The sequence below is a fragment of the Cynocephalus volans genome, chromosome 1 (assembly GCF_027409185.1).
Source record: "Cynocephalus volans isolate mCynVol1 chromosome 1, mCynVol1.pri, whole genome shotgun sequence".
Lineage (NCBI taxonomy): Eukaryota > Metazoa > Chordata > Mammalia > Dermoptera > Cynocephalidae > Cynocephalus > Cynocephalus volans.
Window position 1 is genome coordinate 301,878,230 of NC_084460.1, and position 111,190 is coordinate 301,989,419.

At 54.1% G+C, this 111,190-nt stretch overlaps 4 protein-coding genes across 6 annotated transcripts; 3 read left to right on the forward strand and 1 right to left on the reverse strand.

The window, feature by feature from the left end:
- Positions 1-6,951: 6,951 nt before the first annotated feature.
- On the reverse strand, positions 6,952-65,620 carry ANKMY1 (ankyrin repeat and MYND domain containing 1). Its single transcript, XM_063086981.1, has 17 exons — positions 65,487-65,620; positions 62,883-63,072; positions 59,865-60,008; positions 49,435-49,907; positions 47,141-47,357; positions 46,664-46,828; positions 45,383-45,855; positions 42,693-42,848; positions 37,327-37,483; positions 35,594-35,734; positions 30,549-30,656; positions 29,095-29,226; positions 18,324-18,437; positions 17,847-18,012; positions 8,946-9,024; positions 7,762-7,922; positions 6,952-7,037 (listed from the first exon to the last, which is right to left on the reverse strand). The coding sequence occupies exons 1-17, from the start codon at positions 65,618-65,620 to the stop codon at positions 6,952-6,954; spliced, it is 3,096 nt and encodes a 1,031-aa protein (XP_062943051.1).
- Positions 65,621-70,941: 5,321 nt separating this feature from the next.
- On the forward strand, positions 70,942-72,729 carry DUSP28 (dual specificity phosphatase 28). Its single transcript, XM_063092494.1, has 2 exons — positions 70,942-71,499; positions 71,927-72,729. Exons 1-2 carry the CDS (start codon positions 71,098-71,100, stop codon positions 72,068-72,070), a joined length of 546 nt encoding a protein of 181 aa, XP_062948564.1. The 5' UTR covers positions 70,942-71,097; the 3' UTR covers positions 72,071-72,729.
- Positions 72,730-76,135: 3,406 nt separating this feature from the next.
- On the forward strand, positions 76,136-86,192 carry RNPEPL1 (arginyl aminopeptidase like 1). Its single transcript, XM_063098052.1, has 11 exons — positions 76,136-76,759; positions 80,005-80,145; positions 80,769-80,920; positions 81,263-81,379; positions 81,672-81,907; positions 82,076-82,189; positions 82,575-82,687; positions 83,029-83,137; positions 83,947-84,177; positions 84,258-84,400; positions 85,047-86,192. The coding sequence occupies exons 1-11, from the start codon at positions 76,217-76,219 to the stop codon at positions 85,356-85,358; spliced, it is 2,211 nt and encodes a 736-aa protein (XP_062954122.1). The 5' UTR covers positions 76,136-76,216; the 3' UTR covers positions 85,359-86,192.
- A 9,761-nt stretch (positions 86,193-95,953) lies between these two features.
- On the forward strand, positions 95,954-109,027 carry CAPN10 (calpain 10). Of its 3 annotated transcripts, none has more exons than XM_063105765.1 (12): positions 95,954-96,184; positions 98,476-98,607; positions 99,883-100,079; positions 100,881-101,095; positions 102,715-102,856; positions 103,582-103,748; positions 104,049-104,329; positions 105,315-105,517; positions 106,048-106,309; positions 107,881-108,080; positions 108,364-108,409; positions 108,684-109,027. In XM_063105765.1, exons 1-12 carry the CDS (start codon positions 96,017-96,019, stop codon positions 108,711-108,713), a joined length of 2,043 nt encoding a protein of 680 aa, XP_062961835.1. In that variant the 5' UTR covers positions 95,954-96,016; the 3' UTR covers positions 108,714-109,027. The 3 variants fall into 3 exon arrangements, with proteins under 3 accessions (XP_062961835.1, XP_062961839.1, XP_062961842.1); XM_063105769.1 differs by having other exon boundaries at positions 107,881-107,970; XM_063105772.1 differs by having other exon boundaries at positions 100,007-100,079.
- The last annotated feature ends 2,163 nt before the right edge of the window (positions 109,028-111,190 follow it).

The window sequence follows — 111,190 nt, forward strand, 5'->3', positions numbered from 1 at the left end:
CCCTCCCGCTGGGCCCCTGCCCCTCCATCCACGCCCTGAGGACTTGGGCTCCTCTGCTGGCTCCACCCAGGGGTCCACAGCCTGCCTCGGCCTTTCCTCCTCCAGAGCATGTCCACCTCGGACACCTCTGGCCCTGCTGTCCTGCTTGCTGGCCCTCCGCCAGCTCTCACACCTGTTCCCAGGCCCCAAGCCACCCAGGCCCCTTCCTTGGGCCTCTCCCCAGCGCCCTGGGCCTTGCTGCTCTTTCTAACCTGATCTGGACTCCCCCAGTCCACAGCTTCCATGCTCTCTGAAGGTGCCATCTGGTCACCCCACAACACCTCACACCTAACCGTCCTGCCATCTTCCCTCCCTGCCTCAACTGTCCCCGCTGGCCTCACCCCTGTGGGGACCTCATGGGGCTGGGGCTGGGGCTGGTGGCAGCACATCTTACCCAGACCAAGGGGACAGGGCGGCATGAGATGGTGCTGAGTCCAGCCCGAGAGAGGACCCATGAGTCCAGGCGGGCAGCCATGAGGGGTAGCCTCGGAGGAGCAGGAAAGACAGGAGCAAGGGTCGTAGGGGACCACGGAGCCAGAGGAAGGGCCAGCCCTCAGATCCACCCTCAGCAAACTGACCCCTCAACAGGCACCCAGCAAAGCCACCCCAGATACACCCAACCCCCCACCTGCTCTGTGATTGCACACATGGGGCCTGGAGGCTCCCCTGTGTGGGACAGTGTTAGGGGAGCCACCTTGGGCCTGCTGGGACCCCCATTCCACTCAGCAGATGGTGGGTTTCCTTACAGACACTGGAGCAAGGGACACAGGGCTCCTCAGGGGCTGGGGCCAGTGTGGGGTCCTAGAATTCCCCTGAGATGGCGAATCCAGGGGTAGGGCCATCCTGACCTGGGTCACAGGAAGCATGTGTGAGATGATGTCCCCAGAAGGCCCTGGACAGAGCCCGAGGGCTTGACCAGTCGCAGCAGACTTGGGGACACCCTTCCTGGGCCTTTGGGCCAACACAAGGGTGTGTTCCCTGCTCCCCCAGAGGTTGGGAAGATGAACCCCGGGGGAGGGAGCCCCCTCCTCTGCTCCCAGTCCTACGGTAGAAGGTCCTGGGGGCCACAGAGTCACCAAAAGGAAAAACCTCTGTGTCTCCCGCCCTCCTTCCCTCCCCACTTCCATCTCACGAGTGACCTCCTCTCCACCCAGCCCTCCTGACCCCCATGTTCAAGATTCTGCTTAATCTTGCCCTGCCCCCACCGTCACTGGCCCAGGGGTAGCTAATGGGGCACGCTCAGATGAGCTGACGTCCCAGCCTATTTTAAAAACATTCTGGCTGTGGCTTGGCCCTGCCATTCTGAATGCCCAGCAGGTACAGCTACACTGCCCAGTCTCGGGGAGCCTGGTTCTCAGCCTCCGATCAAGATCAGCCCTGGCTGCTCCTGCCCCAGGGTCTCCACACCAGGACTCCCTGGCCAGGAGTGTAGGCTCCACTCACTGCCCAGTGCCCAGGGCAGGACAAGCCCTCCAAGGGCTGCCCTCCTGGTGGGCCTCATGGGGGAAGCCCTGGCCCTAGAACGAGAAGGCAGGACACCATCACACAGAGAGACCGGGACTCGAGGTCTGGGCTCTGCAGGTGAAGTTGGCCATGGGCAGGGGCAGTCTGGGCAAGGACGAATATCCCTGTCTGCCCTCCCTGACCTGGAGATACCCAGTGACGGTACAAAGGGTGGCCACGGGGACCCAAGGTGGCTCCTACACCTGCGCTGCCACCCCCACACTAGGGAGGCAGAGAAGGCACCAGCCAGAGGCTCTCCCCACGCCTGCTCGGTCTCAGAGGGGCCACTCAGGGCAGAAAAGAGCTGGGCCGCGAGAGCCGTGGGGTGGGCTCCAGACAGTCCCTGGACATGTGTGGATGCTCTGCAGAAGCGAGCCCCGGGTGAGGTCTCTGGGTCCAGATCCCCTCCCCGTCCGTGTGGCCCCACGCCCACTCCTAAGGGACCACTGTGGCTCTCTGCAGCCGCACAGCCCCAAGAGCCGGGCCCAGGTGCACGGCAGCAGCCAGGGCCACGCAGGTGGGGAGGAGCGGGGAGGGTCTGCTCAGAGCAGCACGTCCTCCGACCTCTGGTGCTCAAAACAGGCAGGTCTCAGCAACATCACACAACAGGGCCACTTTGGAACTTTCCAGAGAGGGAGCGACCTTCTGTGGCAGCCCAAGGTCGGGTGCGCCAGAGAGGCCTCCCTTCCTCTCCGCACACTCTGGTGCTGCTGGACTCCAAAGTGCTTTGAGTACAAATAACGTGGTCCCTAAAGGAAAAGCTGACCACAGGGACGGCCAAGGCCCGGAGCTGTTTCTGAGTCCGAAAGCCAGACTCAGCTGCTCATGACACTTGGGACCCTATGGGATAGAGTCCCCATGGGAGGAAAGGCCACGAGGCAAAGGAAGGAGAGCACTGAGGACCCACCACGTGTCCCGGGAGCAGGGCCCGGCACAGAACGTGGCACAGAGCAGGGGCTCAATGAGGAATGTGCCTTCCGTGTCCCCTCCCTAGATGCTATGGTGACCACCATGGGCTTGAGAGGTGGCTGATTCTGGTACATTCTGAACATAAAGGAAGCTGAATTCCCTGATGGACCAGAGGCTCCGGCTGAAGAGAAAGAGGCAGCGAGGACGGCAACACAGTGTGGCCTGAGCCACGGGGCCGCGTGGCCAGTGGTGTGGGAGACACGGGGGGACAGGCTGGGGCGCCCCACATATGCAAAAACATGGAAAAGTACACAGAATGGGCAGGTCAGAGGGACAAAGTGAAGTCGGGAGAAAGAGTCACAGATTTAAAAGGCGAATAATTGGCCAGCAGGATGACTCCCGGAAAGCTAATGTGTGACACCGTGGAAAGGAATGCCTCCTTTCCCGCCACAGGGGCCAGGAAGGGGGACGGAGCCACAAGTAGCCACGAGGAAGGGCTCGGGCAGTGCCATCGGCAGAGACCACAGAGACCACCCAGGACACCCAGGACAACGGGCTCAGGGACACAGCCTGGCTGTCTAACCAGCGGCCACTAGTACGGGTCTCCTTCGCAATAAGGTAGAAAACATGAAATTCGGGGCATGCTTGGCAGAGCCACCCCATCAGAGGGTACTGAGCGCCTCCTTGGTACCTGGCACCGTCTCAGCAACTGGAGGGTCTGCCGTGAGCAAAACCAAATTCTGGCCATCGCCCCCAGCCCGGGGGGCCACAGGCGGAGAGCGCAAGATGATGAGGGGGACAGGGAGCGGGATGGAGGCTCTGGAAGAGGCTCAGCTGGGCTGGACGTGAAGGCAGAGCGGAGCTGACTCACGGTGGGTTGGAGGTGACAAAAGCCAGAGAGGAGACAGCGACGGTTCCTACGCACAGAAAACCATCCAACCCGGCCACAGCGTCCTGTGGTTAATGGGAGAAACATCTGAAGAAGCCAACTGTCTCCCCATCAAACAAGACAGACAGTTACTAAGTCCCAACAGGACACTTCTGGCCTTGACAAACTAAGTCTACGATTCATATGACAAGGTGAGGGCGTTTCACAGGGAAGACGAGGGTCACGGTGGGTCTGTCCCGGTGGATGTGAACACACATCACAGAGCTGGAGGTGACGCCAGTGGAGCGCAGGGACAGCACCTGCAGCCTCCAGGACAGGAGCACCCGCCCGCGCAGGACAGAGGAAAGTCACTGCAGAAAAATCCAGCCAGGTGGCTCTCATGCCCTACACCGAAGTTAACACCAGGCTGATTATAAAGTTACAGGTAAAACAATAATGCGTTAAAACAGTTGTAAAAGGCTAGGCAAAGATTGAACCTGTTTAGATAATCCCATTGGGGAACTTCTCCCTAAGCAAGTCAGCAAACCTGAAGGACAGGACAGCGGGGGTATGACAATACTACAAAAACTGCCCTGCAGCCAAGTTCACACTGCAAGAAGGTTCTTTCCACACAAGGCAGCAAAGAGTTAGCATGCTCCAGAGTCCTCACACGTCAGGGAGAGCAAACACGCCTGACACAAAGGGCATAAGCCAGGCACAGAAAGAAAGAACACACGTTCTCACTCACGAGGGGGAGCAAAGGTAGGAAGGAGGGAAGGAGGAAGGGAAAGAGAGAGAGAGGAAGGAAGGAAGGAAGGAAGGAAGGAAGGAAGGAAGGAAGGAAGGAAGGAAGGAAGGAAGGAAGGAAGGAAGGAAGGAAGGAGAGAAAAGGAAAGTTGAACTTCGGAGAGAGCAGAACTGTGGTTACTAGGGCGGGGGAACGGTGAGGCTGGTAAATGGGCATGAAACAGCCAGAGAGCAGGTAGCTCTGTAGTCCTGTGGGTGCACAGTCGAGCTTGGTATAGTTAACAGTAATTTACTGCATGTTATCAAATGGCTAGAAGAGAGGAGATAGAATCTCCTCATCACTAGGAAATGATTGTTTCAGAACGTACATGCTAAGCACCCCGACTGGCCATCACACACTGTCCACATGTATTGATATTCAACTCTGTACCCCACAAATACGTATAATCAATACATTTCAAGAAAATATTAAATAAAATTAAAAAGGAGGTGATAAGAGGAAAAACACAAGCGTCACGTCACATGGGAAGGTGCTCGAGCTCGTGCAGAAACTCCCTGGTGGACGGGCTCGGGCAAACCCACCACCGTGCCCACTGCTGAGTGGGCGCAGGACGAGGGCGCGGCCAGGCCTCCCCCTCGATTTAGATGGATATGACCTCCCCAGGGCACTCCAGGGATGCAAAACTGAGAAGGGGAACACTCTTGAAACCTGAAAATTTAAATTCCCAGAATTTAAGCTAAGAGGAGAATGGGCAAAGGTGTGTGCGCAGCATTCCTCGGAGAGCAACAGCGCGTCCCCCCAAGCGAGCCACGGGCCTGGGCAGACCCCCAGTCAGTCCACAGAGGGCAGCGGTGCCGGTCTCAGGACACGAAGCACACACGTGCTGGCGAGGCTGGCGAGGAGGGTAAAATGAACGCACCACCTAAACTGAAATCAGTGGAGGGCGCGAGTGCTGGAGGACGCACGTGCGCCGTGCACAGGTGACAAGCTGAAAGAACGCGTCCCCAGCCACTCAGAACGCTGATCCTTCCATAGTGAGCGCAAGATGATTTTCACAGTCCTCGTCATTCTTGTCTTTATTGCCTTCCTTTTTTAACAATAAACACGTATCACATAAATCAGAATTTAAAAATAATAAAGCAATCAGAATTTAAAAATAATAAAGCTATTTTTGTTTGGGGGAAATTGTATTGCAGAAAAATATTTAATAGCATAGAAAGACGTGGGTGGCCCAGTTTAGAATGGCAGAGGCCGCTCCCACTTTGGGACACACACGTGCACGTGTCTGTGTGCACGCCAGTGTTCCTGCACGCCGTAGATACACGGGGAGCCCTGGGAGGACACACACGGGTGTTGGCAATGGTAATTTCTGGGTGTCCAGATGACTGTCATTTACATTTTCTTTGTTTTATATATTCTCTAACTTCTATAGAACTAAGTCTAACTTCAAATGAGAGGTACCCATTGGGAGCAGATGTAGTGGAATCTGGGGGTGCCCACACCCACCCAGCTGTTGACACCAGCAGCCGGCCCCCCTCTCGAGCTTCTGCAGGAATGGTCTCCACGGCAGGGGGCCAGCTCGTCTACGGTCACGCCCTTCCTGGGGGCAACCTGTGGCCAGCGACTGGCCACTGCTGGGGCACAAAGGCCCAGCCCCTGCCACCTCTGAGTGCCCCCCTGAAAAGCCACCCCCCAGCAGCAGGGCTCCACATAGAAGTGGCTTCTCCCTCTGCCCAAGCGTTCCTCACCCCCTCACAGGCCCATCGCCCAGGGCACCCCCAGCAAACCTCCGTCTGGGGAGCCCGTCTTTGACAGGAGACCAAGGAAATCAGAACAGTCACTGCGACGCAGTTGCTTTGACCAGCAAAGAGCCAGCCTGGATGGGGGCCCCACCTGCTTGGCTCCAACCTCCCACAGGCCCTGACACCCCTTTTCCAACCTCTTCTACCACCTGCCCCACCTCAGCCACTCTGCTCTCAGCAGCAACCCTATCTCCTCCCAGCCCCAGCCCCACCCACCCCGAAGGCCAGGCCACAGCACAGGCGCCAACCCTCCTCTCTGCCCACCTCCCACCCTCTTCATGCGAACAGGTCCCAATCTCCAGGCAGACCCTCCGCACACGGCCACCGTTGTGATGCCCCGTGGCTCCCTGTCCTTTGCTTCAGTGCCATCTCCCTGTCAATTCCAGTGATTTCTGCAAACACTATTGTCCCCAGAACACAATTGGCATGTGACAGACCCTCCAAATAAACACCAGGACACCAGAACAGAACTTTGAGCCCGTGGGCAGATGCATGGGACAGCCTGGCCATCTCTGCTGAGTGGGGATGGGATGGCTGCTGTGGGCTCCTGGACAGATCATCTCTCCTCGTCCCCCAGCTTCCCTCCTTCTTGAGGACAGCCCAGCCCAAGACAGGCCCTGTGGGAGGCCAGGTGACGTCAGAAGTGAGGATGCCGGAGACACAGCCAGGGCAGATACAGGACCCCAAAGTTCAGAGGCAGAGCAGGGCACAGACTGTTAACAGCACACTGATGGGGACACTTTATTGCGAGGTCGGGAAGGAGATCGTGCCAGGACACTCAGCCTCACGGGACTCCTTCACTGAGATGCTTCCTCCACCCTCCAGGGCACATCCTCGGTCCCTGGAGGAGGAACAGGAGTGGGAGGAGGAGCGGAGGGGCCTGAGCAGGAGAAGCCTCAGGGGAGGCTCAGCCTGGGCCATTCCCCAGGAGCAGTGTGGCCGAGCCAGCGCCCCTCGGCCTGGCTCTGCGGCTGCTCAGCCATGTGACCTGGAGCCCTGCCACGGAGGGGACGAGCCCCCACCTCGGGCAGTGTGAGCTGTTTGGCGCTTACACAGCGCAGGGCATGCGACAGGTCTAAGAGTCAGCTGTGATTACTCTTCAAAGAAGGGCCTCCCAGGCCCCCAGGCCCCATCTTGGGGTCCACAAGCCAGGAGCTGCGACCAGATTCTGGGGTGCATCCCACCACGGGTGCCTGTTATTAAACGCCCCATTTTATGGAGGAGGAAACAGAGGTGAGCAGGAACGGCTCCAGGAGCGCAAGCCCATGGGTGGGGGTCCACCCAACCTCTCCCCACTCCCCACTGGGGCCCAGGCACCCAGCCAAGTCCTCGGAGAGCGGCCGTGCTGCACAGCCTTGCACCCTGCCCTGGTGTGGAGTCAGTGCCCCCGTGCCCCCCGGCTCTCCCTCTGTCATGCCATGGAGGAGAGGAGCAGAGGGCAGGGAGAAGAGGATGTTTCTAGAAGCAGATACCTGTTCATGTCTACCCTGTAGGAGACGCCTGAGAGAGCAGGCTGGAGGAGCCTTCCAGAAGCAGCCCTGAGGCCAGGTGCCCTGCCATCCAGGAGCACCAAGTCCAGCAGAGACCCCCGGTATCCAGTGGAACCCCCAGGCATCCAGGTCCCAGCTCTGGGGGCACTGGGGCCTGCCCACCTTACGGGGAGCGACCAAGCATGGTGTTGGCCCCCATGTGAAGAAGGGCTGGGCTGGCTCAGTGTCCTCCCTGCTGCCACCCCCGCCCCCAAACAGGCCCATCTGGAAATTCTAGAAAAGTGTCCTGAATCTGAAGGGATTTCAAGGGATGGTGGCAACTCCCGGGCCACCCCACAGTCCTGTGCCTTTGTCCTTAGGAATATCAGACCCCTCACTGGCCAGCCTGACACCCAGACCTACCAGTGGCCACCAGGTCACTGCACTCCTGCTTGTGGAACTCACTCCAGGCTTTGGTCTTGCAGTACTTGCTGCAGGTCAGGATCCCGTAGCAGCGGGGGCAGGGCATGAGGCGGACACCGACAGAGCGGCCGCACTGGCAGCAGAACTTGAAGAAGGGGATGCTGCAAAAGAGCCACAGTCGGCCCCGCTGAGGAGCCACTGCCTGCGCCCTGGGCCCCGCCACCCCCACCACCATCCCCAGCACAGGGTGGCCGCCACATATGGACAAAAGACCTGCAGTCCTCGTCCCGAGGATGTTCAGCACAGCATTGTTTAGAACAGGAAACCAACATGCAGGGCCCTGGAGACCACCTGAAGCCCCCAGGGGTGCTGGCCAAGTGAGCAGTGCCCCTCCACGTGGGGACATCATGTTGCTACAAACGGGGGGCCAGGGAGGCTTTCTACCCACATGGGACACGTCTGTGGGGCGCTGTTGGAGGGAGAAGCCCACTCTGCGTGCGCAGGCAGAGCCTGTGTCTGGGCGAGCCCCGCAGCCCGTGTCCTCTGCCTCAGGAGGAAGACAAGCCTCCCTTGGCCGCCCTCTCCCAAGTCACCCTTCCATTCTCTCACTCAGTCCCCCAGGGCTTACAGGAGGGTATGTCCACAGCAATAAGGCTTGGTCCCTGCTCTCCCATCCCAGAGGGGCACACCGGCATATACAGAGACTGTTGTAGAACAGCCGAGTGGGTGCAGAGCTGAGACCCCCAAAGAGAGGCCAGCGGTGCAGGGGCCAGGAGGGTGCCAGGGCGCAGGCTCAGCCATGCCAGCCAGCAGGCGAGGCCAGCGTCCACGCACCACATGGGACACCTTGGACAACAGAGCCTAGGCTTAGCCCACTCGGCCACAGTTGCCGGGATTGGAGGTGGCCACCCTCCTACAGGATCGGGAGCCCCCTTCTGAGACCCACTGAGAAGCAGCCCAGGACAGCTCCATGAGCACGCCCTGTGAACCCCTCTGCAGCCCTCATGTTGGCCCACAAGTAGGGCTGCCCAGACGAGGCCAGACAGGGACTTTGGGGTCAGACAGAGCACAGGCTGTCTGGGGAGCGGGCTGTCGGGCCAGACTCAGAAGCACTGTCCAAACCACAAGCTCCCCCCGCTCCCCGCTGCCCCCCAAGAAGAGCCCGGCACACAGACAGCACTTACTGCATCTGCTCCTCTGCGTGCGAGGCCTTGCACAGGCTGGAGCTCTTCTTTTTCAGCCTGTTGCTGGGGGTCAGCGCGACTGCATCAGAGTTAGCACGGGGGGGGGCAGGGGTCACCACCATGGACATCACCTCCTTAGGTCCTGCCAGTCAAGCCTGCCTGCACTGCAGGAGGACCCAAGCCTTTGACAGCTCCACAGCAGGTGTGAGGCAGCAGAGTGGGGCATCCACAGCCCCAGGGTAGAGGCCTCACCCTCAGCGCCCCCACGCTGCTCCATCCATGCCCACCCGTCTGCAGCCACCTGGCCATCCTGCACCTGCACCACCCACCCTGGCTCAGTGTCCCCCACCCCACACTGTACAAAGGCCACCGGGCAACTTCAGGTTTTCTCCAGCCTTGTCCACTCCCAGCCGTCTCTGGAGGAGAGTGCCTGGCTCTGCTCTCCCACAGCTGCTGGTAGGACACACAGGGGCCCCCACAACAACTGCCCAAGGCTCCTCCACGTCCCCCCACCCTCCTCTCCTTAAACAGCACATCAGTCCCCACCAGAAAGGTTGCCTAACCTCGGTTTCCCTACCACCCCTTAAGATGCAGGAACCCCACAAAGAAACACCGACCAGCGAGGAGAGAGGAGAGGGGAGCCCCTCCTTCCCCACTCATCCTTCTCTGCCCACCCAGCACCAGGGCTACTGTGCACACTGCTGGGGGTCTGTGCAGCCTCAGAACAATTGTCACGAAGGCCACACAGCAAAAATGCTGCTGGGACAGGTGACCATAAAGCAGAATTTAACAGTGGGTCTGTGCTAGTGCTTGGCTGCCAAAAATCACTTCGTAACAAAGGAGATGTGTGAAAATGAAAAGAGGGGACTTCTATATGTTTGAGCGGTGAGACTCTCTCTCTCTATTTTTTTTTTGGACCGGGAAGGGGATCCCAACCCTCGGCAGGGTGTCGACTGCACCACGCTCAGCCAGTGAGCGCACCGGCCATCCCTATATAGGATCCGAACCTGCAGCCTCGGCACTACCAGCGCTGCACTCTCCCAAGTGAGCCACGGGGCTGGCCCCTCTTTTTTTTTCTAATAACTGTTTTAAGATGTTAATCACATGCCATCCAAATCATCCATTTAAAACGTACAATCCAATGGCTTTTAGCACAACCACAGAGGTGCGCAATCATTACCACCATCAATTTTAGAAATTTTCATCACCCCAAAATGAAACCTGTAGCAAACAGCCATCACACCTAAGGCCCCATGCCCCGCAGCCCTAAGCAACCACTAATCTACTTTCTGTCTCTATGAATTTGCCTGTTCTGGAAATTTCCTGTAAATGGGATCATACACTACGTGGCCCTTCGTGCCTGGCTTCTTTCACTCAGCGCAATAGTTTCAAGGTCTGTCCATCGTAGGGACAGACCACCATCTATTTATCCATTTATCCCTCGGTGGGTACTTGTGTGGTTTTCGACTCTGGGCTGCTAGGAATCACGCTGCTCTAAGCACAGGCATGCAAGCTTTCGTGTGGACGTGCATCTTCACTTCCCTTGGGTACACAGCTAGGAGTGGAGTGGCTGTGTCAAATGATAACTCCATGTTTAACATTTTGAGGAGCTGCCAGACTGCTTCCCGAAACGCTGCACGTTACAAGGGTTCTGACTTCCCCACACCCTCCCCAACACCTGTCATTATTTACTTTTTGGTTACAACCATCCTTGTGGGTATGAAGTGGTCTCAGTGTGGCTTGATTCACGTCTCCCTCATGGCTGGTGATGTTGAGCCATCTGGGCCTGGGTTTCTCTTCGTTGGGACATTTTTGATGGCTTATTCAATCTCTTGTTATAGATGTTCACATTTTTTATTTTCTCTTCTGTAAGCTTTGGTTGTTTGTGTGTTTTCAGCAGCTTATTCATTTCATCTAGGTGACCCATTTGTTTACACATGACTGTTCACACTATTCTCTCATAATCCTTTACTTCTGTAAGGTAGTAACGTCCCCTCTTTCACTTCTTTTTTTTTTTTTTCCCCCTGACCAGTAAGGGGATCGCAATCCTCGGCACAGTGTGGTCTGCACCAAGCTCAGCCAGTGAGCGCACCGGCCATCCCTACATAGGATCCGAACCTGCGGCCTCGGCGCTACCAGCGCTGCACTCTCCCGAGTGAGCCACGGGGCCGGCCCCCCTTTCACTTCTGATTTAAGTAAATTGAGTCTCTGCTTTTTCTTGATCAGTCTGGCCAAAGTTAGTTTTGCTGACTTTTCCAACGAGCCAACTTTGGATGGCATCAATTTTTTCCATTGTTTTTCTCTGTTTAATTAATATTTGCTCTAATCTTAATTAATTAATTGAGCTTACCTTAGGTTTAACTTGCTCTTCTGTTCCCCACTTTTTAAGGTAGAAGGTTATTGACTGAGATATTTCTTCTTTTTAATATGGGCACTTATAGCTATAAACTTCCCTGTAAGTACGGCATTAGCTGCATCCCATAAGTGTTGTGCCTTCTTTTTAATTCTTATCAAAGTATGTCTAATTTCCCTTTTAATTTCTTCTTTGACTTATTGGTTATTTAGGACTGTGTTGATTTATATGAGTTTCCACAAATTATTTGTTATTCATTTCTAATTTCCTTCTACTGTGGTCAGAGTATATAAAGTTTATTATTTCTACCCTTCCAAATTTATTAATTTCTTTGATGACCTACAGATGGTATGTCCTTGAGAATGTCCCAAGTGCACTTGAGAAGAACGGGTATCCTGTCGTTGCTGGGTGGAGTGTCCTGTAGAGCCGTGAGGTCTACCGGGCATACGGCATTGTTCAACCTTCTATTTCCCTGGGGATCTTCTCCTAGTTTTTCTATCAGTTACTGAAAGCAGAGAATTAACTCCTCCAACCATTATTGTTGAACTGTTTCTCCCATTATTTCCATCAGTTTTTGCTCCATGTGTTCGGGTGCCTGTCATTAGGTGCATATTAATTTATAATCGTTATATCTTCCTGACTGATCCTTTTATCATTATAAAATGACCCTCTTTATCACGTTTTGTTTTAAAGTCTATTTTGTCTGATGTGTTGTGATTGCTATTTCCATGATACGTGTTTTTTGCATCCTTTTGCTTTCAGTCTATTTGTGTCATTGACTGTAAGATGTGTCTCCTGTGGACAGTGTATAGACGGGTCTGTGCTTTCCCGGGTGTTTACTCCGCCTCGTGATTGGGTTGCTCAATCCACCCACATTTAATGTTATTGATAGAGCTGCATTTATGTTTGCTATTTTACACTTTGTTTTCTGTGTTTTTTTGTTCCTCTCTTCCTCCTTTACTCTTTTATTTTGCATGAAGTGAATTCTTTTTAATGTAACACTTCAATTTCTCTAATAATTTTAAACTTTTTAGTTATTTTTCTTAGTAGTTGCTTTAGGGTTTACCATATGAATCTTTTTTTTTTTTTGTCGTTTTGTGACCGGTAAGGGGATTGCAACCCTTGGCTTGGTGTCGCCTGAACCGCGCTCAGCCAGTGAGCGCACCGGCCATTCCTATATAGGAACCGAACCCACGGCAGGAGCGCCACTGCGCTCCCAAGCGCTGCACTCTCCCGAGTGCGCCACGGGGCCGGCCCTACCATATGAATCTTGACGTATCATAACAAGCTTCAGACCTATACTAAGTTAATTCCAGTGATATACAAAAAAAGTTACATAGCTCTATTGTCTTTTCACCTTTTTTGTGATATTACTGTCATACATATTACATCTATAAAGGTTACAAGCCCAACATTACAAGGTTGTGATTATTATTTTATATAATCCTAAGTATTTTAAAGAAGCTGAGAGAAGGAAAAAGGAAAGGATATATTTATAGTTTTTGTTATGTTGACTTACTTATCATCTCTGAATCTCTTTATTTCTTCTTCTCAATTACCATTTGGAGTAATTTCTTACCACAATAGACCTTTCCTCCTACCTATTTCCTTTGTACTGTTATTGGCAAATATACTACATTTCTATATGTTAGGAGCTCACATATACATACACAATGCATACATATACACCCACATATATATACACTGCTACAAATTCCTATACGAATTACTTACACATAAACCAACAAATTGCTTTTTAAATCAGTTAAAAGAAGAAGAAAGAAGAAACAAGCATGCGCACTGCTGTCGGTAAGCGCCTCTGCCAGTGCTCCTCCTTTATGTGTATTGGATCTCCATCTGAAGTCACTTGCTTTCAGAAAACCTTTAGTACTTCTTGTAAGGCAGGGCTACAGCAACAGATTCTCACAGGTTTCTGTTTATCTGAAAATGTCTTCACTTCACCTTCATTTTTGAGATTAGCTTTGCTGGCTATAGACCTCTCCGTGGACAGCTTATCTCTTTGAGCACCTTGAACGTGACCTCACCCTGCCTCTGGCCTCCACTTCTCTTGCCAAGAGGCCGGCCGTTTATCTCACTGGGATTCCCACGTACATTATGAGTTGTTTTTCTTTTGCTGCTTTCTGGTTTTCTCCTTGTCTTTGACTTTCAGCATTTTAACTATGACGTGTCTGTTTTATAGCTATCTTTGTGTTTATCCTACTTGGGAGGTCATCGACCTTCCTGAATAGATAGATCGATGTTTTTAAACACATTTGGGAAGTTTTCATCCACCATTTCTTTGAGTATTTTTCCTGCTCATTTCTCTCTCACCTCTGCCCTGGTTCCAGTTATGCATCTACCAGTGTGCTCGATGGTGTCCACTCTTCTCTTATGATCTGTTTCAGTCTTTTCTCTCTCTCAGTAGTTCCCACAGTCACTCTGGGATGACAGTGTTTTGTGCAGGGTCCTTTCTGACTCTCTCCTTTCCTGACCACACCGGCTGTTTTAGTTCCGATAACTGCTGGCTGCTTGCTCATAGTTTTCAACAGTGCCCTGGGGCATAAGGTGCTCCATGAACTGATCCAATCAAATCAGGGCCTGCTGAAGAGATAGTTCCTGAGGTCAGTGTTTGAGATTTGTTCTGACCACAAGAGGGCTCCTCCCAGCTATCTCCCCAGTTTGCTCTAGCAACTAGGCAGATGACAGTTTCACCTACATCTCCCATGAGTCTGTCAATCTTTCTGCAATTGCCTTCACAACCTCCAGTGATCCTGAGTGCACCATTAGACTTGAACTTCTCCAAACTCTGTTGCCAACGAAGTCACTTCCTTTGGGATGAGACACAGAGCTCTCTGTTTTATGGTGTGCTTCTCCTCTGGGTAGTTCTCTGAGCCATGGTTCCAGAGCTGGTGATGGAGACAATGACACATTTTTCTCTTAGTGACACTGCCACTTTAGGAGCTGAGCACACAGTAGAAGAAGAGAAGTAGCCTCAGGTCTTCTCAGTTTGCCTCTCTCTGAGTGAAACCTTGTCTTCTTAGCTGGGGCAAGGGTGATCAAGACCCAATATTCTCAGCTGCACTGCATGGAAGGTTGAACCTCTGTCCTGCAAACGGGGGCTGAGCATGAGAATGGATTCCCCACCTCCTGGCACATTGGCGGCACATCAAGTCTGGAACTTAGCCTCAGCAACAGGAAGCCAGGGGAACAAAGACAATTATTGACATCTACCCTCCTGGAAAGATAGCCCTCTTCTCGGGGATGTTTTTGACCCAGTCTGGAGTTTCTACCTCCCTGAGCTGGGAGGGTGAAAGGGGTGAGTCTTGGTTTAATACCACAGACCCCCTCTGTTCTTATTGAGATTTTAAAGATTTTCTTGAACAAATTTTTTTATATGCCGCACACTCTTTGGACCATTTACTAAGTAAGACTTTAAATGGTTGGGTTTTTTTTAAATTTTATTTTATAATTTTCAACTGTATTGCTGGGGAGTGGGCCTACAGACCACCTCCTGCTGCCACGCCAAAAGTAGAAGCTATACATATTGTTTTACACAATTGCTGCCTCAATCAGATGAGAGAAGAAAAAAGAAAAAATGCGCACGTATACTGTCTTGTGTAATGATATTTGCTGCTGCTCTTTGTGTGGATTTGAATTTCCATCTGGAGTTACCTGCTTTCAGTCTGAAGAACTCCCTTTAGAATTTTTTGTAAGGCCGGTCTGCTAGCAATGAATTCTCTCAGCTTTTATCTGGGAATATTTTCATTGCCTTTGTTTTTTAAAGGAAGTTTTGCTGGATGTAAGAATCTTGGTCGGTAGTTGTTTCTGAAGAGAAGTCAACTGTGAATCCTACAGGGGCTCCCCTGTGTGTAATGAGCTATTCTTCTCTTGCTGCTCTGCAGGTTTTCTCCTGGTCCTTGGCTTTCTGAAATTTTACTAATAACATATCTGTTTGCAGGTCTTTCACATTTATCCTACTTGGAATTTGTTTATCTTCTAAGATGTACAGCTCAACCTCCCCCGCACATCTGTCAAGTTTCCAGCCAGTGTTTCTTCAGGTGGTCTCCTGATGCTTCCTGCCCTCACGTCCTCTGCCCGTGTCACCACACACGTGATGACGTGCTCAGTGGTGGCCCACCGTCTTCAAGGCTCTGTTCGTTTTTCTTCCTTCTTCCTTCTCTCTTTTCTCCAAATAGCGTCATCTCTATCAATTGATCCCCAACTTTGCTGATTCCTCTAGCCTGCCAATGCTGGGCCCCTCTAGTGAACTTTTCCATTTTGGTGATTGTACTGATTTTGAACTCCATAATTTCTCCTTAGTTTATTTTAAAATAATTTCTGTCTCTTTATTGACAGTCTCTACTTGATGAGACTCTGCCTTCACAGCTTCTCTCCCTTGGTCCATCACAGTTTCCTCTGGTGCTTTGAGCACATTTACAGTGCTTCCCTTGCAGTCTTTCTCTGCTGAATCTGACCTCTGGTCTCTCACCGGTGGTTTCTGTGCATGTGTCACACTTTCCCCTTTCTTTGGTGTCTCACAATTATGTGTTGAAAACTACATTTCAGAGAATATACAGTCGCAGCTCCAGGGGCTGATGCCTGCCCACCCCCAGGCTTGTGACTGCTGTTTGCTTGTTTCGTGATCGGGTTCATCTTGTGCAGTCTGTCCTCCCCCGCCCCACCCCTCTTCCAAGTGAAGCTCCTGACGGTGCTCCTCATGGGGTGCAGCCTTGGGTACGCCCCAGTCACTCTGGGGTGAACAGTGTTTGGGCAGAGATCTCTTTGACTGCCTTTTTTCATAACCATACCCAGATATTAGCTCCACTAATTGCAGGCTGATTGCTTTATTGCTTTCAAAAATGTCCTGGCACATAAAGTGCTCCTCAGACTGATCCAAACTAGGGCTGTTTGAAGGGAAAGTCCCTGAGGTCAGTGTCTGAGATTAGTTCTGACCCCTGCACTCTCTTTCCCAGCAACTATCCATCTCATAGTCCAGCCTGTATCTCCAAGGAATGTACCAGTCTCCTCCCAGCTGCCTTTCGCCATTAGGCTTGAACCCAGTCTACTGAAGCTGAAGGTAGTTTCTTTGTGATGAGATTTGAAACTGGCTGTTTTATGATATGGCTTTCCCCTGGGCAGAGTCTCTGGCCTAGGTTCTGAAGCTGGGGGGTGGGGGAACGATGGCATGGTTCTCTGTGAGTGACAGCCCATTTTAGGCCCCAACCTCTGATGGGAGGGAGGAGGCAGTAGGCTCAGATCGTCTCACCTTGCCTTCCCCAGCTTGGATACGCTGCCTGTGAGCTGGTGAAGGAGCAGTAGAGCCCCGGTATTCCCAGAGGCACCATGCCATACCCAAGGTAGCACGTGCATCCCACAGCGGGGGCTGTGCACAGACAGAGGCCTCACCTCTCAGCACACTGGCAGGAACTTGGTCTTAGCAGCAGGTGCAGCTGTGTGTGTGGTGGGTGGGAATATGGGGTAGGGTGGGGAGGGGGTAATCTTATGTTTGTGTCAGGGGAGGTCAGTATGTGGGAGGATGAATGTATGGGAGTGGTTATGGGTTGTGTGCATATGTGAGTTAGGCGGATGGGTGTGGCAGTGGGTGGGTTGGTACATGCATGAGGGGTTGTCAGATGGTGGGTGTAGAGGGGGTGGAGGGTTTTCATGGGTGGGTGGGCACCTAGTGTGTATGATAGCATCTATGTGGGTTCTGGGGGGATGGATGTGGGGTGTCAGAATGTGCATGGAGTGGAGGTGGGGGGCTGGGTGGGGGCATATGGGCATGTGTGGGTGGGTTAATATGTGTGCAGGGGATTGGGACGTGAGGTATTTACGTGTGTGGGGGTGTGAGTACGCAGACGTGTGCCAGTGGGTGGTGTGTGTGATGGGTTGTTGCATAGGAGTGACTGCATGAGGGGGTGGGTGGGCTTCTCTGTGTGTGTGAGGTGGGGGTAGGGGCAGGTGGCTATTGTGTGCATATGGCTGGGTACCTGGATGTGTGAAGGGGTGTGGGATTGGGGATGGGTGTGGGATGGGTGTAAGTGGGGGCTGAGTGGGAGGTACATGTTTTCCATACATGAGTGTGGGTGAAGGGGTGAGGGTGCAGTGGGTATGGGGGCAGGGGGTGGGCTGTGTAGGCGGCATGTGAACATGCAGTCAGCACTGCCCCGTGGGGCTCAGGCCCACCTGTCCCTGGCACTGCACAGCACAGTGCTCCTGGACAGTCTCCTGCAGTGGAGCTGAGGCCTTTCCTGGGCATGGGGCCCTCTGGTGTGGGTCCTGGTCCTAGGCCACCAACTTCTCCTCCCAGGCACTTCACCCCAACTGGGACCCCTCTCCTCAATCTCTCCTGCATGACCTCCTTGGAGAGTAGGACACACATGGGCCAGCAGACCCCAGCCCAGAAGGTAGACCCCAGCCCAGTGGCAGGAAAGGTCACCCTCGTGCCCCCTCCCTGGACCGCCCCTCCACAGAGCTTCAGGGAGCCCAGCGCCAGGCCCCAGGCTGAAATCTCAGTCCACCTGACGGACCAGAGCAGGCCCACCCACCTCTCTTGCTCAGGTACAGCTGCACCTTGTCCCACTGGCCCTCCCTGGCGAAGACGGCCTGCCGCAGCTTCAGGCCCATGTACTCCAGGAGCTTCTTCCGGGCCAGGAACGTCTCCCGCTCGGCCGGCATCAGCGTGTGGAAGGGGCTGTGGGCGATCTTCCGGTCCTGCAGCAAAGCGCAGGGGTCGCTGGCTGGGACCTCGGGGGCCGCCCTGCCCACCCCGCCCATCACTGCGGAGTGACCCTGGGTGAGCTGCCCCTCTCCGTTCTCGGTGACCAACGCACAAGGCGGCGCACACAGCACATGCTGGGCACCACGGGCAGGTTTTCCTCTCCCGATGACAAGGGGCTGGCTTCACTGAGAGGCATGAAGGACCTTTAGCCGAGTTTTGCCCTAGAGAAGCCAAGGCCCCAGCGGGGTCCTTCTTGTGACACAGGCTCCACCTTCCGTCACCACTGAGAGGCTCAAAGCCATACCTGGTAGAATCTGAAATAGCCGTAGTCAACAGCTGTGCCCACAGCCACGTTGTCCCCTTGTGTGAGCGTTACAGGCCTCAGGATGTCAGCCCCATGGCTAATGAGCTGGTCAATCTGTGGAGAACAGAACCACATCAAACAAAAGGCAAGGACGCCCCGGCCACCAGGAGGTGGTGGAAGCACCGCCCAGAGGAGGGATTGGAACCCATGCTGTGACCCAGGTCATGAGGTAGATGGCAGGAGGGCAGCTGATGGCAGGAGCCCAAGGGAGCTGTCACTACCTGCACTCCCCCGAGGCCATCCTTGCAGGTGTGCAGGAGTCAGCAAGAGGGACAGCGCAGACAGGGCCAACCTCATGGACAAGGAGTCAGGATTGAGCCTCATTATAACAACGTCACAGAGAAGGCAAGGGGGGTCACTCTGAGGGGAGCCCTCCCTGACACCCCACACACACAACTCCACGGAACTTCACCCACGTCTGTTGACGTCTGGTACAATCCCAGTCCCCCCAGATGGCAGGAGATATGAAGGCAGGCGCAGAGGCTCTTGTTCTTTATGAGATCCTATCCCAATACACTCACGGGGGGCACTCCATGAGACAGTGTGTACAGGAGTGCATGTGAAAGTGTGGGTGGGCACGAGCATGTGCACAGACGTGTGTATGTGTGCATGCGTGAATGTGCATGCATGTGTGAGTGTGTGCGTGACTTCTGGCAAACACACCATAACGAGGTGCTCTGGCTAAGACTCACCTCTATTCCACTCAGAGCCAGTGGCACCTAACAGAGGCCCTGCCTGACAAGCGAGACCACAAGACCAGATGGGTTTGGTGCAGCCCAGTGAGAATGGATGAAAACCGGGCGTGGTCTGCAGGGTGTTCACTGGTTGGTGTCCGGTTTATTTGCTAACCAAGTGCAAGTGTTACTGACAGACCAGGCTTGGCTCACAGTCTTGCACTAAATAAATGACTCAAAAGTCCAAAAGATGATGCAAATATTGGAAGGTTTATTAAGAAAACAAAGAGAAAAGAGGAACAGTAGGGTCCAGTTTATCCTAGTCCCAATTAGTGAGGCCAACCTATTCCGCTTAATAGATCTGCAACATAACCAGTGCCACTTTAGACAAGCCCAAGTACAAAATGGCGCTTCCCACCTCCTCCCCTCCCCTCCCCCGTTCCCCTTATGAGAAGCCTCCCGACTTAAACAGAAACCCCTTTTGCTTCCGCAAGGACGCAGTTCTCCACCCCAATCCACATTAGCATAATGCCCCTCCTTGATGGTATCAACCAGCCCTTGGTGGCTCTACCACCCCCACATCTGGTGCTGTCCACCATTTTCAGGGCAGCCCTGGGCTGCCTGCCACTCTGAGCACAGTCCAGCAGATTTCTTTCTTTAATAAAGCTTGAACGGTACCCGGCATTTCAGCTCACTTTCTTTCACCGCTGACACAGCAACTGATAAAAGCAGTTCTCCCACTGTTGTCGGCACAAACAAGAAAAATGCTGACTAGATTTAAATCAGAGAAACAAAGCATAACCAGGAGCTCTCCAGGGTGCACCTATACAAACAGCAGAAGAGGGGTCAGAAAATCAGAAACAAAGCACAGCCAGGAGCCCTCCAGGGTGCACCTACATAGTAGCAGATACAATCCAACCAAACAGAAGGAGAGGACTCAGAAAATCAGAGAAAGGTAAAGAGAATTTTAGCAGCTTCCAGACTTGCAGTCGCTGCGTGGCATGGGAATGAATCCCCACCACTCTCATGCATCCCCCGTCAGGGGGAACCTGCTCAAGCAAAGTCTTCACGGTGCAGGACTGGCCTTCCCACCTCCGCTAGTTGCCCATCAGGGCAAGCTGCTGCTGGCCAGAAGGAGCAGCTTCTCACAGGATGAGAGGAGTTTAAGCTGTAGTTGTCTGGCAGTCACTTTAAAGAGGAAGAAAAGGGGGAAAAAAGAGACTAAAAGAGAACAAAGCATTGCCTTGACAGAATTTAGGCCGGAGACTCCAGGAGAGACTTACCAGCAGCACGGACATGGGAGCTAAATAGTCCCAGTGGCCACTTGCCTCTTGCAGCTAGAGTATTCTCTGGTGCCCAAAGCTTTCCAATTTTCACTGTGACTAAACTAGGCTCTTGGGTCCCAAAGTCATAGAAATGAACAATGCACCCAGCAGTAAAGCAAGCAACACTTTATTAAAGGAGGAGATAGACTTATGCATGGGGGTTGGCTAAAGTAAAGCTAGCCCGCCCCGATGGGAGCTGTTCAGGGTCTTTTACAGGGAAAGGAGTTAAGGGGTTCAGGCCAGCGTCACTGGACGTGGCCCATTCTGTTCTTCCTGGCTGCGTCATGGGCGCACGCTCAGTTAGGGCTTTGGTTCTTGCACCTGCTCGGAAGGTCCAAGATGGTGGTGTTCATTATCATCACCCCAGAATGGTCATTGCAGCAGTCACCTTGAAGCTTTGAGTGCGGTAATTCCTAAAGGGGTCTTAAGGTTAATCTGTAACTTAATTTTTACAATTACAGTAAACAAGCCTTGGGGAGGGGTTTTGCAACTCAGTGAATATGTTTCCCCTCTTATCTCAGTCTATTTTATCAGGGCAGGCCATGGGGTAATCATATGCCCCGGGAGTCTCATGACTGAGGAGTGGAAAAGTAACAAAGTGTCTTCCCTTGGGAAAATGGAGTCGGTTTGGTTCATGGGCCTAGCCTTACTCAGTTTCACAAGCAGAGCCATAATTCTGAGATTCACAATGATCCCCTATTCCCAAGGGAGGAATAGCAGTCATGAGGTCCCTGCGAGAATGCTCGAGTTTTATGTTTTCATTTCTGGGACAATCCTTAGAAAGATTAGCCTGAGAACACCCTGGAAGCCAGGTGACCACAGCCCGAGAGAGCTCCTATCCCAGGCCTGGTGTCCCACGTGCTCACGGTAGGGCTGCAGCCAAGAACAGCAGCCAGAGAGGACAAGGAAGGGAAAAATGGCATGTAGAAGCTGTGTGCCATAGTTGGGTTGTGTCCCCCAAAAAGACATGTTGAAGTCCTAACCCCAGGCACTGGTGAAGATGACTTATTTGGAAATAGGGTCTTTGCACATAACCAAATTAAGATGAGATCGTTAGGGTGGTCCCTTCTCCGACATGACTGTTGTCTTTATAAAAAGAGACATTTGGACACAAAGACAGACACCACTCGGGGAGAACGCCACATGAACGTGAAGGCAGAGATTGACCAAGGAACACCAGGAATTGCAGCAACCTCGGAGCTGGGAGAGAGATCTGAAGCAGATTCGTCCTCAGGGCCTCAGAAGGAACCAATTCTGCAACACTTTGATCTCAGACTTCTGCCCTCCAAGACCAAGGGACAATAAACCTGTAGTTTAAGCCACCCAGGCTGTGGTTTGTTAGGGCAGCTGCAGGAAGCTGATGTGGGTGTAAGCTCAGAGAGGAAGACCCACAGAATCAGTGAGGTTCCCCCACACATGAGCAGCTCACCGTGGCGGGGGACGGAGGCAGCCCAGGCCTTGAGCAAAAGGGTTTCTTCTGAGAGCCACCAAACCAAAACCAAACAAGGACGAGGGAAAAGAATGAAACGACAGCCAGCCACACTTAGGACCATGGTTGTAAAAACAGGATGAGGGAACAATTCACAATATCTCCCCAGCAGGGCACTGAAATCCCTACATGTCATAACCAAGCCAGGGAAGTCTCAAAAGGTTCCATGGAATCACATCCCATGAAAAAATAACAGAGAAAATTCTCCAGTAGGCTACTGAAAAGCATTTGTTAAAATTCCTAGCTAAAGCTATAAACTCTTAGAAGAAAACATAGCAGGAAAGCTTCATGACATTGGATTTGGCAATCATTTCTTGGATATAACACCAAAGCCCAGGCAACAAAAGAAAAAATAGACAAATTGGATTTCATGAAGATGAAAAACTTTTGTGCATCAAAAGACAGAGCTCTGGCTCTGTTGGAATCCTGCTGACTACACCAACTGTGGTGCTCTGGCTAATGCTGGAATCCTGCCTACATCGCCAACTGTAAAGCTACACGACCATACCAGTTGTCAGGCTCTTTTACCTGCCAGTAATCCTGCCGACTGAGCCGATTGTAAAGCTAGGGCTGGGTCTGGAGCTTACAGACCCCTCAAGCCCATTCACAGACTGGGTCACAAACCCTTCACATGCCAGGCTGGGTCACCAGACCCCACACACGCAGGTCTATGAACTAGGTAACCAGCAAACAGGTCCTTGGAAGCCATAGGTTGGAAAGTATGGCCACTTGCAGCAGTGGCTGCCCAAGGCAGTAGTCAGCCAGCCTGCTTCTTAAACTCTGAAGAACACAAGAATAGCAACAAAACTAAAAAGATACATTGGCGTACATGCGCAGTAACTCCACACACACACACACACACACGCACACGAACACACACACACACAATTTGCTTACAAAGGATGTGCTGACACACCTAACTGGACCCAAGGCGAGGGTCCTGACCAAACCATTCTATTTTCCCAACAACATTATTAGAGCAAAAGCCATAGATTGGGAGAAAATATCTGCTAGACACATATCTGATAAAGGATTAACATTCAGAATATATAGAAAACTCCTAAAACCCAATAATAACAAAAAAGAAACTGATTCAAAAATGGATAAAGGAATTGAAAAGGCATTTCTCCAAAGAGCATTGAAAAAATTCAGCATCCCTTCATGATAAAGACTCTTGACAAATTATGTATAGAAGGTGTATTAGTTCATTTTGTGTTGCTATAACAGAAATACCTGAAACTGGGTGATTTATAAAGAATAGAGGTTTATTTGGCTTACAATTCTGGGATAGCTGCATCTGGCACAGGCCTCAGGCTGCTTCTACTCATGGCAGAAAGTGGCAGGCAGCCACTGGGTACAAACAGATCACATGGAGAGAGGAAGCAAGAGAGAGAGAGAGAGAGAGAGAGAGAGAGGGAGGGAGGAAGGGAGGGAAGGAGGGAAGGAGAGAGGAAGGAGGTGCCAGGGTCCTATAAACGACCAGCCCTTGTGGGAACTAATAGAGCGAGAACTCACTCATTAATCCCCCCGCCCCCAGGGAGAGCATTAATCCGTTCATGAGGGATCCACGCCCATGACTCAGTCAGTTTCCAACACTGCCACGTTGGGGATCAGATTTCCACATGAGTTTTGGAGGGGACAACACATCCAAACTCCATCAGAAGGAAAGTATCTCAATGCAATAAAAGTCATTTACAACAAACCCACTGCTAATATCATCCTGAATGGGGAAAAGCTTTTCCCTTAAGAACAGAAACAAAACAAGGATGCCCACTCTCACCGCTGCTATTTAACAAAGTGTTAGAAGTGCTAGCCAGAGCAATCAGGTAAGAGAAAGAAATAAAGAGCATCCAGATTGGAAAAGAAAAAGTCAGTCAAACTGTCCCTGTTTGTAGATGACATGATCTTATACACAGAAAAACCTAGACTCTACCAAAAAACTCTTAGAGCTGACTAACAATTTCAGTAATGTTGCAGGATACAAAATTAACACCCAAAAATCAGTAGAATTTTTATTCTTTAGTAACAAACTAGCAGAAAAGAAAATCAAGAAAGTAAGCCAATTTACAATAGTTACCAAACAAATAAAATACCTAGAAATCAATTTAATCACAGAAATGGAAGATCTCTACAATGAGAATGATAAATCACTACTAAAAGAAATTAAAGAAGACACAAAAGGTGGAAAGACATTGCATGCTCTTGGATTGGAAGAATCAACATTGTGAAAATGTCCATACTATCCAAAGTGATCTACAGATTCAATGCAATCCCCATCAAAATACCATTGACATTCTTCACAGAAATAGAAATAATAATCCTAATATTTATATGGAACAACAAAAAACCACGAATAGCCAAAGCAATTCTGAGCAAAAAAATAAATAAATAAAGCTGGAGGCATAATACTACCTGACTTCAAATTATAGTACAAAGCTATAGTAACCAAAACAGCATGGTACTGGCATAAAAATATACACTTGGACCAGTGGAGCAGAATAGAGAATGCAGAAATTAGCCCACAGACTTACAGCCATCCGATATTTGACAAAGGCAACAAGAACATACACTAGGGAAAGGACTGCCTCTTCAATAAGTGGTGCTGGAAAGATTGGACATCCATATGCAGAAGAATGAAACTAGACCTGCACCTCTCACCAGCCACCAAAATCAACTCAAGACCTGAAACTATAAAACTACTAAAGGAAAACATAGGGAAAACACTTCAGGAAATAGGACTGGGCAAAGACTCTATGCATAAGACTCCAAAGCACAAGCAACAAAAGAAAAATAAATAAATAAATGGGATTATATCAAACTAAAAGGCTTCTGCACAGTAAAGGAAACAATCAACAGAAAATACTTGCAAACTACATATCTGACAAAGGATTAATATCAAGAATAAACAAGGAACTCAAATAACTACACAGTAAAACAACAAATAATTCAATTTAAAAATGGGCTAAGGAGCTGAGCAGACATTTTTCGAAAGAAGACATATAAATGGTCAACAGGTACTTGATAAAATGCTCAACATCACTAACCAGCAGGGAAATGCAAATCAAAACCACAATGAGATATCATCTCACCCCAGTTAGACTGGTTATAGCTGAAAAGGAAGAGAATAACAGATGCTGGCGAGGATGCGGGGAAGGGGAGCCCTTGCGCACTGTGGGTAAATTAGCACAGCCACTGTGGAAATAGTGTGGAGGTTCCTCAAACAACTGCAAATAGAGCTGCCATAAGACACAGCAATCCCACTGCTGGGTGTACACCCAAAGGAATGGAAATCATCATGTTGAAGGGACACCTGCACCCCATGTTCATCACAGCTCTATTTACAACAGCCAAGGTATGGGATCAACCTAAACATCCATCGACAGTCGACTGGACAAGGAAATGTAATATATATACACATGGAATACTACTCAGCCATAAAAAAGAATGAAATTCTGCCATTTGCAGCAACGTGGTTGAGCTTGGAGAAACTTAGGTTGAGTGAAATAAGCTCGGCACAGAGGGGAAAATACCGCATGTGCTCACTCATAACTGGGAGCTAAGAGAGAAAGAAGGAAGGAAAGAGAGACCACAGTGGTGTGCTGAACTTGCAGAGGGGAGAGCCGACCCGGGGTTGCCGGGGCGAGTAGGGAAGGAGGGAGAGGGGCACTGGGGAGAGGCTGGGTGGGGGACATGGGGAACAATGACAATTTGAGGTGGGCATGCTGATAGCATTGATGTGCTCACCACATCTTGGGCACAGGTACCGATGGTCAGCTCTGTGCCCCATGAATATGTATAATCTATAATAATAAGAAGAAAGACATTTCTCCAGAGAAGATATACAAATGGCCAATGAGCACATGAAAAGATATCTCAACATTAATCAATACAGAGATGAAATCAAAACCACCATGATACCACCTCGTAGCCATTAAGACAGCTGCTATCAAGAAACAGAAAGTAACAAGTGTTGGTGAGGATGTGGGGTAACTGGAACCCTCGTGTGCTGCTGGCGGGACTGTAAAATGGTGCAGCTACTGTGGAAAACAGTGTGGCAGCTCCTCAAAAAAGAACACAATTACCTAATGCTCCAGCAAGTCCTCTTCTGGATATACCCAAAATAATTGAAAGCAGAGCCTGGAAGAGACGTTTGCACGCCCATGTTCATAGCAGCAGTGTTCACAATAGTTAAAACATGGAAGGCACTCATATGTCCATCGACAGATGATGGGATAAGCTACATGTGTATGGGCTGGCCAGTCAGCTCGGCTGGTTAGAGCGCAGCCTTATAACGCCAAGGTCACGGGTTCAGAAAAGCAAGATGTGGTCTATACAAACAATGGGATGTTATTCAGCCTTAAAAAGAAAGGAAATTCTGACACACGCTGCAACATGGATGAAGTTCAAAAACATTATGCTGAGTTAAATAAGCCAGTCAGAGAAAGGCAAATACTGCGTGATTCTCCTTACGTGAGGTACTTGCAGGAGTCAAATTCAGAGAGACAGAAAGTAGGAGGGTGGGCGCCGGGGCTGGTGGAGGCCTGGGGAGTCAGTGTCTAATGGGGACCAAATTCCAGTTTTCCAAGATGAAAAGGTTCTGGGGATCTGCTGCAAGACAACGTGAACAGGTTTAATGCTACTCAGCTGTGTTCCTAAGATGGTTAAGATGGTAAACTTACCGTAGTTTTCTTTAAAAGGTATGAACAGCATGACCTCACTTTGGCAAAATAATTTAAAATGAAAAAAAAAAAAATTCCATAAACATCCTGATAAATACTCATGCAAGCTGCAGATGAAGGCATTCTCTTCACTTTGGTCGAGGACAGCTACCAGCAATGTGTGCAGGATGCCACAGAAACTGTCCCTCGATGCCAGGAGCAAGGCCAGGCTGCCGCTGCTCAACCTGAAACTGGCTGAGGCACCGAGGAAAAGGAGGCAGACAAAACACTGGACAGGAAGGGACGAATGTCACTATTTTTTGACAATGTACATCTCTACTTAGAAAATCCAAAAGAAGCAGTTGGAAAACTCTTAAATAACAGGAATTCAGTTTGGTGTCCAGATGCTAGTCTATTAAACAGACCACTGAACCCTGATAGAAGTAACCCTGGGAAGGGTTAGGAAAAAGAATAAATTATAGAGATACTACAGAGATAACAAGAGCACTTTTATAAGTGGCTCGTGGTACACGTATGATAGAAGTGTTTTCATCATTGTGATAATTTGATGTGATCTGTCTGCTTAAAAGGTTGAAAGCATTTATGAAAGTTGGATATTTTATCTTGTGAAATTTATTAGGTTTGTAATAGAGTTTGAACACATAAATGCAAAATCGGCATTTCACTATCAGAGGGACCAAAATACGTTTGGTCTCCATGGGTGAGTGAGCCTCAGGAGGTTTGTGGTGGGTCATGCTTCTCCGGCTGGGACGGAGACGGCCCCTGCAAGGGCAGCCTGTGCCCAGCACCAGGAGCAAAGGCCCAGAGCAGCAGCTGCATAGGAAGAGCCGGGCAGACAGTACTAAGCCTGTGCCCCAAACCCGCTGACCATGCTCACCGCCAGTGCCAGAGGCACTGGAAGGAGAGGAAGGTTTGCTTAGACACACGGTGAGACTTACAGCTGGGCAGGAGGGGGCAGCTCGGAGGATGGGTGTGTGCTGGGTGCGGTGGCCAGACAGTAAACACATCTTGACTTTCTCTGCTGTGGTGTGAGAGCCCCCTGTCCTGGGGGGATGCATGACGAAGTCATGGGGAGGGTCATGGTGTGCACAACCAGATTTGGGACGGTTTGGCCAAGGGGGAGGGCGGGGGTTGGGTGGGTAGGTAGTATGGTTAGATGCCAATAATTGGAGAATCTAGGTGAGGGAATACGGTGTCATTGTACTGTTCTTGCAACTTTTCTGTGAGTTTTTAAAACATCAGAATTAGTAAATAGATAAAAAGTAAGTAATTAGACAAATGAAGAAAAGACCCGTCAGTTGATTTCAGGTCTGGGGCAGGATTATACATGGTGTGTGTGAGTGGCCTCCATGGGTCAGAAAGCAAGGAAGGAGCCCCCAACTCAGGACCCTAACCTAATCAGAGCCCCTAAACTAGGACAAAGCATCAGGGAGCCCCCCCCCAAGCCAGGACAAGGCACCAGGGAGCCCCCCACCCTGGGCGAGGCGTTAGTGGGCCCCCCACTCCAAACGTGAGGCAGCTGCGCACTGCAGCCTCCACACAGCACGGAGCCGAGGCTCTCGCTGCCTCTGCTGTCTCTCGTGTCTCTCAGGTCCTTTCTCTCCATTCGCCCAGACTTAGAGGGACAAGAACTTGGTCATAATTCCTGGGTCGCCTGGAGCGCAGAAGGCACATCTGGAGGCACCTCCCAGGCGCCAGTGGACGCTGTGCCGGGCCCTCCACCCCGTCTCACCCTTAGCCACGTGGGAGAAGCAGGTGGCCGCACCCTCCTGTAGTGCACTTAGATAGCACAGGATCTCAGGGGGAAGGGCAGGATTTTAATGTAGGTTCTGGAAGCAGGACCTCAGGATAAAGAGTCTCGGTTCTTTCTAAGTCAGGTCAGACTTTTGAGAAGTCGAGAGTCTCCCCCTGCCCCCAACCTCATCCGCATAGCTAGTTGGGAACCAAAGCATGTCCAGGACAGAGCAGGACAAGCCTGGCCCTTGGTGTGGGTGTGGGGAGGGGCCGGCGCAGGTGGAGGGCAGAGGGCGGTGGGCGCTGCGGCAGCCCGGGCAGGAGCCAGCGCGGCTCGGCACAGAGGCGCTTCCCGGCCGCGGTCCCTCCGAAGCAAGTGCAGGGCCGGGCTGTGTGTTGAGCGTGGGAGCGGGCCTGGGGGAGCGATGTTCAGCTCAACACGGAGAAAGCAAGAGCCACGCAGCTGGACCCAGGTGACGCCTGCACCTGCCTCCACGCCGCTCTCGCTGAGACAAACCGCGGGGCCTTGGGTGTGGCCCCTTCAGTGGTCTTGCCGCTTTACACTGTTTAAGTTCTGTAAATACTAAAGGCAAGACACTATCTTGTCCTTTCTCAGCTCATCAGACCACCACAGCTTGAAGAGCGCAGCACAAGTTGACACAAAGGATCCCCCATGCACTGGGAACCAGGGCCAGACAAAGAGATCCAAGGAGGTGCCCACCACCCAGACACCCCCCGACCCCTCCACAAACCCAGCCCACCATCCGTGCCACCCACACCGGGCCTGGCCCACCCTCCACGCCCCCTCACCAGGGCTAGCTTGCTGCTGATGCTCCTCTGGTGCTCATAGGTCAGGTCACAGGCGACGCACAGGGCACTGCCCAAGCCTTTGGTCAGGGGCACGTTGGGGTCAGCTCCCTGGAACAGGAGCTCATTCACAATCTGGACACACAGACATGCTCGTTAGAGGCCACCATGTCACCTCCCCTTACAGAGAGGACATCCCCAGACCTGGGCACTCCAGGGCTAACCGCCATCTCCCTGAGGCCACCTCCTGGGCACTTTCCATGGACCCATCCACAGGTAGCACCTGCCTCCCTGAGGGCATGGCCACCCATGGTGGAGCCACGTGAACGGCTTGCAGGGCCAAGGAGGAGCTGGAGCGCCACCCAGGTGGCCTGGCTCCGGCACTCTGAGCACTGCCCAGATGTGGAAGCTGTGAAGTGGTCCTGGCTCCTGTCCTGTCTTCCAGCCCGGGGCAGAGTGATCCTGGGGGCAGGTCCCCCCAGCACGGGATCAGGAGCACGTCCTGTCTGGTCCCTTCCATTGCTCCTTCCTGAGATGTCTGCCTCTGTCCCCGGGCACCTGGGATCACTGTGATCACTTGACCCAACACAGACCGAGGCACATCTGACTTCTTTCTGGCTGTGTCCCGAGCCGCGAGCACAGGTGCTGCCCCGGAAGCCAGGAGCAAGAGCAGTGCGGCCGGATGCAAGTCCCCGGTGTTTGGCTCTAAGAGCTCCTGCCCCTCAGAACAAAGCTCTCTTCTGAGCAGGGGCCTCACTCGACTTGTAGGATAAATGATTCCATGCATGAGCGAAGGAAGGAGGGAGAAGAGAGGCTGACCCATCGGGAGGACGACCCGCGCGTCACCCCACATCCGTCGTGCCCTCAGCTTCTGCAGGCCTCTGCTGAAACGTCACTCACCAGAGAAGCCCTCCCTGCCATCCTGCCAAAGTGGCCTACCCACCCATCACTCTGCACCCCTCACCAAGCTCTAGTTCCATCATAACACTTATTATTATCACCTGCAACTGTGTTACACACTAGCTTATGGTCTGGCTCCCCCAACTAAAATGTGCATCCTTGACAGCAGGGACTTTGTTTTATTCAACACCTAGTGCCCAGCACAGTGCGTGCCTAGCACGGTGCCTGCCTGGCATACGGTGCATGCTCAATGAATAACAGTAAATGGAAGGATGGAGAAAGGTGTGGATGGGGAGGTGGGGGTGGGGGGGGGGTGGGAGGGTGGGGAGGGTGGAGGGAGGGGTGGGGGGTGGGAGGGTGGGGAGGGTGGAGGGAGGGGTGGGGGGTGGGAGGGTGGGGAGGGTGGGGGAGGGGTGGGGGTGGAGGGGGTGGGGGTGGGGGAGGGGTGGGGGGTGGGAGTGGGTGGGTGGATGGGTGGAGCGGACAGCATCCAATCCCAGTGGGTGACCGTGGTAGGGCAGTGGAGGCAGAGTGTCCCCGGCACCCAGTGTGCTCACCAGGTCGTTCCCGCTGGCGATGGACAGGGAGAGTGGGGTGTGGCCACTCCACAGCGTGTTGGGGTCCGCTCTGTGGGAGAGCAGGAGCCGCACTATGTCCCGGGCACACTGGGGGGAGAACGGCAGAAGCAGGACAGGTGAGAACGGCTGCTCCACTCCTGAGCAGCTCCTGACAGTCATCGTTAATGTAAATGCCACAAAGTCCATTAGCCACTCAGCTGCCACTTCCTCGTACCAGCCCCTTGCCTGGCACAGGGAAAGGCTCTAAGTTTTGTGGGATGGAGGGAAAGGCGGGTGGCAGATGGCTGTGTCCTCAAACTGAGATGATGTCTAAACATTCACCACTGCCACGTGGAAAAGAGGAAGGACACTGATGCCTTGATTTACTCGACTTAACCTTGTTTTCAGAGGACAGGGGACAGCCAGGAGCGTGTGAGCACGGCAACAGGGCCTGGAGGGAGGGACACCTCCTTCCCCAGGGCTCGGTGACCAAACAGGACGCCTGAGCGTGAAAGAATCCCGCGCTGGGCAGGCGGGGGCACTTGCCCGCTCCACTCCCCACCCGCCTCCCCAGGGAAGCCTCTCTCTTTCATTTTTGCTCAGAAACAGGCAACATTCTCGCTCGCACGGAGGAACCGCCCACCCTGCAACCCACAGCTTCTCCCTGCTCTTCCTCGTCCTCTCCCCAGAAGTGTCCGGGGACAGTTGCCCCCTACAGCTGCTATCTCCCCAGTGCAAGGACAGCTGCGGTCTCGCCCCCACACTGAGCTTCCTGCCGAGACTGCTCCCCGTCTGGGTGTGGCAGACCCCATGGGCCCTCCATGCCCACTGCCCTTCCCCGCAGCCTCACGGGGAGCCTGAGGTGCCAGTCCAGGTCTGCTGAGGGGCTCCTAGGAAAGCGTCCCCTCCTTCTTGCTGTCCCTGCTGGGATGCAGACGTGATGGCTGGACTGCTGCAGCCCTCGCCCTCAACACTGGGATTTCACCTGGTAATCTGTCCTTGGTCTGACATCAGTGTCACATTAGTGTTTCCTAAGTTTGTTTCTCCATGACTTTTCTAAGTCTGTAATCAGTAAGGAGGACACAGCCTGTGAGTGGAAGGGCTGTGGTCAAAGCCCAGGACTTGTACTCACTGGCCAGGGGCCTCGGCCCACCTACCTCGCTGTCCCCATTCCTAACATGGGTTCATGGCACCCCCAGGTAGTTCTGTTCAGAGTGGTGGACCAGGCCCCAAGGAGACCCCAGGGGACCTGCTCCTCCACCTCTGCCCTCCGAGGAGGCTTTGGCCAGACGGGGACGTTCTGAAGCAGGGAGGCCTGCTGGTGCCCCACACCTCCCCGCTCCCAGCATCGCCCACACGCCCACTGCCATAGACACAGAAACTCCCTCAAAAAGTTCCCCACACTTGTGTGTCAGGACCATACACGTCATCACTCCATGTGGTGGCAAACTGCCCTTGCCACAGGCCTGGGAGCTGGTCATTATTTTCATTTATAGGTGGGTAAACTGAGGTATGGCTTGCTCTATGCTCTGTAGCTAATCACCCTGGGCTGTCCTGGCCACTACATGGCAAAGCTGAGACCTGGCTTCCCAGTTTTCTCCACACTCTCTGAGTGGTTCCACGTTGCTGAGAATGAACCCCCAAGGCAGGGGGAGGCAGCAGCTGTGGACACACCCCAGGCTCTGGAAGACGGGACCAGCCCTGGGGTGCAGAGCTGGAAACAGCATGGTGCTGTGGGGAGGGAGCCAGCAGCACAGGACAGTCACAGCCCAGGCCAGAGGCTCCCAATGTGTCTGACCATGTCCTGTAGTAAAAAATTGATGTCACACTGTGACCCAGGCCCCATACCTGTGAGTATGTAGGCACACATGTGAGTGTCTATAAACAAGGTGATGGACTTTGGGTGTGTTGTCCCCTCCAAGACTCATGTGGAAATCTGATCTCCAACGTGGCAGTGCTGGAAACTGATTGAGTCATGGGGGCGGATCCCTCATGAATGGGTTAATGCTCTCCCTGGGGAGGGGGGAGTAATGAGTGAGTTCTCGCTCTATTAGTTCCCGCGAGAGCTCGTTGTTTATAGGACCCTGGCACCTCCCCTCTCTCTCTCTCTCTTGCTTCCTCTCACCATGTGATCTGCTTGTACCTGCCGGCTCCCTGCCACTTTCCACCATGAGTAGAAGCAGCCTGAGGCCTGTGCCAGACGCAGCTGTCCCAGAATCATAAGCCAAATAAACCTCTGTTCTTTATACATTACCCAGTCTCAGGTATTTCTGTTATAGCAACACAAAATAGACTAATACAGAAAATTGGTACCGAGGAGTGGGGTGTTGCCATACAGATACCTGAAAATGTGGAAGCAGCTTTGGAACTGGGTAATGGGCAAAGGTTGGAGGAGTTTGGAGGACTTAGAAGAAGAGACAAGGACGAGGGAAAGTTTGGAATGTCTTAGAGACTTATGTGGTGGTGAGCAGAATGCTGATAGAAAAGTGGACAGTAAAGGCCATGCGGATGATGAGGTCTCAGATAGACATGAGGAACTTACTGGGAATTGGACAAAAGATCACCCTTGCTACACCATAGCAAGGAACCTGGCTGCATTGTGTCCATGCCCTTGGACTTTGTGGAAGGTGGGACTTAAGAGTTGTGAACCAGAGCATTTGGCCAAAGAAATTTCTAAGCAACAAAGCATTAAGGAAGCTGCATGGTTGCTTTTAAGTGCCTATGCTGAGTTATGGTGGCAAAATCATGATGTAAAGCCAGAATTTAAAAGGGAAGCAGAGCGTAAAGATTTGGAAAATTTGCAGCCTGGCCATGTGGTAAAGAAGCCGAGAGCAGGCGAACAATGCAAGAGTGAAGCAGATAAACTGGTTGCCAAAGACATTATCTTGGCAGTGAGGCAGCCAGATGCTAATAGCGGAGAAAATGAGAGGAAAGCTCTGCAGGCATTTGAGAAGTCTGGAAGGGTGCCCCACCCATCACAGGCCCTGAGGCCTAGAAGGACTGAGTTATCCTGGAGGAAAGACCTGGGGCTCAGCTGCCCTCGGGAACCTTCTCCCTGCATCCCAGCTGCACCAGCCCTGGAGAGCAGAAGCCTGAAACCTCAGTAGTGTCCACGTTGTGTTAAGTCTGCAGGCCAGCAGGACATGTGAGCAGTAGAGGCATAGCAGCCTCCACCCAGATTCCAGAGGATGTATGGAAAAACCTGGGGACCCAGGCAGAGACCTGACACAGGGGCAGAGTCACTGCAGAGGTCATCTACTAGAGCAACGCTGAGCAGGAATGTGGGGTCGGAGCCCCCACAGCCAGCCCCCACCAGGGAAATGTCTAGTAGAGCCAATGCAGCAGGGCTGCCGCCAGGACCCCAGAACTCCAGGGCCACTGGTAACATGCAACACAGGCCTGGAAAAGCTCACTGGGCTGTGCCTGGCAGAGCTGTGGGAACAAGGCTGCCTGATGCTTTGGGGTCCCAGATGCCCAATTGTGCCCAGGATGCAGGACGATTCAAAGAAAATTATTTTGGAGCTTTAAGACAGAATGTCTGCCCTGCTGGGTTTCAGACTTGTTTGGGGCCTGTTTTTCCTTTCCTCTGGCCTATTCCTTCCTTTTAGAATGGGAACGTGTATCCAATGTCTGTTCCACCATTGTATCTTGTCAGTAAATAAATTTGATTTTGACTTTTACAGGTTCACAGTTGGAAGGACTTTTGCTTTTGGTCTCAGATGGGACTTTGGACTTTTAAGTTGGTGCTGGAGCAAGCTAAGACTTTTGGGACTGTTGGGATAGAATGATTGTATTTTGTATGTGAGAGTGACATGAGTTTTGGGGGCCAGGGGTGGAACGATGGAGTTTGGATGTGTTGCCCCCTCCAAAACTCATGTGGAAATTTGATCTCCAATGTGGCGGTGCTGGAAACTGATTGAGTCATGGGGGCGGATCCCTCATGAATGGATTAATGCTCTCCTCGGGGGAGGGGGGACTAATGAGTGAGTTCTTGCTCTATTAGTTCCCGCAAGAGCTGGTTGTTTAAAGGACCCTGGCACCTCCTCTCTCTCTCTCTCTCTCTCTCTTGCTTCCTCTCAGCATGTGATCTGCTGGTACCTGCCAGCTCCCTGCTGCTTTTCTGCCACGAGTAGAAGAAGCCTGAGGCTTGTGCCAGATGCAGCTGTCCCAGAATCATAAGCCAAATAAACCTCTTTCCTTTATAAATTACCCAGTCTCAGGTATTCTGTTATAGCAACACAAAATGGACTAATACATAAGGTCTGGAACAACATGCCAATACATGTTATGAACAATGCCCTCTGACACTTTCTATTCTATTTTAACCTATTGTATTCTAGGCCATCACTGAAAATCCTGGATGTGATACATTCCATTGATTCTAAACTAAGAGAGGGTGACTTGCAGTTTGAGAACCACTGGCCTGGACCACAGCAGCCAGGACCCCTGTGGGGAGGGGCCAATATGCCACAGGCACCCATCCTCCACCAGGCTGCTGACTGCCTGTCTGGAGCCAATACACACACACACACACACACACACACACACACACACACACAGACACACACACACATCCACATGTGCATCACCCGGGCATACACACACTTCAACACCCATGCACATGTACAAACACAGAGTACAAGCTCATACACAGATGTGCTCGCATGCATAAGGCATGTACACACCTACACACACACAGCACACACTTGCACACATGCACATACACACGAAGTGCACACTTATGCAATGCAGATACACTTGTGCACACACTGCACACTTGTGCAATGCAGGTACACGTGCGTGCACACTGCACACTTGTGCACATGCAGGCACACGTGCACACACACAGCACATTCATGCAGTACACATACATGTGCGTGCACCCAGTTCTTCCCTGGCCCGCAGCAGCTCTGACACAGGAATCCCCTGAGACACTGAGGCTTTCAGCATGAGTACATCCGCGCCCTGTGGGTGCGTGGCCCTGAACAGCAGCCCTCGCTGCCAGGAGCCCCTGCCACCCCTGGCCAGGGCCCAGTGATGCTCACCTTGTTGTTGTCCTGGCGCTCGCATGCCACGTGCAGAGCCGTCCTGCCCCCCTCCTCTGGGGGTGACATGTGCGTGCTGTAGTAGGCTCTAGGTGGGCCTGGCTCGTTGCTGAGCTTCAGGCTGGAGGGCGGGAGGTCCAGCTATGGGTAGACAGAGCACTCCAGTACTGGCCCCGAGCCTCCCACAAGTCCTCCAAGTACCCACAATGTGCAGGCCAGGGCAGGCCCCAGGCCCACAAAACAGCAATGGCAGCCAGCTACCTCCCCAGACCATGGGGCTAGAGTGTCACCCACAAAGCCCTCTTGAATGCCAAAGCCTGGCCCCCATGTGCCTGTCCCTGAGCCCCCATGAAAGCCACAGGGATCAGAGCCATTCTGTGCCCTCCCTTCTCAGTGCCCACACATGTACAGGTGCCCCACAGTTTATGCCATGTGCTGGGGCTGTACGAGGTTCTACGGGCACAGGAGGAAGAGGAAAGATCCCGACCTCAAGGGGCTTGGCCTCTTGCAGAAGAAGCAGGATGTGGCCCGATGGCCCATGCTGGAGGTCTTTCAGAGTTTGGAAGGGCCAGGAAGCCTCCATGGTGGAGGGGCTTTAGAGCTGGCCTTGTGGAGGAAGCCACAGCACAGTGTGAATGAGGGACACAGTCCCTGCCGGCCACCCTGCTCCTGGCTTCCTGCTGTGCCACACCCATTCCCCAAGTGTTGCCCACCCTGTCAGGAGGCCTTGGAAGGATGCTACCCAAGACCCACCTCTGGCCTTCCAGAGGGTGCCACAGCGTCACCCCAGGGATGCCCCGCCCTGGGCAGCCAGGCCTATAATGCCCTGCTCTCTCCATCACAGCACCTGGTAGGCAGGTGTCAGTCAGCCCAGCTGGCCTGCAGCCTGGGAGCTCTGGGGTCCTTGCAGTGCCACTGTCCCTGGGTCTTCAGAGCCCTGGGCAGTGCCTGCCACATTATCTGTATGAACACAGTGCTTACTGATAGAAGGGAGCCAAGCCCAGCCAGCAGCCTCTCCCCAAGGACAGAAAACTGCACGTGATACAGGGCAAGGGTGGAGCAAGCGTCCCGACAGCCCTCCCAGCCCAGGCACTTCTGGGTAAGAAAGTGGAGTTCAGAGCCTGTTCAGGGAACTGGGCATCGAGGTGCCAGAAACAAGCACCCCAGCCGTGGCCCTGCTCAGGACCCTGCCTTCTCAGAGAGAAGCCAAGGGGGCCAAGTGGGGACTGCAGGAAACCAGCCCCCATCTGCAGAGGGATGGCTGGGAGGCAGGGCAGGATAGTGGGCACCCAGGCAGGCGCACTGCCCAGTAGGGCAGGAGGGCTTCCGCTGGAGGAGGCCAGCCTGGGGACATGTTGGAAATGGTCTCCATCTGTCCACAAGGATGGGTCTTCTGGAGGTGTGAGATCGAGTTACCTGCAAGACTTCCTCATGGGGGTCCCACTACCCCCAGCAAGGATGCTTCACGGTCTGCTGAACTGCCTAACAAACAGGCTCTTAACTCACTTGTTTTGGCCTCTGACCTCAAGACAAACCTGGGGGCTACATTCTCATCTGGGCTGGCTGTGCTAGCGCCAGATCTGCATGTCCCCAACCCCTACTCCAGAGGGGCCTGACAGGCTCAGCTGAGGAGTGCCGCCCAAGTGAGTCCATCCCGGGACCCTCGCCACAGGTCCAGGAGGACTCCTCCACCCACCATGTCCCATTCCCTCCACCTGTCACAGGTGGCGTACCTTGCTGGGCTTATACACATCGTCCTGGTCAGCTGCCTTGGAGTCGACGTCGCTGATGGCATGGAGCAGCAGCTCCATGATCTGGACACCCTCCTCCCCGGGAAGGGCGGCCGCAATGTGGAGGGGGGTCAGTGCTCCCAGCTGTGGAGGAAACGCGGCCAGGGTGAGGCCCCAGGGGCACCCTGCATGCTAGGGACGAGAGGACAGCCCCTTTACCCCACTGCTGTCATCCTCACCAGCCCCACAAGTGCAGGACAGCAAGGTCCAGGGAGGCAGAGGCATACAAGGGCCCCACATGATAAGCAAATGGACCAAGAGCTCTCTGCACGCTGCACAGTCCATGGGCCTCTGTCCACCGGGACCACAGACATGGGTGCTGGCCCTGAATCAACTCAGTTTAAATTGCCTATGCCTTCCTCTACGAGAAGCTCCTCCTGTCCCTGCCAGACCCTGGCTCAGATGCCCGCACACTGACAGCCATGAAGCTCTTCATCTGCCCACCCTGTACCCATGGCATGCCCATAGTCACTTTCCTGAACTCTGGCAACACAGAGGTGGCCAGAAGGGACCCAGCCCACAGAGGAGCTCTGCCGGCCCAAGAGCAAAGCCTGGACCCAGACCGGAGGAAGCGCCCCCCAGCCTCCCCCCCAGCCCAGGCCCTCAGAGCATGACCTCATTCAAAGAGGAAGGCACCCTCCGAGAAAAGCCCCCAGGAGGGTCCTCTGAGGGTGGGATGGCAGAAAGAGCTAACCCGCAGGAGGGCCCAGAGGAACTCGGTGAAAGCAGCTGATGGCGCCCCTGCCCGGGAGCCAGGGAGACAGCGATGGTGTCCACAGCAGAGCGCAGGGCAGGCTCCATGCAGCTGCTGACCCCCAGGAGGAGCAGGAGTCTCCCAGCTCGACAGTGGCCCCACAGAGCCCAACACCCACAGCCGCGTGAGGCTGTGGCCGACAGCTCCAGCATCAGGAGGAGGTCCACAGGCAGCAGAAACACAGCCGAGCTCAAAGCCGGGAACCACCAGTGCAGGAGGCAGCACCGTGAGACGGCAACTGACACGCGAGGGCCCGAAACCAAGTGAGCGGAGCACACGCGGCACAGGGCTTGACGGCAGCTGCAGCCAGTGTCACCACACAGCTCAGGAGCGCGGCGCCCCTGCCGAGGCCTGTCCTCACCTAAGACCCGACATCACACAATGGCGAGCTAAGCAGGGGACAGACTCTGTGGAAGAGGGAATGGTGCGAAGACTGGGCTGAGGAGATTTCCCAAAACAGAGCAGCAACACAAAGAAATGGAAAACATACTCCAAAAACAAAAAAATCAGGAGGCCTATAAGGGAGATGCAGGATTCTAGCATCTGTCAGGTAGGAGCACTGGAAGGATGGCAGAGAAAAGATGGTGGGGAGAGGGACCAGGGGAACCCTGCACTGCAGCTCCACAGCCTGGACCCGGGCTCACTCTAGCGCTGAGCAAGACTGAGCACGGGAGACGCAACCAGGCGAGCAGCGCACTTCCCGCTGAGTCCTGGGGTGCAGGAAGACAGGGAAGCCATACTTCCAAAGTTCTAAGGGAAAGCACTTCTGAGCTCCGGGTTCTGAGTCCAATACTCATGTCACCTTTGTCTCAGCAAAGATGCAAACAGAGTCAAATATCTACCAACCAGGACCAGGTGAGTGAGTCACTGCCCACACCTAAGGAAACACAGGCAGCTGCAAAAAAAGAAAAAAAAGAACAAGACTGTCCAGGTACTGGGACTAAAGGTGCCCAAGACATACGGCCATGTAGAAAAGAGCCAGGGGCAGAGAGCATGAGAGACACGCACCACGGGAGCCCCGGGGCAGCGGGGAGCAGGGAGCAGCCTTTGCTCGGCAGGATGAGATCCCCTCTGTGAGTTGGCCATCCTGAAGCTCAAGATGTGGGACTTTTCAACTCTGGTGCAAATTCATCTATCAGCACAACCTCCTGTGAGCTGCATGAGGCTGTCTTTAGCTCTTATTTTTCCTAGTTTGCACAAATATTCTTATACTTCCCGGCAGAAGCAGGGGTATCACAGTACAACACCTGGATGACCTCACGATGGTCTGAATGTGTCCCCTCCAAAACTCAGGTGTTGAAACCTAATGGCCAGAGTAACAGGATTACTTGCAGCAACAGGAGTACTCATAGATGGCTGTCAGAGTATGAAACGGTGCACTTACTTCAGACGACAGTCTAGTTTCTTACATAACCATACGATACACCAATTGTGTTTCCAGGTATTTACCCAAAAGAAATGAAAACTTGTGTCTGTACAAATACTTATACACGATCTCTCATAGCAACATTATTAATAACTGCCCCAAACTGAACACTGTCCAATGTCTATCAACAGGTATGTGAATGATGGGTTACCACTCAGGAATAACAAGAAATGAATCATTAATACACGCGGTAATGGGGGAAACTTGCACAGACTGAGCTCAGTGAAGGAAGCTGGTCACAGAGCTGTACATGCCACATGCTCTGTTCACATGTGGTTTTCAGAGCAGGCAAAACTAATGTACAGTGACAGGATGCAGACCAGTGGTTGTCTAAAGCAGGAGAAGTGTGTGTGTGGGGGGGGAGCCGGGTAAGATTGACTGCAAAGGGCAAGAGGAAATTTCTAGAGTGCTGGAAACATCCTATATCTTGATTGTGCTGGTGGTTACATGGGCAGATGCATTTGTCAAAAGTCCTTAACCTGTATACTTGAGAAATGAGAAATTTCCGAATGTAAGTTATACCTCAATATCAAAAAATTTTTTTAAAGAACAAAAAAACCAAAGAGGTGGGACTTTACGAGGTGACTGGGCCATGAGGCTGCTCTCTTGAGAGCAGGATTCGGGCCCCAACAAAAGAGCTTCATGCAGTCTTTGGCCAGTTTGCCCTTCACCTTCCAGCATGTGAGGACGCAGCACTCGTCCCTGAGGATGCAGTTCTCACCAACAGCAAACCCGCCAGTGCCTTGACCTCAGACTTCCCAGCCTCCAGAACTGAGAGCAGTAAGCTTCCTTCTTTGTAAGTCACCCAGTCTCAGGCTATTTTGTTACAGCAGCACAAGGGACTGAGACAGACCTTCAGAAACCTTATCATCTGAATGCTGAAGCAGACTCCAAGGTGGCTGCCCCTACCAAGGCAGGGTGGGCAGTGCCCAGGCCTGCAGCTCCCCCACCTCAAACCCCTGTGTCTCTGCTCCTTAATGGTGCTCTCCCTGGCCCGGAGGCTTCTCAGCCTGGGCTCGGGGCAGCCCGGAAGGACGGGAGTTTGACACAGGGGCAATGCTCCGCTATAAGGGACGGGCAGCAGGGCAGGGGCTATGGCTGCCTCTCTCCCGGCCGTCCTCATTCGCACTTCCCGGTGTCGCCCCCCACGTAAACATCTGTCCTATGTCGTGTCTCAGAATCTGTGTTTAGGGTCCCAGGACAAGGCAACGCCCCGGCATTTCAGGTGAGGGGGATGCACGCTGGGAGGATGCTCCAAAGCCTGCGTGCAACCCCAGCCGGCCATGCACGGGGCCTGAGGGACAGGCAGAGGCACAGGCAGGAGCAGGCGATGTCACCTGGCTCATCTACAGGCATTCCTTTCTGCACCTGCCCAGACATTTTAATTAGAAAGACTGCTGTGTGAGCAATGAACGTGTGAACAATGCGCTCCTGATCAGAGCTGAGCAGACAGATGGGGGTGCACAAGGGAGCGGGGCCTGACCAACTTCGAAGGCTGCGCCCGTGGCCAGTTCCAAACACGGAGACTGATCGTGAACCCAAAAAGCTACAACAGAAGTATCCTGGGTCTTAAACCAAAAATTCTATTTTTCAGCAGAAACTTAGAAGAAGATAAACTGATAGACTGGAAATAAACTGCCTGACAAAGGGGCCTGGAAGCCAAACACTGCAGCACTAGACGCGGCTGAGCCCTGGCCACTCAAGCTGGCACCGGGCAGGAACGGCCAGCTCTCGCTGTCAGCACCTCCGAATGGAGAAAAGACGAGTGTACACACGGTCAGGGAGGAGCAACGGGACGCCGCCAGTAAACGCAACAACCAGCTGGCCTGACAGCCCATCAGCAGTGTGCGTGGGGCCCTGCTCTGGGGCTGCCCAGGAGTCGGATTCTGTCACCCGTCTGCACTTTTTATCACCACTGTCAAACTGTCGGCGTCGTTTCCTGCATGTGGACTGGTGGACATACCGAATAGGTGGTTCTCTGAGAGCCTCTGCCTGGATCTGCAGTTGGAGAACGACTGTGTGGCCCTTCCAGACACGAAGGCAGAGAACTATGGTCAGAGTGTGGCAGAGGATGAAACTCATGTCACGTGTTAACAGGAATGAAAGATGTCATGGTGAGTCCACGCTTGCTGACACGCATCCACTCTTGCCCGTCCCCAGGGCAAGGACCCCAGGGCTGACAGGAGCTCTGCGTGACCCTGGCCACACCCCAGACACTTTTCCTTGGAAAGGAAAAGGAGCCTGAGTACCTGTGCCCAAGGAACGTGCTTCCAGAAGCTGTGGCGTGGGGAGGGCTGGAGGGACCCGGGGCCAGGCTAGCGGGTGCCCCTGCCCAGGCGAACAGCATATAAAAAGGAGAGTAGTTCAGGCCCGAGTCCACGATGACACTCAGCAAAGACATCCAACGTTCCTCTCTCTTTAAAGAACTAGCACTGCACTCGGGGGGCTCAAGTCAACCTATTCAAGAGTAAAATGCTCTTACAAACTCGTTTGCTAAAAGAGGGTGCACCCTCAGAGAGCGAAGAAGCTGTCCCCTGCAAACGCTGCCCCATCCTCTGGGACAGGCCCCAGCCTCCATCCGCCTGCAAGGCCTGGGCTCACACATTCTTTAAAAGGAAGTATAAAATCAGATACACGTGTTTCCCCTTTAAAACAGGAAAGCTGTGTTTTTTTCTCAACTAAATATTTTGCTGGCTGGGCTGTAGATAGAATCTCAATGCCAAATGTGTCTCTCTCTCTGTGAAGTGACACCCGGGTGAAAGGGCACGAGCCAGGCCCTCTTCCTCCTAAATAAAAGTCTCCCCTTGACGAGTTTTCTTCAGGGAGCGCTTATCCCTAAGTGTGTTTCAAACTCTGGGAAACACCTTGAAATCGTGTGAAAAATAACCCCACTCGAAACTGCATCTGGTGACGTCAGTAAAACAGCAGGCAGTTGGACTTCCTCCTTCTGCTGTCACCAACGCTTCCCAAACCAGGCGGCCACCTGCCATGTGGGCCAGCCCCCTGCTGTTTGCCTCAGAGTTTTGCCTGCTTTTCTGGCCTCGAAGGCCCCACGCCTGGGAGCCGCCTTTGTCCCCACACCCACCCCGCTCCCGCCAGCAGCCCACTCCTACCTCGGTGGGGAGCTGGATGTCGGTCCTGGCCCTGTTCTCCAGCAGAAGCTTCACCCCATCCACATCCCCAGCCTTAACAGCCAGGAACAGGACCTGCATGGGCACGCAGCACAGGTTGGGGTCGGCACCTCGGCGCAGCAGCAGCTTGATGGTCAGCCACCTGTTTCTCTGCCTGGAAGCATCAGTGCGACAGTCATGGGTCAGAGGGACATCATGGGCACTGCCAACACCGGCTGCTGGACGTTGTCCCAACAGGCAGGGCAGCAATCCATGGGCAGAGGATGCCCTGAGAGGTGTGCTGACCTCATGAACACCCTGAGCCCCAACATTCACAGCCTTTCCTGTGACACTCTTGGTCACCCTTCCAAGGCCACTGGTGCCTGCCCTGAGAGGCACCACAATGTGCCTGTCACCAAATAATCCCTGTCTAGGGCCAGCTCAGCTATGGCAAACCCAACCATGGCCAAACCATGGCCTGGCTGGGCTTCAGACCTGAGTGGGTCACTTAGCCTTGCTGCGGTCACCTGTGAAATGAGGGTCCATGGTAGGACCACCTATCCCTCCTGGGATGGCCATGAGACAATCACATAGTGTGCCTAGTCCCACATCTGGCAAGAAGTTGTACTGTGTACCCCACATGCCACACCACATGTGCACCACGTACACACCACACACACTGCATACATACAGGCACACAAATGCATGTACACAGGCACACACCACCCACATGTGTGCAGACACCACACACACAGGCACATACACCACACACGCATGCACATAAACAGGCATACACCACATACACGTGCACACACAGCACACACAGGCACACACTACACACATGCGCGCATACAGGCACACACATGTACATGCACACACACGGGCACACACACCACACGTACACGCACACATACACATAGGCAGGCGCACCACATACGTGCACACACAGGCACACACACACACATGCACACACAGGCACACGCACTTCTTACAAGGAGCACAGAGTGGAGGACGGGCTGGCACCTGTGGGGAAGCTGAGTAAGACGAGGGACTCTGGAGCAGCTCAGGCTGGGTGGCTGGGGTCGGCAGGCCTGCTGCGCGGAGTGAGAAGGGAAAGGGAGGAGCAGAGTGGGCTGTGGGTGAGGAGCTGAGCAAGAAGGGCAGGTGCAGGGTGTCACCAGCCCCGCGGGACCCACAGCCAGCACAGAACCGGACAGGGAGTAAAGCAAAGCAGTGGAGACTAGATCAGTCTAGAGCAGCGGTTCTCAAACTCCCTGGTCTCAGGACCCCCTTTATACTCTTAAAATTCTTTAGGGACACAAAGAGATTTGTTTATCTGGGTTCTATCTATCAACACCAACTGTGTTACAAACTACAACAGAGCAATATTGAAAAAGTTTGCCAATTCATTTAAAAACTAACAATACCAAAATAAAAACAATTAGTGAGAAGGTGGCGTTGTTTGACAGGTCTGCAAATCTCTTTCCTGTGTAGCTTAACAGAAGTCAGCTGGACACCCACGTCCACTCCTGTGCTCAGTCTGCTGCAATGCAATGTCTGAAGTGAACAGAGAACACCCAGCTTCCCGCGCATACAGTGGGCGCTCTGCACCCGTGGGTTCTGCACCCGTGGATTCAACCAACCACGGGCAGCAAATATTCAGAAAACTCTGCAGCTGGCTGGTCAGCTCTGCTGGTTAGAGTGCAGCCTTATAACCCCAAGGTCACGGACTTGGATCCCCATACTGGCCAGCCGCCAAGAAAGACAAAACCACAACAGTAAAAATACCAACTTGATGCCATTAAAAAAAAAAAAAAAACTGTACTGAACACACAGACTTTTTTTCTTGTCACTATTCCCTAAGGAATACGGAATAACAGCCATTTACACAGCGTTCCCACTGTTGTTAGGTATGAGAAGTAATCTAGAGGTGATTTAAAGCGTACGGGAGGATGTGCGCAGGTTCTGTGCAAATACTGCACCATCTTCCAGCAGGGACTTGAGCGTCCTTGGGTTTTGGTGTCTGCAGGAGGTCCTGGAACCCACCCCCAGGGACCCCGAGGGATGACTGTATGTGGCTGCAAACAGGAGGAGTAGTTTAACAGCCTTTTCAGATAATTGTGGAGATTCTGTTCGGTACTACGTGCAAACCAACCAGTGTAGTTTAGTGAGCTGCAATGTGAAACTGGAGACCACGTCAGTGAGCTCCTTGCACTCGGCCTCTTCTTGTTGTGGGCGGATCTGCACCCACACCTGCAACTTTGCCATGTCGGAACTTGGTCACATGGGAAAAAACGGGTTCACTTTCTACACTGGTCTTTCCAATGTTGACAAATGTCATCAGAAAGTCAAACTCGTGAATGTCATCTCGCCCAAAAGTCTCTAAGTCCGGGGAAGCCATGAAGGTCTCAGTGGTGGATGTCAATGTCCAAAATTTTAACTTTCACTTGAAACACGAATGTTACCACTGGCAACAAACACTGTCAGATGCCTTCTTAAAGGGGCAGGTTCACTACATTCAGTAGAATGAACAACTACAGTTGGTTGTTCTTTCAGGAGGGGGAAAAACAGGAAAGGAATGGTGGATTCTGCTTGTGACTCAAACCCTGGGGGAAGTGTGTTCCCCGGGAAAACCACCCTACTTGGTCTGCAGCAGAGGTGCATCCCCCTGACGGCGACCCTCTGCCCCACCGTCCGCGCCCGACTTACTTGGCCAGCGACAGCACCATCTTCCTCATGGTGCCCCTGTCGGAGCAGCTGGTGCCGGAGGCAGGGACCATCCCCAGGCTGTGGATCTCAGCGCTCCTCTGAAGCAGGCCCTGCGGGAGCTCAACGGAGAAGCTGCGCACACACACGTTGGACTCGAAGTTGGTCTCGCTGCTGCACAGGGTGCCCCTGTCCAGGCTCCCCAGCACGTCCTCAAGCCCACTCTCCATGTCGCCGACAGTGCTGTCCTTCCCTGACAGCGACTCCTTCTGGAAGCTGCTCCTCAGGTCTAGGGACTCCCGAGACAGCTGGATGTCCTGGGAGAGCGCATCGTCCTCAACGCCCACCACCTGCAGCTGCTGCCTGGGTTCCCGGCTGCCCTGTGCAGGCACATGCACCTCGCCACAGAGGGACTCCTGGGCCATTTCAGCAAAGGAGAATGACAGGTTTGGAATGACTAGGGACTTGAGAGTTGCCTTTGGAAAGTACCAAAAAAAGTATTATCAAAAGAAAGCAGAAATTAGCGACAATCTCACTCTTGGCCCTCTTCAGCAAGACCAGTGCTCATGGCCCAGAGCAGCCCTCAGAGCACGAGACTGCAGCCTTCTGCCAACCTGCAGAGACAGTCGTTGTCACGCAGAAACCTGAGCCTGACCAGCCACCGCTGAAGTGCACGGCGTGTGTGGAGAGACCCGGGACGAGAAGGCAACTGTCACTGACGGTGATTACACACAGAAATATCGTCCTCTCGATACATTAGGCTACATAAAATATTCTACTAGAATTAATTTACATGCTTTACTTTTTTAATGTGGCTACCTGAAAATTTAAATTATGCCTGTGGATCACATTGCGGCTCATGTGATATTTCCGCCAGCTGGCACCGCTCTTGACCTGCACTTGCTGTGTTTCTCAGGGTGTGCTCCCTGCAGCAGCAACTGGTTAGAAGTGCAGGTTCTCGGGCCCCACCTAGGGGGCGCTCACAATGCCGTCCTCCCTCCACCCACCTACCCTCCTCCCTTCCTGCCCACCACGGGAGGGGTAGGCCTCAGGACCCAGCCGCTGTGCACGTGGCTCATAAGGGACATGCGTCTCTCAGCATCCGTGACATCAAACTCAGGACAGCTTGGGGCTGCCCAGGCCCCCTCCCTCTTACCGTCTCCACTGGCCTGATCTTTTCATTCGCCCATGTGAGCCTGGCCCCCACGGCAGGAGGGAGGTGGCTGGGTGGGCATGTAGGTAGGGAGATGGGCGGTGAGCGGTGTGGTGGCCACGAGGGCTGACCTGGGGCTCGGGCACGGTCCTCTCGGCCACGTTGGACTTGAAGGAGCAGCTGGGGTAGTACAGGAGGAAGCTCATGCCAAGTGGCGTGAGGCCCTCATCCGAGCACTTGTTCACGTCGGCCCCGAAGTCCAGGAGGAGGTTGACGATGTCATTGTGACAGTGAACCTGGGTGACATGCGGACAGCAACTGGCCCTCAGCAGGGATGAGAGGGCAGGGCGCCGGTGCTCACATGCGTGTGACAGAGGATAGAAACGTCAACATGCCCCGGGCCCTCCTTTCCATCTGACCCTGCATGTCACACTTAGGGGAGTGGGCTTGATGCTGGACGGCAGGTGTGGGCACGTCAGCACCCCAAGCACCCCTGCTTAGTCCTTGTGGAGAGGGGAGTGGGCCCCACCCATGCAAGTGTGCCACGTGGGGGACCCCCACAGGTCAGCGCTGCTTCAGGCACCTGCCGGTGGGGGATTGGGACTTACAGCGGCTGCAGCAAGCACAGTATAGCCATTTGCATCAGCCACGTCGGCACTGGCCAGGCCGTCCCTCAGGATCCCATTAATCCAATCATAGTCCCCTTCCTCGGCCTTCAGGATCATCTCCATGGAAAGGCGCTCCTTGGGCCCGCAGTTCCCAAAAGCGCCACGCTTCCCCTCCAGGATGGCGCCCATGTTCCAGCTGGTGTGAGCCTTCTTGTTCCTGGCAACACAACATAACAGGCTTCAGTGGTGCTACACTGAGCTCCGGGGCGCCCTGCACCTCCTGTGAGAAAGGGCTGCGGGTGGGCCGCCTCCCTTTTCCCCTCCTCCTCTCACTCCTCAGTCCCCTACACCGCCCAGGCCCTCTTTGTTCCCCCCACAATCCACTCCTCCGGGCACCCTGAGCCCTGGTGGCTGCACTGCCGGCTGGTCATGGTCAGCATGGATGCTTGCAGTAGTGGGGGCACACACCTGGCATCTGGAGTAAAGATGCTCAGGCTAAATGTCTGCAGGAATGTGCTGGCTACAAGAGGACCTGTGCATCTCTGATTCACTGGGTCACTCCATGTGGGCTCCCACAGCAGGTGCCCGGGGTGGAAAGGAGGCTGGCAAACACGAGTCCACTGCTCAGCACCAACCACCCACGTCCCGCCCTCTGCTTGTTCACTTTCCTATTTAAGAACATGCATGTACCATGGCCCATTCACCACATTACACTGAAGCCTCCTGTGTTCATATAACCCCACTTCATGATCAAGAAACCAAGGGTTTATGGGGACTTCTCTCCCCCAAAATCATCAGCAATCAGGGGCTCACTTGATATTTGCATGATAGATGGATGGGTGGGTAGATGAATGGATAGATGAATGGGTAAATGGAGAGATAGAGAGATGGAGGGATGGATGGATGGTTGGATGGATAAACGGGTGCCTGGGTGGGTGGATGGGTTTTTGCATGGATGGATGGGCAAGTGGACAGATGGATGTATGGATAATGGGGAGGTGGATGGGTGGATGGATGGATGGGTGGGTGAGGGGATGGGTGGTTGCATGAATGGATAGATAGATGGAAGAATAGAAGGAAGAATGCGTGGATGGATGTGTGGATGGATGCGTGGATGGATGGATGATGGATGGGTGGATGGATGGATGGGAGGGTGGGTGGATGGGTGGTTTGCATGGATGGATGGGTGGTTGCAAGGACGGATAGATGGATGGAAGGATGGAAGGAAGGAAGAATAGGTAGATGGATGGATGATGGTTGGGTGGATGGATGGATGGGTGGGTGAGTGGATGGGTGGTTGCATGGATGGATGGGTGGTTGCAAGGACAAATAGATGGATGGAAGGAAGGAAGAATGGGTAGACGGATGGATGATGGCTGGGTGGATGGATGGGAGGATGATGGATGGTGGATGGATGGATAGATGGATAGATAGATGGATGGATGGTGGATGGATGGTTGCATGGATGGATGGAGTAGACAAGTGTGCTCAGGAAATATGAATTCTAAGACAGTGTAGTAATATCTGAGGACAAATTTTAGGCAAGGAATTAAAATGTTCTTAAATATTTTAACTTAAAAAAATTAAAGTTTTCCTTAGGTGGCCACTGACTCTCCCGGGGCTGTGGGTGGTGGGTCTTTGGAGACAGAGCAACTCCATCTTTTCACGGCCTTGGAGAAGCCAGACGCCTAGCCAGCCCCGAGGCCCAACTTCTGCCCTGTGTTCCACCCATGGCTCTTGGCCAGATCTTTCATCAACACGAGACGGAAATAACAATCCCTTCTCTCCATGTCAATCCCGTGCAGGGACTTGAACCACAAAACATCGATCCTAGGGGTTGGGACACTAGCTATGACCTGCACAAAAGGACACATACACAGGTCCCAGGGCCAGGATCGGCCCTCTGCTCCACCAACTCAAGATCTATCCTGAGCCCCATCTCCTTCCAGCCTCTGGATGTCCAACAAGCAACCTCTGACCACTCCTCCCCTCAAGAGCAGGTGTGTAGGATCCGGGGACCCCTGCTCCCCTGCGCAGTCAACCTGGCTCCCCCATGGCTTCCCCCACTCAGGAGGCCCGTCCCGGCTCAGGAGCACGGCAGGGGCAGTCCCTCCTCCTCCATGATCAGTCACTTAGACAAGAAAAGCACACTGACGTTAACCTGAGGAACAGCCCTCAGAGCTGCCGAGGCCCTGAGTGGCCGCCAGGCACTGCAGGACTTTGGGGACCCACCCCAAACGCACGCCTGTCCACACAGGGACACTGGGATGGAGGAGAAAGGTCAGCCTGAACACCTGAACTTGTATGTTTGCTTCTGGATTTTGACCAACAAAGGGGTCTCATTTGTTATAAACCAGGGCTCTTCCTCCTCGGTAAATGGAGGGGTGTCACTGACAGCAATCCAGGCATCCAACTCTTTACGGAAAGAGCTGGTCATGGGCAGGTGACAGTTGTCGGTGGAGTAGGTGTGCATTTCTGGAGGCAGCGTTAGGTCATCATTCAGAAGAAACTGCTTATACTCATAGAAAAAGGGGTCCTGCCCCTCGTGCAGGTCCCCCTCCAGTCTCTCCTCATCTGAGAGGCTGATTCTAGCAGGACAGCGCGTGAGGAAGCCCGAGAACTCAGGGCAACTGAGGAGGGAGAAGCTGTTGGGGGTCTCCGTGCACAGCTTGACCAGGTGCTCTCGGAACCACAGCCCCACGTCCTGGCTGCCGTCAGGGTAGGTCTCGATGCCTGGACCAAACCGCTCGTCCGCCCTGTACAGCCCCTGCCAAAGAAAATTCAGTAGGGCCAAAAAGAGAGAGTTCAGCAGAGCTGTATGCTTTGTGACCAGTTTTGTAAAATCAGAAGAAGAAAACATATTCCTAAGAAATGTATTCATTCAACAAACATTTACTGAGGCTCATGTGCACCAGGCACTCTCTCAGGACAGAAAAGCCAGCGCTATATAAATAGCAGCTGTGTCAGTGGAGAAGGACACTGTGGAGAGAGCAGGGAGGGGTGTGGGGGCCGAGGTGGTCAGGGAGGCCCCTCTGAGAAGGTGAGGACATGACCGAGGGTCTCAAGGTGAATGCATGTCGGATGCCCCGTGTGGGTGCATTTCAGGGAGCCCGCCCAGGCACCCCCACCAGGCTGGGGCAGCAGCGTGGGCTGCAGGTCAGGCACAAGGTCAGACAGATCTCAGCAGGAGTGAACTAAGTAGGGGGTGAGGGGAGGAGAAGGAAGGGGAAAAAGAGGGACAGGAAGGAGGAGGAGGAGCTAATCCTCGCTTCCAAAACCCAGCAGAAGGAGCAATTTCCAGTCCTTTCCAGATGCTACCACTGGGTGGGGCAGTGTCTCTCTTGGGGTGGAAGATGTGCAGGGAGGAGAGAGCCCAGGAGGGTCTCAAACAGGAAGCAATGAGAGCAGCTGCAGTGAGGAGGGAGGCCGGTGTCCCAGAGGAGGCACACCTTCCTGACACAGCGCTGAAGGATGCCTGGAGGGCACGGGATGAGGGGAGCAGAGGATACAGCAGGTGCAGAGGTACCAAGGCCTGAAACAGTGACACAGTGGGGCCACTTTGCTCCCTGGGGCTGCACCCTCATCCCCGAGACGGGTCGGGCTCCCATCTCCACTGTCCCAGAATCTCTGGCAGCAGGCGGGGGCTTGGCACTGGGATGTGGGGCCTCGGGACACAGAGCACCCCCCAGAAGCTTGCAGCCAGGATGGCTTCCCCCTGCAAAGGAGTGGGGGTGGGGTGAGGGGGGTACGTATTTCCAGAACAATCTGGAGTGGCTGGGAAGGGCGGGTGCAGCAAAGGGGCTGCACATTCATCCTGGAAGCTTTAGGGTCACTGAGGAGGTGTAGGCCATAGATCAGATGGGCCACGACGAAAATCTGGGGGGCAGGGCAAGAAAAGGAGACCACAGGCAGGGAGGTGGCAAGGGGAAAAGCAGCCACTGCGGATTTATATAGAGCCCAGAGATGCTCATAGCCTCGACCCTGTGATTTCAGTTCTAGGAATCCATAATAAGAAAACAACCGAATGTCATCAGAGATACAGTCACACGTTAGGTCACCACGACAGTACTTATAACAGCAAATAATAATAATAATAACCCAAAGGTGAAATAAAGGCGGGTGTGTCCACAGGATGCAACATGGCTCAGGCTTTAGAAACTCTGTGGCTTGCACACACTTGCTTTTTGACCAAACAATCCCACTTCTAGGAATGCAGCCCAGAGTTGGCCAGCAAAAATGCACAAGGATTCGTGTGCCGTTTGGTACAACAAAGACTGGGCGAAAGTCCACACCATCGGTCCTTCCGGTCAGCTGTCAGAAGAAGCAGGGTCTGTCTCCAGGATGACGTCAAAGTCACAGGCCGAGCAGAGTGTGCATGTGCAGAGGGCGCTTCCCATCACCCAGAGGGGAAAGGAACCAGCACACACACGTGCTCACATGCTGTAAATGCAACACTACGCCCCAAGCTGTAAAGACGGTCCCCTGTGCAAGGGAGGGATCAGGGTGGAGGAGAAGGGGGCGAAGCTTGACTCCACTAGATGCCCCTTGTTCTCTACATCTGACTCTGGAAGAATGTAAATTTTTTACATAATTACAAAAGAAAATTAAAGATAGATTTTAAAAATAGGACAAAGAAATGATAAATGTTTGTGGTGATGGATATACTAATTAGCCTGATTTGATCATCACATGGCATATACACATATTGAAATACTACTCTGTACCCTACAAATATGTACAATTGTTATGTATAAATTGAAAAATTAGCTGGGTGGTTAGCTCAGTTAGAGTGTGGTGTTGATAACACCCAGGTCCAGGGTTCGATCCCTGTATCAGCCAGCTGCCACACACACACACACACACACACACACACACACACACACACACACACACACACAATTTTTTAATTAAATGAAAAAATTTTATTTTAACACCAAGGTCAAGTATTTGGATCCTTGTATCAGCCAGCTGCCAATAATAATAATAATAATAATAATAATAATTTAAAAAGTGATTATTCCTTTAGTCACAGATTCAGTGATAGATTTGAAAGCATACAATATTCACTGTAAAACTTTAAACTTTAAACATACCCTCTGTCATAAGAATGTGATAAACTAAAAAAAAAAAATTTTTTTTTAAATACTACCAGTGGAGGTTGACATAAAATTTTCATCACTTCTCAGGAAGATTATCAGATCTGTCTTGCACATACTTTTTTCTTATTTACCTGTAACCTTCTTTAACTCTTTCCCTTTCTTCTGTCTATCCCCATCCAATCCATCACCGAATCCTATCAATTTTACCTCCAAGCAATATCCCAGATGCCCTTACTCCTCTGTCACCAGAGCACCACTCATGTCCAAGCCAGCACCTTTGCTGGGACTTCTGGAAAAGCTCCCTAACTTCTCTCCCACCACCATTTTGCCTCTCTTCAGTCCATCCTTCACACAGGGGCAATAAGTTTAAAAAAGAAGAGAAAACAAAACAAAATAAAGCAATTGAATGTAGCTCTATGTCCAGGATTAAGCAGAGAAGAATCAACTCACGTGCCTCCAAACATGGTGATTTGAGTCCGTATCCATGTGGATAAGCCCAAGGGACAAAAAAAATGGCAAAGAAACTGTGAACTACCTTCAGTAATCATAATGGTAGTAATAATGCTGTGTTGTTATTCTGAAGCAATTGTACATATTTTATGAGATAAAGCAAATAAGAAATATTGTCAATAGCTAGAAACCAAGATTTTAAGCCCAAGAGAAAAGAAATACAAATATAATACCATAGCTGTTAAATAAAAACCCTGCATTCCTAAATTGGAATTGGAAATATCAGTATGAAATAAAGATGTATTTTCCCATTAAAAAGTATTTTCTAGATCTTTCTACTGAGAAGGCGTAGAAATAATAACCAACCAATGCAGTAGTAATGAGCACCCAAATTGTTGTCTCCAATACCACGTCCCACTAAAGGACCAGGCTCAATGGATAAACGATGGATTCCAAGTTCTGAGCAGGAAATGTAGAAATGAGCCTGGAACTTCTTGTTATACCAGAAAGCAAAAAAAAACCTGCTGGAGTCATGTCAAAATCTCAAGAGCTAGAGAGGCTCTGCCTGGCCAAAGATGGAACAATTTGGGCATCCAAAAGCATAGTAACTGCAATGGACTGAAACACATCAAATGTGTTAAAAATCCATGAGTTTATAAAGATCCACAAAAAAAAAAAAAAAAGGAAGAATCCCCACTGATCACCCCTGCAGGATGTCAGGAAATCAATTTATTATTTTGAAAGCTGGTAAAAAAATGGAAAAAATCGGGTGTGTATCCTGCCTTTCCTGTACAAACTGCCTCAAGGTAGCCACATAGTTGATGAAGGAATTCACTGAAAATAAAAGAATTCTAGCTAATAATGGAGAAGGAGTAATAGAATTATAATGTCACCATTTTGCATCCCCTAATGAAATAACAGCTCTAGAGAATGACCATCAACATTCTCTAAAGCCATCAGAGGAAAGACTGATGGGTCCCTGCAATGAATGGCTGGAATGAGGCTGCGGACACTTGAATCCACTCATAATCTCAAGATCACATAAACAACAACAACTAGACGTGTCTCCAGATGTGATTTTTAGACAAAGACGCCAAGGCTAGGCAGTGGAGAAATGATAGTCTTCCCAACAAATGGAGCTAGAACAAGTGGATACCCACATACGAAGGTGGAGGAGCAGCAAGGGGTGGAGAAGACACATGAAACACAAAAATTAACTCAAAATGGACCACAAATACAAAGCTTAGAAGGAAACAGGGATGAAAACCTTAGTAACCTTAGCTTCAGCAAAGATGTCTTAAATAGGACACAAACAAGCAAGAACTGTGAAAGAAAAACTGATAAGTTGGACCTCATCAAATTTTTTAAAATTCTGCTTTTCAAAATACGCCATTAAGAAAATGAAAAGGCAAGCCACTACTGGGAGAGAATATTTATAAATCATGTAACTGATAAATGCTTGTGTCCAGCATATATATAAAGAGCTCTGCAACTCGATAAGAACACAAATAACCCAATTAAAAATAAGTAAAACATGTGAATAAGCACCTCACCATATAAGTTAAATAGATAGCAAGAACATAAAAAAAAGTTCATCATCATTAGTCATTAGGGTATTAGAAATTCAAACGATAAGATACCATATTACACACATAAGAATGGCTAAAATAAAAAAGACTGGCAACGCCCAGTGTTGACAAAGATGTGTAGCAATTGGAACGTTCATATATTGATGGTTAAAGTGCAAAATGGCGCAGCCACTTTGGAAAACAGTTTGGCAGTTTCTTAAAAATTTTGCCATATACCTACCATTATGACAGGAAATTCCACTCTTAAGTATTTATCCAAGTGAAAATAAAGATGTATGTCCACATGAAAACTTGTAATCAACTGTTCTCATAAGCTTCATTCAAAATAACCAAAAACTTGAAAGAAATCAAATGTGCATCTACTGGTGAACCAATAAAAAATAAATTTGTATTATATCCATACAATGGAATACTACTCCATAATAAAAACATAAACACTGAAAGATGCAAAACATGTATGAATCCCAAAATATCATGCTCTAAGCAAAATAAATCAAACATGACCTACTATATACTGTATGATTCAATTTATGTAAAATTATAGAAAAAGGGAAACTACAATGATGAAAAGGAGTTAGTGATTGCCAAGGGCTAGAGAGTAAAGGTAGAGGGATCAACTATGAAGAGGAAGCAGCAACTTGGGGGACGGTGGAAATGTTCTAAATTATGATCAAGGTGGTGGTGACATGGCCGTAACATTTGTCCAAAACTCACTAAGTTGTTCACTTAAAATCAGTGAATTTAATTGCATGCAAACTATATTTCAATAAAACTGACCAAAAAATACAAAGAAAAACTAAGAGAATCATTCAACCAGAAGAATAAAATACTCAGGATAAAAAATGAAAGACAAAGAAATGGGGACCAGACCCCCACCTCCCACAACCAGGCACACTGCCAGCACCTCAGGGCCCACCCAGAGACCCGGGGTATGGAGCCAGGGACTGGACCCCCCACCCACAACCAGGCACACCACTAGTGCCAAGGAGCATGCCAGAAACATCACCTCTGGTGGCCCACCACAGCCACCACAATAACTACGGCTGCCATTAAAGCAGCTAGACAGCACAACCACCACACAGATGGTCCGCCAGCCACTTGAGTGCATCGACACAAGGAGAGCCACCAGCAGAGATAAAGAAAAGAAGAGGATGTCTCTCTCCACAAAGCCCATTCCAGAGTGACAGAAGAAGCATCTGCTCTATGATAATATTGGGGGACCTGAATACACCTTTCAGCAATGGACAGATCATCTAGGCAACAAATCAACAGAATAACCACTACTCTTTCAGGGGGAGAGAAGAAAACCAGGGTTATCAGTGGTGGGAGGTGGGAGGGAGGGGGATAGGGAGAGATTGGACAAGGGGCATAAAGAATGCGTACAATTTGTAACAATATACATACTAGTAATATTGATTTGATCAACATATGTCAACACTGAATCCCAAAAATATGTATAATCAATTATGATTCAATAAAATATTAAAAGAAAATTAAAAGAAATGAGGATAAGAGACATAGAGGGTACCGTGAGTAGGTCTAACATACCTGTAACTGGAACCCCAGAAAGAGAGATAAGAGAAAATGAGGCAGAGGCAATATTTGAATAACTAGTGGTTGAGAATTTTCCAGATCCATAACGAGATACATCATAGTAAAACTACAGAAAACCAAAGAGAGAGAGAAAACCTTAAAGCAGCCAAAGAAGAGACAGATTATATTTATTCAAAAGAGCAACAGTTAGACTGACAGCTGACTTTTTGGCAGCAAAAGTAGAAGCCAGGAAACAAAGGGGGTGTCTTTCCTGTGCTCAGGGAAAGTATTAACCTAGCGTTCTGGATCCTGTGGAGATATTGCTCAGGAACTAGGTAAAAAGAACCAAACAAACTAATTTTCAAATAAGCAAAAACTACAACGTATGACATCTTCATATGCACATTCAAATTCTACATGTATTCTTCAGGCAGAAAGAAAATGACCCTTGATAAAAGACCAGAAACACAGGGAGAAATAAGAGCAGAAAAGATGACAATACCTAGCTAAACCTAAAAACGCTCACTGTATAAAACAATAATAATTTCTTGGAGAGAAATATATATAAGCTATAGAGAGAGATAGATATAAAGCCACTTTATTGAGGTATGATTGACATTTTAAAAGATGTATATATGTAATGTATATATTCAATGAGTTTGGGGATAATTTTACACCCATGTAACCATCACTACCATAAAGGCCACAGACACATCCATCACTTCCCAAAGTTTTCTCTAACCCCTATATACTTGTGATAGATCCAAATAATAGCATATAATTCAAAAGGGTTAAACGGGGTTAAAGTAGTCTAAGATTCTTGCATTTTCATAGAAAAAGAAAAGGTATCAATTAATACTAGACTGATAAGTCGAGACTCATGCTGTAATTTTTAGGGTAGTGCTGAAAGAAAAGAAAAAGAGTGTATAACTTTCAAACTGATAATCTAAAAACAAGGTGATTTTTAAAAATATATTAATACAAATGAAGGCAAAAGGAGAGAAGAAATGTAGAAAAGGTGGAACAAATAAAAAGTGCACAATAAGACAGTAGATTTAAACCCAAACATATTACTATTAATATCAGATGTACATGGTCTAAATCAGAGCTGTCCAATGGAAAAATCATGAGCCAAATATATGATTTTAAATTTTCTAGTAGTCACATTACAAAAAAGTAAAAGGAGGCAGGTGGAATTAACTTAAATATAATATTTTTATTTAATTCAATCTTTCCAAAGTATCATTTCAACATACATTTAATATTCAAAACTATTTAGATATTTTACATTCTTTGAGTCTTAGTAAGTCTTCAGGGTCTGGCACGTGTTTCGCATTTGCAGCACACCCTACCTGGATCAGACGCATCATGAGGCCTCAGCAGACACACGTGGCCAGTGGCCACCATATCAGACAGTACAGGTCTAAACGTCCAATGACAGTTATTGGACTAGATTTAAATAAACACTTACATATTGCCTTGGGTCAAATGTCCCCCCAAAACTTAGTCCTCACTGTGACAGTGTAAAGAGGGTAGGGAATCCTATTATGATAATTGAAAGGTGGGCCCTTGAAGAGGTGATTAGATTGCAGGACCATGCCATAGGGAATGGATTCATAATGACGGTCATGGGTGTGGCTCTGATGGCTTTAATTTAAAAGAAGAGAATGTGAGAGGTTTGTCACTCTCTGCTCCACCATTTTCTGCCATGTGAGACCCCTGGGTCACTGTCGTCACCACCAAGACCCTCACCAGATGTGTTCCCTAGATTTTGGACTTCCCAACCTCAGAAACAGTAAGCAATAAATTTTGTTTTCTTATAAATTACCCATTCCAAGCATTTTGTTATAAGCAACAGAAATGGACTAAGACACATATACACTTTTTAAACATAAAGAGAAGAAATATCTAAAACATAATGGAACAGAAAGGTTGAAAGTAAAACTATAGAGAAAGACACACCATAAGAAAAATAACTCTCAAAAGCTGATAGAGGGCCGAACCCATGGCGCACTCAGGAGAGTGCGGTGTTGGGAGCGTGCTGACGCTCCTGCCGCGGGTTCAGATCCTATATGGGAATGGCCGGTGAACTCACTGGCTGAGTGCCGGTCACGAAAAAGACAAAAAAAAAAAAAAAAAGCTGATAGAGCCTTATTAATATCTAAAAATTAGACTTAGGATCATAAAGCAGTATAAGAGATTTTTTTAAAAAAAGAGGGGATCACTTCATAATAATAAAAGGTTCAACCCAGGAAGATAAAATAAATCTAAAATTCCATTCATCTAATAATATGGTCTCAATATACATAAAGCAAAATTTGACAAAATTTTAAGGAGGAAAAACAAATTCAAAATTATAGTGGGAGATTCTAACATACTTTTCTCAGTCATTCATAGAATGAGCAGGCCAAAAAATAAATTAAGTTTATACAAGATTTAGAGCAACACGAATAGCAAAATTGACCTAAAGGACACATATAAAATATTGCACTCAGCAAATGCATTTTCTTTTTATGAATACACAAACACTTAAAAAGTTGGCCATGATTTGGTCACGTCTCAACAAGTTCCAAAGAACTGAAATCATACAAAGTATGCAAGTATGCAGGAGATCAGTAACAAAAAACGACTAGACCCCAAACGCTGAACATGAACCAATACCCTGATTAGATAAGCCACGGGTCAAGAAGAAATCACAATAGAAACTAGAATACACTTTGAACAGACTGAAAATGATAATATCATATCATCAAAACTGTAGAACACAGAGCCTTGCTCAGAAGGAAATGTGTGTATCTTTAAATTTTCACTAGATAAGACGAAAAGCAGAAAATCAATAAGTGAGAAAAGAATAGTAAATCCTTTTTTTTTTTTTTTGGAAGAAAATAATAAACAACCAGATAATGAAACATAACCAAGTGGAGAGAAGATCGACTGAGCCAAAAGTTGATTCTATGGGGAAAAAAAGATTAATAAAATTGGTAACCCCCTGGCATGCCCAACCGAGGGGAAATGAGAAGGCACGCAGGCCACAAAGAGGGGCTCAAGCATTGCCCACCGAGCAGGGAAAAGCCAGGCAAAGGCGAACACCTGCTGGAAAGGCCGAAATGAAAACCACACCAACAACGCCGACGGAAGTGAGCATGCCCAGCAGCTGGGGCTCTCCTGCACCGCCGGTGGAAGGGGACACAGGACAGCCCCTGGGGAAAGTGGGGCAGTCATTCACCACACAGCCCCGCAGGCCCAGTCCCAAGCGTTCACCCAAGTGAAATGAAAGCCTGTGTTCGATGCTTACAGCCCTGCACTCACAGTCCCCCAACGCTGGAAGCGCCCTCACGTCTTTCTGTGGGGAATGGACAGACTGTGGTGGCTCGATCCCCTGGAAAAAGGAATGCAAAGGAACAAATCCTTGGAACACACAACCACACACATGGCCCCAAGTGCACTACACCAAGGGAAAGACGCTGGGCTGAAAACGATCCCACTGGTCCGGCATTCGCATGAGGGCCAAACTGCAGGCCAAAGCAGACCAGCCGCAGCCTGGAGGCTGTAGCAGTGATGGGTTACAAAGGGCGTGGGGCTGTATCGGGGGTGACAGAAAGGTTCTGCATTTTGATGGCACTAGTAGTTACACAACCATATGCTTGTCAAAACTCTCAGAAGTGTATATTAAAATGGGTGAATTTTACTGTAAATTATACTGTAATAAAATAAAAGGTATTTGAAAGACTAGGTGTGTTCTCCAGAGAAGTTTCAAATAATATATACAGAGTGATCCAGTTTATAGATCAAAAAATAAACATTTAGAGTGCATTTTCTTAATCTAAAATACACACGATTTGCTAATATCTTTCTGGGGAATGGAATGAGGAAGATGTTTTCACATTCTATTTATACACTTACTTTTCGTAGTTATTATAATTATTAAAAATAAGAAAGCTACTTCTAGTTAAGAAAATAAATTTCCCCAGAACCCAGTATATTTTTGTCCCATGGCCTATACACAGACTCCCCCACCTCCTCACCTGAGCACACCACAGCCCCGCCCCTCACCTGGAAGATTCTTGTCTTCATGTACATGGTGCCGTAGCCTTCACGGTGGCTGAGGTAAAACATGCCAGTGAAACTGGAGCCATCCGGCCATACGTAGGTGCCCAAGCCATGGCAGTGGTCCCGGTAAAACTGCCCACGGTACAACTGTGGGGTGGAGAGGTCAGCTCCTGGTTTCTGAGAAACTGCTGCTCTCAGCCACCCCAGAACCTGATGGCACCCTCTAAGCCTGGCTGGCTGCGGAGGCCTCGGGGGTGCCTGGCCACTGGGCCTCCTTCAAGCTCAGGTGGCCAGCGTGACTATTAGTGTTGACCAACTCTAACAGACATGCTGGCCACCCAAAGCACCCAAGGGTTGCCAGGCAGCCAGCCCCCAGCCACCCCCAGCCACGCTCCCTCCCTGCCCTCTGCTCAGGGAGGGGGTTTGAGAGCTGCCTGGGACTGCCATCTCCCTGGGGACCTTGGCCAGGTCAGTGCCCACACTGGGGTGGACAGGACCTGCCCCCACGCAGGAGCCCCACCCTGCCCAGATCCCCAGGGCTGGCCTTGGGAGGGTGGGCTGTGGACCTGGCTGGGAACACGGTGGGGCTTTGACTCATAACACCCCAAGACTGGGACTCCTGGGATGCGGGCCTTGGTGTTCTTGGCCTGAGCCCACAAATGTTAGGGGAGACTGTTGGAGTCTGTCCCTCAACTGAGGCCACAGGAGAGAAAAAGAGTGTGATCTTCATTGCGAGGGCTCTCCTGCCACTAGACAGGTAACTTTCACGCCTAGTGTTAGATGCCCGCTTCTTCATCAGAGCAGGGGTCAGGAGCGCTGTCGGCCCTCTGCGCACACAGACCACCCAGACACAACACCCAGCGATTTTTGCCAGCTTAGCGTCTCTTCCCTTTCTTCTGACAACAGAATTCCTCTTCCCTGCACAGAAGAGCCCCTAGCACGCAGGCCAGGCCTGGCCAACCAGAGGACTCCCTACCCAGACCCAGCCTTGACTTGGAGAGAGGGCAGATCTGCTTGAGTCAGCAGAGTCCCTGGATCCAGGTGAGCCTGAGGCAACATTACCCAGGACTTGTAGTAACAAGGGCCCTGCGCAGCTTCTTGCTGGATTGAATCTAAGTTCTGTTCATTACAAGGAGTTGGCCAGTGCAAGGACACTCAGCAAGCAGAGAGGAATTCGGCTGGGGGTCACTCTTCCGCCAACGTGCATTTAATTTGTATAATGCTGCAGTAGCATATCAGAGAGTCTACCCAACTAAAAAAAAAAATCTTACACTGCAAATCATTTGTACAGAATTTTAGGGGGAACTTTAGGGCCTCAGCTCCTCACATTTCCATGCATGAGATTTCTGTGCCACGCCCCAGAATGCAGGGTTGGAGGGAATATGTCCATCCTGCTCTCCAGCCCTCCCTCCATCCCCTGCACAGACCAAGAGGCTCGTGTGACCCGTGGGAACCGATGGTGCTGACAGAGTTAACAGCCCAAAGTCATGGTGGCGTGGGGCGCACTCTCTGTCCTTCTGCCCTTCTCTGGCTCATGAGCTGCCGTGGCTGGACAAGCGTCTGCTCCTGGAGTCTCCTCTGAGTCAGCGCTGCATTCCAGGTGCACTGGGAACGTGTCTATAGACGGGGACTGGGCTGGGGTGCCTGGAAGCTCTGCCTCCACCTGCAGCTGCTCCTGCTCCAAGTCCTGGAGGACTCCTGTCCTTCTTCCCACCCCAACACCCTGCCACTCCCCAGGCTACCCTGAGACCCCTGCTCATCTACGCCCCCCCCAGCTCTCCTCTGGGCAAGCACACCCCTCACAAACGACCCTCCCTGCACCAACGATGCCCAGCGTGCCTCCCCGGCCCTGGCCACTCTGAGCCCCCAATCTGCTGAATGAAAACATTCTGATGGGGCATCTGCCTGACTCACGCAACATCCACTCTCTGAAGATGCCCACATGGAAAAGAGTAGAAGGCCACAGCCATGTCTGCCAAGGTCCTGCCCCAGGCCACAGCACCTGGGTGGGGATGGACGTCTGACCAAAGCTGGGCCAGCTGACACTCTCACGGGACTCTGGAATTGGGGCTGAGAGATTCCAGCTTCGTCTACAGTTTCTTGAACTGGGGAGACTAAGTGCAGGGGATGAAGGGCTGGGCCAGGTGTCCCCAGCCTTGAGAACCAAAGCCAGAGAAACCAGGTTTCCAGAGAAGAATGAAGCATGGAAGACGGAGGCAGAGCCAGGAGCCCACGCAGTCCCCAAGAGGCCACACCAGCCAGCGCCTGCCCCCCAGGAGGCTGCAGTGCCAGGAGTCCTGGGCTGCCCTGGACTCTTTTATAACCCCTCCCCCACTCAACACACACACGCCTGCATCACCTCCAGATGAGGTCTCAGCTAACCACACAATGATCAGGGCAACACCAGGGCAGAATCCTCAACTGGGGCACAGGGCGCAGGTGAAGAGGACACATCCCTGGGAAATCTTCCAAACCCAGCATCCCACAGGGAGACGATTCAAGCCCCCCCACGATACAGCACACAGCCAGCTTGGCTGCACTCAGCTGCTCCACCCAGCCTGCGACACCAGGAGCAGCAAATGGCTTTGGCTGTGGCCCAGTCTCAGGCAGCCAACTCCAGAAAGTCTCCACTGAGGTCCACTGATGGCCTGGCACTGGGGGCAAGAACATGCTTTCATTGTCTTCAAGAACATCTTTTGCATTCTGTTTAATCTTAAACACACGGCAGTTTCGCCAATGTAAACATACAAGTTGCTACAGTAATTTGTGATTTTAAAACATCTTCTTGCTGCACAGCTTCCCAAACCTCGTTCTATGGACCTGCGTGCAAACCACAGGCACATCGGAAGTCTGAGAATTTTCTTCCCTGGGCATTTCTCAAGTAGGAGAGACATCAGCCTAGGATCCTCCCTACTGATGGACCCAAAAGTCCACATCATATAACTCTTAGAAGGAGAGAGGCTGCCATCCTCGGTGGAGCCCTGGCGAGCCTTCACGGAAGCAGCAGCAGAAGGGAGTTACCTCGCCCGTGGGCCAAGAAAATTCCCCGTATCCAAGCTTCATGTTCAGCCCAAACTCCCCTCGGTAGGTGCAGCCATCTTGCCACTCCTGCACACCGTGGACGAGCTGGATGTAGGCCTCCTTCAAGTCCCGCTCCCTCAGGAGGCCCTGGGACTCCTCTGCCTCCTCCTTGGGGGCCTCTGGGACGTCCCTAGGAGGGTAGAGAGCAGAGGGAGGGAGCCTCTTAAGAGTGAACATGTGCTGGGCGCCACCCACTGCCTCACTTCACCCTCATGACCCAGAGGCAAGTGGTGTTGTCATCCCCATTCTACAGAAAGGGAAACTGAGGTGCACATGGAGCACGGGATCGCCCAGGACCACACAGGAAGTGGAAAGCACTGTAAGGTTGTCCACTGACAAGGGCAGATGGCTGCGGCACCTGGAGGAAGGACCAGTTGGCCCCCTCCAGCCCACCACCTGTGACCCTGTGGCCCTTTGCCCCACTCCAGCTGCTGTCTGCCAGGCGAGTGTGCCCACGGCAGGGCTCTCTCTTGAGAGCCAGCAGCACCAGCCCCAAGCTGGGCCGGGAGCAGACACTCTTGGCACACTCGTGGACCCTTGGCAGGTCTGAGAGCAGCTTGAGAAGCAGCAAATTGATAGTAAGAGGCACAGACGGACAGACAGATGCAGGGATGGGGTGCACAGCAGCAGGGAGAGCACGCGGGCAAGTGCGGATCTGCTTCTTTCATGCTCTCACTATCTACAGGTCATAGCACCCCCGCCCCATCACACACACATACACACACAACATGCCCACCGCGCTCTCTAGGGGATGCTGCAAGCTGGGGTCTCTAGGCTATAGACTTGTCCCACTATCAGGCTGATGGTCTGGCTGAGCAGCCTCAGACTCTGGGAGCCTCAGACTCTGACCCCCTCCACCAGCCAGCCCCCAAATGCCAGTCATGGGCCACAGAGCCTAAGCAAAGCACCTGCCCAGTGAAGAAGGGATTTGGCCACTGAGAACACAAACTCTATGTATGCCATATTGTTATACACATATAGAAAGCCAGGAAGACAGACACCCAAACACAACAATGATATAGGCTGGGGGTGTGAATTTGGTTTGTTTCTGTTTTTCCTTTTGCTCACCTGTTGTTATGGATTCAGTTATACGTGCCCCCCCCCCATTCTTACAATGAAGTCCTAAACCCCAGTACCTCACACTGTGATCTTCTTTGGATATAGGGCCTTTACAAAGGGGATCAACTTGAGATGAAGTCATTAGGGTGGGCCCTAATCCAATAAGACTGGTGTCCTCATAAAAAGGGGACATTTGGACACAGATAAACGCATAGAAAGAGATGACATGAAGGACAGAGGGAGGAGATGGCCATCTCTACAAGCCAAGGAGAGAGGCCCAGAGCAGATCCTCCCTCACAGCCTCAGAAGGAACATACCTGCCAAAATCATGATCTTGACCTCTAGCCTCCAGACCGTGAGACAATAAATGTGTTGCTTAAGCCAGTCTGTGGCACGTCGTTACAGCAGCCCTAGCAAACTAATACATGTGTATTTTCTCATTTTTCCAGGATAAAAGTATTCTTTGGTTAATATAAAAATATATTAATAAGTGGTAAAAGATAACCTACAGTGGGAATAAGAGAAATTGAAATTTTAAAAAATTTTTCCTGAAAAAAAAAGATAGAAATGATTTTGAAGTCAAGCAGGCTAATACAAGTAATTAGCTGTAAGGCCACTGTAGGGTCATTGGAAATGGCAGCTGGCATACTGGGCGAAAGCCAGACCACCTGGCTCTGCTGCTTCTGGCTGTTTCACCTATATGGGCTCCTCAGCCCCTTCATGACTCAGTTTCCTCATCCGTAAAATGGGTACAGTGTTCGTCTGCTTGGGCCACTATAACAAACGACTGCAGACTGGCTGCCTTAGACAGCTGACGTTTAGTTATCATAGTTCTAAAGGACGGAAGTCCAAGATCAAGGTGCCAGCAGATTCAATTCCTGGTAAGGGCTCTCTTCCTGACTGGCAGATGGCCATCTTCTCATTGTGTCCTCATGTAGAGAGAGACAGAGACAGAAAGGGGAAGGGCACTCTGGTCTCTCTTCACATAAGGACACTAATCCCATCATGGGGGCCCATCCTCATGACCTCATCTAACCCTAACCACCTCCCAAAGGCCCCATCTCCTAATACCACCCCATCAGTGATCAGGGCTTCAACATATGAACTTTGGAGGCACACAAGCACTCAGTCCATAACAGGGGCAAATACAATGGGATGACAGGGTGGATTTTATGAGATGACACAGGCAAGGCTCTGAGGGCCGCACTTGGCCCAAAGTAGCCCTTACAATTAGCAATGCTGTTGTGAAGCTGCACGGGCTTGTAGGGGAAATGTTCCTCCCGTGTGCTGGAAAGTGAAATGGGGCGGGCAGAGAGGGCACTGAGACGCTCCTCAGTGGGCGCTGACATAACGCTGGGGCTCTTCTCCTGCTCCGGAGACTACTTTTGGGGGGTAAAACAACTTTCAGGGGTCTTTCTGAACCCTGCCCCAACGGTGCATTCCAGCTACCTCTGGGCCCCTGGGTCAGGGTGGGACCCCCCGCACCTTGTGGTGAAGTCGGCAGAGCTCTGCGGAGACGGCGGGTCCTGGCCGTCCTGCCCCTCCAGCGGGTCCGCGGAGCCGTGAGCCTCCCCCGAGGCCTCACGGTCTAAGGTGAAGGCGGAACGAGAACCTTCCATGTCTCTCCTCTTCGAACCTGGAGGCAAAGCAGAAGCCGCACATTCGCCCTCGGCGCACGGTGGGCGCCGGCGACCGCCCACAGCCCCTGGCCTCGGGAAGCCCAGCCCCGGAGGGCGGCGGGGTCACCGCGCCCGCGACCCGACCCCGCACTCGCAGCCCCTCCACCCCGGGATCCCCCGGCATCCCCCGGCTGCCCACGGCCCTGTCGCGGGGCCGCACCGAGGTTCTGAGAGCTCGCACCGGATCGCACCGAGGCCGCCCAGGTCGGCGGCCGGCGCAGCGGAGTCCCAGCCCGCAAGTCCCACTCAGAGCCGCCACGGCGTCGGGTTTCCCTGGAGACCGGCCCCGCCCACGCGCCCGCTGCCACTCTCGGCCCCCGCCAATCCCCGCCTCCAGCCCTCCCAGGCCCCGCCCCCAGTTTGTCTTCGCGAGCGCCCCCGAGCTCTCTGTGATCTCTCCGCCTGGCCACGCCCTAACCACGCCCACCCCCTGCCCCGGGCCCTCCCAGGTCCCGCCCCCGGGCGTCCTCGCGAGCGACCCTGGAGCGCTCCGCGACTTCACTGCGTTTCGCTCCGACGCTGCCCGCGCCAGCCGGTGGGCCCCGCGCTCCGAGGAGAAGAAGAGCTTAACGCTCCCGACACCCCCCGTGAAGAGAGCGCAGGAGCGCCTGTGACACCCGGGGAAACTGAGGCAGCCCACCGCCGCCGCTGGCGCGTGGTGGCGCCGGGACATCGTCGGGCCTGCCTGCCTCCTGCGCCGGTTTCGTGAGCTCGGTGAACGTCGTGGGAGGCCGCGGGGAGCGCAGGGCCGGGCGGGGCAGTGCTCCGGGCCGCCGCGGACCGCGGAGAGCTCTCCCGGGCAGGGCCCCGGAGGACGCGCGGGCGCCCCGACGGCCCCAGGGCGGGTATCCGGCGGGCCCGGGCTTGAGGACCGCCCTCACCCCAGCCCCTCGCCGTCCCCCAGGTGGACTCTCGGCCCTCGGTTCCTCCGCCCTCGCTCTGGACCGCTCAGCACTCCCGCCTCCGGGCTGCGCCCTCAGCTGCGTGCCAGGACCGAGCAGAGCCAGCCGGGCTGTTTAACATTCATTTTCACCAAAAGAGAGAGAGAACGGTCAACTCCATCCCCGGAGTATCCTGCAAACCCGTGAAACCAGAGCGCCATACCCCCAAAAAGAGAAGTTGTGAAGTCCTGACTCCCAGAACCTGTGAACGTGCCCTTATCTGGAAACAGCCTTTGCAGATGTGGTCAAGATGAGGTCATGCTGCATTAGGGTGGGCCCTATGTCCGGATGGCCAGCGTCCCTATAAGGAGGGAGATTTGGAGACATAAACCCAAGAGGGAAGAATACATTTCTGTTTTTTTAAGCCACACATTTTGTGGAGCTGTCACATCAGCCCTAGGAAACATACACCGTACACCACCGAATACAAATGACTAAACGATAGGTAAAAGAAAACTATTGGTGGCAAATTTGGCAAGTCTGACAATTTGGTCATTTGGTGAGATTAGCAAAAGAATTGTAAATACTAAAATGTGGCCAGAAGAGAAAAGGTATTCTGGAAACTTACAGAAACTTAAAGAAATCCAATACGAGGGCAGGCCCGTGGCTCGCTCGGGAGAGTGCGGCGCTGGTAGCACGGAGGCCTCGGGTTCGGATCCTATATAGGGATGGCCGGTTGGCTCACTAGCTGAGTGTGGTGCAGATGACACCGTGCCGAGGGTTGTGATCCCCTTACCGGTCAGGAAAAAAAAAAATCCAATATGACATGCTGAAATTCTGCTTATTCATAAAATGAATGCATCAACACTTAAATTAAGCAAAGATTAAAAAGATCTATTTCCACAAAAATTGATACAAGTGTCACTAAAGAATATGCTCTGAGTGTTTTTATAATAATATGTTAATATTCATAGAAAATATTTAAGAATATTAGTTTTAAAAGTTTTTGGTGCCATTGGTAAACTTGGTTAATTCAGCAAATTAATAATTTAGGAAACTAATCCTTAGAACGACTGGCTTTCAGCAAATTAGCTGCTTGTATTGAAAATTCAGTGAAAAATATTACGTGTTGGGGGAAAGGAGAATGACATTCCTTTTAAAATTCAGTTGAAGGCTTTGGAAAGTAAACAAAAGTCACTTAAAGTTGCAATCAAATTAGATGCAAGTAAGACACTTGTAAAAGATTGTGGGAAAAATTACTTTTTAAATGCCAAAAGGAGTCTCCTCAGATTGCTTCTCAAGTGCTTTTAAGTTCCCATAGAGAAAAGGAACTGAAACTGGAAGACACAGAAGGTGCTGTGTGCCACACTGAGCAGTGCCCATCAGTCGACCTCAGCTCAAGTCTATCATCAGAGTACACACATGAATCTACACCATATGTCTAAAGTTAAAATCCAGTGTTTAAAGTGATTGGGTAAATTTTTTTTTTTTTTTTTTTTTGGCTCTCCTGTTTTGAATGACTTTTTGGATTGACTAAATGATGGGTGCAAACTTTAGCATGTCTCAGAACTACATGGGGGACTTGGTAAAGCACAGCTGCTGGGCCCATCCCCAGTTTCTGATTCAGCAGGTCCCAGGTAGGCCTGAGAATTTGCATTCCTAACAAGTTCCCCAATGATGCTGATGCCACTGGAATGTGAACCCCACTTTGACAACCACAGGGCTACAACGTCATGTGCAGGTGGGAAGAGGGACAATGCTAGCACAGGACAGGAGGCGGAAACAGCAGGGCATTTTTAAGCAGGACAATGCAGTCACATGTGTGCTTTGAATCAGAGGCTTTCAGGCTGTTTTGCCTGGGACCTACAGTATGATCCCATTTTATACCATGAACCATTACAAACATAACTCAGAAAGAAAGGTACATGGGGCTGGCTAGTTAGCATCATTGGTTAGAGCGTGGTGGTGTAAGACCAGGTCAAGGATTCTGATTCCCTACTGGCTAACTGCCAAAAAGAAAAGCTAAAAAAAGCTCACCTCACCGTTAGAGGCACCCAAGTTCGGCTTATCTCTGCTCAGAAACAAGACTCATAAGTCCCAAATGTTGGTGCGAGGTGGGAAGCTCTATTCTGGCCTGAGGAGCCAGGCTAAAACTGTCTCCAAGCCTCAGGTTTTCAGAGGGGGTTATATAAGACGAAGAACAAAGGGAGAACTGTATTAAAAATGACATGGGGACGGGGGTCAGCGACTGTGTGCAGCTCAGCAGGTTTTAATCTTTGTGTTCTGTACCGTGAGGCCTGGAGTCAGACTTCTTGGGTCTGACTTTATCTCCTTCCCAAGACATCTGTAACCTCAAAGACAAACTGTTAGTGCTGTAAGTTACTGATATACAACCTTGCTTTATTACTCCTGCAAGCTGCAGTGATTATCCATTGTTCAGGCAGTATTCTTTCCTAGGCATTAAGTTCTAACATGGCTGCTGTTGTGCTAAAAATGTGTCATGCTCCATCAGTACTACATGCATGCACCCTAACATTTTTCATGTAAGCTATTATTTTCTGTACCATTTCATTAATTAATATAATGCTGATCAAGACCCACAAAATTGATATCATAACCCACATTAGTTATGAATTAGCATAACTTGCTAATGAAATCAAGACCAACACTTAGAAAAGTGCTGCTTTAGAAAACATTCAGGATACAATGTGGAAGGCTGGAAAGAAGGCTTCCCTTAGGAGGCTGGTGCCAAGTCCAGAAGAGAGAGAGAGGGCCACACTAGAAGCAACAATTGCGGTGGAGAGATACTTAGGATGACTTGGTCACCAATCCATTAGCTCAATGGGGTGGAGAAGAGTCAGGTATCAGGTAGAAGGCTTTGGGACAGAAAACCACCTCCAACCTACTCCAAAAATAAAAAGTGGCTTGTTGGCTCATGAAACAGGCCAGAAGTAGGAGGGACTTCAGGTTTGGTTTGATTCAGTGGCTCAACAATTTCTCCCATTGTTGGGAAAAATGCCAAAATAATTTTCACATAAGCCTGTTTTGTCCTTGAAGTAATATTTTGTCTTTGAAACAATATTTGCTTGTTGCACTAGTCTGGCCTCTGATCACTACTTGCATTTTTGGCTTCTGTAACAGAGCTTAGCTTGCTTATCTGCCTAGACCACATGAATTCCAGGAAATGAAACTTACTGCTATGCTAGCCTTGTAACTGGGTCACCTATAAAAACTTCACAAGACCTGAGCTCAGGGTCCAGATTTCCAAGCATTAGCTTATCTGGGTCCATCGGCATAATAAATACCTGGGTCTCCAACCTTCCAAATGTCAGTCGCTTCTTGCCAAGTCCGTTTCCACAAAACCATCTCCTGTGCTTTCTCCCAAGGCTGGCTTCCCCTTATGGCAATGCAAGTCAGAGGAGCCTTCCAAACTCCTCTCTCCTCATGGGTTCGTATTAGACACCAAGCCCATTTCCAAAGAAATCACAGGTGTATGGGCTTCACTAATTGAGGCGATTAGGGCCAGCTTCCAGAGATGGAGGCATGGAATCCCTACCTAATTATACGGCTTCCATGAGCTCTGGGTGAAAAGGGAATTCTATTCCCTCCCCATCCCAGCAAAGTAGGGAGTCCTTGAGAAATGGATGCTAATAAGGCCTCCATGGAGATGATGCGTGGACCTGCAGCCAGTAAGACCTGGTTGCACAAAGATAACTGAGTCTTTACGGCAAGAGGGAACTCCAGGTTGCGACAAAGACCTTACAGTCACCCATCATTGCTTGGTGGCTGCTGGAATGGAGAGAATCAAGATCACCCAGAGACTGTACAGGTACATTTAGTCAGATTGATTCAATCTGGAGTGGGGGGTTGGGTGTGGATATGGAGAATAGTTTCTGGTGGAATTGTTGCAAATCTTCAGTAAATAATGAAAATAAATCAGAAATGATTTTATCATCAGAACATAATTGAAACCGCAATGACTAAATGTTTGCAGAGCTGTGGGACAGTTGCTTTTCACTGAAACCGTTCCTTGGAAAATATGGGACATGAGAAAAATCGAGTGAAGAGGACATCTTAATTGGCAACTTCATGGACACTAAATGATATTACCTACATTTTTTAAAAGTTAACAGCGCTAAGCATATTAATAACTAAGAAAAATAAAAACGACAGAATACTGGCCTATGAAGAAATGGTGAAAAGCTAATGGTAAATGGTTTTATTTTATATGAACCGTATCTTACGATAAAAAGGAAAACAAAATGCAGAAATTACCACGGGCAGTTATTGGGCAGCAGATCACGAAAAGGAGTGAACGCAGAGCTGTCACGAAAGGCACCTCGGCCGTAGCGCAGCTGCAGGTCACGAGGAGCACGGGACACCGCGCAGCCCCTGGCCAGCACCCGCCAGCCGTGCCGTGCCCTGCCCGGTGACAGCTCTCCCAGCCCTGCCCTGCCCCGGGAACAGCTCACCCGGCCCCGCCCGCGCGGCGGCGGGCTCCAGGGCCCGAGGGTCGCCCTAGCGCCCGCGCAGGTCATGGGACCGGGCGCGCCCGGACACCGCCAGACCCCCGCGGCCGCCTCGCCCGCGCCGCCGCCGTTCGTGCGCGTGGCCCCCGCGCTCTTCCTTGGGAGCGCGCGCGCCGCGGGCGCGACGGAGCTGCTGGAGCGCGCGGGCGTCACGCTGTGCGTCAACGTCTCCCGCCGGCAGCCCGGTCCGCGCGCGCCCGGCGTGGCAGAGCTGCGCGTGCCCGTGCTGGACGACCCGGCCGAGGACCTGCTGGCACACCTGGAGCCCACCTGCGCCGCCATCGAGGCCGCGGTGCGTGCCGGTGGTACCTGCCTCGTCTACTGCAAGAACGGCCGCAGCCGCTCGGCCGCCGTCTGTACCGCCTACCTCATGCGGCACCGCGGCCTCAGCCTGGCGCGGGCCTTCCAGGTGCGCGGCTCGCCCGGGCGGGGCGAGCGTGGGACAGGCCGAGGCACTTCCGGGAGGGGCGGGTCTTCCGGGCGGGGCGACCTTCGGGACCGGGAGAGGCACTTCCGGGCCACGGAGCCCACCCTCAGAGGGGCAGGTTTGGGAACCCGAAGATGGACTTCCGGGTTAGCCGGGGGCCGTGCCTGGGGCGGGTTCTACGCCTAGGGCGGGGCGCGCTCGGGACCCGTCTGGGGGCGGGGCCATGCTCGGGAGGCATGGTCGGGGCGGGGCCATGCTCTGGAAGGGGGCGGGGCGGGGCCATGCTCTGGAAGGGGAGCGGGGCGGGGCCGCGGTCGGGGGCGGGGCCGCGCCTTCCTGCCGTGGGTGCTGCTTGTGGGCTGCGTGGGAAGCGCTGCGCACGCAGCCTGTAATTGGTCTCGTGTTGCAGATGGTGAAGAGCGCCCGCCCGGTAGCCGAACCCAATCCGGGTTTCTGGTGTCAGCTGCAGCAGTATGAGGAGATCCTCCAGGCCCAGTCCCGTGTGGCCGGGGAGCACTCCGCGGCGGCTCGTCCTAACAGCGGGAGACCGTGACCACGAGTGGGCCCTGGATGTTGGCCATGCAGGGTCCCCGGGAGAGAAGGGGTGTCGGTTCCTTGACAGGAGGCTGGGTTTTCCCCTCCTTCCTCACCGTGACCTCTTAAGCCTCATCGTCTTGAAACGCAGCTGCAGAGGGCCTGTCCCCTTTGATGGCAGTGCAGGGAGGCGTCCACAGCTGCCCGAGAGAGGCCGCCCCTCCCTACCTCTAGGCAGCCTCAGCTTGTTTGGCTTTGATCAGGAAAATCTAAACCACTGGAGGAGTTTTAGGTAGAAATTGAATGCAGGGAGAGGGGGAGGTAGGGGAATCACAGGACCCCGCGCTCGGATCCCAGCTGCCTGCGCTCTGGTGTCCCCTCCCCGGAGGACGCCCGCAGCCGCTGGCAGAGCCTCCTGCCGTCCAGCAGTCCACACCTGGCGGCACCTCCCGCACCTCTCCCGGGTCCCATCTCAGCACCGAACACGGGATCAGACACGGCCTCTCCTGCACATCCTGTGAGCTAAAGAATATCCTAGGAAATTAATCACCATCAGAACTCCTTCAATAATATAGTGGGGAAAGAGAAAAGGAAAATTTGGGTAATGTGTACGAATTACAAGTAGTACAGTCATTGGTTAATATATAGAAATGTATGCACACAAGCTAATGAGTAAAATACCGCAGCTGTTTCCTTTCCACTAGTCATTCCATGTTCCCTCTGCCCGCATCCAGTGCCTCAGCGAGCGGGTCGTGGGCTTCACCTGGTGGGGCGACTCCAGCCTTCGTTCCTGAAGGGCCTGGGCCCTGAATGGCCTGCCCGCATGGCTGCTTTGGCCTCCATTACCTGTACAGCATGACCTGGCCCCACTATGCACCACAGAGCTCCGGCTGCCCCCTTGAAAGTCGGGACCAGTCACCACCCATCAGAGCAGCCAATTTGCCTGATGCTTCCGTGGCCTCTGGATCCCACAATGGCTAGGTGGTGTCTTAGCCTCCGCCCAGTGGAGCATGGTTGTGTCACCTGGGAACAAAGACCTCTGACTGAGCAGAGCCCAAAGTTGCGGGGGATGGGAAGCACACATTTTGTGAGCAAGGCAGTGGGGTGTTAGTGAGAGGGGCCTTCCCCCTCCCTGTCCCTTGTGCTCCTGGACTTTGGTTTCTAGCTGTGACAGCATGACGCCATCCAGTGGTCACTGGTTCAGAGCATACACCACACCTTGTAGGTCTGTGCCCAGCCCTGCACAATGCCACTAGTTCAGATCCCTATATAGGGATGGCCGGTTTGCTCACTTGCAAGAGCGTGGTGCTGACAACACCAAGTCAAGGGTTAAGATCCCCTTACTGGTCATCTTTAGAAGAAAAAAAAAAGAGAGAGAGCTACAGCTGTCATCCCCACTTGGCAGGTAAGGCTACGTGCCTTGGATAGGCAAGCCTGGCAAACTGCCCAGTGGCGTCAGGAGTGGGCACCCAGGCCCTTTTCTACCCTGCATGCTGCGGCTTACCCCTGCTCACAGTGCTTCCGATAGGGATCTCAGCTGCCCTCTCTCACCTCAGGGCATGACCCACCCTCTGGCCTGCTAACCTGGCCCTGGGCGACAAGGGTGCAGGAGTGACAGGGTTAAAGGGCATCTGTGGGTCACATCAGACGCTTTTCATCATACCAGCTCCATTCTGAGAACCATCTAACCGCTGCTCCCACCAGAGGCCCAGTTCTCTCTAGGACCTCTGTACCAGGGACAATACAACCCCTGTCTGAACACGCTCCCCAGCCCTCTGAAGCCCTCCCATATGGTGCTCACCTCCTAGTACGTGAGGCCAGGGACGCACTCTGTCCCCTGGGGCCAGCGCATATGAATAGGAGGGGTGCCCCATTCATGTGTATTAGAAGGCTGGGATGTTGGTGGCTTGTCAAAGACACCTCACCCTGCCGTTGATCACCAAAAGGTTGGAGTGTGAAAATTCCTGTGGGAGAAACCCGGGACTCTGACAGTCCCGACTTCCAGGTTCCTCTCCCTGGGGTTAGGTTGGGGCGGGGACCCAGTCGGGACGGCTGGCCTCCTCCAGGGCCTCAGGTGTAATGCTGCATCCCTCCAGCAGGGGGCGCTCCAGGCAGGCTGCCCTGTCGGGGTTGGGCCCTGGGGTTGGGCGGGGAGCTGGGCGGTACTGAAGGTACCTGTGGGTTACACTTTGCACTAAACTGGTTCACAGCTCACAGGGTGCTTCCTGCACCTGCAGGGATGTCTGGGTGGCCTTTATACTGCAAAACATGTTTTTGCTCCAAGACTCGCTTGTGCTGGCTCCTTACGTGAACGTAGTTAGAAGCGCTCCCCCAGCCCACCCCTGGGAAGAGGTGCAACAGCTGCTCCTGCCAGCAGAGCTGCCCCACTCCACCCCTCCTGCGTGCAGAACTGGCCGCTGGGAGGGGCCCACGGCTCTCCAGGAGAGGGGGGATGAGACTCCTACCCCTGTTCCCCCCCACCCCCAGTCCAATTGTGGAGACTGCTAGAGCAACTGCTAGGCAGGCCAGGGTGGCAGGACGCCAAGCTCATGGCAGGAAGGGCAACAAGGCCCCTGATGTGAATTTACCCTGAAGGTGACCAGGGCAGGCTAGTGTGGCACCTCGTGTACAGATCTACCAATCCAGGGTGGGCTCTAGAGAGTCCAGTTGAACTGGGAGTACCATCTAAAACGGTCTGCCCTTGGCACCGTGGGGCCACCACCATGTTGGGCCATCTGAAAGCAGCCAGGTAGGATCACACACCAGTTCTCTCCCCTCTTAAGTCTTGGATGCAGGACTGACCCCCACCTACGAGTGACTGTATGAGCTATGGGGTTCCTGGGCACCCCAAAAGGGAGACTGTGTCCTCCCAGCTAAGAGGGCATGTGAGGACCCAAGGACCCAAGGGAAAACTGAAGCAGTGCCTCAGTGCCAGTAGTCTGTATCCATGAACATGCACGTCACCTCTCAGCCGTCCTTCCTACCCCACCCAACCACAGGGAAGGTGGGCAGATATGAACATGGGGTACAAGTGGGGAGACTGAGTCCAGACAGATTAAACAGCCCTCAGGGATGACATGCAGTCCAGAGTGGAGTCTGAGTCCAGCCCCACGCTTCGCCCCACCACGACCGAGCAGAGGAGCAAGGCATTCTAGGTTCCTAGATGTTTCCCCAGCCCCAAAAGAGCCTTTTCGCTGAGAGTCAGAATTCTTACCTGCTGTCAACAGCAACATCATGGTGGCCCATCTCATTCCAAAGCTTCTCCAACTAGGCAGCTCCTGCCAGACGTGAAGGACCCCTGCTGGTCTGCAGCCCTCCCCTCCTGGACAAGGACCGTGAACGGGCTCATCGTAGGGCGGCCTGCACCGGAATCTGGCCATCAGGAGTGGACCTGAGGGGCATCTCCAAAACCGTCGGGCCTCCTGGGCCCTGCCGGCCCTTCAGGCAGCACTCACTGTCCCACAGAACTTCCCGTGCTGATGGGCATGTCCCCTCTGTGCGGTGTCCATTCATCCCCGTCCCCCCGCCCATGCACACACAAACACACAGGGAGGCCTTGCAACGTGGCTAGTGCGACTAAGGGACCGAACTCTACGTGAATTTACTGGTTTATTTATTTCCTTTTCTTGGCGGCTGCCGGTGCAGGGATCGAACTCTGGACCCTGTGTTGTCAGCACCACCTGCGAGCCAGCCGGCCCCTAACTGCACTGAATTTAGACCTGAACAGCCCCACATGGCTAGTGGCTGCGGTATGTGACAGCACCGCGCCCACCACGCAGGCCACACGGCTCGACTCGCGGGGAAGTGCGTGGGGGGGATCGTGAGCATCGTCCCCGGGGCCCGCGGCCCCCGAGGGGACGGGTAACACCGAGCTCCTGACCGCACGCTCTCCGGACGCACAGACCGCGCCGCGTCCCGGCGATCCCGCCTCCTGGGGTCACCGCGGCCCCGGCCCCGGCCCCGGGCCCTCCCCGCCTGGCGCACAGCGCCCCCGGCGGCGGCCGAGCGGAGCCCGAGCGGGGCGGCGCGCGGCACGGGGCCGGGCCGGGCGGCTCCCGGCGCGACTTCCTGTTGTGCCCGCGCCCCGCCGCCGCCCGGCGCCCCTCGCCCGCTCCCCGCGGCCCGGCGCGGCCGCCGCCCATGGATTTCACCCAGCGGCGGGGCCATGGCGGCGCAGTGCTGCTGCCGCAAGGCGCCCGGCGCCCAGGCCGCGCCCGCCCGCCCGCCGCCCGCGCCGCCGCCCGCCCTGGACGTGGCCTCGGCCTCCAGCGCGCAGCTCTTCCGCCTCCGCCACCTGCAGCTGGGCCTGGAGCTGCGGCCCGAGGCGCGCGAGCTGGCCGGCTGCCTGGTGCTCGAGCTGTGCGCGCTGCGGCCCGCGCCCCGCGCGCTCGTGCTCGACGCGCACCCGGCCCTGCGCCTGCACTCGGCCGCCTTCCGCCGCGCCCCCGCCGCCGCCGCCGCCCCCGCCGAGCCGCCCTGCGCCTTCGCCTTCCCCGGACCCGGACCCGGGCCCGGGCCCGCGCCGCCGCCCCCGCTGCCCGCCTTCCCCGAGGCGCCCGGCACCGAGCGCGCCTGCTGCCCGCTGGCCTTCAGGGTGGATCCGTTCACCGACTACGGCTCTTCGCTCACCGTCACGCTGCCGCCCGAGCTGCAGGCGCACCAGCCCTTCCAGGTCATCCTGCGCTACACCTCCACCGACGCCCCCGCCGTGAGTCCGGGTGGGCGGGGACAGCCCGGCCCCAGACGGTAGTCCAGGCGCCCTCCCGACTCCTAGCTGTTGCTCGTGAGCCCTTGGGAGCCCTGGGTAGAGCCCCGGGTCCTGGCCCCGTAGGCAGCGAGCACGGGGACAGCGCGTCACCTCCCACTCAGGTGTCCTGTCCCTGCCTGGGGACAAGAGCAGCTTGTGGTGGGCACCTGCCGAGCCATACGTGTGCTAGAGCCTGGCATAGAGGAGTGGGCCGGGTTGACAGATGCCAGAGGGCCTGTTCTCCGGAGGTGGAATGAGGGACAGGCAGATCTGATGGCAGCAGAGAGGGCCGTGCAGGCTCCCTCCTGTGCTGCTTTGGACTCCCTTGGCCAGGACTGGTGGGGAGCTGAGGCGGATGGGCTCCACACCCCAAAACACAGACACACAGGAAGGGCTTTGGATACGGGGTACGCACCATCCTAGGTGCCCTGCTAGAAAGGCCAGTGGCCCGGGTCAGGCACCATGGCTTGAGCCCCCGACACACACACCACCACCTCTGCTGCTGGTGGGGCTTGCAGGATGGAGCAGGCTTTTCATTCCCACAACATGATGCTCAAGCCAATCTCTGGGTAGCATGGACAGCACACACGCGACAGCCAACATACATACACAACACGCACACGGCTCTGGAGGCCCTGGGAGGTTCCATCTGTCACTGCCTGTGGCACACAAATTGACAGGGTAGTGTAGAGGCGCCAGGTGGGGGGCCCCTGCGTGACATCTGGACAGGAAGAGCACAGACCAGATGCACACCTGTGGGCTTCCTGCACATTTCCCAGGAGCCCTGAGCACGGCCTGCCACCTCACCCTCTTCCTGGAACCCTGTGGGTGTGCTGGCCGCTGGCCTGCCGGGCTTAGCTCTTAATGCCTGCTGTGGTACTCTGGGGCTCTGACAGGTGGCAGGTGTGTCCCACCATGATGGGTGAGAACTAGGAACGGGTTCCTTCCTGGCCTTGACCTGTGAACTTGGAGCCTGTGTGTCTGCTGCACACAAGACCATGGCCAGCACAGTGGTGGGACCAGGGCCCTCACAAGCCACTGAGGACAGAACCTGGGGAGCAAGGTGGCCATTGTCCCTGGGCTTCCCAAGCTTGTTCAGTGGCCTTTGGGTGCTCCAGGCAGGGAGAGGCACTGTGGCCCCCACAGACTGGTTCCAGGGTTGGTTGGGACAAAGAGCCTGGCCCAGGCTGCAAGCTGGCCCCTTGCAGAAGGCAGAGCGTTTGGCCTCTAACTGTGGGTGCCCCCCAGGACATGTGAGTACTGTGGGCTCAGGGCCTTCACGTGGCGACCCCTTCTTTTCCTGGCCGCTCCAGGGACTTGGCCCAAATCCGCCTGTCCCTGCTGCAGATGGAGATGCAGCAGGAGATCTCTGGGCTCCCTCGGAGGCCCTGCCAGCAGACCCAAACTTCCAGAGGCAGTTTGTGGGTGCTGAAGAATCAGGGCCCATGCCCCCTGTGCCCCATTCCTGCACCCCACCCCACCCCACCCCGAACAGCTTTATTTCTGCCCTGCAGTGTGGAGTCCCTAGGCCCGTTCCTTCTCCGCCAGCCCGTCAGCCACTGTGTCCCGGGTGCCTAAGATGGGCTGGCAGAAAGGGAATGGGGCAGGGCCCAGCCTGTCGGGGGAGGTCTGCCCCAGCCCCTCGCTCCACTGGTCTCTGGGGAGACAGCCATCCCACCAAAGCTGAGGGGTGGACGTGTGGGCGGGGGAGAGGAGGTGCAGCAGTGGAGCAGGTGCAGGAGGGGACGGTGGGGGCAAAGGGCAGTTGGGGGACCAAGGGGGCCTGTCCCCCTGGTGTGGGCCGAGGACGACCTGCAGCAGGATCCACTGCAGGGAGTCTCTTTGATACAGATTCCTGGGTCCTGACCTGTGGAGTCCAGAGTTCTGGGGCAGCCCCAGGGCTCAGCAGGAAAGGAAAACAGCCCTGTGGGTGTGCTGCAGTGAGGGGACAGGGACAGGGCAGCCAAGGGAAAGTTTTGAAGAGGTCCACAAGTGCTGGCAGGGGCCTGGCTGGGTCTGCAGGGGAGGTAACCCCTCCTGAGTCTAGGGTCTGCAGGGAGGCAGCCCTACCGGGTCTGGGATCCGCAGTCCCCACAGTGGCTGTCAGCTGTGGATTCCAGGCTTACCCACCTTTGGAGGAGTGTCAGGGGCGTGTCTTCCATTTGTGGTCCTGGGAGGACCCATGTGTACTGGTCACTGAAGTGGACAAGGAATAGGGAGGGTGAGGGTTAGCTGCAGGGCAGGTTCAGGACCACAGTGACATGGCTGCAGTTGGGAAAGAGTCCCCCTCCCGTAGTCTGAGCTGACCCTGTTGGAGAGACCAGACGCTTGGTGAGAGATGAGACCAGGGAGGCAGGAGGACACAGAGGGACAGGGGTCTCAGCGTCTGGGAGCAAGAAAAGTCTCAGCTCACCTGCCAGCATTGGTACGTGTGAGAAGTTGGCCAAGTGGGGACCTTGGTCCTGAAGGCGGCAGGAGAGCGGGCACCGGCCCTCAGGGAGCACGCACATTCCACAGTGCTCCACCGCAGCCCCTGGACACCACCCCCAGCGGCCCTCCCCATGGCCACAGCGGTCCTCTTGGAGCTTCATGCCTGGCCTCCATTCACTTCCCACCGTCTCCTGGCCTAGAACCTGTCCCCCATGTGGTCCTCCTGGTGAGGCTGCCCCGTCCAGGGTTGGCCCTGGGCTCAGGCTTGCTTGCTCCCTGCCAGCGTGGGTGAGCGTCATGAAGCTCTGGTTTTCCCATTTCCACGTCCCTGGCTCCTTTTCCTGGCAAAGATCAGATTGGCTGCCAGCCTGTGGGAATTTGGACTTGAGGAGTTCTGACTGTGCCTCAGTTTCCCTTTGGAAGCCTGGATAATACCATGCTGAGCTTTTTCCTTTTTTTGTCCTGGCATGGACTGGGAGATTCCCTGGGCTGGTTCCCCAAAGCCTGGGTCCTGCCTGGAGCAGGGGCTGGCTGTGGTGATGTAGCACAGGCCACGCTCTGGGTCAGCTGCCCTCGATGTCCCTGCCCAGGGGAGGGACTGAGGGCACCAGGTGGGCAAGTGAAGGCCACAGGCACGGCTGCTCACCCTGAACGAGCCCAGTGAGACCATCGGTGTTGGGCCACAGAGCCTCGCTGCCCTGCTGCTGCCCTCGAGGCTCCAGGCCTAGAGCTGTGAGCTGGTGACTGTCTGCTGACCCAGCTCCCCCTGCCCGCAGATCTGGTGGCTCGACCCAGAGCTGACCTACGGCAATGCCAAGCCCTTCGTCTTCACCCAGGGCCACTCCGTGTGCAACCGCTCCTTCTTCCCGTGCTTTGACACACCCGCCGTGAAGTGCACCTACTCAGCCGTTGTCAAGGTCAGGGTCCACCGGCCTCCCTCCCTGTCCCTGCGCCAACCTGGCGCACCTCCACCTGCTCCGGGTGCTACCTGGAGACTGAGCCCACCAGCCTGGCCAGGCAGAGCTGCGCATGCCCACTCCTCTCCTCACTGTTGCCCAATTGTCCTGGAAGGAGCCCACCCTCCTCATGGGGCCAGGGCTGCCACAGATGGCCTGACTGGGTCGGGGTGCTGGACCCAGGATGAGGCCCCAGTGGGGATATAGGAGGCCCTGACAAGGGGGCTCCAGACGGAGTTGCTGGATCTCTGGTGGGGACCGAGGGTCACTGGGCTCAAGTTTTGCAGCCCCTCCCCCTCCGACTGCAGCAGATTTGCAGGCTGGGAGCGTGGGAATGCAGCATAGCATGGGGGCTCTTTGCTGGGATGAGAGGTTCTCTGGCAACGATGAGGTTCCCTGACCCAGGTCGTGAGCTTCCTGATGGCGGGTGTGGGGTTCCCTATCAGATGTGGATGTGGGGCTTCCTACACGGATATAGGGCTTACTGACAAGGGCATGGGGTGCCCCATCAAAGCTGCAGTTCCCGGCCCTGGATGTGGGTGCCTGATGAGGGGCGCCTGGTCCTCAGTCCAGCCTCCTCGCAGGCCCCATCAGGGGTGCAGGTGCTGATGAGCGCCACCCAGAGTGCGTACGTGGAGGAGGAGGGCGTCTACCGCTTCCACATGGAGCACCCTGTGCCCGCCTACCTCGTGGCCCTTGTGGCCGGAGATCTCAAGCCGGCAGACATCGGGCCCAGGTAGACCCAGGGCCACCCTGCCAGGCCGTCCTCACCCCACCTGCCCTCAGATGGTCATGCCCAGCGCCCTGACCCAGTCCCTGTCCTCACTGCCATGACCACACCGCAGACTGGCACACCCTCTCGCCCTCATGGGTTCCTTCGACCCAGAGACAAAATGGGCCAAGCGGCACCTCAGAAGCAACCCGCCCCTGCTGGGGAAGGGCCAGCGAGGCGGGGTGGCGGGCTGCGGGCTGGGCAGCCGGCCAGGCGGGGCGAGGCATGGGTGTTATTGGAGCTCCCGAGGCAGAGGAGGGCCTGGTGGGGCTGGCCAGCCTCTGCTCACTGTCCAACCTGTGCCAGGAGCCGCGTGTGGGCCGAGCCATGCCTCCTGCCCACGGCCACCAGCAAGCTGTCGGGCGCGGTGGAGCAGTGGCTGAGCGCGGCCGAGCGGCTGTACGGGCCATACTTGTGGGGCAGGTATGTCCTGTGGTACTGGGGACAGGGTACTGGTGTCCCTTGGGAGCCCAGCTGGCTGGAAGAGGGAGTCAGAGGGCAAGTCCCCACTGCCCAGAGGAGCAAACGGGGCCTAGAGGGGGAGGCCCCTGTCCAACCTCTGGGGCGCCCTGTCCCCGCATCCCTGGAGGGGGGACGGGATGCTCCCTGCAGGGGCTGGGCTGCTCCCCCAGGTGGAGGGTGAGGTGTGGGCGTGCTGGGACAGGAGCCGAGCCCCTCGGCCGGCCTCTCACCGCCCGTCCGCCGGCACACACAGGTACGACATCGTCTTCCTACCCCCGTCTTTCCCCATCGTGGCCATGGAGAACCCCTGCCTCACTTTCATCATCTGCTCCATCCTGGAGAGCGACGAGTTCCTGGTCATCGACGTCATCCATGAGGTGGCCCACAGCTGGTTCGGCAACGCCGTCACCAATGCCACGTGGGAGGAGATGTGGCTGAGCGAGGGCCTGGCCACCTACGCCCAGCGCCGCATCACCACGGAGACCTACGGTACTGCCATGGCCAGCGGCCTCCGGGCTGTGGTTGCCCACTGTGCCTGCCTGGCCTTCCCCTCGGGCCAGTTCTGCAGTGCAGGGAGCAGCCAGGGCGGCACCATGGCACCTGCCACATGTGCTCAGCCTCCACCCACCTGTCCCCTGCCTCTCTGACCCCGTCCAGGTGCTGCCTTCACCTGTCTGGAGACAGCCTTCCGCCTGGATGCCCTGCACAGGCAGATGAAACTTCTTGGAGAGGACAGTCCAGTCAGCAAGCTGCAGGTCAAGCTGGAGCCAGGTACCCTCGCCCCCTGGGACCCCTGTGGATGTCACCTCAGGGCCTCCTTGCCTGCCCTTCCCTTGCTCTGGATGGAGCTGCTCTGTCTCCCACTGTGGGTGGATCCCCACCATGCCCACTGGTGCTCCTAGCCAAAGGCAGGCCTCCCCATGCTGCTGCCCCCAGGGGCTCTGGCACAGGTCATGTGGCATGTGGGCCCTCAGTCTCCCTCGAGGCCCCCAGGCAGGTCAGGCTTGTCACTGTACTCCAGGGTGTCAGCACGCCTCTGGACATGGGAGGGACAGTGCCCCTTGGCCCCTCCTGCTCCTTGGCACCTGACCACTGCCCCTTCCCCATGGGCCATAGGCGGGTCCATCCCAGCCCACACATGGCGTTCCCCTTGCAGGAGTGAATCCCAGCCACCTAATGAACCTGTTCACCTACGAGAAGGGCTACTGTTTTGTGTACTACCTGTCCCAGCTCTGCGGAGACCCCCAGCGCTTTGATGACTTTCTCCGAGTGAGCAGCCCCCTCCCCAACACGGTTTCTGTCACCTCCTACCTCAAGCCCCTCCCCAGCTCACTGCCCTTCTCTCCAGGTGGTGGGGTCAGTGGGCACCTGGGACCTGGCCTGCTGGTGTGCCACCTCTTCCCTCTCCTGCCTCCAGTTTTGGCCACTCAGCAGGGCCTGTGGGATGGGGTGGCTGCCTCCTCTGTGCCCACCTGCCCCCTGCCTTCGTGCCGGCCCTGTGCCAGGCACGCCCCACGGTGCACACCCCCAAATGCTGTGCAGGCCCCGGCTCCTGTGGCGGCCACGGCACACCGCCCTCTGGCCTGCTGAGGCCTTGCCCTGCCACACAGGCCTACGTGGAGAAATACAAGTTCACCAGCGTGGTAGCCCAGGACCTGCTGGACTCCTTCCTGAGCTTCTTCCCAGAGCTAAAGGAGCAGAGTGTGGACTGCCGGGCAGGTGAGGCTGTCCCCGCCCCGCTACGGGCCCAGGAAATGGAGGGGTGGGGGTGGCAAGCAGCCTCTGCTGCCCGAGGTGCCGGCTCTGCCTAGAGGAAAGCCCCAGCGGCTCAGCGTCCTGGCTGGGACACCAGGAGAGCAGACTGGAAGGTGTGCTTCCCAGCCTGACGGGGCCCAGGGGCCTTCCCGGAGGAGGTGGCACTTAGGCTAAGCAGACTGAGTTAGGCAGTCGCAGGAAGGGGACCTGGGGCAGGGGCGGAGGAAGTGCCCTGCAGCTGGCTGAGTCCACTTAGCTCTGGTTGTGTGACACACATGAGGGCATCCCTGAGGGTCTGAGGGTTTAGGGTTCAAGGAAGGGACTGGGAGAGTCTGACATCTAGAGAATGGCTTGAATTTGCTGGAGGGCAGTGAGGTGTGGCTGGCAGTTCTGGGCATGATGACCCTAAGTTTCCAAAGGCACAGTAAGTGGACCAAGGGTTTTGGGAACAGGATGGGCAGAGCCTTCTCCCACAGCTGCCTGGTGCTACCACTTTAAAGCAAGAACATCATCTCGTGAGCGCTGAGGTTGGGTTTAAAGTGCTTGATTGCCCAGGACAGGCATGGTGGGGGATCCTTCAGTCACCAAGCCGAGCCCTTCTGGCCTCCCCATGCCCTGTCACAGAAGCGCCTCCGGTGGCTTTACATGGCAGGCGCTATCTGGAGCTGACCCTGGCCTCCCTGATCTGCCCATGCTCCTGGGGCGTCCTGGGCAGGCTGCTTGGGTGTCCCCTTCCCAGCCCAGTGGGGACCCAGGATTGCTCCTCCTCACAGGGCTGGAGTTTGAGCGCTGGCTCAATGCCACGGGCCCACCGCTGGCCGAGCCAGACCTGTCTCAGGGATCCAGCCTGACCCGGCCTGTGGAGGCCCTTTTCCAACTGTGGACTGCGGAGCCCCTGGACCAGGCAGCCGCCTCGGCCAGTGTCATCGACATCTCCAAGTGGAGGACCTTCCAGACGGCGCTCTTCCTGGATCGGCTCCTGGATGGGTCCCCGCTGCCCCAGGGTGGGTCCTGCAGCTGATGGGGGTGGTCCAGGGGAGGGGATGGGCTCCAGCATGGCCCTGACCTGCCCACCACCCCGCAGAGGTGGTGATGAGTCTGTCCAAGTGCTACTCCTCCCTGCTGGACTCCATGAACGCCGAGATCCGCATCCGCTGGCTGCAGATCGTGGTCCGCAACGACTACTATCCTGACCTCCACAGGGTCCGGCGCTTTCTGGAGAGCCAGGTGCGGCCACCAGCCTGGGGTCCTGGCCTGGGGGCTGGCCTCGCCTTGGAGGCCAGGGACATCCCCATCTCTACCGACAGCATCCTAGTCTCTCCAGTCTGACCACTCAGGGCAGGCCAGGCACATTCTGGAAAATGGCGTGGAAAAGACTTGAGGTCTGGGTTGGGAAGCAGGGGTACAATCCAGGTCAGAAGGGCACAGGGTCAAGGTCAAGCAGGGGCATGATCCAGGTCAGAAGGGCATGGGGTTTAGCCCTTGGAGAGGACATGGAGGGGACGAGCTGGAGCAGGAGTCTGGGGGTCTCCACCCACGTCAGCCATGAGCCTGTCAGGCCCTGGGCCTGCAGACATTCTGCTTCCAGGTCTGGGCCCAGGGGGCATCTGAGCCCCTCAGACAGAGGCTGGGGTCCCGAGCCTACGGGCTCTGGCTTCCCTGTTGCTGTCCGTGGCTCATCCTGCCTAAGCTCCCTGGAGACGGGGCCTCCATAGATGTCCTGTGCTGGCAGGGCAGGGGTGGGAAGCTCATGGTGGGGCTTGCAGCCAGGTGAGTCCAGGCAGGCCCAGGATAGGAGGGCTGTCCAGCTGTGCTGGCTGGGCGGGTTGGCCCTGGGAGCCTGCCCTGCTGACCAAGTGCCCTTGCCTCCCAGATGTCGCGCATGTATACCATCCCGCTGTATGAGGACCTCTGCACCGGTGCCCTCAAGTCCTTTGCACTGGAGGTCTTCTACCAGACGCAGGGCCGGCTGCACCCCAACCTGCGCAGGACCATCCAGCAGATCCTGTCCCAGGGCCTGGGCCCCAATGCAGAGCCCAGTGCGGAGGCCAGCGCAGAGCCCAGCACAGAGCTAGCTGGTGATGGAGCAGATGCAGATACAGACTCTGACTCACCGGCCCTGCTGCTTGGGGATGAGGCCCCCAGCAGTACCATTTCTCTCAGGGACGTCAACGTGTCCGCCTAGCCTTGTTGGTGGGCTGACCCTCGACCTCCCAGACACCACAATTGTGCCTTCTGTGGTCCGGGCCTGCCATGACTGCACCTTGGCTGTGGCCACGAGCTCCACCCGGGCCCAAGAGCCCTTCCCATGGGCTCTCTCAGGCAGGGGCATGGGGAGAGGGACCTCCTCATGTCCAGCAGAGGCCCATGGGCCTGGGCCCCCTCAGCTCTCTTGCACTGCAGGCCCTGGGGCCAGCCCGTACACACCACGCCTCCTGTCTCAACACTGACGGCTGTGCCTCGCCCTGGATGCCAGCACCTGCTGGATGCTGCCCCTGGGGGCAACAGTCTCAGCAGTCCCATGGCCACCACCACACCGTGCCTTATGTCTTCCAGGAGGCCCAGGCTGCAGTGTCCTTGGTGCATGCCTCCTTGCAGGGTTCTGAGCCGTCCCCTCCCACAGAACCCTGCACCCCACCCCCAGGGTTGGCAGCCTTAGCCCCTGGCAGAGGGAAAAGGACACAAATATTCCTTTGTTGTGGGGCAGGGGACACAAAGAGGATGGACATATCTGGGGAGGGCCTCCCAGGCCCACAGAAAGCCTTAGCCCCTCAGGACACGGGGTCCCAGGATCCAGGAAGAGTGTGGGGACAGGATGGCCTGTCTGTTGTGGCTGCCTGGGGGGTGGGAGGTGCAGGTGCGCAGCAGTGCCCCAGGAAAGGAAAGGAAGGTGGGGCCCGTGCTCCTTTAGGCCCACCGTGCTGGGGTGTGCAGCCAGGTCCTGGGGTCTCCAGCCTGGGGCTGCTATAATGGGGTATCATGGTGATTGTCCCATTAAACCTCCACTCTACAAACCTGACCTCCTTGTCCTCTTGTCCTCTGCATCCGCCTGGCTGCCTGGGATGGGACTGGCCTGCCAGGGGCTTGGGGCCAAGAGATGGTCAGGAGCTGTTCCTAAGCTGGTCCCAACCCCTCACATAGGCAGGCCCCTGATAGCAGGCACCCGCCCCCCCCACCTCAGCAGCGGGCTCCCCTTGCCCTCCTCAGCTCCTGGGCCTGAGCACGGCCTCCTCTGGACCCCTTGCCGAGGCCACTTGTCACACCTTCACGCTGGACCTTCTCCTCTGTGACTTTGGCCAAATCCCATCCTAAACTGGAGTCTGAAGAGGCACGGGTGGCAGGGAGGAGTTTGGTCTTGGGTGCCAGGTGGGGGTGGATGGGATCAATGTTCCCGTGACAAAGGGCAGTGTCCATTCTCACAGGGTGGTGGATGGCACCGCTCTTCCTGGTCGTCAAGGCCTTAGGCTGGGGCAGCACCACAGTCTCAGTGCCACACAGCACTCTGCAGAGGACCCTGCCTGGGCAACATGCTGTGACCCAGAAGAGACACATGTATCCTCTCAATCCATTGGCCACAGCCCCCTGCACACACAGTGACTAGGAAGTGGGGAGAGCTGGAGGTGGTGGCAAATGACCCTGACACCAGCCGCCTCATGTTCCATTCACCCTCCTTCCTGTTCAGTATGTACCACCCCTGCCTCCCCCGGGGAGTCAGCCCGAGTCCCCTCCAATGGTGGCACTGAGCTCCAGTCCAGGGCTTGGGGTTTTCCCTCCAAGTTAGGGCTCGCTTGCAGGCTCCACCCCATGCAGAGACAGTCCACCACCCCCACACCCTGCTCGGGACAGGGTGGATAGACTGCATGAAGTCTGCAGAAGGGGAGCAAGGGGCGCAGGGCAGCCACTGCTCCAGGGTAATCCGCAGCCCTCCCAGGCAGGCATGGCCAGGGACCCTGTTTGGGAGTGGGCACCTGATTCCTCTCAGTCGTGTTCCCTGGACACCCTGAATGTGGCACATGCGAGAAGAAGCCCTCCTTAGATGCCGAATTGCTTCCCAGCCTCTGCCCTGCTGAGGCTGTTTTCGAGTCTCAGGAGTCACAAACTGCAACTCCGGATTTTGTTTCTTTGGCACTTCAGCTCGCTGAGCAACTTCATGGTCTCCCGAGGTCCTGGCACCCACAGCGCCTCCTCTGGCTCTGCTCAGCTGTGTGCCTGTCCCTGCCACCCAGTCCCAGCTCTGCCTGACTGCAGACTTGGGAAAGCTGGAAGCGACACTCAGCAGTGATGATGGGGGGCAGGGGGACATATCCGTGCTGTGGTCCTCGCTGCAGGCCTGCCCAGCCCTGCGTTCAGCACACTGGAGTGGGCAGCAGTGCTCACCTGTCAACCCTGGAAGCCCCTGGCACCTGCCCACCTCCCTCTAGTTGACTCCTTCTCCCCCCAGCTTGCAAACGTGGAGTATTTTTTTTTTTTTTTTTTTTTTTTGTCCTTTTCGTGACCGGCACTCAGCCAGTGAGTGCACCGGCCAGTTCTATATAGGATCCGAACCCGCGGCGGGAGCGTCGCAGCGCTCCCAGCGCCACACTCTACCAAGTGCGCCACGGGCTCGGCCCAAACGTGGAGTATTTTTCCAGCCCATCTCTTCCGCAGCACCCTGTCCAGCGCAGTCCAGGACCAGCGCACTGCTGACGATGTCTCCCAGCCTCCCCTGCTAGATCCACCAGCAGTTTTGCACACCCCCTGCCTCGTGCGTCAGCACAGCTGAACCTTACCACGTGTCTTGCCACAGTATACACAGTGTGCCAACATCCCACATTCCAGCAGGCTTTGACGGCCCCAGCCCGGCCCCCAGTCCAATGTCACATATTCCATTAGTGCTGCCCCGTCCTTGCTCTTGGGCCAACTTCTGCACTTGATAGGCTGTTACGCTCCAGCCACAAACCACTCTGTGACACCGTCATCCAAAGCAACGAAGCTCTGTTCCTCACTCACGCTGCACGTCCACCTCTGGCGGCGGGGGTGAGGGGCTTCCCTTCCATGTGGCTACTCGGGGACCATGCTCATGAAGGAGGAGACATCTCCAATGCTTCCAGGCACCTTGCCAGGGATAAATGACTGCCGTGGAAGGACTCATGCTGGTAGTGGGAGCTCTGGAGGGCCGTCACCACTTCCATTCACTGTCCCCACAACCACAGGGGCTGCAACCCCCCCACATGCATGGAAGTGGGGGTATTTAGCAAAGAGCACTACTAGCCATCAAAGAGCTAAGGCCAGAATGTTGGGAAATACCTGCAATTTCAGGACCGGGTAGGGACTAGCCAGGCAGGTAGGAGGAGAGAGGTATCATTGGAGCCAAAGGGCAGTGTTCAAAAAGGGGAAGGGACCCTGCTGAAAGAGACAGGATTCCACAGAGACAGGCTGGAGAGCTACAGTCTGAGGCAACAGTGTGAGGGGACATCACAGTGGATGTGGATGTAGTCCCCATGTTTCCTGGAGACTCTCCTGTCTTTAGGGTTAAGATAAGGTCTTCTGAGTCCCTCAGGCCATGTGCTGTGCAGTCCAGACTTGTCCCCGAGAGTGCTTCTACCCCATCCCCCAGTCTTAGTGTGACCTACTGCTGGTGCTTTTCTCTTAAGGCCAAATGCTTTGGACAGAACATTAGGGGATTTCAGGTACAAAGATACGGTACAGTTGAGAATCATCCGCCTGGGACGGCACCAACAGTACCAAAGACAACACATTCAACACACCAGACTTACCCCTGAGGAAACAGAGTTAGCAGGACAATCAGAAGAGGACTTCAGAACACACATAATTAAAATCTCAGACGTAAAGGGGGGGTTGGAAATAAACCATAACACAGGAATAGGCACTTGTGAAACAAGAACAGGCAGTTATGAAAAACAACCAGCCAAGAATTTAAAAATTCTTGAAGGATTTTTAAAAGGAAATTATTAAAATAAAAATTTTTTAAAATAAATACTCAGTAGGATGGTCACAATGACGAGCACATGGGCTGAAATATCAAGATAAAGAATGCTCTACGAGACAGCAAAGTGATCTTTAAAGGGGAAAGTATACAGGAAAAGCAGTAGAGTTTACTGAAGACCTGGGGGTCATGGAGTGACAGATAAAGCTACGCAAAGTTCAGATCCTTCAGGACATCCTCACTCTCAACGTGTCCTCCGTTCCATACTGTGAAGACCTTTCCATGGGCCCTTCACCCCACCAAGACCCCAGCCTCACTTCTTTAGCTATTTTCTCCTCCTCTCCTCTCCCCATCAGACCTGCCCACCCAGCCAACCTGAGCCACCGCAGGTAGCCACGTCCTCAGGAGCCGCCCTACCCCAAGCCCCCACCAGAGTTTTCCCTCACAAACGCTATTCTTTCACTAAGAGGAATCTTAGTTGCTAAGACTTCTTCCTCCACTGTTCCCCCCACCCCAATAATCATCTGGTCACACACTGGGAGGGCAGAAGCCCAAGAGAAGGGTAACAACAGCTAAATGTAGGGTCTGGCAATAAAGTGACAACTCAGAGTGGGGCTTGGCAGGGACACGCCAGCTAAGTGGGGAGCCTGGTAAGGGTGTCCACGGAGCCACTGGGTCCAGCCCGGGACCTGAGAGGGGCTTCTACTAGACACAGTGTAGGGTGCTACACACCAATACCGCCCACCCACCCACCCGGGCCCAGATGAACCTCTCCTTGTTCAAAGTGAATGAGCAGAGAGAAAAAACATCCCCCAGTATGAAGTGAGTACAACACTCATGATACAGAAAACAGCCCACATCTGAAGTATGCTCACCTCAGAGAAATGAAGTCAACTGCGGAAATTATGCATAGCATCCATAATAAAACTTAAGAACACATGATCGTTTGGGGCCAACAGTTAGGAAAAAAAATCCTATAAGGAGCATGTTATTATTTTTATAATGGAGGGAAAAACAAAGCTTAATGTAAAATGCCATCACAGCAGACCCTGTAGCTGGTTGGCAAAGGGAGCCGAGGTGTGCCTCGCTGGGCACCTACAGCTGCGTGGCCCTCAGCTGCCAGCCTCCCTTGAAGCTCAGCTTCTTCATTCGTAAAATGGGACAGGAGCACCTCCCCTGGGACATGTGAAGACCACACAAGCTCAGTGTCTCAGCATGTTTTGAATGAGGTTTGACGCTTCAAACCCTTGGGGGCTGCCACAGTGAAATCCTCTTCACTCCCCTTAGAGAACTGACTGTGGGTTGCAGGAAAGACCGAGATAGTCCCTGTTCCAGCCCTGCCTGGGAAGATTCTTTCAGCGGAAACCATTAGGCTGGGAAAGGGAGAAACCCAAGCTTCCAGGATCTCACCCCTACTGTCCCCACCTGAGACAACTGCACAGAAGAGCAACCTATGCTTGTCACCATCACTGACTGTCCCCCAGAAGTCCAGGACTGGCCACATGCTTTGCATATAGTTTCTCACTTAATCCTCAAAACTGTCCTATGGGCACTACCACGGGGTTTGTTCATGAGGAAATAAGAAACTCACAGAGCAGTCTGGACTCTTGCTCTGCAGGGCCAGGTGATCTTTGCTCAAGTAACTTCAGAGTGCTGCAGACTCTGGAGCTCCAGAGATGCCTCCTGGACCCACCAGGGTGGGCACCAGGCTCCCTACCACCTCTCGTGCTCAGAGAGGCAGAGTTGGCTCCAGGGTACACATGGCAGCAGCTGGTCCAGTGGGTCCAGGGCCTTGCTAAGGTGGGGGGGTCTCATGGTGAAGCCAGTACCTGCCTCCCACCTGCCCAGGTCCCTCCTGAGGGGATCCCCAGAGGTGAGGCCTTGCTCAGAGGGATAGGCGCCTTGTTGCCTGCAGGCCCACAACACTAGGCATACTCCACCAGGCAGCCAACATGGGTTGCTGTGGGGTGGGTTGGGGTGAGGCTACACTGTTTTGTGGGCCTAAACTGCCCCGCACTTTAGACCTGCAAATGTAACTATGAACATGCCCAAGTACACATCAACGTATTTTCCGTCCCATGAGCTTCCCAAAGACAGACAGGTCTAAAGGGAGCTTGTATCTTCCAACCCGACAGGGCTCTGTCTCCATCAGCCCCACCATCACCAGCACCCTCAGACCCTCCGTTGGCCAGCGAGACTAGTCACCAAGCACCTTCTAAGAAACCAAATCTCTCTCCTCCATCACAGGCTCCACATCTGGGCCTCTGGGCCCACTCTCACTGACCCCAGCTGCAGGGACTTGCTTAGGAGCCCTCTGCAGTGAGTGCTTTTCAAAATGCAAACGTGCTACCGCCCTTTACTCGCACTTAGTGCCCTGGATGGTTCCTCGCCACTGGACACCAGAGCCCAGGGTCCTCCCTGGAAGACAAGGCTGCACACGCACCACCCTTTGAAAGCTCCCAGATTGCTCCTGCTCCCCGCACATGCCATGCCCTCACATCGCCCCTAGGGCCTGCAGTGTTTTAAGCCATCCATTCAAAAGGTGGAGCTTGAGTCCCCTCCCTGAGTGTGAGCTGGACTCAGTGACTTGCTCCCGATGAATGGAATGTGGCAGGAACCAGGATGGGTCATGAGATGCAATGCGGCTCCCACTTTCCCCTTCTCTTCAATCACCTGCTCTGGGAGAAACCAGCGGCCATGCCATGAGGACACTCACACAAGCCTCATGGAGGTTGACATGGTGAAGAAATGAGGCTGCGTGGAAATTTGGAAGTGGATCTTCCAGCCCCAGCCACACCTTCAGATGACTTCAACCCTGACCTGACATTTTGATTGCAGACTCCTGAGAGATCCTGAGCCAGAACCACCCACAGAAGCTGTAAGATAACGTTGGTTGTTTTAAGCCACTAAGTTTTGGGGTAATTTGTTATGTAGATAATACAGAATATTTGCAAGTCTGTCTTGCTACAACAAAAGATTCCACTCAAAATTACTCCAATATTAAAATTACATCTATAAGAAGTCCCAGGTGTAAGGTCACTGAGGAAGGAGACGCTAGCCAGGTAAAGGAAAAGAGGATTTTATTAGCAAGCAAGAGGACCTGCCGGGCTAAGCCGAAAAATGGCATCAGCACCAAGAAGCAGTTGTGTGTCTTCTTTTACAGGGTTAAGATTAGCATCTGGCCTAGCCTAGGAAGACGGTCACAATGTTCCATTTCGGGTACAGCTTGCTCATGGGAGCGGAGACTTGGGGAGACAGAAACCTTGCACTAATGGAGGGAAACAGTTACGATGTTACACTCTGGGTACGGCCTGCTCAGCCTGCTCCTGGGAACAGAGACTTAGGGAGACAGAAACTTGGAGGAACAAAACCAAAGGGTGGGAGTTTTCTAAAAGTCAGGTTTTCAGTTCCATGGACCTAACACCAGGTTGTGGCGATTCTAGGCCTGATCAATTCAGGGGATCAGCACATCACTAGAGACCCTGGGTCGTTTCTGTATTTCTGCTCTGCAATCTCAGCATATTGACCTTTGTCCTCTGGCTCATCCCCATGTGGTTGCAGTCTCTAGGACCACATCCCTACACACTGGCGTCCACAGACTGGACGGGAACATGGCTCATAAGTTCTGAGGACCAAGGAAAACTCCCCAGCAGCCCCCAACTGCTTCTTGTGTCTCACTGCCCAGAGCTGGAGCAACTGCCCCTTTCTAAAACTTGACTTTGGAGGTCGGAAGAAGTTAGATTCCCCACATGACTTCAGCTGCCAGAAACTGAACAGAATTAAAACCAAAGTTCCTACTGGTAAGGAAGGAGGCAGAGGCTGTGGCAAGTCCCCAGCAGAAAGTGGCAGTCTGCCAAACAAGGATGCACTCTTGGCCCACCACCTGTCCCTCTCCTCCACTGGCTGCTGCTGCCTGTCCCTACATCTGGGACACCTCAGCTCTCCCTAAGGCTGGGTTTGCTGTTTGTTTCCCCCCTCCTCACCCCCACGTTAACTCTGGACAATTTGGGGGCAGGACACTGGTTTCTAATCTCCTTATCTCCATGAGAAAGCAATGACTAGCACAGGTCGCACAGGACCCCTTAACACCCACAGGCTTGGGAAGGAAGTGGTTATACGTGTGTTTAAGGGACAGTCCATTGGCTGGAAGTCGGGTCACTGTGGGGAATGTTTTTGCCTGAGGGACCCTCATCCTTCTGTAACTCCCAAACAACACTGCAATATTGGGGTTGTGTTCCCTTCTTGCAGTAAAGGTCCTGAGGCTCTGAAACTCCCAGAGCCTGCAGTTGTTGACAGTGGGGTTGTGAACTAGCTGCCTTCAGAACACTTTTCTTAGCCCACCACCCCAGGCTGCTTCCCACCACTCCTGATACCCCAGGGCTGGGGGTGGGTCCAGGAGACAATGAGGAATGCCTTCCTAACTGGCTGAGGGGGCATCTCTGTACCCTAGGGTATTGAGTAGGACCACAGGGCAAACGGGGTAAGGGTGGGAGCAGGTGGACACAAGAGTTGCCCTAATGCCATCTCTGGCTGAAGCACTAGCAGTGCTGGTCACTCACTCATGCCAGCAGGCCTGGGATGCTGCCTAGCCAGCACCAACTGTCTCTTGGCCCCTTCCAGGTCCTGGGGATCTGTCACAGGGCATGGGCCTAGCCCTGGACATTGATGTAGCCAAAGAAAGGTGCTTGTTTTTGTTTGTCAACCTGAGTAAGTGGCAGAGCAAAGGCCCCCAATAAGTCTGGATCTTGGACCAACTCTAGCTCTAACCACCCATACGTATCATCTGCGATGCTATGGTCTGACTGTCTCCCCCAAAGTTGTTGCAGCTCAATCCCTATTCTAAGAGTGTTGAGAGGGTGGGAAATCAGACTATGGCAGCATTGAAAAATGGGGCTTTTAAAATGTGATTAGATAGTGATGGCTGTGACCTCACAAATGGATCAATCCATTTACAGACTAATAGACTAATAGACTAAAATGGGTTTAATGGGTTATCCCAGAAGTGGCCTTATAAGAGAGCAAGTGAACATGTTAAAGAGCTCTTGTCATTCTACCCATGTAACACCCTGCATTGCTGTAGAGTTACACCAAGAAGAATGCCCTCATCAGATGCGTTCCCTGAACCTTGGACTTAGCTTCCAAAACTGTGAGAAATAAATTTCGTTTCTTTATAAATTACCCAGTTTCAGTTACTGTCATAAGCAACAGAAAACGGACCAATACATGGGGTGAACCAGTTACCCAGCACCCAGGACAGGAAATAAATTTGTCTCTTACTCCTCCAGGATCCCCAGGTAAAGAAGAGCCCAGGCCCTTCCTGATTCCTTTCAGCTATGATGCAGCTGCCAACCTGCCAAGTGAGAAACACCTTCTGGGAAGGTCAGCATTAGGGGGTGCTAAGTGGACATGAAGCATCCAGAGAGAGGTGCTGGGCTATGTGGTCACTATCTTTTCTAGAACCTCAGTAAACAGATAATACCCTGGGTCCCAAACCAGGGGGTGGGGCCCGGTGGGGTCAGAGTAGCACAGTGTCCCGCAACCTTGAAGTGCTCTTCACGCGGGCCCTGCCCAGCCTCAGAGAGAGGAGCCGCAGTCATCACAGGAACCTGGGACTCCCGAGCAGGCAGAAAAGCAGAGGCGGGGGCTTCCAGACCAGGTTCAGTTTCTTTTCCAGCAGTAGCGAGTTTTCACACCTGATTGCAGAAAAACAGCTTCAATAAGACCACCTTTCATATCCCAAGGCTGGGCAAGAGTGGCCTGAGGCGGCAAAATCTGAGAAGCCCTTGTAGGTAGCCGACAGCCGTCACTATGAGGGCCGGGGCCCCTTCTCCCCTGCCTGACACTACGTGAAGGCTCAAGCCTCAGTGAAGCCGGCTTGGAAGAGCAGGGAGAGAACAAGCCTCCGGCTGGCCGCCTATCTTCCTGGGAATGGGGACGAACGGGTTCCTGCAGCAAGGGTGAATCTCCGAGCAGGGGCTGATATCACTGTCTTCACCTCTCCGCTGCACTGAGCGGCCATGAGGTATAACTCCAAGTCCCGAAGGTCACTGTCCAGCCCCCAGGACCAGATGCCCGACCACCCGGGGGCCGGGACAGTGCTCAGCGCGAGGCTTCGGCCTCACCCCTGCCCCCGCTTAGAGTCCAGAGCGGCCGGCTCAAAATCGCCTGGAGACACGCGCCCAGGCCCAAGAAGGTCCAGCCCGGCGGCGCCGCCCCTCAGGCCCCTCTTTCGGAGCCACCTCATTCCCCAGGACGCCGGCACACAACCACGACAACGGCGGGCACTAGAACTGCCCGTGATCGCTAGCAACTTGCCTTCCCATGCGAATTCCTCACCGGCCGCTTTCAACACCGGCGGCCACAGGCAGCGCGGCCAGAGCTGCCTCCAAGCGCCGGAAGAAGCGGCGCATCCTGGGAAGGAGCGACGCATCCTGGGAGCGACGGTGCATGCTGGGATGTGTAGTCCGCAGAGCGACCTCGGTCGAGGCGGCCTCTCAGGTCCCTGCAGCAACAAGAGCCGGCGAGTCCAAGCGGCCCTGAGGCCCCGTCCCGAGGACAAAATGCCCTCCGGACCCCCGCCTGCACGCCTCGGCCGGGACAGTCCCCAGTCCCTCCGGCCTAGGAAGAACTACAACAGGGGCGACGGCGTGGCCTCGCGAGAGCCGAGCTCGCAGCCCCGCCCACTGGCGGCTCGGAAGTCCGCCTCGCCCTTCCCAACGCGCGAGTGCGATTGGGCTGCTGTGTCATGTGACTCAGAGCGACGCGCCTGGTTGGCTGCAGCCTGGTTACCGCGGCGACGGAACGGCCCGGCTGCCCGGCGTCCAAGCCGAGTCAGCGCCTTCCGGTCCCGCGAGGCCGAAGGGCCGGGGCGGGCAGGAGGCGGCGGCGGCGGCCTCGCCCTCCCTCAGGGGCTGCAGATGGGAGCCCGGGGCGCTGGAGGTGCGGCCAGGCCGGAATGCGACGCGGCGTCGGGGCGAGAGCTGTTCCGGGACGCCGCCTTCCCCGCCTCGGAGTCCTCGCTCTTCTCCAGCCGGTCCACGCCGCTGGCCCGGTTCCGGGAGGACATCACGTGGAGGCGGCCCCAGGTGCGGCCGGACGGGGCGCGGGCCGCGGGGTGCGGGGCGCGGGGCGGCCGGGTCACGCAGAACGCAGGAGCTGCTCCTGCCGGTATCAGAAGGAGGCCCCGGACCCGTCCAGAACGAGCGGGGCTCTAACTCAGGGGGAGGCTCAAGGCCCGAGCGAGGGGGCGTGGGCACAGAGGCAGACCCAGCCCCGCTCGCTTCTGCTCCGAAGAGCGTCTGAGCACCCGCGGCAGAATCTCAGCTTTGGACCTCGTGCACCTGCATTTCCAGCTGTAAACGTCTTTAAATGGTAACTCAGAGGGTGCCCCGGCCTAGTGCTGTGTTGACGTTTTTAGGAATGGCTTATCTGTGGAATAAGACAGTCCGGGGAACGACGCTGACCTAAGTGGACGCAGTCTTAGTGGAGACGTCTGGGTGGCCACCAGCCCTTGAACAGAGCCGGAACTGCTTGGCGGTGGTAACCGAGGTGGCATTGACAAGCAGCCTGGCTTCCTCGGCCACACTGAGAAGGCCTGGGAGGAGGCAAGGGCCAGAGCATGAAGAGCTTTACGTGCCATGCCACTGGACTTGGGGTTTCATTTTATTAAAAATATGTATTTTAGGTCAAGGAGAGGCCAGTGGAGTGTTTTCAATAGAGGCCTGATTCTATGGGATTTATATGTTACGAAGCTCACCTTGCTTCTGGGTGAGAAATGCACTGTCAGGGCAAGAGTGCAGGTGGCCACTGCAGTGGTCCTGGAGAAAGATGAGCTTAGTCCGGCGACCATTAGGATGTGGATTTGGAGCAGCTGGATTTGGGAAATACTTTGGAGGGGGGATTGACAGGCCTTAGTGACCAGTTGAGGTAGAGGGTGAGGGTAAGGGAGGAATCAGGAATGACTTAGATTTCTGGCCTGAGCCTCTGGGTGGATGATGGTCCCGGGCCAGAGCCTGGGGGTGATCTAGAATTAGGCTTTGCTCTCACATGTTCAGGTGGAGCAGTCAGGTAGGCAGGTGGACATGAGAGTGGGGTGCTCAGGAAGATCTGGGCTACAGGCATTCATCTGGGAGTTGGAGTGTAATCCATCCGGGGCCTGGAAAAGCATCTCAGGCGAGACTACCAGTAAAGAAAAAAGGGGGCTCGGGACTGACCGTAATGTCACATGGGGTTAAGTAGGTGCCCTGACAAGTAGACTTGAGAAGCAGCAGGCAGTAAGGTGAGAGGGCAGCTTGGAGCATGTGACATCATGACAGCCAAGAAGGGACTGCTTTAGGGGCCAAGGGATGGCCAGCTGTTCTGAATGCTGCCAAGGAGTTGGGAAAGACGAGGGCAGACAGGTGCCCATTGGATTTGACAACATGCAGGTGATGATAGAGGCAGTTTTGGGGGCATGATTGACTCAACATGAGGGGCTGTGTTGAGAGTGAACGGGCGGGAGGAAGTAGGGACAGCAGCTCTTTCAAGAAAGTTGTCAGTGAAGGGAAGCCTAGAGGGGAATATGGTGCTGAGGGGAAATATCTGAAAGAAGATGGGAATTCTCCTGCTCCAAGGAGGTGGGAGGGAGGGAGGGAGTCATGGGAGGGAGGGAATCGCCCCAGGCTCTGAGGCAGCAGGAGGGCAGGAGAGGGTCAGTTCCAGCAGCTTCTGGTAAAGCAGGAGGCAAGGTCAGCAGCTCAGAGGGGCATGGGCAAGGGGAGTGTGGGCATTCTGAGAACAGAAGGAGAAAGGGGAAGGTATGACGTAGTCAGGGATGTGGGAAAGTGAGCCTTGTAGAGAAACAGTAGGATTTCCAGCAGTGTGGAGGACCCGTCTGAGATTTGCTATTAGGCATTTAAAGTGAAATTGTTTTCTTTCTTTTTTTTTTTTAAAGATGACCAGTAAGGGGATCTTAACCCTTGACTTGCTGTTGTCAGCACCACACTCTCCCAAGTGAGCTAACCAGCCATCCCTGTATAGGGATCTGAACCTGTGGCCTTGCTGTTATCAGCACCGCACTCTCCCAAGTGAGCCATGGGCTGGCCCTGAAACTGTTTTCTAAACCAACATTTAGCTGTTTGAGAAAGGACATGGAAGGATTCATCCAGAGTTGGGGGTTTTGCTAGTAAGGAAGGTAGACAGAGACAGGCAACCCAGAATCTAAGCTAGAAGGAAGTGCTGAAATATGGCTGTGGAAAGCCAGATTCTCCCCTCCCCTTTGGGCAACATAAATGACAAGGAAAGCTCCTCCTAGCTGCTGTCACCTGGGTCCCTGTGTGTTCAGTTTGAGATTAGCCATCAGTCATGAGCTACCTCTGGACAATTTCCTTTATTACAGGAAATCTGTGCTGCGCCCCAGCTGTTTCCAGAGAACCCACAGGAAGGGCAGGTGAAGCAGGGGCTGCTGGGGGACTGCTGGTTCCTGTGTGCCTGCGCTGCCCTGCAGAAGAGGCGACACCTCCTGGACCAGGTGTGGGTGCCACTCACCCTGTGTGTGTGATCGAGCAGCTTTCTCTTCTGCTCAATCCCTCCTGTTGGCTGTGCACAGAAAGCTCTTCCAAAAGCAGAACCTTGCTGCAGCTGGGTCTCTGGCTGTGCTGGGGACCTCTGCTGTGGCTGCCCAGGATGGTTAGGGAAAGTGTGAGGGTTCCGAGGCAGAGACTAAGGGCCCCAGTCTGTCCCCATCCTGCAGGAGGGTGGTGCCTCGGCCCGGCTGCAGGTGTCCATCGGGGAGGCTTTCTGCCCTGCTCTGTGGTCTTGTGAGCCCTGGGTTCTCCAAGCAGTCAGAGGCATGAATTTGGAATAAAAAGATGAATGTGCTGGCCTAGAGTAGGAGAGGGTTGGCTGAGGGATCCTGTATCCCTGGTTTGGAATATGTTTTCTTAGCTAGTTGATTTTTTTAAAACAGGTTTTGAATATAAATTGGCAAAAGGTTATGAAACTGTTTCTGATGCTAGACAGATACAGGCAGAGAACGCCTTCTCAGATTTTCACTATTTTATGTTTGGCTCACTGCTAGGTGTTACCGATTAACGCAACATAGTTGAAAGTGGTGGCCTCATTCAGAGTTCCTCTTGTGCTCCGGCCCCATGTTAAGCATGTCACAGTTACTGGCTCTCATGCTCACATCCGTGCCAACTTTGACCCTTTTTTACAAATGAGGGTGCTAAAACCATTGTCATCATGTTTCTGGTTAGTAACTTGGAGAGCCAGGACCGCACCAAACCTGCCTAGGTGCAAAGCTCACCCTCTCTCCTAATGCTGGGTCAAAACAGTGAGCCCTGAAGGAACCCAGCAGTGGACGCAGAGGTCCGGGGGCTGGCTATGTATGTGGGACACCAGATTCCAAGCAGGGGTGGCTGTTCCTGTGGTGACAGGTGGTTTGTAGCCACCTCCATCAAGAATGAGTCATTCATGCCCGCAAAAGTCACATTTGTTTTAGATTCAGGTCAAATGCTTATTGGGGACAGTAGAACATAGTGGTTGTCTTTAAGATTTGGGAGATACTAGGCTCCCTCAGTGTGGCCCTCAAGTATGTAAATGAAAGGTCTGTTCGTTTTGCATGCAGTGGTTTAGTTTTCCGTGAGCACTGATGTCTAGGTGTGGAGTAAAGTGGAGTCCTGTGCAGACAGCAGGTGCCTGTGGAGTGGGTCAGTGGTGGTCACACCATGCTCAAGACGCCTAACGAGCGCCAGGCGATGCTAGTCTCTCATGGTTTCCTTTTGCCTCTCCCTGTGCATGGTAGGTCATTCCTCCAGGACAGCCGAGCTGGCACGACCAGACGTACCGTGGCTCCTTCACCTGTCGAGTTTGGCAGTTTGGACACTGGGTGGAGGTGACCATAGATGACCGTCTGCCTTGTCTTGCAGGGAGACTCTGCTTCTCCCGGTGCCAGAGAGAGGATGTGTTCTGGCTTCCCTTACTGGAAAAGGTCTACGCCAAGTACGTGCGTGGGAGGCTGAAGGGGCCAGGCTGGGGCAGGCTGGGGGGCTATTGCCGCTGTGGGCTGCCCCGGGAGGCGCATCTCTGCTCGCCCTGGGCTGCAGAGCCCTTTCCAGGTCTGCGGGTCTAGCAGCCGGTCCTGGGGTGGGGCTGACTGGTCCCCAGGCAGAAATTCAGAAATTCTCCGTTTGGCCTGTGTCTGCTCCACCCCAGCCCCCTGCCTCTCCCTTCCCACACTGCAGAGTCCACATGGAGCCTGCCTCCGCAGGGAGGAGAGGCATGCTGTCCACCTGTTTGTTTTCTCAGACCCAGCAGGAAAGATGCTTCCATGTACTTGTGTTTGAACACTCAGGACAGGTGGCCTCTCTGTGCAGTCAGTGGGGAGGAGTGAAGCCAGCTGGGTGTGCCAGCACATGTTTACCATGGTCTCGACTCAGGGACCCTGCCGCTCACCATTAGTCTTCACTGAGTGATCCTCCCTCTTAGAGTGCATGTCTCATCTTGCTGGAGGAGGCAGGGCTGCTAGGCAGGTATCTGCGTGGCAGAACTGAGGGAGGCTGACTGGCGTGTCAGTGCCGAGGGAGTCCTTCCATCAGATGCACTGCTTTCGGGGAATATGGGGTTTCAGCTTTGAAGGCAAGACCAGGAGGAGATGAGGTAGGAGGCAAAGAGGGAACTAAAGAGGCACGAGTGAGTGGCGGGTCAGAAGGTGATGTGGGGGTGTTACAGATGTAGGATAGAAGAGAGGCGGGGGCCACGCCCAGGGTCAGAGGCTCACTCCCTCTGGCTGTGTTCCATTAGGGTCTATGGGTCCTATGAGCACCTGTGGGCAGGGCAGGTGGCGGATGCCCTGGTGGACCTAACTGGTGGCCTGGCAGAAAGGTGGAACCTGAAGGACTTAGGCACCAGCGGCCAGCAGGATAGGCACGGCAGCAGGGAGCACAGGACTTGTCGGCAGCTGCTCCGCCTGAAGGACCGGTGTCTGATCAGCTGCTCGGTGCTCAGCCTCAGAGCAGGTAAGGCGCATGGCTGGCACGTGCCCCACGCAGCCCTGCCTTGGGCACATGTCAGCTTTTTGTATAACTCTTCATAAGCTGCTAGATAGCCCTGTCAGGACTAAGCAGAAAGAAGGAAATTTGTCCTCAGAGTTGGTGTCCTAGGTTTGTGACCTTCCCCTATGTCCCTTCTTCAGAGGAAGGTGACCCTTTTTTCCCTTGACCAGTCCTTTCGACTAAAGCAAGGAGGAACCCCTGTGTGGTCATTGTCACGTGGGGACATTCTTGGAACCAGGTGGCACAGAGTTGAATCCTGGTAACCTGGCAGAATCAAAACCCAGGTTTCATTTTAGAGACGTATGTGTTCATTATAGAAAGTTTGTTTACAAGAAAAGAGAAAAATGACTCACATACAACCACTTGTGACTTTTCAGTGCTCTCTCTCAGATTTTTCATAAACATAATATACATCCACGTTATTTTTTATTGTATACAATTTTCTATGCTGTCACATAAACTCATCAACATCTTATTTCATTATAAGTAACATTACACTGAACATCTTTGTGTGTTTTTTTCATATTTAGGATTATTTTCATAATGTAATTTTAGTCAAAGAATACAGACATCAAAATAAACAGACATGCTGGTGGCCTCCCTGCCCCAGCATGTGTGTGAGGGAGGCACAGGCCCCAGCCTGGTTCTCTCAAGACGAGATTCAAGAGCACATTGGAGGTGAGGGGAGCCTGGAGGGCGTGTGGTCCCTTCCACCCTCCTGGGCTGCACTGGGGCGCCATGCAGGACACAGCCTCAGAGCCTCCTCCTGAGAGCGCAGGAGCTGCCTCTTTAATTTAATATCTGCTCCCGGGAGCTGTTGGCTTAGGGCTGCTACGAGGGTGGAGTGGGGCTAATTCTTGGCACTTCAGGCTTTGGAGAAAACCCCCAGGCCAAAGAGATACAACTGGAGGTCCCCTGGAACCCACTGAAGCAGCAGGGGGCTGGGGACGCAGGCGGGACACGAGGGCTGCAGCTGCAGTGGTTTGAGCACTGAGATCACACCAGAAGTTCTTTCTCTGCTTTCTGGCCACTGCCTTCCCCAGACAGGGCACTCCTTTCTGTCTCATCCACTTCTGCGTACCTCTGTCCAATGTCTCTGGCTAAATGGAGCCATTTCCCCTCTGGGCCTCTAGTCCTCCCCACTGGTCTCTGATTGAACTCTATCTGAATGTCCCTGCCTTCAGCTGGCTTTGCCTTGGGGACATCTCTGTTGTTTCTTGGTACTTATAGATGCATTGATGACAATAACGATGGTGGCATGTTTGAGAACAGTCCTGAGCCAGGTGTCCTGTACTGACTGAGGCCCAGAGAAGGGGATGCCTTGCCCAGTGCCAGGCCCAAGTGGCAGCTGAGCCACGGTCCAGACCTTGGCCCTTGACCGTATGCTGCTGAGGATGTGCCTGAGCCAATGGCTGACAGTTGTTAGGAAGGAGCTCCCGTGGTCCATGGGGACTTGGGCCTCCTGTGTAGCCACAGTTGGGTGGGCTGGAGAACCTCCTAGGAAGGGGGCAGAGACATGTGCATCCTTCTCTGGGGACCTCATGGCACCCTTCCCACCTGTGACGGAGCTGTTCCTCACACAGGTGCCAGGGAGCTGGGAGAGTTTCATGCCTTCATTGTTTCTGATCTGCGGGAGCTCCGAGGTCAGGCTGGCCAGGATGTCCTGCTGCTGCGGATTCAGAACCCCTGGGGCCGGCGGTGCTGGCAGGGGCTCTGGAGAGAGGGGTGAGTGCTGCAAGGGCCTGGCCGCAGGTTGGGGCTTAGAGACCGTGTGCATGTTTGGGCCCCAGTACTCATCTGGTCTGGGCCTGGGTTACTTCACTGTCAGGACAGTGCTTAGCTGTCTCAGGCAATGCCTCTTAGCCCCAGCTCAGGGGCCAACCTGGTTCTGTCTTGGCCCCAAACAGACCTCATGAGGCCTGGGACCCAGGAAACCCTAGGGCCTAGGGTCCTGTCTTGGCGGCACCCACAGAATGGGGTATGTGCAGCCAGGCTGTTGGGGGAGCAGGGACCTGGGGGATGCCTGCAGTTGAAGTCCTCAGCTCAGTTTTAAGATCTGATTGAGCCAGGATCCCCTGTATGGCCTTGGGCACCCCTCTATGGGTGCTTGGACAGCTCCCACCCCACCCTGCTGGCCCCTGGGCAGATCCTGGTGTGGCCAAGTGGAATGTCACTCTCTTTAGTTGTGGAAGGAGTGGCAGCTCCAGCCGTGACAATAGAGCAAATGTCCTTCCAGACTCTAGAGTGGCAGCCCGTTCAGAGGCAGGGAGCCCCTCCACAGAAGGCTGCTGCACAGATGGCCCAGTGCTGCAGCGCACCTCTGGGTGTGTGAGGAGCTATGGAGCTGAACTGTCTGGGAGCTGGCAGGAACACAGGGCTCCCCGGGCCCCTCCAGATTCCCTCCCCAGCTCTCGTGGGAGACGCTTCCACTGAAATAAGGTTCCTTTCAGGGGTGAAGGGTGGAGTCAGGTAGATCCGGCGGAAGCATCTGACCTCCTGTCCCAGCTCCAGGAAGGGGAGTTCTGGGTGGAGGAGGAAGAGTTCGTCAGGGAGTTTGATGAGATCACTATTGGCTACCCAGTCACGGAGGCCGGTCACCTGCAGAGCCTCTACACAGGTGACCCCACTAGGACGCGCTCCGCCTTCTGAAGTCAGAAGGCTGTTCCACTGTGGCGACCCTGGGCCCGGCCCCTGCCCAGGCCCCATTTGGCTTCTCTTTAATGTAAATGTAGAGATTGTTCCGCCCCCTCCCCATCCCAGGTGTCTCGAGGTGGTGGGAGGCCGGTGGGCTCCTAGAAGGTGCTCGTTTTCTGTCTGCTGCTGTAGCTGAGGCTTGTGCCCGCTCAACCTGTCAGCATAGTAGGACGCCGGCCCCAGCCATCCCCCGAAGCTGATGTGTGCTGTGTTCTTGCACTAGAAAAGGTGCTGTGCCATGTGCAGGCGCTACCAGGGGCCTGGGTCAAGGGGCAGTCAGCAGGAGGCTGCCGGAACAACAGCAGCTTTCCCAGCAACCCCAAGTTCTGGCTGCGGGTCTCGGAACCGAGTGAGGTATACATTGCCGTCCTGCAGAGGCCTGGGATGCACAAGGCAGACTGGGCAGGCCGGGCCCAGGCACTGGTGGGAGGCAACTGGCCCTCATGCAGTCCAGCGAGCTTCCCAGGCAAGGACTACCAGGCCGTGGGCCTCCACATCTGGAAGGTAACTTAGCCCCAGCCTGGGTCCCCCTCAGTGGGGTGGGGGGCATGGAGGCCTGCAGAGGTCTGGGTCCCAGGAGTTGCCGTGCTAGGACACACATGACTCTGCCATAGGGCCTATCTCCCACCTCTGGGGTGCTGCGTGGGGTTCAGATGACTGCTGGCACTCCCACGGGCCCAGCTCTGACCTGAGTCCATGTGTCTTGTTGGCCAAAGGGAAGCAAACAGCAGCAGCAGAGACAGAGGCTGCAGGCCCCACAGGCCCCTGGCTGTGTCACTCTTTCTGGAGCGGACGGGGTAGAACCACCATTGAGGGGAACCAGGCCAAACCCTAGTGCTGCCACTTGCAGGGTGACCTCAAGAGGGTGCGCCACCTCTTGCCCCCCCGCAGTTCTCTCCCTGCCACATGGAGACACAACACCAATCTCATGGGAGTGTTCTGAGCTCAGTCTGTCACACACTCAGTGACTAGCTCGTAAAATTTTCTGTTTCCTAGAAAAACTAATGGAGACACCCAAGAGAACACTGGGGCTGTGAGGTCCGGGTCAGGTGCTGCCTGTCTGCTTGCCCAGTGGTTGGTTTCTAATCTTGTGTGTCTCAACAGGCGTGACAGTTCACACCACATTGTTCCCTATTCCTTTGTGGGTGTGTCCTACATTATGTTCTTTTATTCTTGCGAAAGTAGTTTCTGAAAAGCCTTTGCCAGCGGTCCTCAGGCAGCATTGGCCATGGTACCTTTTTAGGCATAGCCCTATCCAGATCTGTCTTTTTCCTGAACAGGAGGATTTGTATGCTCCTATCTGGGACACACGCTGGCCCTGGGGCTGAATGAGCCCTGGATTCATGAGCATTTCCAGCTGGCACCTGAGAGCATGGGAGGGACTGACTGGGCACTTGGTGTGTGAACTCAGGAGGCCCTTGTGCCTTGAGCCAGGGCCCTTGATGCCAGCCTCTTCTCTGCACTGAGCCTCCTGTCCGCACTCCCGCAGGTCGAAAAGCGGCGGATCAGCCTGCCCAGGGTCCTGTCTGCACCCCCCGTGGCTGGCACCATGTGCCACGCTTACGACCGGGAGGTCCACCTGCACTGTGAGCTCTCCCCAGGCTACTACCTGGCCGTCCCCAGCACCTTCCTGAAGGACGTGTCAGGGCAGTTCCTGCTCCGAGTCTTCTCTACGGGGAGAGTGTCTCTCAGGTGGGGGCCTGCACCTGCTGTTTGCTCTCTGAGGCTGTGGCCTAGAGAGGAGCAAGGGCTCTTTGGAAAGTGGAGTTTTGGGGGCCGACCCTGTGGCGCACTCGGGAGAGTGCGGCACTGGGAGCGCAGCAGTGCTCCCACCGCGGGTTCGGATCCTATATAAGGATGGCCGGTGCGCTCACTGGCTGAGCGCGGTGCGGCCGGTCACAAAAAGACAAAAAAATAAAATAAAATAAATAAATAAATAAATAAATAATTTGGGCCGGCCCGTGGCTCACTCGGGAGAGTGCGGTGCTGATAACACCAAGGCCCCGGGTTCGGATCCCATATACGGATGGCCGGTTCGCTCACTGGCTGAGCGTGGTGCTGACAACACCAAGTCAAGGGTTAAGATCCCCTTACCGGTCATCTTTTAAAAAAAAAAAAGAAAGTGGAGTTTGGGGCAGTTTCCCTTCAGGGTTTGTGGGCTGTTGTGCCCATGGCTGAGTCCGCCTGGAGCACACGGCCAAGCCGTCCTTTTCTCCCGGCAGTGCCGTCAGGCCAGTGGCCAAGAGTGCCGCACCCAGAGCAGCCCTGCCCACAGGGGAGTGGGAGATCGTGCAGCTGCGGGGCTGTTGGAGAGTCGGCCAGACGGCGGGGGGCAGCAGGAACTTTGCCTCCTACCCCACCAACCCCTGCTTCCCCTTCTCGGTCCCCGAGGGCGCCGGCCCCCGCTGTGTTCGCATAACTCTGCATCAGCACTGCCAGCGCAGCGACGGCGAGTTCCACCCCATCGGCTTCCACGTCTTCCAGGCAAGATCCCTGCACGGAGGCAATGGAGCGCAAGCCAAGAGGGGATGGGAGGGCCCCTCAGGTCATTTGTATCTTGGTCCACGTTGTCCCTGTAGACAGCTGGCTGTGGCACAGAGTCCAGGGCTCGGTCATTTGGGCATGCCGGCCAGGCTGGCTGGTCATGTGGAAGACTTGTCTGTAGCTTTGAGAGATCCACACTCCCTGCGGTCAACACCGGCAGCCCCTTGTCCACTCACCCTGGCTCAGAACAACTGTTTCCCAAGAGATCCCATCTCCCCAGAACCGTGCTTCCCACCCCGGGACCCTAGGCTCTGCTCCTGGTTCAGCTCCTCAGGAGCGGGTGCTGGGAAGAAGCTGTGGCCTGGGTTGTTGGGGAAGAGGGTGCTTTAGGTGACCAGAAGAGCAGGAGAGTGAGCGAGAGGCCCATGCTTGGCCAAGACTGTCTGGCAGCATGACAGACATGCAGCCTGCCCACTGGGTGGTATCCCCATATTCGGGGCAGAAGGAGGATTTTCAGATCAGACACAAAGCCAGTTGGTGAGGAGCTCTGGGGGACCAGCACCCCGGAGTCGGTCTCTAGGCCTGAGGGGCCCAAATCCAAGACAGGAAGCAGAAGGGAGAAGACCAGAACCTGACAGTTGTCTCCAGCCTCACTTTAGAATGGGGTGGGGGTGACAGGAGGAGCCACTGGCCCCTCAGCTGCTCCTGCACAGACCCCTCAGCTAGCCTGTTCTTGCCCTTAGGTGGAGAGAAGGTTGTGTGCTGTTAAGGCCCAGCCAGGGAAGGGTTGATGAGTCTAGAAGGTCCCCAGGGGCCTTGCTCAGCCTTGCTCAGTTCCCAGCAGCCACGCAGGTTTGCAGTGGATGAGCAGGGAGCCACACGGTGCTGGAGGCCAGAGGTCACAGGCCCAGCCTCCCCATCCAGGGTGGCCTGGAGCTGTGTCTGAGGATGGAGTACAGGTGACCTGGGGGAGGGAAGGACAGGATTTTCTCTGATTAAGAAAGTTCTGCACCCATTGGGAGGGCAGAGCCACTGCCCTCCAGGGAGCTGAGGGGAGAATCCTGGAGTCTGCGGCTTCTCGCCCCAGGCCACCTGCTCAGGTCACCAGGAGCTCTGAAAAAGTGCCAGTGCTTAGGGGCCAATCAGAGCTCTTTTGAGGCAGGCCCTGGGCAGTGGTAGGTTTTTAAAATAAAGCCCCCTAGGGCCAGCCCATGGCTCACTTGGGAGAGCATGGTGCTGACAACACCAAGGCAAGGGTTAAGATCCCCTTACCAGTCATCTTTAAAAAAATAAAAATAAAGCCCCCTGGTGATCTGATCTTCATCTAGGCTTGGGCACCACATACAGGGCCTTCTGGCAAGGATGGCCAGGCCAGCAGTTCCTCCTCCTCAGCAAAAGTTGCATGTGGCTTTGGAAGATGGGGCCTCCGGCGCCACGAGATCCAGGCAGACTGTGTCAGGCTGCAGCTGACCCTGGCGTCCCCAGCCGAGCCCCCAGGCTGGGAGGAAGAAGAACATGCCTCTTCGGCCACCCTGCGTAGGCCTCCCCATCTGAGCACATGCCTCCCACAGGTTCCAGCGGGTGGTGAGAGCCAGGGCGCGCCGTCCCTGCTGCTCCAAGAGCCACTGCTGAGCTGCGTGCCGCATCGCTACGCCCAGGAGGTGAGCCGGCTCTGCCTCCTGCCAGTGGGGACCTACAGGATTGTGGCTTCCACCTACTTGCCGGACACAGAGGGTGCCTTCACAGTGACCATAGCAACCAGAATAGACAGGTGGGGCTCCCTGCCAGGGGCAACCAGCAGGAAGCTAGGGTCGCCAGCGACTCAGTGTTCACCACATGTCTCCCCTTGCCCCTCTGCTGTGGTTCTCTCCCACCTGACCCACAGGCCCAAGCTCCTGCCTGTCCTGGTGGAGACCAGAGGCAGACATGGGTGCCTTGGGACTCTCTCACAGGTCGAAGCTTGCAGGGAGAACTCAGGAGCTGGGCTGGGGGTGCACAGCTCTCCTGTGCGTGGGGTGGGGTCTGGGAGGGGTGACCTGCTGCTCTCTCCACAGGCGGTCCCTACACAGCCAGGAGATGCTGGGGCAGTTCCTCCAAGAGGTGCGTATGTGGCCCCCAACCCCGCTCATCTGCCTGGGACTGCCTGGTGGCCTGGGGGTCCCAATTCCCCAGCCCCTCCCAGTGGCCTCACTGTAGATGGTCTCTGCCTAGGATGTGAGGCGCCCAGTTACTTCCAGTGAGAGCCATTGGGCAGATGCTCCAGATGCCTGAGGAGCTGGGTCTGCATTGAACTCCCGGCCACGCCCGGGAGGGTGTGAGGAGGGGTAGGTAGCAGCGCAGCCACTGCCCAGCCTCACTGTCCCTCCTGTTGCAGGTCTCCATTATGGCGGTGATGAAAGCCTGAGTGGCCCTGTGCGCTATGGCAGCTGGTTCTGAGCCCTGGCCCACTTCACAGCTCTGCAGAGCAGCTGTGCCTGGGGGTCCAAGTAAAATGCCCCGTCCCAGAGAGATGTAGCCCTAGGGTCCAGCAGGTGCTGCAGGAGGGGCAAGAAGAACTCAGAGTGGCATCTTGTCACGCCGCTGAGACAACAGACCCCACGATTCCAGGAGCTTCCCAGAATTCCTCCCAAGTCACCTTTCATTGACTCCAGACAGCCGCCTTATACCATGTGGGAGTGTATTTCAACAAATCTTGTTAAAACTATTTATTATTTGAAACATTTTTCAGATGTAACTTTATAAACATGAGCTTTGAGCAATTCTGTTCCAAGCAGGCCTGGCTGAAACGGTGCTTGCTGAGCAGGCTGTGGGGAGGCGCACAGGGCTGGGTGGGGAACACGGGTTTCGGGAGGAGGTGGTGAGTGGGGACTAGAAGTTTGGGTGGGGGGAATGGGGCATGCGCCAGTAGGGGAGGCCCAGGTGGTGCCAGTCAGAGCCTGGGGGGACGCAGAGGACTGAGGGATTGGGAGTGGGGGAGCAGGCCAGGAGAAAGGTGCTGCCCAAGGCTGGCTGTGAAGATGGGCAGCCTCAGAAGTGGGCGTCACAACAGAGGGCACCTCCGCCTTCAGCTGGATGTGCCATGGGGTTGTCCTGGGCATACTGGTCTTCATCCCCATCACCCCCGCACACGCATCCCAGATGCAACAGTGAGAGCCCAGGGCTCTCTGCATGGTTCAGGGGACAGTTCTCAATGCTGGATGGGGAGGGCCCTCACAAATCCCTTTTTAATTTCTTTTACTACCTGAGTCCCTTGCTGGTTGGGAGACTAGAGTACCCGGTGTGGAACGCTGTTGCCCTGCTAGTCATGCTCACATCTCAACCCCTGGCACCATGTTCCCATTAGAAGTCTGCCCTCAAGGATGGCCCTGTGCCCACTCTCCGCCCCCTCCATACCTAGACTTGCTCTTGCCTCCTGCACCGTGAGCTCCTCTCCCCAGCAGGACTGGCAGCCCCTCCCCTCCCCCATCCCCTAGCCCTGCAGTGGTAGGGGCACTGATTCCCAAGTAGCAGGGACCTACCTCTGGGTTGGGGCTCAGCCACTCCCAGTCTGACACAGGCCCTCCCTGCTCCTGGTGGCAGGAGCTGCATGAGGCTCTAACTTCTCACTTGCAAACCCTGCTGCGGCCCCTTCATCCACTGGCTTCTGTGCTGACCTGGGGTGAAGTGGCATTGCTGCTCAGCAGGGGTGTATGGCCTGTCTGGGGGTCCCACGCATGGCTGGAATGCCTGGCCTTTGTGCCCTGCATGCCTCAGTCTCCACAGCCAGGCCACCCCACCTGGTCAAGCCTTCCCTAGAAGCCGAGGCAGGCCTTACAGAGCTGAGTGCACGGCTTGCGGCCAGGGTCTGCACTCTGGCCTGCTCCATTGTCCAGAATGTTTATCACTAGCTGCCCCTTTCCCTCTCCACAGTGTGTGTTTGGGCAGTAATCCCAGGGATGTCTGCAGGTGGACCATGGTGAGGGGCCCACCATTGGCCTGACAGATTTGGGGAGTGGCCCCTGGGGTATGCCAGCAGCTTCTGGGTAGGGAAGGGGATGCAAGCAGGCACGAGGCCCTTACAGGCTCTTCCTGTGTTCTGGGCCAGCAGCCACAAGCTGCCAGGTGACATTTCTCTCTAAGCCTCCACCAGGGTGGGCTCTTTGCAGCTGCCTCTGGCAGCCTCAATGAGCTCAGTGCACAGATCTGCTTAGTGGGTAGAGACCACCTAGACGCCACATCGCTGCCTGGATTGCCACATGCATCTCATCATTGTCCCCTCCGGCAGGTTGGGCCATGAGTGCACCCAGCTCCCATCGTTGCACAGGCCACCTGGGGCTGCCGGGCCCCTCAGCCTGGGTCGTCAGGAGGCCTCCAGGGGTGCACTCGGGCTGCAGGCCAGCACTTTATGCTCTCTCGGTTCCTGTCTCAGCTCTCTGCCAACCAACCGTTCAGTCAGTCAATCCAGCAGTGTCCCATTGCCACTTGTGTGGCTGCCAGGTTGGTAGTTTACATGAAATAGAGAAAGCCGAAGCTTTTCCCACCCCATTAAGACTAGCTCCTCCCAGGCGGGTGCCTGTCTTAGTCACTTAGGGCTGCTGTAAGGAAGTACATAACTGAGTGACTCATAAACAACAGAAATTTGCTGCTCATGATTCTGGAGCCTGGGAGTCCAAGATCAAGGCACAGGCAGCCTTGGTGTCCGGGGAGGGCCGTCTTCCTGATTCACAGATGGTCGTCTTGCAGTTCCTGCTGCGTCCTCACAGGGTGGAAGGGATGGGGTGCTCTCTGGGGTCTCCTTTATAAGGGCATTAATCCTGTCCATGAGGGCTGCACCCTCACGTCCTAATGTCTTCCCAAAGGTTCCACCTCCAATACCAAGCCTTGAGGGTTAGGATTTCAACA

Bases quoted from the DNA above. Each gene is read 5' to 3' on its own strand.
- ANKMY1 (XM_063086981.1), bottom strand. From the start codon at position 65,620: ATGGAAGGTTCTCGTTCCGCCTTCACCTTAGACCGTGAGGCCTCGGGG. The intron at 47,358-49,434 runs GTGTTCAGGCTG...TTGTGTTGCCAG, and splicing joins AAGCAAACATACAAGTTCAG to GAACAAGAAGGCTCACACCA. The intron at 46,829-47,140 runs GTAAGTCCCAAT...CATGTCACCCAG, and splicing joins CTGTGCTTGCTGCAGCCGCT to GTTCACTGTCACAATGACAT.
- DUSP28 (XM_063092494.1), top strand. From the start codon at position 71,098: ATGGGACCGGGCGCGCCCGGACACCGCCAGACCCCCGCGGCCGCCTCG. The intron at 71,500-71,926 runs GTGCGCGGCTCG...CTCGTGTTGCAG, and splicing joins GCCTGGCGCGGGCCTTCCAG to ATGGTGAAGAGCGCCCGCCC.
- RNPEPL1 (XM_063098052.1), top strand. From the start codon at position 76,217: ATGGCGGCGCAGTGCTGCTGCCGCAAGGCGCCCGGCGCCCAGGCCGCG. The intron at 83,138-83,946 runs GTGAGGCTGTCC...TCCTCCTCACAG, and splicing joins GAGTGTGGACTGCCGGGCAG to GGCTGGAGTTTGAGCGCTGG. The intron at 84,401-85,046 runs GTGCGGCCACCA...CTTGCCTCCCAG, and splicing joins GGCGCTTTCTGGAGAGCCAG to ATGTCGCGCATGTATACCAT.
- CAPN10 (XM_063105765.1), top strand. From the start codon at position 96,017: ATGGGAGCCCGGGGCGCTGGAGGTGCGGCCAGGCCGGAATGCGACGCG. The intron at 102,857-103,581 runs GTGAGTGCTGCA...GGTTCCTTTCAG, and splicing joins CAGGGGCTCTGGAGAGAGGG to GGGTGAAGGGTGGAGTCAGG. The intron at 105,518-106,047 runs GTGGGGGCCTGC...TTCTCCCGGCAG, and splicing joins ACGGGGAGAGTGTCTCTCAG to TGCCGTCAGGCCAGTGGCCA.